Below are 144,179 nucleotides of genomic sequence, written 5' to 3'. Positions count from 1 at the left end.
AACTTTTATGCTCCGAAAAGACTTTTCAGCCTTAACAGAGTCCAAAAGTGCATTTTGTTGTCAAACACTTAGATTCTATGATTTCCTGCATTTAATGCATCATAGAATACCAGACATTCAAGTTGTACTATATTGTAAGAGTACCTGATGCTCTCATCACGTTTTACTGCTTTAAGTTGCATTTCCAACTTTTATGCTCCGAAAAGACTTTTCAGCCTCAACAGAGTCCAAAAGTGCATTTTGTTGTCGAACACTTAGATTCTATGATTTCCTGCATTTAATGCATCATAAAAAAACCAGACATTCATGTTTCAATATAATAAAAGAGTACCTGGTGCTGTCATCACGTTTTACTGCTTTAAGTTGCATTTCCAACTTTTATGCTCCGAAAAGACTTTTCAGCCTTAACAGAGTCCAAAAGTGCATTTTGTTGTCAAACACTTAGATTCTATGATTTCCTGCATTTAATGCATCATAGAATACCAGACATTCAAGTTGTACTATATTGTAAGAGTACCTGATGCTCTCATCACGTTTTACTGCTTTAAGTTGCATTTCCAACTTTTATGCTCCGAAAAGACTTTTCAGCCTTAACAGAGTCCAAAAGTGCATTTTGTTGTCAAACACTTAGATTCTATGATTTCCTGCATTTAATGCATCATAGAATACCAGACATTCAAGTTGTACTATATTGTAAGAGTACCTGATGCTCTCATCACGTTTTACTGCTTTAAGTTGCATTTCCAACTTTTATGCTCCGAAAAGACTTTTCAGCCTCAACAGAGTCCAAAAGTGCAATTTGTTGTCAAACACTTAGATTCTATGATTTCCTGCATTTAATGCATCATAGAATACCAGACATTCAAGTTGTACTATATTGTAAGAGTACCTGATGCTCTCATCACGTTTTACTGCTTTAAGTTGCATTTCCAACTTTTATGCTCCGAAAAGACTTTTCAGCCTTTAACAGAGTCCAAAAGTGCAATTTGTTGTCAAACACTTAGATTCTATGATTTCCTGCATTTAATGCATCATAGAATAACAGACATTCAAGTTGTACTATATTGTAAGAGTACCTGATGCTCTCATCATGTTTTACTGCTTTAAGTTGCATTTCCAACTTTTATGCTCCGAAAAGACTTTTCAGCCTTAACAGAGTCCAAAAGTGCATTTTGTTGTCAAACACTTAGATTCTATGATTTCCTGCATTTAATGCATCATAGAATACCAGACATTCAAGTTGTACTATATTGTAAGAGTACCTGATGCTGTCATCACGTTTTACTGCTTTAAGTTGCATTTCCAACTTTTATGCTCCGAAAAGACTTTTCAGCCTTAACAGAGTCCAAAAGTGCATTTTGTTGTAAAACAATTAGATTCTATGATTTCCTGCATTTAATGCATCATAGAATACCAGACATTCAAGTTGTACTATATTGTAAGAGTACCTGATGCTCTCATCACGTTTTACTGCTTTAAGTTGCATTTCCAACTTTTATGCTCCGAAAAGACTTTTCAGCCTTAACAGAGTCCAAAAGTGCATTTTGTTGTCAAACACTTAGATTCTATGATTTCCTGCATTTAATGCATCATAAAAAACCAGACAGTCATGTTTCATTATAATAAAAGAGTACCTGGTGCTGTCATCACGTTTTACTGCTTTAAGTTGCATTTCCAACTTTTATGCTCCGAAAAGACTTTTCAGCCTTAACAGAGTCCAAAAGTGCATTTTGTTGTCAAACACTTAGATTCTATGATTTCCTGCATTTAATGCATCATAGAATACCAGACATTCAAGTTGTACTATATTGTAAGAGTACCTGATGCTCTCATCACGTTTTACTGCTTTAAGTTGCATTTCCAACTTTTATGCTCCGAAAAGACTTTTCAGCCTTTAACAGAGTCCAAAAGTGCAATTTGTTGTCAAACACTTAGATTCTATGATTTCCTGCATTTAATGCATCATAGAATAACAGACATTCAAGTTGTACTATATTGTAAGAGTACCTGATGCTCTCATCATGTTTTACTGCTTTAAGTTGCATTTCCAACTTTTATGCTCCGAAAAGACTTTTCAGCCTTAACAGAGTCCAAAAGTGCATTTTGTTGTCAAACACTTAGATTCTATGATTTCCTACATTTAATGCATCATAGAATACCAGACATTCAAGTTGTACTATATTGTAAGAGTACCTGATGCTCTCATCACGTTTTACTGCTTTAAGTTGCATTTCCAACTTTTATGCTCCGAAAAGACTTTTCAGCCTCAACAGAGTCCAAAAGTGCATTTTGTTGTCGAACACTTAGATTCTATGATTTCCTGCATTTAATGCATCATTAAAAAACCAGACATTCATGTTTCAATATAATAAAAGAGTACCTGGTGCTGTCATCACGTTTTACTGCTTTAAGTTGCATTTCCAACTTTTATGCTCCGAAAAGACTTTTCAGCCTTAACAGAGTCCAAAAGTGCATTTTGTTGTCAAACACTTAGATTCTATGATTTCCTGCATTTAATGCATCATAGAATACCAGACATTCAAGTTGTACTATATTGTAAGAGTACCTGATGCTCTCATCACGTTTTACTGCTTTAAGTTGCATTTCCAACTTTTATGCTCCGAAAAGACTTTTCAGCCTTAACAGAGTCCAAAAGTGCATTTTGTTGTCAAACACTTAGATTCTATGATTTCCTGCATTTAATGCATCATAGAATACCAGACGTTCAAGTTGTACTATATTGTAAGAGTACCTGATGCTCTCATCACGTTTTACTGCTTTAAGTTGCATTTCCAACTTTTATGCTCCGAAAAGACTTTTCAGCCTCAACAGAGTCCAAAAGTGCATTTTGTTGTCGAACACTTAGATTCTATGATTTCCTGCATTTAATGCATCATAGAATACCAGACATTCAAGTTGTACTATATTGTAAGAGTACCTGATGCTCTCATCACGTTTTACTGCTTTAAGTTGCATTTCCAACTTTTATGCTCCGAAAAGACTTTTCAGCCTTAACAGAGTCCAAAAGTGCATTTTGTTGTCAAACACTTAGATTCTATGATTTCCTGCATTTAATGCATCATAGAATACCAGACATTCAAGTTGGACTATATTGTAAGAGTACCTGATGCTCTCATCACGTTTTACTGCTTTAAGTTGCATTTCCAACTTTTATGCTCCGAAAAGACTTTTCAGCCTCAACAGAGTCCAAAAGTGCAATTTGTTGTCAAACACTTAGATTCTATGATTTCCTGCATTTAATGCATCATAGAATACCAGACATTCAAGTTGTACTATATTGTAAGAGTACCTGATGCTCTCATCACGTTTTACTGCTTTAAGTTGCATTTCCAACTTTTATGCTCCGAAAAGACTTTTCAGCCTTTAACAGAGTCCAAAAGTGCAATTTGTTGTCAAACACTTAGATTCTATGATTTCCTGCATTTAATGCATCATAGAATAACAGACATTCAAGTTGTACTATATTGTAAGAGTACCTGATGCTCTCATCACGTTTTACTGCTTTAAGTTGCATTTCCAACTTTTATGCTCCGAAAAGACTTTTCAGCCTCAACAGAGTCCAAAAGTGCAATTTGTTGTCAAACACTTAGATTCTATGATTTCCTGCATTTAATGCATCATAGAATAACAGACATTCAAGTTGTACTATATTGTAAGAGTACCTGATGCTCTCATCATGTTTTACTGCTTTAAGTTGCATTTCCAACTTTTATGCTCCGAAAAGACTTTTCAGCCTTAACAGAGTCCAAAAGTGCATTTTGTTGTCAAACACTTAGATTCTATGATTTCCTGCATTTAATGCATCATAGAATACCAGACATTCAAGTTGTACTATATTGTAAGAGTACCTGATGCTGTCATCACGTTTTACTGCTTTAAGTTGCATTTCCAACTTTTATGCTCCGAAAAGACTTTTCAGCCTTAACAGAGTCCAAAAGTGCATTTTGTTGTAAAACAATTAGATTCTATGATTTCCTGCATTTAATGCATCATAGAATACCAGACATTCAAGTTGTACTATATTGTAAGAGTACCTGATGCTCTCATCACGTTTTACTGCTTTAAGTTGCATTTCCAACTTTTATGCTCCGAAAAGACTTTTCAGCCTCAACAGAGTCCAAAAGTGCAATTTGTTGTCAAACACTTAGATTCTATGATTTCCTGCATTTAATGCATCATAGAATACCAGACATTCAAGTTGTACTATATTGTAAGAGTACCTGATGCTCTCATCACGTTTTACTGCTTTAAGTTGCATTTCCAACTTTTATGCTCCGAAAAGACTTTTCAGCCTTTAACAGAGTCCAAAAGTGCAATTTGTTGTCAAACACTTAGATTCTATGATTTCCTGCATTTAATGCATCATAGAATAACAGACATTCAAGTTGTACTATATTGTAAGAGTACCTGATGCTCTCATCATGTTTTACTGCTTTAAGTTGCATTTCCAACTTTTATGCTCCGAAAAGACTTTTCAGCCTTAACAGAGTCCAAAAGTGCATTTTGTTGTCAAACACTTAGATTCTATGATTTCCTGCATTTAATGCATCATAGAATACCAGACATTCAAGTTGTACTATATTGTAAGAGTACCTGATGCTGTCATCACGTTTTACTGCTTTAAGTTGCATTTCCAACTTTTATGCTCCGAAAAGACTTTTCAGCCTTAACAGAGTCCAAAAGTGCATTTTGTTGTAAAACAATTAGATTCTATGATTTCCTGCATTTAATGCATCATAGAATACCAGACATTCAAGTTGTACTATATTGTAAGAGTACCTGATGCTCTCATCACGTTTTACTGCTTTAAGTTGCATTTCCAACTTTTATGCTCCGAAAAGACTTTTCAGCCTTAACAGAGTCCAAAAGTGCATTTTGTTGTCAAACACTTAGATTCTATGATTTCCTGCATTTAATGCATCATAAAAAACCAGACAGTCATGTTTCATTATAATAAAAGAGTACCTGGTGCTCTCATCACGTTTTACTGCTTTAAGTTGCATTTCCAACTTTTATGCTCCGAAAAGACTTTTCAGCCTTAACAGAGTCCAAAAGTGCATTTTGTTGTCAAACACTTAGATTCTATGATTTCCTGCATTTAATGCATCATAGAATACCAGACATTCAAGTTGTACTATATTGTAAGAGTACCTGATGCTCTCATCACGTTTTACTGCTTTAAGTTGCATTTCCAACTTTTATGCTCCGAAAAGACTTTTCAGCCTTTAACAGAGTCCAAAAGTGCAATTTGTTGTCAAACACTTAGATTCTATGATTTCCTGCATTTAATGCATCATAGAATAACAGACATTCAAGTTGTACTATATTGTAAGAGTACCTGATGCTCTCATCATGTTTTACTGCTTTAAGTTGCATTTCCAACTTTTATGCTCCGAAAAGACTTTTCAGCCTTAACAGAGTCCAAAAGTGCATTTTGTTGTCAAACACTTAGATTCTATGATTTCCTACATTTAATGCATCATAGAATACCAGACATTCAAGTTGTACTATATTGTAAGAGTACCTGATGCTCTCATCACGTTTTACTGCTTTAAGTTGCATTTCCAACTTTTATGCTCCGAAAAGACTTTTCAGCCTCAACAGAGTCCAAAAGTGCATTTTGTTGTCGAACACTTAGATTCTATGATTTCCTGCATTTAATGCATCATAAAAAAACCAGACATTCATGTTTCAATATAATAAAAGAGTACCTGGTGCTGTCATCACGTTTTACTGCTTTAAGTTGCATTTCCAACTTTTATGCTCCGAAAAGACTTTTCAGCCTTAACAGAGTCCAAAAGTGCATTTTGTTGTCAAACACTTAGATTCTATGATTTCCTGCATTTAATGCATCATAGAATACCAGACATTCAAGTTGTACTATATTGTAAGAGTACCTGATGCTCTCATCACGTTTTACTGCTTTAAGTTGCATTTCCAACTTTTATGCTCCGAAAAGACTTTTCAGCCTTAACAGAGTCCAAAAGTGCATTTTGTTGTCAAACACTTAGATTCTATGATTTCCTGCATTTAATGCATCATAGAATACCAGACATTCAAGTTGTACTATATTGTAAGAGTACCTGATGCTCTCATCACGTTTTACTGCTTTAAGTTGCATTTCCAACTTTTATGCTCCGAAAAGACTTTTCAGCCTCAACAGAGTCCAAAAGTGCATTTTGTTGTCGAACACTTAGATTCTATGATTTCCTGCATTTAATGCATCATAGAATACCAGACATTCAAGTTGTACTATATTGTAAGAGTACCTGATGCTCTCATCACGTTTTACTGCTTTAAGTTGCATTTCCAACTTTTATGCTCCGAAAAGACTTTTCAGCCTTAACAGAGTCCAAAAGTGCATTTTGTTGTCAAACACTTAGATTCTATGATTTCCTGCATTTAATGCATCATAGAATACCAGACATTCAAGTTGGACTATATTGTAAGAGTACCTGGTGCTCTCATCACGTTTTACTGCTTTAAGTTGCATTTCCAACTTTTATGCTCCGAAAAGACTTTTCAGCCTCAACAGAGTCCAAAAGTGCAATTTGTTGTCAAACACTTAGATTCTATGATTTCCTGCATTTAATGCATCATAGAATACCAGACATTCAAGTTGTACTATATTGTAAGAGTACCTGATGCTCTCATCACGTTTTACTGCTTTAAGTTGCATTTCCAACTTTTATGCTCCGAAAAGACTTTTCAGCCTTTAACAGAGTCCAAAAGTGCAATTTGTTGTCAAACACTTAGATTCTATGATTTCCTGCATTTAATGCATCATAGAATAACAGACATTCAAGTTGTACTATATTGTAAGAGTACCTGATGCTCTCATCACGTTTTACTGCTTTAAGTTGCATTTCCAACTTTTATGCTCCGAAAAGACTTTTCAGCCTCAACAGAGTCCAAAAGTGCAATTTGTTGTCAAACACTTAGATTCTATGATTTCCTGCATTTAATGCATCATAGAATAACAGACATTCAAGTTGTACTATATTGTAAGAGTACCTGATGCTCTCATCATGTTTTACTGCTTTAAGTTGCATTTCCAACTTTTATGCTCCGAAAAGACTTTTCAGCCTTAACAGAGTCCAAAAGTGCATTTTGTTGTCAAACACTTAGATTCTATGATTTCCTGCATTTAATGCATCATAGAATACCAGACATTCAAGTTGTACTATATTGTAAGAGTACCTGATGCTGTCATCACGTTTTACTGCTTTAAGTTGCATTTCCAACTTTTATGCTCCGAAAAGACTTTTCAGCCTTAACAGAGTCCAAAAGTGCATTTTGTTGTAAAACAATTAGATTCTATGATTTCCTGCATTTAATGCATCATAGAATACCAGACATTCAAGTTGTACTATATTGTAAGAGTACCTGATGCTCTCATCACGTTTTACTGCTTTAAGTTGCATTTCCAACTTTTATGCTCCGAAAAGACTTTTCAGCCTTAAGAGAGTCCAAAAGTGCATTTTGTTGTCAAACACTTAGATTCTATGATTTCCTACATTTAATGCATCATAGAATACCAGACATTCAAGTTGTACTATATTGTAAGAGTACCTGATGCTCTCATCACGTTTTACTGCTTTAAGTTGCATTTCCAACTTTTATGCTCCGAAAAGACTTTTCAGCCTCAACAGAGTCCAAAAGTGCATTTTGTTGTCGAACACTTAGATTCTATGATTTCCTGCATTTAATGCATCATAAAAAAACCAGACATTCATGTTTCAATATAATAAAAGAGTACCTGGTGCTGTCATCACGTTTTACTGCTTTAAGTTGCATTTCCAACTTTTATGCTCCGAAAAGACTTTTCAGCCTTAACAGAGTCCAAAAGTGCATTTTGTTGTCAAACACTTAGATTCTATGATTTCCTGCATTTAATGCATCATAGAATACCAGACATTCAAGTTGTACTATATTGTAAGAGTACCTGATGCTCTCATCATGTTTTACTGCTTTAAGTTGCATTTCCAACTTTTATGCTCCGAAAAGACTTTTCAGCCTTAACAGAGTCCAAAAGTGCATTTTGTTGTCAAACACTTAGATTCTATGATTTCCTGCATTTAATGCATCATAGAATACCAGACATTCAAGTTGTACTATATTGTAAGAGTATCTGATGCTGTCATCACGTTTTACTGCTTTAAGTTGCATTTCCAACTTGTATGCTCCGAAAAGACTTTTCAGCCTTAACAGAGTCCAAAAGTGCATTTTGTTGTCAAACACTTAGATTCTATGATTTCCTGCATTTAATGCATCATAAAAAACCAGACAGTCATGTTTCATTATAATAAAAGAGTACCTGGTGCTCTCATCACGTTTTACTGCTTTAAGTTGCATTTCCAACTTTTATGCTCCGAAAAGACTTTTCAGCCTTAACAGAGTCCAAAAGTGCATTTTGTTGTCAAACACTTAGATTCTATGATTTCCTGCATTTAATGCATCATAGAATACCAGACATTCAAGTTGTACTATATTGTAAGAGTACCTGATGCTCTCATCACGTTTTACTGCTTTAAGTTGCATTTCCAACTTTTATGCTCCGAAAAGACTTTTCAGCCTTAACAGAGTCCAAAAGTGCATTTTGTTGTCAAACACTTAGATTCTATGATTTCCTGCATTTAATGCATCATAGAATACCAGACATTCAAGTTGGACTATATTGTAAGAGTACCTGATGCTCTCATCACGTTTTACTGCTTTAAGTTGCATTTCCAACTTTTATGCTCCGAAAAGACTTTTCAGCCTCAACAGAGTCCAAAAGTGCAATTTGTTGTCAAACACTTAGATTCTATGATTTCCTGCATTTAATGCATCATAGAATACCAGACATTCAAGTTGTACTATATTGTAAGAGTACCTGATGCTCTCATCACGTTTTACTGCTTTAAGTTGCATTTCCAACTTTTATGCTCCGAAAAGACTTTTCAGCCTTTAACAGAGTCCAAAAGTGCAATTTGTTGTCAAACACTTAGATTCTATGATTTCCTGCATTTAATGCATCATAGAATAACAGACATTCAAGTTGTACTATATTGTAAGAGTACCTGATGCTCTCATCACGTTTTACTGCTTTAAGTTGCATTTCCAACTTTTATGCTCCGAAAAGACTTTTCAGCCTTAACAGAGTCCAAAAGTGCATTTTGTTGTCAAACACTTAGATTCTATGATTTCCTGCATTTAATGCATCATAGAATACCAGACATTCAAGTTGTACTATATTGTAAGAGTACCTGATGCTCTCATCACGTTTTACTGCTTTAAGTTGCATTTCCAACTTTTATGCTCCGAAAAGACTTTTCAGCCTCAACAGAGTCCAAAAGTGCAATTTGTTGTCAAACACTTAGATTCTATGATTTCCTGCATTTAATGCATCATAGAATACCAGACATTCAAGTTGTACTATATTGTAAGAGTACCTGATGCTCTCATCACGTTTTACTGCTTTAAGTTGCATTTCCAACTTTTATGCTCCGAAAAGACTTTTCAGCCTTTAACAGAGTCCAAAAGTGCAATTTGTTGTCAAACACTTAGATTCTATGATTTCCTGCATTTAATGCATCATAGAATAACAGACATTCAAGTTGTACTATATTGTAAGAGTACCTGATGCTCTCATCATGTTTTACTGCTTTAAGTTGCATTTCCAACTTTTATGCTCCGAAAAGACTTTTCAGCCTTAACAGAGTCCAAAAGTGCATTTTGTTGTCAAACACTTAGATTCTATGATTTCCTGCATTTAATGCATCATAGAATACCAGACATTCAAGTTGTACTATATTGTAAGAGTACCTGATGCTGTCATCACGTTTTACTGCTTTAAGTTGCATTTCCAACTTTTATGCTCCGAAAAGACTTTTCAGCCTTAACAGAGTCCAAAAGTGCATTTTGTTGTAAAACAATTAGATTCTATGATTTCCTGCATTTAATGCATCATAGAATACCAGACATTCAAGTTGTACTATATTGTAAGAGTACCTGATGCTCTCATCACGTTTTACTGCTTTAAGTTGCATTTCCAACTTTTATGCTCCGAAAAGACTTTTCAGCCTTAAGAGAGTCCAAAAGTGCATTTTGTTGTCAAACACTTAGATTCTATGATTTCCTACATTTAATGCATCATAGAATACCAGACATTCAAGTTGTACTATATTGTAAGAGTACCTGATGCTCTCATCACGTTTTACTGCTTTAAGTTGCATTTCCAACTTTTATGCTCCGAAAAGACTTTTCAGCCTCAACAGAGTCCAAAAGTGCATTTTGTTGTCGAACACTTAGATTCTATGATTTCCTGCATTTAATGCATCATAAAAAAACCAGACATTCATGTTTCAATATAATAAAAGAGTACCTGGTGCTGTCATCACGTTTTACTGCTTTAAGTTGCATTTCCAACTTTTATGCTCCGAAAAGACTTTTCAGCCTTAACAGAGTCCAAAAGTGCATTTTGTTGTCAAACACTTAGATTCTATGATTTCCTGCATTTAATGCATCATAGAATACCAGACATTCAAGTTGTACTATATTGTAAGAGTACCTGATGCTCTCATCATGTTTTACTGCTTTAAGTTGCATTTCCAACTTTTATGCTCCGAAAAGACTTTTCAGCCTTAACAGAGTCCAAAAGTGCATTTTGTTGTCAAACACTTAGATTCTATGATTTCCTGCATTTAATGCATCATAGAATACCAGACATTCAAGTTGTACTATATTGTAAGAGTATCTGATGCTGTCATCACGTTTTACTGCTTTAAGTTGCATTTCCAACTTGTATGCTCCGAAAAGACTTTTCAGCCTTAACAGAGTCCAAAAGTGCATTTTGTTGTCAAACACTTAGATTCTATGATTTCCTGCATTTAATGCATCATAAAAAACCAGACAGTCATGTTTCATTATAATAAAAGAGTACCTGGTGCTCTCATCACGTTTTGCTGCTTTAAGTTGCATTTCCAACTTTTATGCTCCGAAAAGACTTTTCAGCCTTAACAGAGTCCAAAAGTGCATTTTGTTGTCAAACACTTAGATTCTATGATTTCCTGCATTTAATGCATCATAGAATACCAGACATTCAAGTTGTACTATATTGTAAGAGTACCTGATGCTCTCATCACGTTTTACTGCTTTAAGTTGCATTTCCAACTTTTATGCTCCGAAAAGACTTTTCAGCCTTAACAGAGTCCAAAAGTGCATTTTGTTGTCAAACACTTAGATTCTATGATTTCCTGCATTTAATGCATCATAGAATACCAGACATTCAAGTTGTACTATATTGTAAGAGTACCTGATGCTCTCATCACGTTTTACTGCTTTAAGTTGCATTTCCAACTTTTATGCTCCGAAAAGACTTTTCAGCCTTAACAGAGTCCAAAAGTGCATTTTGTTGTCAAACACTTAGATTCTATGATTTCCTGCATTTAATGCATCATAGAATACCAGACATTCAAGTTGTACTATATTGTAAGAGTACCTGGATGCTCTCATCACGTTTTACTGCTTTAAGTTGCATTTCCAACTTTTATGCTCCGAAAAGACTTTTCAGCCTTAACAGAGTCCAAAAGTGCATTTTGTTGTCAAACACTTAGATTCTATGATTTCCTGCATTTAATGCATCATAGAATACCAGACATTCAAGTTGTACTATATTGTAAGAGTACCTGATGCTCTCATCACGTTTTACTGCTTTAAGTTGCATTTCCAACTTTTATGCTCCGAAAAGACTTTTCAGCCTCAACAGAGTCCAAAAGTGCATTTTGTTGTCGAACACTTAGATTCTATGATTTCCTGCATTTAATGCATCATAAAAAAACCAGACATTCATGTTTCAATATAATAAAAGAGTACCTGGTGCTGTCATCACGTTTTACTGCTTTAAGTTGCATTTCCAACTTTTATGCTCCGAAAAGACTTTTCAGCCTTAACAGAGTCCAAAAGTGCATTTTGTTGTCAAACACTTAGATTCTATGATTTCCTACATTTAATGCATCATAGAATACCAGACATTCAAGTTGTACTATATTGTAAGAGTACCTGATGCTCTCATCACGTTTTACTGCTTTAAGTTGCATTTCCAACTTTTATGCTCCGAAAAGACTTTTCAGCCTTAACAGAGTCCAAAAGTGCATTTTGTTGTCAAACACTTAGATTCTATGATTTCCTACATTTAATGCATCATAGAATACCAGACATTCAAGTTGTACTATATTGTAAGAGTACCTGATGCTCTCATCACGTTTTACTGCTTTAAGTTGCATTTCCAACTTTTATGCTCCGAAAAGACTTTTCAGCCTCAACAGAGTCCAAAAGTGCATTTTGTTGTCGAACACTTAGATTCTATGATTTCCTGCATTTAATGCATCATAAAAAAACCAGACATTCATGTTTCAATATAATAAAAGAGTACCTGGTGCTGTCATCACGTTTTACTGCTTTAAGTTGCATTTCCAACTTTTATGCTCCGAAAAGACTTTTCAGCCTTAACAGAGTCCAAAAGTGCATTTTGTTGTCAAACACTTAGATTCTATGATTTCCTGCATTTAATGCATCATAGAATACCAGACATTCAAGTTGTACTATATTGTAAGAGTACCTGATGCTCTCATCATGTTTTACTGCTTTAAGTTGCATTTCCAACTTTTATGCTCCGAAAAGACTTTTCAGCCTTAACAGAGTCCAAAAGTGCATTTTGTTGTCAAACACTTAGATTCTATGATTTCCTGCATTTAATGCATCATAGAATACCAGACATTCAAGTTGTACTATATTGTAAGAGTACCTGATGCTGTCATCACGTTTTACTGCTTTAAGTTGCATTTCCAACTTTTATGCTCCGAAAAGACTTTTCAGCCTTAACAGAGTCCAAAAGTGCATTTTGTTGTAAAACAATTAGATTCTATGATTTCCTGCATTTAATGCATCATAGAATACCAGACATTCAAGTTGTACTATATTGTAAGAGTACCTGATGCTCTCATCACGTTTTACTGCTTTAAGTTGCATTTCCAACTTTTATGCTCCGAAAAGACTTTTCAGCCTCAACAGAGTCCAAAAGTGCATTTTGTTGTCAAACACTTAGATTCTATGATTTCCTGCATTTAATGCATCATAAAAAACTAGACAGTCATGTTTCATTATAATAAAAGAGTACCTGGTGCTCTCATCACGTTTTACTGCTTTAAGTTGCATTTCCAACTTTTATGCTCCGAAAAGACTTTTCAGCCTTAACAGAGTCCAAAAGTGCATTTTGTTGTCAAACACTTAGATTCTATGATTTCCTGCATTTAATGCATCATAGAATACCAGACATTCAAGTTGTACTATATTGTAAGAGTACCTGATGCTCTCATCACGTTTTACTGCTTTAAGTTGCATTTCCAACTTTTATGCTCCGAAAAGACTTTTCAGCCTTAACAGAGTCCAAAAGAGCATTTTGTTGTCAAACACTTAGATTCTATGATTTCCTGCATTTAATGCATCATAGAATACCAGACATTCAAGTTGTACTATATTGTAAGAGTACCTGATGCTCTCATCACGTTTTCCTGCTTTAAGTTGCATTTCCAACTTTTATGCTCCGAAAAGACTTTTCAGCCTTAACAGAGTCCAAAAGTGCATTTTGTTGTCAAACACTTAGATTCTATGATTTCCTGCATTTAATGCATCATAGAATACCAGACATTCAAGTTGTACTATATTGTAAGAGTACCTGATGCTCTCATCACGTTTTACTGCTTTAAGTTGCATTTCCAACTTTTATGCTCCGAAAAGACTTTTCAGCCTTAACAGAGTCCAAAAGTGCATTTTGTTGTCAAACACTTAGATTCTATGATTTCCTGCATTTAATGCATCATAGAATACCAGACATTCAAGTTGTACTATATTGTAAGAGTACCTGATGCTCTCATCACGTTTTACTGCTTTAAGTTGCATTTCCAACTTTTATGCTCCGAAAAGACTTTTCAGCCTCAACAGAGTCCAAAAGTGCAATTTGTTGTCAAACACTTAGATTCTATGATTTCCTGCATTTAATGCATCATAGAATACCAGACATTCAAGTTGTACTATATTGTAAGAGTACCTGATGCTGTCATCACGTTTTACTGCTTTAAGTTGCATTTCCAACTTTTATGCTCCGAAAAGACTTTTCAGCCTTAACAGAGTCCAAAAGTGCATTTTGTTGTAAAACAATTAGATTCTATGATTTCCTGCATTTAATGCATCATAGAATACCAGACATTCAAGTTGTACTATATTGTAAGAGTACCTGATGCTCTCATCACGTTTTACTGCTTTAAGTTGCATTTCCAACTTTTATGCTCCGAAAAGACTTTTCAGCCTCAACAGAGTCCAAAAGTGCATTTTGTTGTCGAACACTTAGATTCTATGATTTCCTGCATTTAATGCATCATAAAAAAACCAGACATTCATGTTTCAATATAATAAAAGAGTACCTGGTGCTGTCATCACGTTTTACTGCTTTAAGTTGCATTTCCAACTTTTATGCTCCGAAAAGACTTTTCAGCCTTAACAGAGTCCAAAAGTGCATTTTGTTGTCAAACACTTAGATTCTATGATTTCCTGCATTTAATGCATCATAGAATACCAGACATTCAAGTTGTACTATATTGTAAGAGTACCTGATGCTCTCATCATGTTTTACTGCTTTAAGTTGCATTTCCAACTTTTATGCTCCGAAAAGACTTTTCAGCCTTAACAGAGTCCAAAAGTGCATTTTGTTGTCAAACACTTAGATTCTATGATTTCCTGCATTTAATGCATCATAGAATACCAGACATTCAAGTTGTACTATATTGTAAGAGTACCTGATGCTGTCATCACGTTTTACTGCTTTAAGTTGCATTTCCAACTTTTATGCTCCGAAAAGACTTTTCAGCCTCAACAGAGTCCAAAAGTGCAATTTGTTGTCAAACACTTAGATTCTATGATTTCCTGCATTTAATGCATCATAGAATACCAGACATTCAAGTTGTACTATATTGTAAGAGTACCTGATGCTGTCATCACGTTTTACTGCTTTAAGTTGCATTTCCAACTTTTATGCTCCGAAAAGACTTTTCAGCCTTAACAGAGTCCAAAAGTGCATTTTGTTGTCAAACACTTAGATTCTATGATTTCCTGCATTTAATGCATCATAAAAACCAGACAGTCATGTTTCATTATAATAAAAGAGTACCTGGTGCTCTCATCACGTTTTACTGCTTTAAGTTGCATTTCCAACTTTTATGCTCCGAAAAGACTTTTCAGCCTTAACAGAGTCCAAAAGTGCATTTTGTTGTCAAACACTTAGATTCTATGATTTCCTGCATTTAATGCATCATAGAATACCAGACATTCAAGTTGTACTATATTGTAAGAGTACCTGATGCTCTCATCACGTTTTACTGCTTTAAGTTGCATTTCCAACTTTTATGCTCCGAAAAGACTTTTCAGCCTTAACAGAGTCCAAAAGTGCATTTTGTTGTCAAACACTTAGATTCTATGATTTCCTGCATTTAATGCATCATAGAATACCAGACATTCAAGTCGTACTATATTGTAAGAGTACCTGATGCTCTCATCACGTTTTACTGCTTTAAGTTGCATTTCCAACTTTTATGCTCCGAAAAGACTTTTCAGCCTTAACAGAGTCCAAAAGTGCATTTTGTTGTCAAACACTTAGATTCTATGATTTCCTGCATTTAATGCATCATAGAATACCAGACATTCAAGTTGTACTATATTGTAAGAGTACCTGATGCTGTCATCACGTTTTACTGCTTTAAGTTGCATTTCCAACTTTTATGCTCCGAAAAGACTTTTCAGCCTCAACAGAGTCCAAAAGTGCAATTTGTTGTCAAACACTTAGATTCTATGATTTCCTGCATTTAATGCATCATAGAATACCAGACATTCAAGTTGTACTATATTGTAAGAGTACCTGATGCTGTCATCACGTTTTACTGCTTTAAGTTGCATTTCCAACTTTTATGCTCCGAAAAGACTTTTCAGCCTTAACAGAGTCCAAAAGTGCATTTTGTTGTCAAACACTTAGATTCTATGATTTCCTGCATTTAATGCATCATAAAAACCAGACAGTCATGTTTCATTATAATAAAAGAGTACCTGGTGCTCTCATCACGTTTTACTGCTTTAAGTTGCATTTCCAACTTTTATGCTCCGAAAAGACTTTTCAGCCTTAACAGAGTCCAAAAGTGCATTTTGTTGTCAAACACTTAGATTCTATGATTTCCTGCATTTAATGCATCATAGAATACCAGACATTCAAGTTGTACTATATTGTAAGAGTACCTGATGCTCTCATCACGTTTTACTGCTTTAAGTTGCATTTCCAACTTTTATGCTCCGAAAAGACTTTTCAGCCTTAACAGAGTCCAAAAGTGCATTTTGTTGTCAAACACTTAGATTCTATGATTTCCTGCATTTAATGCATCATAGAATACCAGACATTCAAGTCGTACTATATTGTAAGAGTACCTGATGCTCTCATCACGTTTTACTGCTTTAAGTTGCATTTCCAACTTTTATGCTCCGAAAAGACTTTTCAGCCTTAACAGAGTCCAAAAGTGCATTTTGTTGTCAAACACTTAGATTCTATGATTTCCTACATTTAATGCATCATAGAATACCAGACATTCAAGTTGTACTATATTGTAAGAGTACCTGATGCTCTCATCACGTTTTACTGCTTTAAGTTGCATTTCCAACTTTTATGCTCCGAAAAGACTTTTCAGCCTCAACAGAGTCCAAAAGTGCATTTTGTTGTCGAACACTTAGATTCTATGATTTCCTGCATTTAATGCATCATAAAAAAACCAGACATTCATGTTTCAATATAATAAAAGAGTACCTGGTGCTGTCATCACGTTTTACTGCTTTAAGTTGCATTTCCAACTTTTATGCTCCGAAAAGACTTTTCAGCCTTAACAGAGTCCAAAAGTGCATTTTGTTGTCAAACACTTAGATTCTATGATTTCCTGCATTTAATGCATCATAGAATAACAGACATTCAAGTTGTACTATATTGTAAGAGTACCTGATGCTCTCATCATGTTTTACTGCTTTAAGTTGCATTTCCAACTTTTATGCTCCGAAAAGACTTTTCAGCCTTAACAGAGTCCAAAAGTGCATTTTGTTGTCAAACACTTAGATTCTATGATTTCCTGCATTTAATGCATCATAGAATACCAGACATTCAAGTTGTACTATATTGTAAGAGTACCTGATGCTGTCATCACGTTTTACTGCTTTAAGTTGCATTTCCAACTTTTATGCTCCGAAAAGACTTTTCAGCCTTAACAGAGTCCAAAAGTGCATTTTGTTGTAAAACAATTAGATTCTATGATTTCCTGCATTTAATGCATCATAGAATACCAGACATTCAAGTTGTACTATATTGTAAGAGTACCTGATGCTCTCATCACGTTTTACTGCTTTAAGTTGCATTTCCAACTTTTATGCTCCGAAAAGACTTTTCAGCCTTAACAGAGTCCAAAAGTGCATTTTGTTGTCAAACACTTAGATTCTATGATTTCCTGCATTTAATGCATCATAAAAAACCAGACAGTCATGTTTCATTATAATAAAAGAGTACCTGGTGCTCTCATCACGTTTTACTGCTTTAAGTTGCATTTCCAACTTTTATGCTCCGAAAAGACTTTTCAGCCTTAACAGAGTCCAAAAGTGCATTTTGTTGTCAAACACTTAGATTCTATGATTTCCTGCATTTAATGCATCATAGAATACCAGACATTCAAGTTGTACTATATTGTAAGAGTACCTGATGCTCTCATCACGTTTTACTGCTTTAAGTTGCATTTCCAACTTTTATGCTCCGAAAAGACTTTTCAGCCTTAACAGAGTCCAAAAGTGCATTTTGTTGTCAAACACTTAGATTCTATGATTTCCTGCATTTAATGCATCATAGAATACCAGACATTCAAGTCGTACTATATTGTAAGAGTACCTGATGCTCTCATCACGTTTTACTGCTTTAAGTTGCATTTCCAACTTTTATGCTCCGAAAAGACTTTTCAGCCTTAACAGAGTCCAAAAGTGCATTTTGTTGTCGAACACTTAGATTCTATGATTTCCTGCATTTAATGCATCATAAAAAAACCAGACATTCATGTTTCAATATAATAAAAGAGTACCTGGTGCTGTCATCACGTTTTACTGCTTTAAGTTGCATTTCCAACTTTTATGCTCCGAAAAGACTTTTCAGCCTCAACAGAGTCCAAAAGTGCATTTTGTTGTCGAACACTTAGATTCTATGATTTCCTGCATTTAATGCATCATAGAATACCAGACATTCAAGTTGTACTATATTGTAAGAGTACCTGATGCTCTCATCACGTTTTACTGCTTTAAGTTGCATTTCCAACTTTTATGCTCCGAAAAGACTTTTCAGCCTTAACAGAGTCCAAAAGTGCATTTTGTTGTCAAACACTTAGATTCTATGATTTCCTACATTTAATGCATCATAGAATACCAGACATTCAAGTTGTACTATATTGTAAGAGTACCTGATGCTCTCATCACGTTTTACTGCTTTAAGTTGCATTTCCAACTTTTATGCTCCGAAAAGACTTTTCAGCCTCAACAGAGTCCAAAAGTGCATTTTGTTGTCGAACACTTAGATTCTATGATTTCCTGCATTTAATGCATCATAGAATACCAGACATTCAAGTTGTACTATATTGTAAGAGTACCTGATGCTCTCATCACGTTTTACTGCTTTAAGTTGCATTTCCAACTTTTATGCTCCGAAAAGACTTTTCAGCCTTAACAGAGTCCAAAAGTGCATTTTGTTGTCAAACACTTAGATTCTATGATTTCCTACATTTAATGCATCATAGAATACCAGACATTCAAGTTGTACTATATTGTAAGAGTACCTGATGCTCTCATCACGTTTTACTGCTTTAAGTTGCATTTCCAACTTTTATGCTCCGAAAAGACTTTTCAGCCTCAACAGAGTCCAAAAGTGCATTTTGTTGTCGAACACTTAGATTCTATGATTTCCTGCATTTAATGCATCATAAAAAAACCAGACATTCATGTTTCAATATAATAAAAGAGTACCTGGTGCTGTCATCACGTTTTACTGCTTTAAGTTGCATTTCCAACTTTTATGCTCCGAAAAGACTTTTCAGCCTTAACAGAGTCCAAAAGTGCATTTTGTTGTCAAACACTTAGATTCTATGTATTCCTGCATTTAATGCATCATAGAATACCAGACATTCAAGTTGTACTATATTGTAAGAGTACCTGATGCTCTCATCACGTTTTACTGCTTTAAGTTGCATTTCCAACTTTTATGCTCCGAAAAGACTTTTCAGCCTTAACAGAGTCCAAAAGTGCATTTTGTTGTCAAACACTTAGATTCTATGATTTCCTGCATTTAATGCATCATAGAATACCAGACATTCAAGTTGTACTATATTGTAAGAGTACCTGATGCTCTCATCACGTTTTACTGCTTTAAGTTGCATTTCCAACTTTTATGCTCCGAAAAGACTTTTCAGCCTTAACAGAGTCCAAAAGTGCATTTTGTTGTCAAACACTTAGATTCTATGATTTCCTGCATTTAATGCATCATAGAATACCAGACATTCAAGTTGTACTATATTGTAAGAGTACCTGATGCTCTCATCACGTTTTACTGCTTTAAGTTGCATTTCCAACTTTTATGCTCCGAAAAGACTTTTCAGCCTTAACAGAGTCCAAAAGTGCATTTTGTTGTCAAACACTTAGATTCTATGATTTCCTGCATTTAATGCATCATAGAATACCAGACATTCAAGTTGTACTATATTGTAAGAGTACCTGATGCTCTCATCACGTTTTACTGCTTTAAGTTGCATTTCCAACTTTTATGCTCCGAAAAGACTTTTCAGCCTTAACAGAGTCCAAAAGTGCATTTTGTTGTCAAACACTTAGATTCTATGATTTCCTGCATTTAATGCATCATAAAAAAAACAGACAGTCATGTTTCATTATAATAAAAGAGTACCTGGTGCTCTCATCACGTTTTACTGCTTTAAGTTGCATTTCCAACTTTTATGCTCCGAAAAGACTTTTCAGCCTTAACAGAGTCCAAAAGTGCATTTTGTTGTCAAACACTTAGATTCTATGATTTCCTGCATTTAATGCATCATAGAATACCAGACATTCAAGTTGTACTATATTGTAAGAGTACCTGATGCTCTCATCACGTTTTACTGCTTTAAGTTGCATTTCCAACTTTTATGCTCCGAAAAGACTTTTCAGCCTTAACAGAGTCCAAAAGTGCATTTTGTTGTCAAACACTTAGATTCTATGATTTCCTGCATTTAATGCATCATAGAATACCAGACATTCAAGTTGTACTATATTGTAAGAGTACCTGATGCTCTCATCACGTTTTACTGCTTTAAGTTGCATTTCCAACTTTTATGCTCCGAAAAGACTTTTCAGCCTCAACAGAGTCCAAAAGTGCAATTTGTTGTCAAACACTTAGATTCTATGATTTCCTGCATTTAGTGCATCATAGAATACCAGACATTCAAGTTGTACTATATTGTAAGAGTACCTGATGCTCTCATCACGTTTTACTGCTTTAAGTTGTATTTCCAACTTTTATGCTCCGAAAAGACTTTTCAGCCTTTAACAGAGTCCAAAAGTGCAATTTGTTGTCAAACACTTAGATTCTATGATTTCCTGCATTTAATGCATCATAGAATAACAGACATTCAAGTTGTACTATATTGTAAGAGTACCTGATGCTCTCATCATGTTTTACTGCTTTAAGTTGCATTTCCAACTTTTATGCTCCGAAAAGACTTTTCAGCCTTAACAGAGTCCAAAAGTGCATTTTGTTGTCAAACACTTAGATTCTATGATTTCCTGCATTTAATGCATCATAGAATACCAGACATTCAAATTGTACTATATTGTAAGAGTACCTGATGCTGTCATCACGTTTTACTGCTTTAAGTTGCATTTCCAACTTTTATGCTCCGAAAAGACTTTTCAGCCTTAACAGAGTCCAAAAGTGCATTTTGTTGTAAAACAATTAGATTCTATGATTTCCTGCATTTAATGCATCATAGAATACCAGACATTCAAGTTGTACTATATTGTAAGAGTACCTGATGCTCTCATCACGTTTTACTGCTTTAAGTTGCATTTCCAACTTTTATGCTCCGAAAAGACTTTTCAGCCTTAACAGAGTCCAAAAGTGCATTTTGTTGTCAAACACTTAGATTCTATGATTTCCTGCATTTAATGCATCTTAAAAAACCAGACAGTCATGTTTCATTATAATAAAAGAGTACCTGGTGCTCTCATCACGTTTTACTGCTTTAAGTTGCATTTCCAACTTTTATGCTCCGAAAAGACTTTTCAGCCTTAACAGAGTCCAAAAGTGCATTTTGTTGTCAAACACTTAGATTCTATGATTTCCTGCATTTAATGCATCATAGAATACCAGACATTCAAGTTGTACTATATTGTAAGAGTACCTGATGCTCTCATCACGTTTTACTGCTTTAAGTTGCATTTCCAACTTTTATGCTCCGAAAAGACTTTTCAGCCTTAACAGAGTCCAAAAGTGCATTTTGTTGTCAAACACTTAGATTCTATGATTTCCTGCATTTAATGCATCATAGAATACCAGACATTCAAGTTGTACTATATTGTAAGAGTACCTGATGCTCTCATCACGTTTTACTGCTTTAAGTTGCATTTCCAACTTTTATGCTCCGAAAAGACTTTTCAGCCTTAACAGAGTCCAAAAGTGCATTTTGTTGTCAAACACTTAGATTCTATGATTTCCTGCATTCAATGCATCATAGAATACCAGACATTCAAGTTGTACTATATTGTAAGAGTACCTGATGCTCTCATCACGTTTTACTGCTTTAAGTTGCATTTCCAACTTTTATGCTCCGAAAAGACTTTTCAGCCTTAACAGAGTCCAAAAGTGCATTTTGTTGTCAAACACTTAGATTCTATGATTTCCTGCATTTAATGCATCATAAAAAAAACAGACAGTCATGTTTCATTATAATAAAAGAGTACCTGGTGCTCTCATCACGTTTTACTGCTTTAAGTTGCATTTCCAACTTTTATGCTCCGAAAAGACTTTTCAGCCTTAACAGAGTCCAAAAGTGCATTTTGTTGTCAAACACTTAGATTCTATGATTTCCTGCATTTAATGCATCATAGAATACCAGACATTCAAGTTGTACTATATTGTAAGAGTACCTGATGCTCTCATCACGTTTTACTGCTTTAAGTTGCATTTCCAACTTTTATGCTCCGAAAAGACTTTTCAGCCTTAACAGAGTCCAAAAGTGCATTTTGTTGTCAAACACTTAGATTCTATGATTTCCTGCATTTAATGCATCATAGAATACCAGACATTCAAGTTGTACTATATTGTAAGAGTACCTGATGCTCTCATCACGTTTTACTGCTTTAAGTTGCATTTCCAACTTTTATGCTCCGAAAAGACTTTTCAGCCTCAACAGAGTCCAAAAGTGCAATTTGTTGTCAAACACTTAGATTCTATGATTTCCTGCATTTAATGCATCATAGAATACCAGACATTCAAGTTGTACTATATTGTAAGAGTACCTGATGCTCTCATCACGTTTTACTGCTTTAAGTTGTATTTCCAACTTTTATGCTCCGAAAAGACTTTTCAGCCTTTAACAGAGTCCAAAAGTGCAATTTGTTGTCAAACACTTAGATTCTATGATTTCCTGCATTTAATGCATCATAGAATAACAGACATTCAAGTTGTACTATATTGTAAGAGTACCTGATGCTCTCATCATGTTTTACTGCTTTAAGTTGCATTTCCAACTTTTATGCTCCGAAAAGACTTTTCAGCCTTAACAGAGTCCAAAAGTGCATTTTGTTGTCAAACACTTAGATTCTATGATTTCCTGCATTTAATGCATCATAGAATACCAGACATTCAAATTGTAATATATTGTAAGAGTACCTGATGCTGTCATCACGTTTTACTGCTTTAAGTTGCATTTCCAACTTTTATGCTCCGAAAAGACTTTTCAGCCTTAACAGAGTCCAAAAGTGCATTTTGTTGTAAAACAATTAGATTCTATGATTTCCTGCATTTAATGCATCATAGAATACCAGACATTCAAGTTGTAGTATATTGTAAGAGTACCTGATGCTCTCATCACGTTTTTACTGCTTTAAGTTGCATTTCCAACTTTTATGCTCCGAAAAGACTTTTCAGCCTTAACAGAGTCCAAAAGTGCATTTTGTTGTCAAACACTTAGATTCTATGATTTCCTGCATTTAATGCATCATAAAAAACCAGACAGTCATGTTTCATTATAATAAAAGAGTACCTGGTGCTCTCATCACGTTTTACTGCTTTAAGTTGCATTTCCAACTTTTATGCTCCGAAAAGACTTTTCAGCCTTAACAGAGTCCAAAAGTGCATTTTGTTGTCAAACACTTAGATCTATGATTTCCTGCATTTAATGCATCATAGAATACCAGACATTCAAGTTGTACTATATTGTAAGAGTACCTGATGCTCTCATCACGTTTTACTGCTTTAAGTTGCATTTCCAACTTTTATGCTCCGAAAAGACTTTTCAGCCTTAACAGAGTCCAAAGTGCATTTTGTTGTCAAACACTTAGGATTCTATGATTTCCTGCATTTAATGCATCATAGAATACCAGACATTCAAGTTGTACTATATTGTAAGAGTACCTGATGCTCTCATCACGTTTTACTGCTTTAAGTTGCATTTCCAACTTTTATGCTCCGAAAAGGACTTTTCAGCCTTAACAGAGTCCAAAAGTGCATTTTGTTGTCAAACACTTAGATTCTATGATTTCCTGCATTTAATGCATCATAGAAAACCAGACATTCAAGTCGTACTATATTGTAAGAGTACCTGATGCTGTCATCACGTTTTACTGCTTTAAGTTGCATTTCCAACTTTTATGCTCCGAAAAGACTTTTCAGCCTTAACAGAGTCCAAACGTGCATTTTGTTTGTCAAACACTTAGATTCTATGATTTCCTACATTTAATGCATCATAGAATACCAGACATTCAAGTTGTACTATATTGTAAGAGTACCTGATGCTCTCATCACGTTTTACTGCTTTAAGTTGCATTTCCAACTTTTATGCTCCGAAAAGACTTTTCAGCCTCAACAGAGTCCAAAAGTGCATTTTGTTGTCGAACACTTAGATTCTTGATTTTCCTGCATTTAATGCATCATAAAAAAAACCAGACATTCATGTTTCAATATAATAAAAGAGTACCTGGTGCTGTCATCACGTTTTACTGCTTTAAGTTGCATTTCCAACTTTTATGCTCCGAAAAGACTTTTCAGCCTTAACAGAGTCCAAAAGTGCATTTTGTTGTCAAACACTTAGATTCTATGATTTCCTGCATTTAGTGCATCATAGAATACCAGACATTCAAGTTGTACTATATTGTAAGAGTACCTGATGCTCTCATCACGTTTTACTGCTTTAAGTTGCATTTCCAACTTTTATGCTCCGAAAAGACTTTTCAGCCTTAACAGAGTCCAAAAGTGCATTTTGTTGTCAAACACTTAGATTCTATGATTTCCTACATTTAATGCATCATAGAATACCAGACATTCAAGTTGTACTATATTGTAAGAGTACCTGATGCTCTCATCACGTTTTACTGCTTTAAGTTGCATTTCCAACTTTTATGCTCCGAAAAGACTTTTCAGCCTCAACAGAGTCCAAAAGTGCATTTTGTTGTCGAACACTTAGATTCTATGATTTCCTGCATTTAATGCATCATAAAAAAACCAGACATTCATGTTTCAATATAATAAAAGAGCACCTGGTTGCTGTCATCACGTTTTACTGCTTTAAGTTGCATTTCCAACTTTTATGCTCCGAAAAGACTTTTCAGCCTTAACAGAGTCCAAAAGAGCATTTTGTTGTCAAACACTTAGATTCTATGATTTCCTGCATTTAGTGCATCATAGAATACCAGACATTCAAGTTGTACTATATTGTAAGAGTACCTGATGCTCTCATCACGTTTTACTGCTTTAAGTTGCATTTCCAACATTTATGCTCCGAAAAGTACTTTTCAGCCTTAACAGAGTCCAAAAGTGCATTTTGTTGTAAAACACTTAGATTCAGATGATTTTCCTGCATTTAATGCATCATAAAAAACCAGACATTCATGTTTCAATATAATAAAAGAGCACCTGGTGCTGTCATCACGTTTTACTGCTTTAAGTTGCATTTCCAACTTTATGCTCCGAAAAGACTTTTCCAGCCTTAACAGAGTCCAAAAGTGCAATTTGTTGTCAAACACTTAGATTCTATGATTTCCTGCATTTAATGCATCATAGAATACCAGACATTCAAGTTGTACTATATTGTTAGAGTACCTGATGCTCTCATCACGTTTTACTGCTTTAAGTTGCATTTCCAACTTTTATGCTCCGAAAAGACTTTTCAGCCTTAACAGAGTCCAAAAGTGCATTTTGTTGTCAAACACTTAGATTCTATGATTTCCATGCATTTAATGCATCATAGAATACCAGACATTCAAGTTGTACTACATTGTAAGAGTACCTGATGCTCTCATCACGTTTTACTGCTTTAAGTTGCATTTCCAACTTTTATGCTCCGAAAAGACTTTTCAGCCTTAACAGAGTCCAAAAGTGCAATTTGTTGTCAAACACTTAGATTCTATGATTTCCTGCATTTAATGCATCATAGAATAACCAGACATTCAAGTTGTACTATAATTGTAGAGTACCTGATGCTCTCATCACGTTTTACTGCTTTAAGTTGCATTTCCAACTTTTATGCTCCGAAAAAGACTTTTCAGCCTTAACAGAGTCCATAAGTGCATTTTGTTGTAAAACACTTAGATTCTATGATTTCCTGCATTTAATGCATCATAAAAAAACCAGACATTTCATGTTTCAATATAATAAAAGAGCACCTGGTGCTGTCATCACGTTTTACTGCTTTAAGTTGCATTTCCAACTTTTATGCTCCGAAAAGACTTTTCAGCCTTAACAGAGTCCAAAAGTGCATTTTTGTTGTCAAACACTTAGATTCTATGATTTCCTGCATTTAGTGCATCATAGAATACCAGACATTCAAGTTGTACTATATTGTAAGAGTACCTGATGCTCTCATCATGTTTTACTGCTTTAAGTGCATTTCCAACTTTATGCTCCGAAAAGACTTTTCAGCCTTAACAGAGTCCAAAAGTGCATTTTGTTGTCAAACACATAGATTCTATGATTTCCTGCATTTAATGCATCATAGAATACCAGACATTCAAGTTGTACTATATTGTAAGAGTACCTGATGCTCTCATCACGTTTTACTGCTTTAAGTTGCATTTCCAACTTTTATGCTCCGAAAAGACTTTTCAGCCTTAACAGAGTCCAAAAGTGCATTTTGTTGTCAAACACTTAGATTCTATGATTTCCTACATTTAATGCATCATAGAATACCAGACATTCAAGTTGTACTATATTGTAAGAGTACCTGATGCTCTCATCACGTTTTACTGCTTTAAGATGCATTTCCAACTTTTATGCTCCCAAAAGACTTTTCAGCCCTCAACAGAGTCCAAAAGTGCATTTTGTTGTTCGAACACTTAGATTCTATGATTTCCTGCATTTAATGCATCATAAAAAAACCAGACTTTCATGTTTCAATATAATAAAAGAGTACCTGGTGCTGTCATCACGTTTTACTGCTTTAAGTTGCATTTCCAACTTTTATGCTCCGAAAAGACTTTTCAGCCTTAACAGAGTCCAAAAGTGCATTTTGTTGTCAAACACTTAGATTCTATGATTTCCTGCATTTAATGCATCATAGAATACCAGACATTCAAGTTGTACTATATGTAAGAGTACCTGATGCTCTCATCACGTTTTACTGCTTTAAGTTGCATTTCCAACTTTTATGCTCCGAAAAGACTTTTCAGCCTTAACAGAGTCCAAAAGTGCATTTTGTTGTCAAACACTTAGATTCTATGATTTCCTGCATTTAATGCATCATAGAATACCAGACATTCAAGTTGTACTATATTGTAAGAGTACCTGATGCTCTCATCACGTTTTACTGCTTTAAGTTGCATTTCCAACTTTTATGCTCCGAAAAGACTTTTCAGCCTTAACAGAGTCCAAAAGTGCATTTTGTTGTCAAACACTTAGATTCTATGATTTCCTGCATTTAATGCATCATAGAATACCAGACATTCAAGTTGTACTATATTGTAAGAGTACCTGATGCTCTCATCACGTTTTACTGCTTTAAGTTGCATTTCCAACTTTTATGCTCCGAAAAGACTTTTCAGCCTCAACAGAGTCCAAAAGTGCAATTTGTTGTCAAACACTTAGATTCTATGATTTCCTGCATTTAATGCATCATAGAATACCAGACATTGAAGTTTGTACTATATTGTAAGAGTACCTGATGCTCTCATCACGTTTTACTGCTTTAAGTTGCATTTCCAACTTTTATGCTCCGAAAAGACTTTTCAGCCTCAACAGAGTCCAAAAGTGCATTTTGTTGTCGAACACTTAGATTCTATGATTTCCTGCATTTAATGCATCATAAAAAAACCAGACATTCATGTTTCAATATAATAAAAGAGTACCTGGTGCTGTCATCACGTTTTACTGCTTTAAGTTGCATTTCCAACTTTTATGCTCCGAAAAGACTTTTCAGCCTTAACAGAGTCCAAAAGTGCATTTTGTTGTCAAACACTTAGATTCTATGATTTCCTGCATTTAATGCATCATAGAATACCAGGCATTCAAGTTGTACTATATTGTAAGAGTACCTGATGCTCTCATCACGTTTTACTGCTTTAAGTTGCATTTCCAACTTTTATGCTCCGAAAAGACTTTTCAGCCTTAACAGAGTCCAAAAGTGCATTTTGTTGTCAAACACTTAGATTCTATGATTTCCTGCATTTAATGCATCATAGAATACCAGACATTCAAGTTGTACTATATTGTAAGAGTACCTGATGCTCTCATCACGTTTTACTGCTTTAAGTTGCATTTCCAACTTTTATGCTCCGAAAAGACTTTTCAGCCTTAACAGAGTCCAAAAGTGCATTTTGTTGTCAAACACTTAGATTCTATGATTTCCTGCATTTAATGCATCATAGAATACCAGACATTGAAGTTGTACTATATTGTAAGAGTACCTGATGCTCTCATCACGTTTTACTGCTTTAAGTTGCATTTCCAACTTTTATGCTCCGAAAAGACTTTTCAGCCTTAACAGAGTCCAAAAGTGCATTTTGTTGTCAAACACTTAGATTCTATGATTTCCTGCATTTAATGCATCATAGAATACCAGACATTCAAGTTGTACTATATTGTAAGAGTACCTGATGCTCTCATCACGTTTTACTGCTTTAAGTTGCATTTCCAACTTTTATGCTCCGAAAAGACTTTTCAGCCTTAACAGAGTCCAAAAGTGCATTTTGTTGTCAAACACTTAGATTCTATGATTTCCTACATTTAATGCATCATAGAATACCAGACATTCAAGTTGTACTATATTGTAAGAGTACCTGATGCTCTCATCACGTTTTACTGCTTTAAGTTGCATTTCCAACTTTTATGCTCCGAAAAGACTTTTCAGCCTCAACAGAGTCCAAAAGTGCATTTTGTTGTCGAACACTTAGATTCTATGATTTCCTGCATTTAATGCATCATAAAAAAACCAGACATTCATGTTTCAATACAATAAAAGAGCACCTGGTGCTGTCATCACGTTTTACTGCTTTAAGTTGCATTTCCAACTTTTATGCTCCGAAAAGACTTTTCAGCCTTAACAGAGTCCAAAAGTGCATTTTGTTGTCAAACACTTAGATTCTATGATTTCCTGCATTTAGTGCATCATAGAATACCAGACATTCAAGTTGTACTATATTGTAAGAGTACCTGATGCTCTCATCATGTTTTACTGCTTTAAGTTGCATTTCCAACTTTTATGCTCCGAAAAGACTTTTCAGCCTTAACAGAGTCCAAAAGTGCATTTTGTTGTAAAACACTTAGATTCTATGATTTCCTGCATTTAATGCATCATAGAATACCAGACATTCAAGTTGTACTATATTGTAAGAGTACCTGATGCTCTCATCACGTTTTACTGCTTTAAGTTGCATTTCCAACTTTTATGCTCCGAAAAGACTTTTCAGCCTTAACAGAGTCCAAAAGTGCATTTTGTTGTCAAACACTTAGATTCTATGATTTCCTACATTTAATGCATCATAGAATACCAGACATTCAAGTTGTACTATATTGTAAGAGTACCTGATGCTCTCATCACGTTTTACTGCTTTAAGTTGCATTTCCAACTTTTATGCTCCGAAAAGACTTTTCAGCCTCAACAGAGTCCAAAAGTGCATTTTGTTGTCGAACACTTAGATTCTATGATTTCCTGCATTTAATGCATCATAAAAAAACCAAACATTCATGTTTCAATATAATAAAAGAGTACCTGGTGCTGTCATCACGTTTTACTGCTTTAAGTTGCATTTCCAACTTTTATGCTCCGAAAAGACTTTTCAGCCTTAACAGAGTCCAAAAGTGCATTTTGTTGTCAAACACTTAGATTCTATGATTTCCTGCATTTAATGCATCATAGAATACCAGACATTCAAGTTGTACTATATTGTAAGAGTACCTGATGCTCTCATCACGTTTTACTGCTTTAAGTTGCATTTCCAACTTTTATGCTCCGAAAAGACTTTTCAGCCTTAACAGAGTCCAAAAGTGCATTTTGTTGTCAAACACTTAGATTCTATGATTTCCTGCATTTAATGCATCATAGAATACCAGACATTCAAGTTGTACTATATTGTAAGAGTACCTGATGCTCTCATCACGTTTTACTGCTTTAAGTTGCATTTCCAACTTTTATGCTCCGAAAAGACTTTTCAGCCTTAACAGAGTCCAAAAGTGCATTTTGTTGTCAAACACTTAGATTCTATGATTTCCTGCATTTAATGCATCATAGAATACCAGACATTCAAGTTGTACTATATTGTAAGAGTACCTGATGCTCTCATCACGTTTTACTGCTTTAAGTTGCATTTCCAACTTTTATGCTCCGAAAAGACTTTTCAGCCTTAACAGAGTCCAAAAGTGCATTTTGTTGTCAAACACTTAGATTCTATGATTTCCTGCATTTAATGCATCATAGAATACCAGACATTCAAGTTGTACTATATTGTAAGAGTACCTGATGCTCTCATCACGTTTTACTGCTTTAAGTTGCATTTCCAACTTTTATGCTCCGAAAAGACTTTTCAGCCTTAACAGAGTCCAAAAGTGCATTTTGTTGTCAAACACTTAGATTCTATGATTTCCTGCATTTAATGCATCATAGAATACCAGACATTCAAGTTGTACTATATTGTAAGAGTACCTGATGCTCTCATCACGTTTTACTGCTTTAAGTTGCATTTCCAACTTTTATGCTCCGAAAAGACTTTTCAGCCTTAACAGAGTCCAAAAGTGCATTTTGTTGTCAAACACTTAGATTCTATGATTTCCTGCATTTAATGCATCATAGAATACCAGACATTCAAGTTGTACTATATTGTAAGAGTACCTGATGCTCTCATCACGTTTTACTGCTTTAAGTTGCATTTCCAACTTTTATGCTCCGAAAAGACTTTTCAGCCTCAACAGAGTCCAAAAGTGCATTTTGTTGTCGAACACTTAGATTCTATGATTTCCTGCATTTAATGCATCATAGAATACCAGACATTGAAGTTGTACTATATTGTAAGAGTACCTGATGCTCTCATCACGTTTTACTGCTTTAAGTTGCATTTCCAACTTTTATGCTCCGAAAAGACTTTTCAGCCTTAACAGAGTCCAAAAGTGCATTTTGTTGTCAAACACTTAGATTCTATGATTTCCTGCATTTAATGCATCATAAAAAAACCAGACAGTCATGTTTCATTATAATAAAAGAGTACCTGGTGCTCTCATCACGTTTTACTGCTTTAAGTTGCATTTCCAACTTTTATGCTCCGAAAAGACTTTTCAGCCTTAACAGAGTCCAAAAGTGCATTTTGTTGTCAAACACTTAGATTCTATGATTTCCTGCATTTAATGCATCATAGAATACCAGACATTGAAGTTGTACTATATTGTAAGAGTACCTGATGCTCTCATCACGTTTTACTGCTTTAAGTTGCATTTCCAACTTTTATGCTCCGAAAAGACTTTTCAGCCTTAACAGAGTCCAAAAGTGCATTTTGTTGTCAAACACTTAGATTCTATGATTTCCTGCATTTAATGCATCATAGAATACCAGACATTCAAGTTGTACTATATTGTAAGAGTACCTGATGCTCTCATCACGTTTTACTGCTTTAAGTTGCATTTCCAACTTTTATGCTCCGAAAAGACTTTTCAGCCTTTAACAGAGTCCAAAAGTGCAATTTGTTGTCAAACACTTAGATTCTATGATTTCCTGCATTTAATGCATCATAGAATAACAGACATTCAAGTTGTACTATATTGTAAGAGTACCTGATGCTCTCATCACGTTTTACTGCTTTAAGTTGCATTTCCAACTTTTATGCTCCGAAAAGACTTTTCAGCCTCAACAGAGTCCAAAAGTGCATTTTGTTGTCGAACACTTAGATTCTATGATTTCCTGCATTTAATGCATCATAAAAAAACCAGACATTCATGTTTCAATATAATAAAAGAGTACCTGGTGCTGTCATCACGTTTTACTGCTTTAAGTTGCATTTCCAACTTTTATGCTCCGAAAAGACTTTTCAGCCTTAACAGAGTCCAAAAGTGCATTTTGTTGTCAAACACTTAGATTCTATGATTTCCTGCATTTAATGCATCATAGAATACCAGACATTCAAGTTGTACTATATTGTAAGAGTACCTGATGCTCTCATCACGTTTTACTGCTTTAAGTTGCATTTCCAACTTTTATGCTCCGAAAAGACTTTTCAGCCTTAACAGAGTCCAAAAGTGCATTTTGTTGTCAAACACTTAGATTCTATGATTTCCTGCATTTAATGCATCATAGAATACCAGACATTCAAGTTGTACTATATTGTAAGAGTACCTGATGCTCTCATCACGTTTTACTGCTTTAAGTTGCATTTCCAACTTTTATGCTCCGAAAAGACTTTTCAGCCTTAACAGAGTCCAAAAGTGCATTTTGTTGTCAAACACTTAGATTCTATGATTTCCTGCATTTAATGCATCATAGAATACCAGACATTCAAGTTGTACTATATTGTAAGAGTACCTGATGCTCTCATCACGTTTTACTGCTTTAAGTTGCATTTCCAACTTTTATGCTCCGAAAAGACTTTTCAGCCTCAACAGAGTCCAAAAGTGCAATTTGTTGTCAAACACTTAGATTCTATGATTTCCTGCATTTAATGCATCATAGAATACCAGACATTGAAGTTGTACTATATTGTAAGAGTACCTGATGCTCTCATCACGTTTTACTGCTTTAAGTTGCATTTCCAACTTTTATGCTCCGAAAAGACTTTTCAGCCTTAACAGAGTCCAAAAGTGCATTTTGTTGTCAAACACTTAGATTCTATGATTTCCTGCATTTAATGCATCATAAAAAAACCAGACAGTCATGTTTCATTATAATAAAAGAGTACCTGGTGCTCTCATCACGTTTTACTGCTTTAAGTTGCATTTCCAACTTTTATGCTCTGAAAAGACTTTTCAGCCTTAACAGAGTCCAAAAGTGCATTTTGTTGTCAAACACTTAGATTCTATGATTTCCTGCATTTAATGCATCATAGAATACCAGACATTCAAGTTGTACTATATTGTAAGAGTACCTGATGCTCTCATCACGTTTTACTGCTTTAAGTTGCATTTCCAACTTTTATGCTCCGAAAAGACTTTTCAGCCTTAACAGAGTCCAAAAGTGCATTTTGTTGTAAAACACTTAGATTCTATGATTTCCTGCATTTAATGCATCATAGAATACCAGACATTCAAGTTGTACTATATTGTAAGAGTACCTGATGCTCTCATCACGTTTTACTGCTTTAAGTTGCATTTCCAACTTTTATGCTCCGAAAAGACTTTTCAGCCTTAACAGAGTCCAAAAGTGCATTTTGTTGTCAAACACTTAGATTCTATGATTTCCTACATTTAATGCATCATAGAATACCAGACATTCAAGTTGTACTATATTGTAAGAGTACCTGATGCTCTCATCACGTTTTACTGCTTTAAGTTGCATTTCCAACTTTTATGCTCCGAAAAGACTTTTCAGCCTCAACAGAGTCCAAAAGTGCATTTTGTTGTCGAACACTTAGATTCTATGATTTCCTGCATTTAATGCATCATAAAAAAACCAAACATTCATGTTTCAATATAATAAAAGAGTACCTGGTGCTGTCATCACGTTTTACTGCTTTAAGTTGCATTTCCAACTTTTATGCTCCGAAAAGACTTTTCAGCCTTAACAGAGTCCAAAAGTGCATTTTGTTGTCAAACACTTAGATTCTATGATTTCCTGCATTTAATGCATCATAGAATACCAGACATTCAAGTTGTACTATATTGTAAGAGTACCTGATGCTCTCATCACGTTTTACTGCTTTAAGTTGCATTTCCAACTTTTATGCTCCGAAAAGACTTTTCAGCCTTAACAGAGTCCAAAAGTGCATTTTGTTGTCAAACACTTAGATTCTATGATTTCCTGCATTTAATGCATCATAGAATACCAGACATTGAAGTTGTACTATATTGTAAGAGTACCTGATGCTCTCATCACGTTTTACTGCTTTAAGTTGCATTTCCAACTTTTATGCTCCGAAAAGACTTTTCAGCCTTAACAGAGTCCAAAAGTGCATTTTGTTGTCAAACACTTAGATTCTATGATTTCCTGCATTTAATGCATCATAGAATACCAGACATTCAAGTTGTACTATATTGTAAGAGTACCTGATGCTCTCATCACGTTTTACTGCTTTAAGTTGCATTTCCAACTTTTATGCTCCGAAAAGACTTTTCAGCCTCAACAGAGTCCAAAAGTGCAATTTGTTGTCAAACACTTAGATTCTATGATTTCCTGCATTTAATGCATCATAGAATACCAGACATTGAAGTTGTACTATATTGTAAGAGTACCTGATGCTCTCATCACGTTTTACTGCTTTAAGTTGCATTTCCAACTTTTATGCTCCGAAAAGACTTTTCAGCCTTAACAGAGTCCAAAAGTGCATTTTGTTGTCAAACACTTAGATTCTATGATTTCCTGCATTTAATGCATCATAAAAAAACCAGACAGTCATGTTTCATTATAATAAAAGAGTACCTGGTGCTCTCATCACGTTTTACTGCTTTAAGTTGCATTTCCAACTTTTATGCTCCGAAAAGACTTTTCAGCCTTAACAGAGTCCAAAAGTGCATTTTGTTGTCAAACACTTAGATTCTATGATTTCCTGCATTTAATGCATCATAGAATACCAGACATTGAAGTTGTACTATATTGTAAGAGTACCTGATGCTCTCATCACGTTTTACTGCTTTAAGTTGCATTTCCAACTTTTATGCTCCGAAAAGACTTTTCAGCCTTAACAGAGTCCAAAAGTGCATTTTGTTGTCAAACACTTAGATTCTATGATTTCCTGCATTTAATGCATCATAGAATACCAGACATTCAAGTTGTACTATATTGTAAGAGTACCTGATGCTCTCATCACGTTTTACTGCTTTAAGTTGCATTTCCAACTTTTATGCTCCGAAAAGACTTTTCAGCCTTTAACAGAGTCCAAAAGTGCAATTTGTTGTCAAACACTTAGATTCTATGATTTCCTGCATTTAATGCATCATAGAATAACAGACATTCAAGTTGTACTATATTGTAAGAGTACCTGATGCTCTCATCACGTTTTACTGCTTTAAGTTGCATTTCCAACTTTTATGCTCCGAAAAGACTTTTCAGCCTCAACAGAGTCCAAAAGTGCATTTTGTTGTCGAACACTTAGATTCTATGATTTCCTGCATTTAATGCATCATAAAAAAACCAGACATTCATGTTTCAATATAATAAAAGAGTACCTGGTGCTGTCATCACGTTTTACTGCTTTAAGTTGCATTTCCAACTTTTATGCTCCGAAAAGACTTTTCAGCCTTAACAGAGTCCAAAAGTGCATTTTGTTGTCAAACACTTAGATTCTATGATTTCCTGCATTTAATGCATCATAGAATACCAGACATTCAAGTTGTACTATATTGTAAGAGTACCTGATGCTCTCATCACGTTTTACTGCTTTAAGTTGCATTTCCAACTTTTATGCTCCGAAAAGACTTTTCAGCCTTAACAGAGTCCAAAAGTGCATTTTGTTGTCAAACACTTAGATTCTATGATTTCCTGCATTTAATGCATCATAGAATACCAGACATTCAAGTTGTACTATATTGTAAGAGTACCTGATGCTCTCATCACGTTTTACTGCTTTAAGTTGCATTTCCAACTTTTATGCTCCGAAAAGACTTTTCAGCCTTAACAGAGTCCAAAAGTGCATTTTGTTGTCAAACACTTAGATTCTATGATTTCCTGCATTTAATGCATCATAGAATACCAGACATTCAAGTTGTACTATATTGTAAGAGTACCTGATGCTCTCATCACGTTTTACTGCTTTAAGTTGCATTTCCAACTTTTATGCTCCGAAAAGACTTTTCAGCCTCAACAGAGTCCAAAAGTGCAATTTGTTGTCAAACACTTAGATTCTATGATTTCCTGCATTTAATGCATCATAGAATACCAGACATTGAAGTTGTACTATATTGTAAGAGTACCTGATGCTCTCATCACGTTTTACTGCTTTAAGTTGCATTTCCAACTTTTATGCTCCGAAAAGACTTTTCAGCCTTAACAGAGTCCAAAAGTGCATTTTGTTGTCAAACACTTAGATTCTATGATTTCCTGCATTTAATGCATCATAAAAAAACCAGACAGTCATGTTTCATTATAATAAAAGAGTACCTGGTGCTCTCATCACGTTTTACTGCTTTAAGTTGCATTTCCAACTTTTATGCTCTGAAAAGACTTTTCAGCCTTAACATAGTCCAAAAGTGCATTTTGTTGTCAAACACTTAGATTCTATGATTTCCTGCATTTAATGCATCATAGAATACCAGACATTCAAGTTGTACTATATTGTAAGAGTACCTGATGCTCTCATCACGTTTTACTGCTTTAAGTTGCATTTCCAACTTTTATGCTCCGAAAAGACTTTTCAGCCTCAACAGAGTCCAAAAGTGCAATTTGTTGTCAAACACTTAGATTCTATGATTTCCTGCATTTAATGCATCATAGAATACCAGACATTCAAGTTGTACTATATTGTAAGAGTACCTGATGCTCTCATCACGTTTTACTGCTTTAAGTTGCATTTCCAACTTTTATGCTCCGAAAAGACTTTTCAGCCTTTAACAGAGTCCAAAAGTGCAATTTGTTGTCAAACACTTAGATTCTATGATTTCCTGCATTTAATGCATCATAGAATAACAGACATTCAAGTTGTACTATATTGTAAGAGTACCTGATGCTCTCATCACGTTTTACTGCTTTAAGTTGCATTTCCAACTTTTATGCTCCGAAAAGACTTTTCAGCCTTAACAGAGTCCAAAAGTGCATTTTGTTGTCAAACACTTAGATTCTATGATTTCCTGCATTTAATGCATCATAAAAAACCAGACAGTCATGTTTCATTATAATAAAAGAGTACCTGGTGCTCTCATCACGTTTTACTGCTTTAAGTTGCATTTCCAACTTTTATGCTCCGAAAAGACTTTTCAGCCTTAACAGAGTCCAAAAGTGCATTTTGTTGTCAAACACTTAGATTCTATGATTTCCTGCATTTAATGCATCATAGAATACCAGACATTCAAGTTGTACTATATTGTAAGAGTACCTGATGCTCTCATCACGTTTTACTGCTTTAAGTTGCATTTCCAACTTTTATGCTCCGAAAAGACTTTTCAGCCTCAACAGAGTCCAAAAGTGCAATTTGTTGTCAAACACTTAGATTCTATGATTTCCTGCATTTAATGCATCATAGAATAACAGACATTCAAGTTGTACTATATTGTAAGAGTACCTGATGCTCTCATCACGTTTTACTGCTTTAAGTTGCATTTCCAACTTTTATGCTCCGAAAAGACTTTTCAGCCTTAACAGAGTCCAAAAGTGCATTTTGTTGTCAAACACTTAGATTCTATGATTTCCTGCATTTAATGCATCATAGAATACCAGACATTCAAGTTGTACTATATTGTAAGAGTACCTGATGCTGTCATCACGTTTTACTGCTTTAAGTTGCATTTCCAACTTTTATGCTCCGAAAAGACTTTTCAGCCTTAACAGAGTCCAAAAGTGCATTTTGTTGTCAAACACTTAGATTCTATGATTTCCTGCATTTAATGCATCATAGAATACCAGACATTCAAGTTGTACTATATTGTAAGAGTACCTGATGCTCTCATCACGTTTTACTGCTTTAAGTTGCATTTCCAACTTTTATGCTCCGAAAAGACTTTTCAGCCTTAACAGAGTCCAAAAGTGCATTTTGTTGTCAAACACTTAGATTCTATGATTTCCTGCATTTAATGCATCATAGAATACCAGACATTCAAGTTGTACTACATTGTAAGAGTACCTGATGCTCTCATCACGTTTTACTGCTTTAAGTTGCATTTCCAACTTTTATGCTCCGAAAAGACTTTTCAGCCTCAACAGATTCCAAAAGTGCAATTTGTTGTCAAACACTTAGAATCTATGATTTCCTGCATTTAATGCATCATAGAATACCAGACATTCAAGTTGTACTATATTGTAAGAGTACCTGATGCTCTCATCACGTTTTACTGCTTTAAGTTGCATTTCCAACTTTTATGCTCCGAAAAGACTTTTCAGCCTTAACAGAGTCCAAAAGTGCATTTTGTTGTCAAACACTTAGATTCTATGATTTCCTACATTTAATGCATCATAGAATACCAGACATTCAAGTTGTACTATATTGTAAGAGTACCTGATGCTCTCATCACGTTTTACTGCTTTAAGTTGCATTTCCAACTTTTATGCTCCGAAAAGACTTTTCAGCCTCAACAGAGTCCAAAAGTGCATTTTGTTGTCGAACACTTAGATTCTATGATTTCCTGCATTTAATGCATCATAAAAAAACCAGACATTCATGTTTCAATATAATAAAAGAGTACCTGGTGCTGTCATCACGTTTTACTGCTTTAAGTTGCATTTCCAACTTTTATGCTCCGAAAAGACTTTTCAGCCTCAACAGAGTCCAAAAGTGCAATTTGTTGTCAAACACTTAGATTCTATGATTTCCTGCATTTAATGCATCATAGAATACCAGACATTCAAGTTGTACTATATTGTAAGAGTACCTGATGCTCTCATCACGTTTTACTGCTTTAAGTTGCATTTCCAACTTTTATGCTCCGAAAAGACTTTTCAGCCTTTAACAGAGTCCAAAAGTGCAATTTGTTGTCAAACACTTAGATTCTATGATTTCCTGCATTTAATGCATCATAGAATAACAGACATTCAAGTTGTACTATATTGTAAGAGTACCTGATGCTCTCATCACGTTTTACTGCTTTAAGTTGCATTTCCAACTTTTATGCTCCGAAAAGACTTTTCAGCCTTAACAGAGTCCAAAAGTGCATTTTGTTGTCAAACACTTAGATTCTATGATTTCCTGCATTTAATGCATCATAAAAAACCAGACAGTCATGTTTCATTATAATAAAAGAGTACCTGGTGCTCTCATCACGTTTTACTGCTTTAAGTTGCATTTCCAACTTTTATGCTCCGAAAAGACTTTTCAGCCTTAACAGAGTCCAAAAGTGCATTTTGTTGTCAAACACTTAGATTCTATGATTTCCTGCATTTAATGCATCATAGAATACCAGACATTCAAGTTGTACTATATTGTAAGAGTACCTGATGCTCTCATCACGTTTTACTGCTTTAAGTTGCATTTCCAACTTTTATGCTCCGAAAAGACTTTTCAGCCTCAACAGAGTCCAAAAGTGCAATTTGTTGTCAAACACTTAGATTCTATGATTTCCTGCATTTAATGCATCATAGAATACCAGACATTCAAGTTGTACTATATTGTAAGAGTACCTGATGCTCTCATCACGTTTTACTGCTTTAAGTTGCATTTCCAACTTTTATGCTCCGAAAAGACTTTTCAGCCTTAACAGAGTCCAAAAGTGCATTTTGTTGTCAAACACTTAGATTCTATGATTTCCTGCATTTAATGCATCATAGAATACCAGACATTCAAGTTGTACTATATTGTAAGAGTACCTGATGCTGTCATCACGTTTTACTGCTTTAAGTTGCATTTCCAACTTTTATGCTCCGAAAAGACTTTTCAGCCTTAACAGAGTCCAAAAGTGCATTTTGTTGTCAAACACTTAGATTCTATGATTTCCTGCATTTAATGCATCATAGAATACCAGACATTCAAGTTGTACTATATTGTAAGAGTACCTGATGCTCTCATCACGTTTTACTGCTTTAAGTTGCATTTCCAACTTTTATGCTCCGAAAAGACTTTTCAGCCTTAACAGAGTCCAAAAGTGCATTTTGTTGTCAAACACTTAGATTCTATGATTTCCTGCATTTAATGCATCATAGAATACCAGACATTCAAGTTGTACTACATTGTAAGAGTACCTGATGCTCTCATCACGTTTTACTGCTTTAAGTTGCATTTCCAACTTTTATGCTCCGAAAAGACTTTTCAGCCTCAACAGATTCCAAAAGTGCAATTTGTTGTCAAACACTTAGAATCTATGATTTCCTGCATTTAATGCATCATAGAATACCAGACATTCAAGTTGTACTATATTGTAAGAGTACCTGATGCTCTCATCACGTTTTACTGCTTTAAGTTGCATTTCCAACTTTTATGCTCCGAAAAGACTTTTCAGCCTTAACAGAGTCCAAAAGTGCATTTTGTTGTCAAACACTTAGATTCTATGATTTCCTACATTTAATGCATCATAGAATACCAGACATTCAAGTTGTACTATATTGTAAGAGTACCTGATGCTCTCATCACGTTTTACTGCTTTAAGTTGCATTTCCAACTTTTATGCTCCGAAAAGACTTTTCAGCCTCAACAGAGTCCAAAAGTGCATTTTGTTGTCGAACACTTAGATTCTATGATTTCCTGCATTTAATGCATCATAAAAAAACCAGACATTCATGTTTCAATATAATAAAAGAGTACCTGGTGCTGTCATCACGTTTTACTGCTTTAAGTTGCATTTCCAACTTTTATGCTCCGAAAAGACTTTTCAGCCTTAACAGATTCCAAAAGTGCATTTTGTTGTCAAACACTTAGATTCTATGATTTCCTGCATTTAATGCATCATAGAATACCAGACATTCAAGTTGTACTATATTGTAAGAGTACCTGATGCTCTCATCACGTTTTACTGCTTTAAGTTGCATTTCCAACTTTTATGCTCCGAAAAGACTTTTCAGCCTTAACAGAGTCCAAAAGTGCATTTTGTTGTCAAACACTTAGATTCTATGATTTCCTGCATTTAATGCATCATAGAATACCAGACATTCAAGTTGTACTATATTGTAAGAGTACCTGATGCTCTCATCACGTTTTACTGCTTTAAGTTGCATTTCCAACTTTTATGCTCCGAAAAGACTTTTCAGCCTCAACAGAGTCCAAAAGTGCAATTTGTTGTCAAACACTTAGATTCTATGATTTCCTGCATTTAATGCATCATAGAATACCAGACATTGAAGTTGTACTATATTGTAAGAGTACCTGATGCTCTCATCACGTTTTACTGCTTTAAGTTGCATTTCCAACTTTTATGCTCCGAAAAGACTTTTCAGCCTTAACAGAGTCCAAAAGTGCATTTTGTTGTCAAACACTTAGATTCTATGATTTCCTGCATTTAATGCATCATAAAAAAACCAGACAGTCATGTTTCATTATAATAAAAGAGTACCTGATGCTCTCATCACGTTTTACTGCTTTAAGTTGCATTTCCAACTTTTATGCTCTGAAAAGACTTTTCAGCCTTAACAGAGTCCAAAAGTGCATTTTGTTGTCAAACACTTAGATTCTATGATTTCCTGCATTTAATGCATCATAGAATACCAGACATTCAAGTTGTACTATATTGTAAGAGTACCTGATGCTCTCATCACGTTTTACTGCTTTAAGTTGCATTTCCAACTTTTATGCTCCGAAAAGACTTTTCAGCCTTAACAGAGTCCAAAAGTGCATTTTGTTGTCAAACACTTAGATTCTATGATTTCCTGCATTTAATGCATCATAGAATACCAGACATTCAAGTTGTACTATATTGTAAGAGTACCTGATGCTCTCATCACGTTTTACTGCTTTAAGTTGCATTTCCAACTTTTATGCTCCGAAAAGACTTTTCAGCCTTAACAGAGTCCAAAAGTGCATTTTGTTGTCAAACACTTAGATTCTATGATTTCCTGCATTTAATGCATCATAGAATACCAGACATTCAAGTTGTACTATATTGTAAGAGTACCTGATGCTCTCATCACGTTTTACTGCTTTAAGTTGCATTTCCAACTTTTATGCTCCGAAAAGACTTTTCAGCCTTAACAGAGTCCAAAAGTGCATTTTGTTGTCAAACACTTAGATTCTATGATTTCCTGCATTTAATGCATCATAGAATACCAGACATTCAAGTTGTACTATATTGTAAGAGTACCTGATGCTCTCATCACGTTTTACTGCTTTAAGTTGCATTTCCAACTTTTATGCTCCGAAAAGACTTTTCAGCCTCAACAGAGTCCAAAAGTGCATTTTGTTGTCGAACACTTAGATTCTATGATTTCCTGCATTTAATGCATCATAAAAAAACCAGACATTCATGTTTCAATATAATAAAAGAGTACCTGGTGCTGTCATCACGTTTTACTGCTTTAAGTTGCATTTCCAACTTTTATGCTCCGAAAAGACTTTTCAGCCTTAACAGAGTCCAAAAGTGCATTTTGTTGTAAAACAATTAGATTCTATGATTTCCTGCATTTAATGCATCATAGAATACCAGACATTCAAGTTGTACTATATTGTAAGAGTACCTGATGCTCTCATCACGTTTTACTGCTTTAAGTTGCATTTCCAACTTTTATGCTCCGAAAAGACTTTTCAGCCTTAACAGAGTCCAAAAGTGCATTTTGTTGTCAAACACTTAGATTCTATGATTTCCTGCATTTAATGCATCATAAAAAACCAGACAGTCATGTTTCATTATAATAAAAGAGTACCTGGTGCTCTCATCACGTTTTACTGCTTTAAGTTGCATTTCCAACTTTTATGCTCCGAAAAGACTTTTCAGCCTTAACAGAGTCCAAAAGTGCATTTTGTTGTCAAACACTTAGATTCTATGATTTCCTGCATTTAATGCATCATATAATACCAGACATTCAAGTCGTACTATATTGTAAGAGTACCTGATGCTCTCATCACGTTTTACTGCTTTAAGTTGCATTTCCAACTTTTATGCTCCGAAAAGACTTTTCAGCCTTAACAGAGTCCAAAAGTGCATTTTGTTGTCAAACACTTAGATTCTATGATTTCCTACATTTAATGCATCATAGAATACCAGACATTCAAGTTGTACTATATTGTAAGAGTACCTGATGCTCTCATCACGTTTTACTGCTTTAAGTTGCATTTCCAACTTTTATGCTCCGAAAAGACTTTTCAGCCTCAACAGAGTCCAAAAGTGCATTTTGTTGTCGAACACTTAGATTCTATGATTTCCTGCATTTAATGCATCATAAAAAAACCAGACATTCATGTTTCAATGTAATAAAAGAGTACCTGATGCTCTCATCACGTTTTACTGCTTTAAGTTGCATTTCCAACTTTTATGCTCCGAAAAGACTTTTCAGCCTTAACAGAGTCCAAAAGTGCATTTTGTTGTCAAACACTTAGATTCTATGATTTCCTGCATTTAGTGCATCATAGAATAACAGACATTCAAGTTGTACTATATTGTAAGAGTACCTGATGCTCTCATCACGTTTTACTGCTTTAAGTTGCATTTCCAACTTTTATGCTCCGAAAAGACTTTTCAGCCTTAACAGAGTCCAAAAGTGCATTTTGTTGTCAAACACTTAGATTCTATGATTTCCTGCATTTAATGCATCATAGAATACCAGACATTCAAGTTGTACTATATTGTAAGAGTACCTGATGCTCTCATCACGTTTTACTGCTTTAAGTTGCATTTCCAACTTTTATGCTCCGAAAAGACTTTTCAGCCTTAACAGAGTCCAAAAGTGCATTTTGTTGTCAAACACTTAGATTCTATGATTTCCTACATTTAATGCATCATAGAATACCAGACATTCAAGTTGTACTATATTGTAAGAGTACCTGATGCTCTCATCACGTTTTACTGCTTTAAGTTGCATTTCCAACTTTTATGCTCCGAAAAGACTTTTCAGCCTTAACAGAGTCCAAACGTGCATTTTGTTGTCAAACACTTAGATTCTATGATTTCCTACATTTAATGCATCATAGAATACCAGACATTCAAGTTGTACTATATTGTAAGAGTACCTGATGCTCTCATCACGTTTTACTGCTTTAAGTTGCATTTCCAACTTTTATGCTCCGAAAAGACTTTTCAGCCTCAACAGAGTCCAAAAGTGCATTTTGTTGTCGAACACTTAGATTCTATGATTTCCTGCATTTAATGCATCATAAAAAAACCAGACATTCATGTTTCAATATAATAAAAGAGTACCTGGTGCTGTCATCACGTTTTACTGCTTTAAGTTGCATTTCCAACTTTTATGCTCCGAAAAGACTTTTCAGCCTTAACAGAGTCCAAAAGTGCATTTTGTTGTCAAACACTTAGATTCTATGATTTCCTGCATTTAATGCATCATAGAATACCAGACATTCAAGTTGTACTATATTGTAAGAGTACCTGATGCTCTCATCACGTTTTACTGCTTTAAGTTGCATTTCCAACTTTTATGCTCCGAAAAGACTTTTCAGCCTTAACAGAGTCCAAAAGTGCATTTTGTTGTCAAACACTTAGATTCTATGATTTCCTGCATTTAATGCATCATAAAAAAACCAGACATTCATGTTTCAATATAATAAAAGAGTACCTGGTGCTGTCATCACGTTTTACTGCTTTAAGTTGCATTTCCAACTTTTATGCTCCGAAAAGACTTTTCAGCCTTAACAGAGTCCAAAAGTGCATTTTGTTGTCAAACACTTAGATTCTATGATTTCCTGCATTTAATGCATCATAGAATACCAGACATTCAAGTTGTACTATATTGTAAGAGTACCTGATGCTCTCATCACGTTTTACTGCTTTAAGTTGCATTTCCAACTTTTATGCTCCGAAAAGACTTTTCAGCCTTAACAGAGTCCAAAAGTGCATTTTGTTGTCAAACACTTAGATTCTATGATTTCCTGCATTTAATGCATCATAGAATACCAGACATTCAAGTTGTACTATATTGTAAGAGTACCTGATGCTCTCATCACGTTTTACTGCTTTAAGTTGCATTTCCAACTTTTATGCTCCGAAAAGACTTTTCAGCCTTAACAGAGTCCAAAAGTGCATTTTGTTGTCAAACACTTAGATTCTATGATTTCCTGCATTTAATGCATCATAGAATACCAGACATTCAAGTTGTACTATATTGTAAGAGTACCTGATGCTCTCATCACGTTTTACTGCTTTAAGTTGCATTTCCAACTTTTATGCTCCGAAAAGACTTTTCAGCCTCAACAGAGTCCAAAAGTGCAATTTGTTGTCAAACACTTAGATTCTATGATTTCCTGCATTTAATGCATCATAGAATACCAGACATTCAAGTTGTACTATATTGTAAGAGTACCTGATGCTCTCATCACGTTTTACTGCTTTAAGTTGCATTTCCAACTTTTATGCTCCGAAAAGACTTTTCAGCCTTTAACAGAGTCCAAAAGTGCAATTTGTTGTCAAACACTTAGATTCTATGATTTCCTGCATTTAATGCATCATAGAATAACAGACATTCAAGTTGTACTATATTGTAAGAGTACCTGATGCTCTCATCATGTTTTACTGCTTTAAGTTGCATTTCCAACTTTTATGCTCCGAAAAGACTTTTCAGCCTTAACAGAGTCCAAAAGTGCATTTTAATGTCAAACACTTAGATTCTATGATTTCCTGCATTTAATGCATCATAGAATACCAGACATTCAAGTTGTACTATATTGTAAGAGTACCTGATGCTGTCATCACGTTTTACTGCTTTAAGTTGCATTTCCAACTTTTATGCTCCGAAAAGACTTTTCAGCCTTAACAGAGTCCAAAAGTGCATTTTGTTGTAAAACAATTAGATTCTATGATTTCCTGCATTTAATGCATCATAGAATACCAGACATTCAAGTTGTACTATATTGTAAGAGTACCTGATGCTCTCATCACGTTTTACTGCTTTAAGTTGCATTTCCAACTTTTATGCTCCGAAAAGACTTTTCAGCCTTAACAGAGTCCAAAAGTGCATTTTGTTGTCAAACACTTAGATTCTATGATTTCCTGCATTTAATGCATCATAAAAAACCAGACAGTCATGTTTCATTATAATAAAAGAGTACCTGGTGCTCTCATCACGTTTTACTGCTTTAAGTTGCATTTCCAACTTTTATGCTCCGAGAAGACTTTTCAGCCTTAACAGAGTCCACAAGTGCATTTTGTTGTCAAACACTTAGATTCTATGATTTCCTGCATTTAATGCATCATAGAATACCAGACATTCAAGTTGTACTATATTGTAAGAGTACCTGATGCTCTCATCACGTTTTACTGCTTTAAGTTGCATTTCCAACTTTTATGCTCCGAAAAGACTTTTCAGCCTTAACAGAGTCCAAAAGTGCATTTTGTTGTCAAACACTTAGATTCTATGATTTCCTGCATTTAATGCATCATAGAATACCAGACATTCAAGTTGTACTATATTGTAAGAGTACCTGATGCTCTCATCACGTTTTACTGCTTTAAGTTGCATTTCCAACTTTTATGCTCCGAAAAGACTTTTCAGCCTTAACAGAGTCCAAAAGTGCATTTTGTTGTCAAACACTTAGATTCTATGATTTCCTGCATTTAATGCATCATAGAATACCAGACATTCAAGTCGTACTATATTGTAAGAGTACCTGATGCTGTCATCACGTTTTACTGCTTTAAGTTGCATTTCCAACTTTTATGCTCCGAAAAGACTTTTCAGCCTTAACAGAGTCCAAAAGTGCATTTTGTTGTCAAACACTTAGATTCTATGATTTCCTACATTTAATGCATCATAGAATACCAGACATTCAAGTTGTACTATATTGTAAGAGTACCTGATGCTCTCATCACGTTTTACTGCTTTAAGTTGCATTTCCAACTTTTATGCTCCGAAAAGACTTTTCAGCCTCAACAGAGTCCAAAAGTGCATTTTGTTGTCGAACACTTAGATTCTATGATTTCCTGCATTTAATGCATCATAAAAAAACCAGACATTCATGTTTCAATATAATAAAAGAGTACCTGGTGCTGTCATCACGTTTTACTGCTTTAAGTTGCATTTCCAACTTTTATGCTCCGAAAAGACTTTTCAGCCTTAACAGAGTCCAAAAGTGCATTTTGTTGTCAAACACTTAGATTCTATGATTTCCTGCATTTAATGCATCATAGAATACCAGACATTCAAGTTGTACTATATTGTAAGAGTACCTGATGCTCTCATCACGTTTTACTGCTTTAAGTTGCATTTCCAACTTTTATGCTCCGAAAAGACTTTTCAGCCTTAACAGAGTCCAAACGTGCATTTTGTTGTCAAACACTTAGATTCTATGATTTCCTACATTTAATGCATCATAGAATACCAGACATTCAAGTTGTACTATATTGTAAGAGTACCTGATGCTCTCATCACGTTTTACTGCTTTAAGTTGCATTTCCAACTTTTATGCTCCGAAAAGACTTTTCAGCCTCAACAGAGTCCAAAAGTGCATTTTGTTGTCGAACACTTAGATTCTATGATTTCCTGCATTTAATGCATCATAAAAAAACCAGACATTCATGTTTCAATGTAATAAAAGAGTACCTGATGCTCTCATCACGTTTTACTGCTTTAAGTTGCATTTCCAACTTTTATGCTCCGAAAAGACTTTTCAGCCTTAACAGAGTCCAAAAGTGCATTTTGTTGTCAAACACTTAGATTCTATGATTTCCTGCATTTAGTGCATCATAGAATAACAGACATTCAAGTTGTACTATATTGTAAGAGTACCTGATGCTCTCATCACGTTTTACTGCTTTAAGTTGCATTTCCAACTTTTATGCTCCGAAAAGACTTTTCAGCCTTAACAGAGTCCAAAAGTGCATTTTGTTGTCAAACACTTAGATTCTATGATTTCCTGCATTTAATGCATCATAGAATACCAGACATTCAAGTTGTACTATATTGTAAGAGTACCTGATGCTCTCATCACGTTTTACTGCTTTAAGTTGCATTTCCAACTTTTATGCTCCGAAAAGACTTTTCAGCCTTAACAGAGTCCAAAAGTGCATTTTGTTGTCAAACACTTAGATTCTATGATTTCCTACATTTAATGCATCATAGAATACCAGACATTCAAGTTGTACTATATTGTAAGAGTACCTGATGCTCTCATCACGTTTTACTGCTTTAAGTTGCATTTCCAACTTTTATGCTCCGAAAAGACTTTTCAGCCTTAACAGAGTCCAAACGTGCATTTTGTTGTCAAACACTTAGATTCTATGATTTCCTACATTTAATGCATCATAGAATACCAGACATTCAAGTTGTACTATATTGTAAGAGTACCTGATGCTCTCATCACGTTTTACTGCTTTAAGTTGCATTTCCAACTTTTATGCTCCGAAAAGACTTTTCAGCCTCAACAGAGTCCAAAAGTGCATTTTGTTGTCGAACACTTAGATTCTATGATTTCCTGCATTTAATGCATCATAAAAAAACCAGACATTCATGTTTCAATATAATAAAAGAGTACCTGGTGCTGTCATCACGTTTTACTGCTTTAAGTTGCATTTCCAACTTTTATGCTCCGAAAAGACTTTTCAGCCTTAACAGAGTCCAAAAGTGCATTTTGTTGTCAAACACTTAGATTCTATGATTTCCTGCATTTAATGCATCATAGAATACCAGACATTCAAGTTGTACTATATTGTAAGAGTACCTGATGCTCTCATCACGTTTTACTGCTTTAAGTTGCATTTCCAACTTTTATGCTCCGAAAAGACTTTTCAGCCTTAACAGAGTCCAAAAGTGCATTTTGTTGTCAAACACTTAGATTCTATGATTTCCTGCATTTAATGCATCATAAAAAAAACAGACATTCATGTTTCAATATAATAAAAGAGTACCTGGTGCTGTCATCACGTTTTACTGCTTTAAGTTGCATTTCCAACTTTTATGCTCCGAAAAGACTTTTCAGCCTTAACAGAGTCCAAAAGTGCATTTTGTTGTCAAACACTTAGATTCTATGATTTCCTGCATTTAATGCATCATAGAATACCAGACATTCAAGTTGTACTATATTGTAAGAGTACCTGATGCTCTCATCACGTTTTACTGCTTTAAGTTGCATTTCCAACTTTTATGCTCCGAAAAGACTTTTCAGCCTTAACAGAGTCCAAAAGTGCATTTTGTTGTCAAACACTTAGATTCTATGATTTCCTGCATTTAATGCATCATAGAATACCAGACATTCAAGTTGTACTATATTGTAAGAGTACCTGATGCTCTCATCACGTTTTACTGCTTTAAGTTGCATTTCCAACTTTTATGCTCCGAAAAGACTTTTCAGCCTTAACAGAGTCCAAAAGTGCATTTTGTTGTCAAACACTTAGATTCTATGATTTCCTGCATTTAATGCATCATAGAATACCAGACATTCAAGTTGTACTATATTGTAAGAGTACCTGATGCTCTCATCACGTTTTACTGCTTTAAGTTGCATTTCCAACTTTTATGCTCCGAAAAGACTTTTCAGCCTCAACAGAGTCCAAAAGTGCAATTTGTTGTCAAACACTTAGATTCTATGATTTCCTGCATTTAATGCATCATAGAATACCAGACATTCAAGTTGTACTATATTGTAAGAGTACCTGATGCTCTCATCACGTTTTACTGCTTTAAGTTGCATTTCCAACTTTTATGCTCCGAAAAGACTTTTCAGCCTTTAACAGAGTCCAAAAGTGCAATTTGTTGTCAAACACTTAGATTCTATGATTTCCTGCATTTAATGCATCATAGAATAACAGACATTCAAGTTGTACTATATTGTAAGAGTACCTGATGCTCTCATCATGTTTTACTGCTTTAAGTTGCATTTCCAACTTTTATGCTCCGAAAAGACTTTTCAGCCTTAACAGAGTCCAAAAGTGCATTTTGTTGTCAAACACTTAGATTCTATGATTTCCTGCATTTAATGCATCATAGAATACCAGACATTCAAGTTGTACTATATTGTAAGAGTACCTGATGCTGTCATCACGTTTTACTGCTTTAAGTTGCATTTCCAACTTTTATGCTCCGAAAAGACTTTTCAGCCTTAACAGAGTCCAAAAGTGCATTTTGTTGTCAAACACTTAGATTCTATGATTTCCTGCATTTAATGCATCATAAAAAACCAGACAGTCATGTTTCATTATAATAAAAGAGTACCTGGTGCTCTCATCACGTTTTACTGCTTTAAGTTGCATTTCCAACTTTTATGCTCCGAGAAGACTTTTCAGCCTTAACAGAGTCCAAAAGTGCATTTTTTTGTCAAACACTTAGATTCTATGATTTCCTGCATTTAATGCATCATAAAAAACCAGACAGTCATGTTTCATTATAATAAAAGAGTACCTGGTGCTCTCATCACGTTTTACTGCTTTAAGTTGCATTTCCAACTTTTATGCTCCGAGAAGACTTTTCAGCCTTAACAGAGTCCAAAAGTGCATTTTGTTGTCAAACACTTAGATTCTATGATTTCCTGCATTTAATGCATCATAGAATACCAGACATTCAAGTTGTACTATATTGTAAGAGTACCTGATGCTCTCATCACGTTTTACTGCTTTAAGTTGCATTTCCAACTTTTATGCTCCGAAAAGACTTTTCAGCCTTAACAGAGTCCAAAAGTGCATTTTGTTGTCAAACACTTAGATTCTATGATTTCCTGCATTTAATGCATCATAGAATACCAGACATTCAAGTTGTACTATATTGTAAGAGTACCTGATGCTCTCATCACGTTTTACTGCTTTAAGTTGCATTTCCAACTTTTATGCTCCGAAAAGACTTTTCAGCCTTAACAGAGTCCAAAAGTGCATTTTGTTGTCAAACACTTAGATTCTATGATTTCCTGCATTTAATGCATCATAGAATACCAGACATTCAAGTCGTACTATATTGTAAGAGTACCTGATGCTGTCATCACGTTTTACTGCTTTAAGTTGCATTTCCAACTTTTATGCTCCGAAAAGACTTTTCAGCCTTAACAGAGTCCAAAAGTGCATTTTGTTGTCAAACACTTAGATTCTATGATTTCCTACATTTAATGCATCATAGAATACCAGACATTCAAGTTGTACTATATTGTAAGAGTACCTGATGCTCTCATCACGTTTTACTGCTTTAAGTTGCATTTCCAACTTTTATGCTCCGAAAAGACTTTTCAGCCTCAACAGAGTCCAAAAGTGCATTTTGTTGTCGAACACTTAGATTCTATGATTTCCTGCATTTAATGCATCATAAAAAAACCAGACATTCATGTTTCAATATAATAAAAGAGTACCTGGTGCTGTCATCACGTTTTACTGCTTTAAGTTGCATTTCCAACTTTTATGCTCCGAAAAGACTTTTCAGCCTTAACAGAGTCCAAAAGTGCATTTTGTTGTCAAACACTTAGATTCTATGATTTCCTGCATTTAATGCATCATAGAATACCAGACATTCAAGTTGTACTATATTGTAAGAGTACCTGATGCTCTCATCACGTTTTACTGCTTTAAGTTGCATTTCCAACTTTTATGCTCCGAAAAGACTTTTCAGCCTTAACAGAGTCCAAACGTGCATTTTGTTGTCAAACACTTAGATTCTATGATTTCCTACATTTAATGCATCATAGAATACCAGACATTCAAGTTGTACTATATTGTAAGAGTACCTGATGCTCTCATCACGTTTTACTGCTTTAAGTTGCATTTCCAACTTTTATGCTCCGAAAAGACTTTTCAGCCTCAACAGAGTCCAAAAGTGCATTTTGTTGTCGAACACTTAGATTCTATGATTTCCTGCATTTAATGCATCATAAAAAAACCAGACATTCATGTTTCAATATAATAAAAGAGTACCTGGTGCTGTCATCACGTTTTACTGCTTTAAGTTGCATTTCCAATTTTTATGCTCCGAAAAGACTTTTCAGCCTTAACAGAGTCCAAAAGTGCATTTTGTTGTCAAACACTTAGATTCTATGATTTCCTGCATTTAATGCATCATAGAATACCAGACATTCAAGTTGTACTATATTGTAAGAGTACCTGATGCTCTCATCACGTTTTACTGCTTTAAGTTGCATTTCCAACTTTTATGCTCCGAAAAGACTTTTCAGCCTCAACAGAGTCCAAAAGTGCATTTTGTTGTCAAACACTTAGATTCTAGGATTTCCTGCATTTAATGCATCATAGAATACCAGACATTCAAGTTGTACTATATTGTAAGAGTACCTGATGCTCTCATCACGTTTTACTGCTTTAAGTTGCATTTCCAACTTTTATGCTCCGAAAAGACTTTTCAGCCTTAACAGAGTCCAAAAGTGCATTTTGTTGTAAAACACTTAGATTCTATGATTTCCTGCATTTAATGCATCATAGAATACCAGACATTCAAGTTGTACTATATTGTAAGAGTACCTGATGCTCTCATCACGTTTTACTGCTTTAAGTTGCATTTCCAACTTTTATGCTCCGAAGAGACTTTTCAGCCTCAACAGAGTCCAAAAGTGCATTTTGTTGTCGAACACTTAGATTCTATGATTTCCTGCATTTAATGCATCATAAAAAACCAGACAGTCATGTTTCATTATAATAAAAGAGTACCTGGTGCTCTCATCACGTTTTACTGCTTTAAGTTGCATTTCCAACTTTTATGCTCCGAAAAGACTTTTCAGCCTTAACAGAGTCCAAAAGTGCATTTTGTTGTCGAACACTTAGATTCTATGATTTCCTGCATTTAATGCATCATAAAAAAACCAGACAGTCATGTTTCATTACAATAAAAGAGTACCTGGTGCTCTCATCACGTTTTACTGCTTTAAGTTGCATTTCCAACTTTTATGCTCCGAAAAGACTTTTCAGCCTTAACAGAGTCCAAAAGTGCATTTTGTTGTCAAACACTTAGATTCTATGATTTCCTGCATTTAATGCATCATAGAATACCAGACATTCAAGTTGTACTATATTGTAAGAGTACCTGATGCTGTCATCACGTTTTACTGCTTTAAGTTGCATTTCCAACTTTTATGCTCCGAAAAGACTTTTCAGCCTCAACATAGTCCAAAAGTGCATTTTGTTGTAAAACACTTAGATTCTATGATTTCCTGCATTTAATGCATCATAGAATACCAGACATTCAAGTTGTACTATATTGTAAGAGTACCTGATGCTCTCATCACGTTTTACTGCTTTAAGTTGCATTTCCAACTTTTATGCTCCGAAAAGACTTTTCAGCCTCAACAGAGTCCAAAAGTGCAATTTGTTGTCAAACACTTAGATTCTATGATTTCCTGCATTTAATGCATCATAGAATACCAGACATTCAAGTTGTACTATATTGTAAGAGTACCTGATGCTCTCATCACGTTTTACTGCTTTAAGTTGCATTTCCAACTTTTATGCTCCGAAAAGACTTTTCAGCCTTAACAGAGTCCAAAAGTGCATTTTGTTGTCAAACACTTAGATTCTATGATTTCCTACATTTAATGCATCATAGAATACCAGACATTCAAGTTGTACTATATTGTAAGAGTACCTGATGCTCTCATCACATTTTACTGCTTTAAGTTGCATTTCCAACTTTTATGCTCCGAAAAGACTTTTCAGCCTCAACAGAGTCCAAAAGTGCAATTTGTTGTCAAACACTTAGATTCTATGATTTCCTGCATTTAATGCATCTTAAAAAACCAGACAGTCATGTTTCATTACAATAAAAGAGTACCTGGTGCTCTCATCACGTTTTACTGCTTTAAGTTGCATTTCCAACTTTCATGCTCCGAAAAGACTTTTCAGCCTTAACAGAGTCCAAAAGTGCATTTTGTTGTCGAACACTTAGATTCTATGATTTCCTGCATTTAATGCATCATAAAAAAACCAGACAGTCATGTTTCATTACAATAAAAGAGTACCTGGTGCTCTCATCACGTTTTACTGCTTTAAGTTGCATTTCCAACTTTTATGCTCCGAAAAGACTTTTCAGCCTTAACAGAGTCCAAAAGTGCATTTTGTTGTCAAACACTTAGATTCTATGATTTCCTGCATTTAATGCATCATAGAATACCAGACATTCAAGTTGTACTATATTGTAAGAGTACCTGATGCTGTCATCACGTTTTACTGCTTTAAGTTGCATTTCCAACTTTTATGCTCCGAAAAGACTTTTCAGCCTCAACAGAGTCCAAAAGTGCATTTTGTTGTAAAACACTTAGATTCTATGATTTCCTGCATTTAATGCATCATAGAATACCAGACATTCAAGTTGTACTATATTGTAAGAGTACCTGATGCTCTCATCACGTTTTACTGCTTTAAGTTGCATTTCCAACTTTTATGCTCCGAAAAGACTTTTCAGCCTCAACAGAGTCCAAAAGTGCAATTTGTTGTCAAACACTTAGATTCTATGATTTCCTGCATTTAATGCATCATAGAATACCAGACATTCAAGTTGTACTATATTGTAAGAGTACCTGATGCTCTCATCACGTTTTACTGCTTTAAGTTGCATTTCCAACTTTTATGCTCCGAAAAGACTTTTCAGCCTTAACAGAGTCCAAAAGTGCATTTTGTTGTCAAACACTTAGATTCTATGATTTCCTACATTTAATGCATCATAGAATACCAGACATTCAAGTTGTACTATATTGTAAGAGTACCTGATGCTCTCATCACATTTTACTGCTTTAAGTTGCATTTCCAACTTTTATGCTCCGAAAAGACTTTTCAGCCTCAACAGAGTCCAAAAGTGCAATTTGTTGTCAAACACTTAGATTCTATGATTTCCTGCATTTAATGCATCTTAAAAAACCAGACAGTCATGTTTCATTACAATAAAAGAGTACCTGGTGCTCTCATCACGTTTTACTGCTTTAAGTTGCATTTCCAACTTTCATGCTCCGAAAAGACTTTTCAGCCTTAACAGAGTCCAAAAGTGCATTTTGTTGTCAAACACTTAGATTCTATGATTTCCTGCATTTAATGCATCATAGAATACCAGACATTCAAGTTGTACTATATTGTAAGAGTACCTGATGCTCTCATCACGTTTTACTGCTTTAAGTTGCATTTCCAACTTTTATGCTCCGAAAAGACTTTTCAGCCTCAACAGAGTCCAAAAGTGCAATTTGTTGTCAAACACTTAGATTCTATGATTTCCTGCATTTAATGCATCATAGAATAACAGACATTCAAGTTGTACTATATTGTAAGAGTACCTGATGCTTTCATCATGTTTTACTGCTTTAAGTTGCATTTCCAACTTTTATGCTCCGAAAAGACTTTTCAGCCTTAACAGAGTCCAAAAGTGCATTTTGTTGTCAAACACTTAGATTCTATGATTTCCTGCATTTAATGCATCATAGAATACCAGACATTCAAGTTGTACTATATTGTAAGAGTACCTGATGCTGTCATCACGTTTTACTGCTTTAAGTTGCATTTCCAACTTTTATGCTCCGAAAAGACTTTTCAGCCTCAACAGAGTCCAAAAGTGCATTTTGTTGTAAAACACTTAGATTCTATGATTTCCTGCATTTAATGCATCATAGAATACCAGACATTCAAGTTGTACTATATTGTAAGAGTACCTGATGCTCTCATCACGTTTTACTGCTTTAAGTTGCATTTCCAACTTTTATGCTCCGAAAAGACTTTTCAGCCTTAACAGAGTCCAAAAGTGCATTTTGTTGTCAAACACTTAGATTCTATGATTTCCTACATTTAATGCATCATAGAATACCAGACATTCAAGTTGTACTATATTGTAAGAGTACCTGATGCTCTCATCACGTTTTACTGCTTTAAGTTGCATTTCCAACTTTTATGCTCCGAAAAGACTTTTCAGCCTCAACAGAGTCCAAAAGTGCAATTTGTTGTCAAACACTTAGATTCTATGATTTCCTGCATTTAATGCATCTTAAAAAACCAGACAGTCATGTTTCATTACAATAAAAGAGTACCTGGTGCTCTCATCACGTTTTACTGCTTTAAGTTGCATTTCCAACTTTCATGCTCCGAAAAGACTTTTCAGCCTTAACAGAGTCCAAAAGTGCATTTTGTTGTCAAACACTTAGATTCTATGATTTCCTGCATTTAATGCATCATAGAATACCAGACATTCAAGTTGTACTATATTGTAAGAGTACCTGATGCTGTCATCACGTTTTACTGCTTTAAGTTGCATTTCCAACTTTTATGCTCCGAAAAGACTTTTCAGCCTCAACAGAGTCCAAAAGTGCAATTTGTTGTCAAACACTTAGATTCTATGATTTCCTGCATTTAATGCATCATAGAATAACAGACATTCAAGTTGTACTATATTGTAAGAGTACCTGATGCTTTCATCATGTTTTACTGCTTTAAGTTGCATTTCCAACTTTTATGCTCCGAAAAGACTTTTCAGCCTTAACAGAGTCCAAAAGTGCATTTTGTTGTCAAACACTTAGATTCTATGATTTCCTGCATTTAATGCATCATAGAATACCAGACATTCAAGTTGTACTATATTGTAAGAGTACCTGATGCTCTCATCACGTTTTACTGCTTTAAGTTGCATTTCCAACTTTTATGCTCCGAAAAGACTTTTCAGCCTTAACAGAGTCCAAAAGTGCATTTTGTTGTCAAACACTTAGATTCTATGATTTCCTGCATTTAATGCATCATAGAATACCAGACATTCAAGTTGTACTATATTGTAAGAGTACCTGATGCTCTCATCACGTTTTACTGCTTTAAGTTGCATTTCCAACTTTTATGCTCCGAAAAGACTTTTCAGCCTCAACAGAGTCCAAAAGTGCATTTTGTTGTCGAACACTTAGATTCTATGATTTCCTGCATTTAATGCATCATAAAAAACCAGACAGTCATGTTTCATTATAATAAAAGAGTACCTGGTGCTCTCATCACGTTTTACTGCTTTAAGTTGCATTTCCAACTTTTATGCTCCGAAAAGACTTTTCAGCCTTAACAGAGTCCAAAAGTGCATTTTGTTGTCAAACACTTAGATTCTATGATTTCCTGCATTTAATGCATCATAGAATACCAGACATTCAAGTTGTACTATATTGTAAGAGTTCCTGATGCTCTCATCACGTTTTACTGCTTTAAGTTGCATTTCCAACTTTTATGCTCCGAAAAGACTTTTCAGCCTTAACAGAGTCCAAAAGTGCATTTTGTTGTCAAACACTTAGATTCTATGATTTCCTGCATTTAATGCATCATAGAATACCAGACATTCAAGTCGTACTATATTGTAAGGGTACCTGATGCTCTCATCACGTTTTACTGCTTTAAGTTGCATTTCCAACTTTTATGCTCCGAAAAGACTTTTCAGCCTCAACAGAGTCCAAAAGTGCATTTTGTTGTCGAACACTTAGATTCTATGATTTCCTGCATTTAATGCATCATAAAAAAACCAGACATTCATGTTTCAATATAATAAAAGAGTACCTGGTGCTGTCATCACGTTTTACTGCTTTAAGTTGCATTTCCAACTTTTATGCTCCGAAAAGACTTTTCAGCCTTAACAGAGTCCAAAAGTGCATTTTGTTGTCAAACACTTAGATTCTATGATTTCCTGCATTTAATGCATCATAGAATACCAGACATTCAAGTTGTACTATATTGTAAGAGTACCTGATGCTCTCATCACGTTTTACTGCTTTAAGTTGCATTTCCAACTTTTATGCTCCGAAAAGACTTTTCAGCCTTAACAGAGTCCAAAAGTGCATTTTGTTGTCAAACACTTAGATTCTATGATTTCCTACATTTAATGCATCATAGAATACCAGACATTCAAGTTGTACTATATTGTAAGAGTACCTGATGCTCTCATCACGTTTTACTGCTTTAAGTTGCATTTCCAACTTTTATGCTCCGAGAAGACTTTTCAGCCTTAACAGAGTCCAAAAGTGCATTTTGTTGTCAAACACTTAGATTCTATGATTTCCTACATTTAATGCATCATAGAATACCAGACATTCAAGTTGTACTATATTGTAAGAGTACCTGATGCTCTCATCACGTTTTACTGCTTTAAGTTGCATTTCCAACTTTTATGCTCCGAAAAGACTTTTCAGCCTCAACAGAGTCCAAAAGTGCATTTTGTTGTCGAACACTTAGATTCTATGATTTCCTGCATTTAATGCATCATAAAAAAACCAGACATTCATGTTTCAATATAATAAAAGAGTACCTGGTGCTGTCATCACGTTTAACTGCTTTAAGTTGCATTTCCAACTTTTATGCTCCGAAAAGACTTTTCAGCCTTAACAGAGTCCAAAAGTGCATTTTGTTGTCAAACACTTAGATTCTATGATTTCCTGCATTTAATGCATCATAGAATACCAGACATTCAAGTTGTACTATATTGTAAGAGTACCTGATGCTCTCATCACGTTTTACTGCTTTAAGTTGCATTTCCAACTTTTATGCTCCGAAAAGACTTTTCAGCCTTAACAGAGTCCAAAAGTGCATTTTGTTGTCAAACACTTAGATTCTATGATTTCCTACATTTAATGCATCATAGAATACCAGACATTCAAGTTGTACTATATTGTAAGAGTACCTTATGCTCTCATCACGTTTTACTGCTTTAAGTTGCATTTCCAACTTTTATGCTCCGAAAAGACTTTTCAGCCTCAACAGAGTCCAAAAGTGCATTTTGTTGTCAAACACTTAGATTCTATGATTTTCTGCATTTAATGCATCTTAAAAAACCAGACAGTCATGTTTCATTACAATAAAAGAGTACCTGGTGCTCTCATCACGTTTTACTGCTTTAAGTTGCATTTCCAACTTTTATGCTCCGAAAAGACTTTTCAGCCTTAACAGAGTCCAAAAGTGCATTTTGTTGTCAAACACTTAGATTCTATGATTTCCTGCATTTAATGCATCATAGAATACCAGACATTCAAGTTGTACTATATTGTAAGAGTACCTGATGCTCTCATCATGTTTTACTGCTTTAAGTTGCATTTCCAACTTTTATGCTCCGAAAAGACTTTTTAGCCTTAACAGAGTCCAAAAGTGCATTTTGTTGTCAAACACTTAGATTCTATGATTTCCTGCATTTAATGCATCATAAAAAACCAGACAGTCATGTTTCATTATAATAAAAGAGTACCTGGTGCTCTCATCACGTTTTACTGCTTTAAGTTGCATTTCCAACTTTTATGCTCCGAAAAGACTTTTCAGCCTTAACAGAGTCCAAAAGTGCATTTTGTTGTCGAACACTTAGATTCTATGATTTCCTGCATTTAATGCATCATAGAATACCAGACATTCAAGTTGTACTATATTGTAAGAGTACCTGATGCTCTCATCACGTTTTACTGCTTTAAGTTGCATTTCCAACTTTTATGCTCCGAAAAGACTTTTCAGCCTCAACAGAGTCCAAAAGTGCAATTTGTTGTCAAACACTTAGATTCTATGATTTCCTGCATTTAATGCATCATAGAATAACAGACATTCAAGTTGTACTATATTGTAAGAGTACCTGATGCTCTCATCACGTTTTACTGCTTTAAGTTGCATTTCCAACTTTTATGCTCCGAAAAGACTTTTCAGCCTTAACAGAGTCCAAAAGTGCATTTTGTTGTCAAACACTTAGATTCTATGATTTCCTGCATTTAATGCATCATAGAATACCAGACATTCAAGTTGTACTATATTGTAAGAGTACCTGATGCTGTCATCACGTTTTACTGCTTTAAGTTGCATTTCCAACTTTTATGCTCCGAAAAGACTTTTCAGCCTTAACAGAGTCCAAAAGTGCATTTTGTTGTCAAACACTTAGATTCTATGATTTCCTGCATTTAATGCATCATAGAATACCAGACATTCAAGTTGTACTACATTGTAAGAGTACCTGATGCTCTCATCACGTTTTACTGCTTTAAGTTGCATTTCCAACTTTTATGCTCCGAAAAGACTTTTCAGCCTCAACAGATTCCAAAAGTGCAATTTGTTGTCAAACACTTAGAATCTATGATTTCCTGCATTTAATGCATCATAGAATACCAGACATTCAAGTTGTACTATATTGTAAGAGTACCTGATGCTCTCATCACGTTTTACTGCTTTAAGTTGCATTTCCAACTTTTATGCTCCGAAAAGACTTTTCAGCCTTAACAGAGTCCAAAAGTGCATTTTGTTGTCAAACACTTAGATTCTATGATTTCCTACATTTAATGCATCATAGAATACCAGACATTCAAGTTGTACTATATTGTAAGAGTACCTGATGCTCTCATCACGTTTTACTGCTTTAAGTTGCATTTCCAACTTTTATGCTCCGAAAAGACTTTTCAGCCTCAACAGAGTCCAAAAGTGCATTTTTTTGTCGAACACTTAGATTCTATGATTTCCTGCATTTAATGCATCATAAAAAAACCAGACATTCATGTTTCAATATAATAAAAGAGTACCTGGTGCTGTCATCACGTTTTACTGCTTTAAGTTGCATTTCCAACTTTTATGCTCCGAAAAGACTTTTCAGCCTTAACAGAGTCCAAAAGTGCATTTTGTTGTCAAACACTTAGATTCTATGATTTCCTGCATTTAATGCATCATAAAAAAACCAGACAGTCATGTTTCATTATAATAAAAGAGTACCTGGTGCTCTCATCACGTTTTACTGCTTTAAGTTGCATTTCCAACTTTTATGCTCTGAAAAGACTTTTCAGCCTTAACAGAGTCCAAAAGTGCATTTTGTTGTCAAACACTTAGATTCTATGATTTCCTGCATTTAATGCATCATAGAATACCAGACATTCAAGTTGTACTATATTGTAAGAGTACCTGATGCTCTCATCACGTTTTACTGCTTTAAGTTGCATTTCCAACTTTTATGCTCCGAAAAGACTTTTCAGCCTTAACAGAGTCCAAAAGTGCATTTTGTTGTCAAACACTTAGATTCTATGATTTCCTGCATTTAATGCATCATAGAATACCAGACATTCAAGTTGTACTATATTGTAAGAGTACCTGATGCTCTCATCACGTTTTACTGCTTTAAGTTGCATTTCCAACTTTTATGCTCCGAAAAGACTTTTCAGCCTTAACAGAGTCCAAAAGTGCATTTTGTTGTCAAACACTTAGATTCTATGATTTCCTGCATTTAATGCATCATAGAATACCAGACATTCAAGTTGTACTATATTGTAAGAGTACCTGATGCTCTCATCACGTTTTACTGCTTTAAGTTGCATTTCCAACTTTTATGCTCCGAAAAGACTTTTCAGCCTTAACAGAGTCCAAAAGTGCATTTTGTTGTCAAACACTTAGATTCTATGATTTCCTGCATTTAATGCATCATAGAATACCAGACATTCAAGTCGTACTATATTGTAAGAGTACCTGATGCTGTCATCACGTTTTACTGCTTTAAGTTGCATTTCCAACTTTTATGCTCCGAAAAGACTTTTCAGCCTTAACAGAGTCCAAAAGTGCATTTTGTTGTCAAACACTTAGATTCTATGATTTCCTACATTTAATGCATCATAGAATACCAAACATTCAAGTTGTACTATATTGTAAGAGTACCTGATGCTCTCATCACGTTTTACTGCTTTAAGTTGCATTTCCAACTTTTATGCTCCGAAAAGACTTTTCAGCCTCAACAGAGTCCAAAAGTGCATTTTGTTGTCGAACACTTAGATTCTATGATTTCCTGCATTTAATGCATCATAAAAAAACCAGACATTCATGTTTCAATATAATAAAAGAGTACCTGGTGCTGTCATCACGTTTTACTGCTTTAAGTTGCATTTCCAACTTTTATGCTCCGAAAAGACTTTTCAGCCTTAACAGAGTCCAAAAGTGCATTTTGTTGTCAAACACTTAGATTCTATGATTTCCTGCATTTAATGCATCATAGAATACCAGACATTCAAGTTGTACTATATTGTAAGAGTACCTGATGCTCTCATCACGTTTTACTGCTTTAAGTTGCATTTCCAACTTTTATGCTCCGAAAAGACTTTTCAGCCTCAACAGAGTCCAAAAGTGCATTTTGTTGTCAAACACTTAGATTCTATGATTTCCTGCATTTAATGCATCATAGAATACCAGACATTCAAGTTGTACTATATTGTAAGAGTACCTGATGCTCTCATCACGTTTTTACTGCTTTAAGTTGCATTTCCAACTTTTATGCTCCGAAAAGACTTTTCAGCCTCAACAGAGTCCAAAAGTGCATTTTGTTGTCAAACACTTAGATTCTATGATTTCCTGCATTTAATGCATCATAGAATACCAGACATTCAAGTTGTACTATATTGTAAGAGTACCTGATGCTCTCATCACGTTTTACTGCTTTAAGTTGCATTTCCAACTTTTATGCTCCGAAAAGACTTTTCAGCCTTAACAGAGTCCAAAAGTGCATTTTGTTGTAAAACACTTAGATTCTATGATTTCCTGCATTTAATGCATCATAGAATACCAGACATTCAAGTTGTACTATATTGTAAGAGTACCTGATGCTCTCATCACGTTTTACTGCTTTAAGTTGCATTTCCAACTTTTATGCTCCGAAAAGACTTTTCAGCCTCAACAGAGTCCAAAAGTGCATTTTGTTGTCGAACACTTAGATTCTATGATTTCCTGCATTTAATGCATCATAAAAAACCAGACAGTCATGTTTCATTATAATAAAAGAGTACCTGGTGCTCTCATCACGTTTTACTGCTTTAAGTTGCATTTCCAACTTTTATGCTCCGAAAAGACTTTTCAGCCTTAACAGAGTCCAAAAGTGCATTTTGTTGTCGAACACTTAGATTCTATGATTTCCTGCATTTAATGCATCATAAAAAAACCAGACAGTCATGTTTCATTACAATAAAAGAGTACCTGGTGCTCTCATCACGTTTTACTGCTTTAAGTTGCATTTCCAACTTTTATGCTCCGAAAAGACTTTTCAGCCTTAACAGAGTCCAAAAGTGCATTTTGTTGTCAAACACTTAGATTCTATGATTTCCTGCATTTAATGCATCATAGAATACCAGACATTCAAGTTGTACTATATTGTAAGAGTACCTGATGCTGTCATCACGTTTTACTGCTTTAAGTTGCATTTCCAACTTTTATGCTCCGAAAAGACTTTTCAGCCTCAACAGAGTCCAAAAGTGCATTTTGTTGTAAAACACTTAGATTCTATGATTTCCTGCATTTAATGCATCATAGAATACCAGACATTCAAGTTGTACTATATTGTAAGAGTACCTGATGCTCTCATCACGTTTTACTGCTTTAAGTTGCATTTCCAACTTTTATGCTCCGAAAAGACTTTTCAGCCTCAACAGAGTCCAAAAGTGCAATTTGTTGTCAAACACTTAGATTCTATGATTTCCTGCATTTAATGCATCATAGAATACCAGACATTCAAGTTGTACTATATTGTAAGAGTACCTGATGCTCTCATCACGTTTTACTGCTTTAAGTTGCATTTCCAACTTTTATGCTCCGAAAAGACTTTTCAGCCTTAACAGAGTCCAAAAGTGCATTTTGTTGTCAAACACTTAGATTCTATGATTTCCTACATTTAATGCATCATAGAATACCAGACATTCAAGTTGTACTATATTGTAAGAGTACCTGATGCTCTCATCACATTTTACTGCTTTAAGTTGCATTTCCAACTTTTATGCTCCGAAAAGACTTTTCAGCCTCAACAGAGTCCAAAAGTGCAATTTGTTGTCAAACACTTAGATTCTATGATTTCCTGCATTTAATGCATCTTAAAAAACCAGACAGTCATGTTTCATTACAATAAAAGAGTACCTGGTGCTCTCATCACGTTTTACTGCTTTAAGTTGCATTTCCAACTTTCATGCTCCGAAAAGACTTTTCAGCCTTAACAGAGTCCAAAAGTGCATTTTGTTGTCAAACACTTAGATTCTATGATTTCCTGCATTTAATGCATCATAGAATACCAGACATTCAAGTTGTACTATATTGTAAGAGTACCTGATGCTGTCATCACGTTTTACTGCTTTAAGTTGCATTTCCAACTTTTATGCTCCGAAAAGACTTTTCAGCCTCAACAGAGTCCAAAAGTGCATTTTGTTGTAAAACACTTAGATTCTATGATTTCCTGCATTTAATGCATCATAGAATACCAGACATTCAAGTTGTACTATATTGTAAGAGTACCTGATGCTCTCATCACGTTTTACTGCTTTAAGTTGCATTTCCAACTTTTATGCTCCGAAAAGACTTTTCAGCCTCAACAGAGTCCAAAAGTGCAATTTGTTGTCAAACACTTAGATTCTATGATTTCCTGCATTTAATGCATCATAGAATAACAGACATTCAAGTTGTACTATATTGTAAGAGTACCTGATGCTTTCATCATGTTTTACTGCTTTAAGTTGCATTTCCAACTTTTATGCTCCGAAAAGACTTTTCAGCCTTAACAGAGTCCAAAAGTGCATTTTGTTGTCAAACACTTAGATTCTATGATTTCCTGCATTTAATGCATCATAGAATACCAGACATTCAAGTTGTACTATATTGTAAGAGTACCTGATGCTCTCATCACGTTTTACTGCTTTAAGTTGCATTTCCAACTTTTATGCTCCGAAAAGACTTTTCAGCCTTAAAAGAGTCCAAAAGTGCATTTTGTTGTCAAACACTTAGATTCTATGATTTCCTGCATTTAATGCATCATAGAATACCAGACATTCAAGTTGTACTATATTGTAAGAGTACCTGATGCTCTCATCACGTTTTACTGCTTTAAGTTGCATTTCCAACTTTTATGCTCCGAAAAGACTTTTCAGCCTCAACAGAGTCCAAAAGTGCATTTTGTTGTCGAACACTTAGATTCTATGATTTCCTGCATTTAATGCATCATAAAAAACCAGACAGTCATGTTTCATTATAATAAAAGAGTACCTGGTGCTCTCATCACGTTTTACTGCTTTAAGTTGCATTTCCAACTTTTATGCTCCGAAAAGACTTTTCAGCCTTAACAGAGTCCAAAAGTGCATTTTGTTGTCAAACACTTAGATTCTATGATTTCCTGCATTTAATGCATCATAGAATACCAGACATTCAAGTTGTACTATATTGTAAGAGTTCCTGATGCTCTCATCACGTTTTACTGCTTTAAGTTGCATTTCCAACTTTTATGCTCCGAAAAGACTTTTCAGCCTTAACAGAGTCCAAAAGTGCATTTTGTTGTCAAACACTTAGATTCTATGATTTCCTGCATTTAATGCATCATAGAATACCAGACATTCAAGTTGTACTATATTGTAAGAGTTCCTGATGCTCTCATCACGTTTTACTGCTTTAAGTTGCATTTCCAACTTTTATGCTCCGAAAAGACTTTTCAGCCTTAACAGAGTCCAAAAGTGCATTTTGTTGTCAAACACTTAGATTCTATGATTTCCTGCATTTAATGCATCATAGAATACCAGACATTCAAGTTGTACTATATTGTAAGAGTACCTGATGCTCTCATCACGTTTTACTGCTTTAAGTTGCATTTCCAACTTTTATGCTCCGAAAAGACTTTTCAGCCTCAACAGAGTCCAAAAGTGCATTTTGTTGTCGAACACTTAGATTCTATGATTTCCTGCATTTAATGCATCATAAAAAAACCAGACATTCATGTTTCAATATAATAAAAGAGTACCTGGTGCTGTCATCACGTTTAACTGCTTTAAGTTGCATTTCCAACTTTTATGCTCCGAGAAGACTTTTCAGCCTTAACAGAGTCCAAAAGTGCATTTTGTTGTCAAACACTTAGATTCTATGATTTCCTGCATTTAATGCATCATAGAATACCAGACATTCAAGTTGTACTATATTGTAAGAGTACCTGATGCTCTCATCACGTTTTACTGCTTTAAGTTGCATTTCCAACTTTTATGCTCCGAAAAGACTTTTCAGCCTCAACAGAGTCCAAAAGTGCATTTTGTTGTCGAACACTTAGATTCTATGATTTCCTGCATTTAATGCATCATAAAAAAACCAGACATTCATGTTTCAATATAATAAAAGAGTACCTGGTGCTGTCATCACGTTTAACTGCTTTAAGTTGCATTTCCAACTTTTATGCTCCGAAAAGACTTTTCAGCCTTAACAGAGTCCAAAAGTGCATTTTGTTGTCAAACACTTAGATTCTATGATTTCCTGCATTTAATGCATCATAGAATACCAGACATTCAAGTTGTACTATATTGTAAGAGTACCTGATGCTCTCATCACGTTTTACTGCTTTAAGTTGCATTTCCAACTTTTATGCTCCGAAAAGACTTTTCAGCCTTAACAGAGTCCAAAAGTGCATTTTGTTGTCAAACACTTAGATTCTATGATTTCCTACATTTAATGCATCATAGAATACCAGACATTCAAGTTGTACTATATTGTAAGAGTACCTGATGCTCTCATCACGTTTTACTGCTTTAAGTTGCATTTCCAACTTTTATGCTCCGAAAAGACTTTTCAGCCTCAACAGAGTCCAAAAGTGCATTTTGTTGTCAAACACTTAGATTCTATGATTTTCTGCATTTAATGCATCTTAAAAAACCAGACAGTCATGTTTCATTACAATAAAAGAGTACCTGGTGCTCTCATCACGTTTTACTGCTTTAAGTTGCATTTCCAACTTTTATGCTCCGAAAAGACTTTTCAGCCTTAACAGAGTCCAAAAGTGCATTTTGTTGTCAAACACTTAGATTCTATGATTTCCTGCATTTAATGCATCATAGAATACCAGACATTCAAGTTGTACTATATTGTAAGAGTACCTGATGCTCTCATCATGTTTTACTGCTTTAAGTTGCATTTCCAACTTTTATGCTCCGAAAAGACTTTTTAGCCTTAACAGAGTCCAAAAGTGCATTTTGTTGTCAAACACTTAGATTCTATGATTTCCTGCATTTAATGCATCATAAAAAACCAGACAGTCATGTTTCATTATAATAAAAGAGTACCTGGTGCTCTCATCACGTTTTACTGCTTTAAGTTGCATTTCCAACTTTTATGCTCCGAAAAGACTTTTCAGCCTTAACAGAGTCCAAAAGTGCATTTTGTTGTCGAACACTTAGATTCTATGATTTCCTGCATTTAATGCATCATAGAAGACCAGACATTCATGTTTCATTATAATAAAAGAGTACCTGGTGCTCTCATCACGTTTTACTGCTTTAAGTTGCATTTCCAACTTTTATGCTCCGAAAAGACTTTTCAGCCTTAACAGAGTCCAAAAGGGCATTTTGTTGTCAAACACTTAGATTCTATGATTTCCTGCATTTAATGCATCATAGAATACCAGACATTCAAGTTGTACTATATTGTAAGAGTACCTGATGCTGTCATCACGTTTTACTGCTTTAAGTTGCATTTCCAACTTTTATGCTCCGAAAAGACTTTTCAGCCTTAACAGAGTCCAAAAGTGCATTTTGTTGTCAAACACTTAGATTCTATGATTTCCTGCATTTAATGCATCATAAAAAACCAGACATTCATGTTTCATTATATTAAAAGAGTACCTGGTGCTCTCATCACGTTTTACTGCTTTAAGTTGCATTTCCAACTTTAATGCTCCGAAATGACTTTTCAGCCTTAACGGAGTCCAAAAGTGCATTTTGTTGTCAAACACTTAGATTCTATGATTTCCTGCATTTAATGCATCATAGAAGACCAGACATTCATGTTTCATTATAATAAAAGAGTACCTGGTGCTCTCATCACGTTTTACTGCTTTAAGTTGCATTTCCAACTTTTATGCTCCGAAAAGACTTTTCAGCCTTAACAGAGTCCAAAAGTGCATTCTGTTGTCGAACACTTAGATTCTATGATTTCCTGCATTTAATGCATCATAAAAAACCAGACATTCATGTTTCATTATAATAAAAGAGTACCTGGTGCTCTCATCACGTTTTACTGCTTTAAGTTGCATTTCCAACTTTTATGCTCCGAAAAGACTTTTCAGCCTTAACAGAGTCCAAAAGTGCATTTTGTTGTCAAACACTTAGATTCTATGATTTCCTGCATTTAATGCATCATAGAATACCAGACATTCAAGTTGTACTATATTGTAAGAGTACCTGATGCTCTCATCATGTTTTACTGCTTTAAGTTGCATTTCCAACTTTTATGCTCCGAAAAGACTTTTTAGCCTTAACAGAGTCCAAAAGTGCATTTTGTTGTCAAACACTTAGATTCTATGATTTCCTGCATTTAATGCATCATAAAAAACCAGACAGTCATGTTTCATTATAATAAAAGAGTACCTGGTGCTCTCATCACGTTTTACTGCTTTAAGTTGCATTTCCAACTTTTATGCTCCGAAAAGACTTTTCAGCCTTAACAGAGTCCAAAAGTGCATTCTGTTGTCGAACACTTAGATTCTATGATTTCCTGCATTTAATGCATCATAGAATACCAAACATTCAAGTTGTACTATATTGTAAGAGTACCTGATGCTGTCATCACGTTTTACTGCTTTAAGTTGCATTTCCAACTTTTATGCTCCGAAAAGACTTTTCAGCCTTAACAGAGTCCAAAAGTGCATTCTGTTGTCGAACACTTAGATTCTATGATTTCCTGCATTTAATGCATCATAAAAAACCAGACATTCATGTTTCATTATAATAAAAGAGTACCTATCTCATCACTATCTCATCACGTTTTACTGCTTTAAGTTGCATTTCCAACTTTTATGCTCCGAAAAGACTTTTCAGCCTTAACAGAGTCCAAAAGTGCATTTTGTTGTCAAACACTTAGATTCTATGATTTCCTGCATTTAATGCATCATAGAATACCAGACATTTAAGTTGTACTATATTGTAAGAGTGCCTGATGCTCTCATCACGTTTTACTGTTTTAAGTTGCATTTCCAACTTTTATGCTCCGAAAAGACTTTTTAGCCTTAACAGAGTCCAAAAGTGCATTTTGTTGTCAAACACTTAGATTCTATGATTTCCTGCATTTAATGCATCATAGAATACCAGACATTCAAGTTGTACTATATTGTAAGAGTACCTGATGCTGTCATCACGTTTTACTGCTTTAAGTTGCATTTCCAACTTTTATGCTCCGAAAAGACTTTTCAGCCTTAACAGAGTCCAAAAGTGCATTTTGTTGTCAAACACTTAGATTCTATGATTTCCTGCATTTAATGCATCATAGAATACCAGACATTCAAGTTGTACTATATTGTAAGAGTACCTGATGCTCTCATCACGTGTTACTGCTTTAAGTTGCATTTCCAACTTTTATGCTCCGAAAAGACTTTTCAGCCTTAACAGAGTCCAAAAGTGCATTTTGTTGTCAAACACTTAGATTCTATGATTTCCTGCATTTAATGCATCATAAAAAACCAGACATTCATGTTTCATTATAATAAAAGAGTACCTGGTGCTCTCATCACGTTTTACTGCTTTAAGTTGCATTTCCAACTTTAATGCTCCGAAATGACTTTTCAGCCTTAACGGAGTCCAAAAGTGCATTTTGTTGTCAAACACTTAGATTCTATGATTTCCTGCATTTAATGCATCATAGAAGACCAGACATTCATGTTTCATTATAATAAAAGAGTACCTGGTGCTCTCATCACGTTTTACTGCTTTAAGTTGCATTTCCAACTTTTATGCTCCGAAAAGACTTTTCAGCCTTAACAGAGTCCAAAAGTGCATTCTGTTGTCGAACACTTAGATTCTATGATTTCCTGCATTTAATGCATCATAAAAAACCAGACATTCATGTTTCATTATAATAAAAGAGTACCTGGTGCTCTCATCACGTTTTACTGCTTTAAGTTGCATTTCCAACTTTTATGCTCCGAAAAGACTTTTCAGCCTTAACAGAGTCCAAAAGTGCATTTTGTTGTCAAACACTTAGATTCTATGATTTCCTGCATTTATTGCATCATAGAATACCAGACATTTAAGTTGTACTATATTGTAAGAGTACCTGATGCTCTCATCACGTTTTACTGTTTTAAGTTGCATTTCCAACTTTTATGCTCCGAAAAGACTTTTCAGCCTTAACAGAGTCCAAAAGTGCATTCTGTTGTCGAACACTTAGATTCTATGATTTCCTGCATTTAATGCATCATAGAATACCAAACATTCAAGTTGTACTATATTGTAAGAGTACCTGATGCTGTCATCACGTTTTACTGCTTTAAGTTGCATTTCCAACTTTTATGCTCCGAAAAGACTTTTCAGCCTTAACAGAGTCCAAAAGTGCATTCTGTTGTCGAACACTTAGATTCTATGATTTCCTGCATTTAATGCATCATAAAAAACCAGACATTCATGTTTCATTATAATAAAAGAGTACCTGGTGCTCTCATCACGTTTTACTGCTTTAAGTTGCATTTCCAACTTTTATGCTCCGAAAAGACTTTTCAGCCTTAACAGAGTCCAAAAGTGCATTTTGTTGTCAAACACTTAGATTCTATGATTTCCTGCATTTAATGCATCATAGAATACCAGACATTCAAGTTGTACTATATTGTAAGAGTACCTGATGCTCTCATCACGTTTTACTGCTTTAAGTTGCATTTCCAACTTTTATGCTCCGAAAAGACTTTTCAGCCTTAACAGAGTCCAAAAGTGCATTTTGTTGTCAAACACTTAGATTCTATGATTTCCTGCATTTAATGCATCATAGAATACCAGACATTCAAGTCGTACTATATTGTAAGGGTACCTGATGCTCTCATCACGTTTTACTGCTTTAAGTTGCATTTCCAACTTTTATGCTCCGAAAAGACTTTTCAGCCTCAACAGAGTCCAAAAGTGCATTTTGTTGTCGAACACTTAGATTCTATGATTTCCTGCATTTAATGCATCATAAAAAAACCAGACATTCATGTTTCAATATAATAAAAGAGTACCTGGTGCTGTCATCACGTTTTACTGCTTTAAGTTGCATTTCCAACTTTTATGCTCCGAAAAGACTTTTCAGCCTTAACAGAGTCCAAAAGTGCATTTTGTTGTCAAACACTTAGATTCTATGATTTCCTGCATTTAATGCATCATAGAATACCAGACATTCAAGTTGTACTATATTGTAAGAGTACCTGATGCTCTCATCACGTTTTACTGCTTTAAGTTGCATTTCCAACTTTTATGCTCCGAAAAGACTTTTCAGCCTTAACAGAGTCCAAAAGTGCATTTTGTTGTCAAACACTTAGATTCTATGATTTCCTACATTTAATGCATCATAGAATACCAGACATTCAAGTTGTACTATATTGTAAGAGTACCTGATGCTCTCATCACGTTTTACTGCTTTAAGTTGCATTTCCAACTTTTATGCTCCGAGAAGACTTTTCAGCCTTAACAGAGTCCAAAAGTGCATTTTGTTGTCAAACACTTAGATTCTATGATTTCCTACATTTAATGCATCATAGAATACCAGACATTCAAGTTGTACTATATTGTAAGAGTACCTGATGCTCTCATCACGTTTTACTGCTTTAAGTTGCATTTCCAACTTTTATGCTCCGAAAAGACTTTTCAGCCTCAACAGAGTCCAAAAGTGCATTTTGTTGTCGAACACTTAGATTCTATGATTTCCTGCATTTAATGCATCATAAAAAAACCAGACATTCATGTTTCAATATAATAAAAGAGTACCTGGTGCTGTCATCACGTTTAACTGCTTTAAGTTGCATTTCCAACTTTTATGCTCCGAAAAGACTTTTCAGCCTTAACAGAGTCCAAAAGTGCATTTTGTTGTCAAACACTTAGATTCTATGATTTCCTGCATTTAATGCATCATAGAATACCAGACATTCAAGTTGTACTATATTGTAAGAGTACCTGATGCTCTCATCACGTTTTACTGCTTTAAGTTGCATTTCCAACTTTTATGCTCCGAAAAGACTTTTCAGCCTTAACAGAGTCCAAAAGTGCATTTTGTTGTCAAACACTTAGATTCTATGATTTCCTACATTTAATGCATCATAGAATACCAGACATTCAAGTTGTACTACATTGTAAGAGTACCTGATGCTCTCATCACGTTTTACTGCTTTAAGTTGCATTTCCAACTTTTATGCTCCGAAAAGACTTTTCAGCCTCAACAGAGTCCAAAAGTGCATTTTGTTGTCAAACACTTAGATTCTATGATTTTCTGCATTTAATGCATCTTAAAAAACCAGACAGTCATGTTTCATTACAATAAAAGAGTACCTGGTGCTCTCATCACGTTTTACTGCTTTAAGTTGCATTTCCAACTTTTATGCTCCGAAAAGACTTTTCAGCCTTAACAGAGTCCAAAAGTGCATTTTGTTGTCAAACACTTAGATTCTATGATTTCCTGCATTTAATGCATCATAGAATACCAGACATTCAAGTTGTACTATATTGTAAGAGTACCTGATGCTCTCATCATGTTTTACTGCTTTAAGTTGCATTTCCAACTTTTATGCTCCGAAAAGACTTTTTAGCCTTAACAGAGTCCAAAAGTGCATTTTGTTGTCAAACACTTAGATTCTATGATTTCCTGCATTTAATGCATCATAAAAAACCAGACAGTCATGTTTCATTATAATAAAAGAGTACCTGGTGCTCTCATCACGTTTTACTGCTTTAAGTTGCATTTCCAACTTTTATGCTCCGAAAAGACTTTTCAGCCTTAACAGAGTCCAAAAGTGCATTTTGTTGTCGAACACTTAGATTCTATGATTTCCTGCATTTAATGCATCATAGAAGACCAGACATTCATGTTTCATTATAATAAAAGAGTACCTGGTGCTCTCATCACGTTTTACTGCTTTAAGTTGCATTTCCAACTTTTATGCTCCGAAAAGACTTTTCAGCCTTAACAGAGTCCAAAAGGGCATTTTGTTGTCAAACACTTAGATTCTATGATTTCCTGCATTTAATGCATCATAGAATACCAGACATTCAAGTTGTACTATATTGTAAGAGTACCTGATGCTGTCATCACGTTTTACTGCTTTAAGTTGCATTTCCAACTTTTATGCTCCGAAAAGACTTTTCAGCCTTAACAGAGTCCAAAAGTGCATTTTGTTGTCAAACACTTAGATTCTATGATTTCCTGCATTTAATGCATCATAAAAAACCAGACATTCATGTTTCATTATAATAAAAGAGTACCTGGTGCTCTCATCACGTTTTACTGCTTTAAGTTGCATTTCCAACTTTAATGCTCCGAAATGACTTTTCAGCCTTAACGGAGTCCAAAAGTGCATTTTGTTGTCAAACACTTAGATTCTATGATTTCCTGCATTTAATGCATCATAGAATACCAGACATTCATGTTGCATTATAATAAAAGAGTACCTGGTGCTCTCATCACGTTTTACTGCTTTAAGTTGCATTTCCAACTTTTATGCTCCGAAAAGACTTTTCAGCCTTAACAGAGTCCAAAAGTGCATTCTGTTGTCGAACACTTAGATTCTATGATTTCCTGCATTTAATGCATCATAAAAAACCAGACATTCATGTTTCATTATAATAAAAGAGTACCTGGTGCTCTCATCACGTTTTACTGCTTTAAGTTGCATTTCCAACTTTTATGCTCCGAAAAGACTTTTCAGCCTTAACAGAGTCCAAAAGTGCATTTTGTTGTCAAACACTTAGATTCTATGATTTCCTGCATTTAATGCATCATAGAATACCAGACATTCAAGTTGTACTATATTGTAAGAGTACCTGATGCTCTCATCATGTTTTACTGCTTTAAGTTGCATTTCCAACTTTTATGCTCCGAAAAGACTTTTTAGCCTTAACAGAGTCCAAAAGTGCATTTTGTTGTCAAACACTTAGATTCTATGATTTCCTGCATTTAATGCATCATAAAAAACCAGACAGTCATGTTTCATTATAATAAAAGAGTACCTGGTGCTCTCATCACGTTTTACTGCTTTAAGTTGCATTTCCAACTTTTATGCTCCGAAAAGACTTTTCAGCCTTAACAGAGTCCAAAAGTGCATTCTGTTGTCGAACACTTAGATTCTATGATTTCCTGCATTTAATGCATCATAGAATACCAAACATTCAAGTTGTACTATATTGTAAGAGTACCTGATGCTGTCATCACGTTTTACTGCTTTAAGTTGCATTTCCAACTTTTATGCTCCGAAAAGACTTTTCAGCCTTAACAGAGTCCAAAAGTGCATTCTGTTGTCGAACACTTAGATTCTATGATTTCCTGCATTTAATGCATCATAAAAAACCAGACATTCATGTTTCATTATAATAAAAGAGTACCTATCTCATCACTATCTCATCACGTTTTACTGCTTTAAGTTGCATTTCCAACTTTTATGCTCCGAAAAGACTTTTCAGCCTTAACAGAGTCCAAAAGTGCATTTTGTTGTCAAACACTTAGATTCTATGATTTCCTGCATTTAATGCATCATAGAATACCAGACATTTAAGTTGTACTATATTGTAAGAGTGCCTGATGCTCTCATCACGTTTTACTGTTTTAAGTTGCATTTCCAACTTTTATGCTCCGAAAAGACTTTTTAGCCTTAACAGAGTCCAAAAGTGCATTTTGTTGTCAAACACTTAGATTCTATGATTTCCTGCATTTAATGCATCATAGAATACCAGACATTCAAGTTGTACTATATTGTAAGAGTACCTGATGCTGTCATCACGTTTTACTGCTTTAAGTTGCATTTCCAACTTTTATGCTCCGAAAAGACTTTTCAGCCTTAACAGAGTCCAAAAGTGCATTTTGTTGTCAAACACTTAGATTCTATGATTTCCTGCATTTAATGCATCATAGAATACCAGACATTCAAGTTGTACTATATTGTAAGAGTACCTGATGCTCTCATCACGTGTTACTGCTTTAAGTTGCATTTCCAACTTTTATGCTCCGAAAAGACTTTTCAGCCTTAACAGAGTCCAAAAGTGCATTTTGTTGTCAAACACTTAGATTCTATGATTTCCTGCATTTAATGCATCATAAAAAACCAGACATTCATGTTTCATTATAATAAAAGAGTACCTGGTGCTCTCATCACGTTTTACTGCTTTAAGTTGCATTTCCAACTTTAATGCTCCGAAATGACTTTTCAGCCTTAACGGAGTCCAAAAGTGCATTTTGTTGTCAAACACTTAGATTCTATGATTTCCTGCATTTAATGCATCATAGAAGACCAGACATTCATGTTTCATTATAATAAAAGAGTACCTGGTGCTCTCATCACGTTTTACTGCTTTAAGTTGCATTTCCAACTTTTATGCTCCGAAAAGACTTTTCAGCCTTAACAGAGTCCAAAAGTGCATTCTGTTGTCGAACACTTAGATTCTATGATTTCCTGCATTTAATGCATCATAAAAAACCAGACATTCATGTTTCATTATAATAAAAGAGTACCTGGTGCTCTCATCACGTTTTACTGCTTTAAGTTGCATTTCCAACTTTTATGCTCCGAAAAGACTTTTCAGCCTTAACAGAGTCCAAAAGTGCATTTTGTTGTCAAACACTTAGATTCTATGATTTCCTGCATTTATTGCATCATAGAATACCAGACATTTAAGTTGTACTATATTGTAAGAGTACCTGATGCTCTCATCACGTTTTACTGTTTTAAGTTGCATTTCCAACTTTTATGCTCCGAAAAGACTTTTCAGCCTTAACAGAGTCCAAAAGTGCATTCTGTTGTCGAACACTTAGATTCTATGATTTCCTGCATTTAATGCATCATAGAATACCAAACATTCAAGTTGTACTATATTGTAAGAGTACCTGATGCTGTCATCACGTTTTACTGCTTTAAGTTGCATTTCCAACTTTTATGCTCCGAAAAGACTTTTCAGCCTTAACAGAGTCCAAAAGTGCATTCTGTTGTCGAACACTTAGATTCTATGATTTCCTGCATTTAATGCATCATAAAAAACCAGACATTCATGTTTCATTATAATAAAAGAGTACCTGGTGCTCTCATCACGTTTTACTGCTTTAAGTTGCATTTCCAACTTTTATGCTCCGAAAAGACTTTTCAGCCTTAACAGAGTCCAAAAGTGCATTTTGTTGTCAAACACTTAGATTCTATGATTTCCTGCATTTAATGCATCATAGAATACCAGACATTTAAGTTGTACTATATTGTAAGAGTACCTGATGCTCTCATCACGTTTTACTGTTTTAAGTTGCATTTCCAACTTTTATGCTCCGAAAAGACTTTTCAGCCTTAACAGAGTCCAAAAGTGCATTCTGTTGTCGAACACTTAGATTCTATGATTTCCTGCATTTAATGCATCATAGAATACCAGACATTCATGTTTCATTATAATAAAAGAGTACCTGGTGCTCTCATCACGTTTTACTGCTTTAAGTTGCATTTCCAACTTTTATGCTCCGAAAAGACTTTTCAGCCTTAACAGAGTCCAAAAGTGCATTCTGTTGTCGAACACTTAGATTCTATGATTTCCTGCATTTAATGCATCATAAAAAACCAGACATTCATGTTTCATTATAATAAAAGAGTACCTGGTGCTCTCATCACGTTTTACTGCTTTAAGTTGCATTTCCAACTTTTATGCTCCGAAAAGACTTTTCAGCCTTAACAGAGTCCAAAAGTGCATTTTGTTGTCAAACACTTAGATTCTATGATTTCCTGCATTTAATGCATCATAGAATACCAGACATTTAAGTTGTACTATATTGTAAGAGTACCTGATGCTCTCATCACGTTTTACTGTTTTAAGTTGCATTTCCAACTTTTATGCTCCGAAAAGACTTTTCAGCCTTAACAGAGTCCAAAAGTGCATTCTGTTGTCGAACACTTAGATTCTATGATTTCCTGCATTTAATGCATCATAGAATACCAAACATTCAAGTTGTACTATATTGTAAGAGTACCTGATGCTGTCATCACGTTTTACTGCTTTAAGTTGCATTTCCAACTTTTATGCTCCGAAAAGACTTTTCAGCCTTAACAGAGTCCAAAAGTGCATTCTGTTGTCGAACACTTAGATTCTATGATTTCCTGCATTTAATGCATCATAAAAAACCAGACATTCATGTTTCATTATAATAAAAGAGTACCTGGTGCTCTCATCACGTTTTACTGCTTTAAGTTGCATTTCCAACTTTTATGCTCCGAAAAGACTTTTCAGCCTTAACAGAGTCCAAAAGTGCATTTTGTTGTCAAACACTTAGATTCTATGATTTCCTGCATTTAATGCATCATAGAATACCAGACATTTAAGTTGTACTATATTGTAAGAGTACCTGATGCTCTCATCACGTTTTACTGTTTTAAGTTGCATTTCCAACTTTTATGCTCCGAAAAGACTTTTTAGCCTTAACAGAGTCCAAAAGTGCATTTTGTTGTCAAACACATAGATTCTATGATTTCCTGCATTTAATGCATCATAGAATACCAGACATTCAAGTTGTACTATATTGTAAGAGTACCTGATGCTGTCATCACGTTTTACTGCTTTAAGTTGCATTTCCAACTTTTATGCTCCGAAAAGACTTTTCAGCCTTAACAGAGTCCAAAAGTGCATTTTGTTGTCAAACACTTAGATTCTATGATTTCCTGCATTTAATGCATCATAGAATACCAGACATTCAAGTTGTACTATATTGTAAGAGTACCTGATGCTCTCATCACGTGTTACTGCTTTAAGTTGCATTTCCAACTTTTATGCTCCGAAAAGACTTTTCAGCCTTAACAGAGTCCAAAAGTGCATTTTGTTGTCAAACACTTAGATTCTATGATTTCCTGCATTTAATGCATCATAAAAAACCAGACATTCATGTTTCATTATAATAAAAGAGTACCTGGTGCTCTCATCACGTTTTACTGCTTTAAGTTGCATTTCCAACTTTAATGCTCCGAAATGACTTTTCAGCCTTAACGGAGTCCAAAAGTGCATTTTGTTGTCAAACACTTAGATTCTATGATTTCCTGCATTTAATGCATCATAGAAGACCAGACATTCATGTTTCATTATAATAAAAGAGTACCTGGTGCTCTCATCACGTTTTACTGCTTTAAGTTGCATTTCCAACTTTTATGCTCCGAAAAGACTTTTCAGCCTTAACAGAGTCCAAAAGTGCATTCTGTTGTCGAACACTTAGATTCTATGATTTCCTGCATTTAATGCATCATAAAAAACCAGACATTCATGTTTCATTATAATAAAAGAGTACCTGGTGCTCTCATCACGTTTTACTGCTTTAAGTTGCATTTCCAACTTTTATGCTCCGAAAAGACTTTTCAGCCTTAACAGAGTCCAAAAGTGCATTTTGTTGTCAAACACTTAGATTCTATGATTTCCTGCATTTAATGCATCATAGAATACCAGACATTTAAGTTGTACTATATTGTAAGAGTACCTGATGCTCTCATCACGTTTTACTGTTTTAAGTTGCATTTCCAACTTTTATGCTCCGAAAAGACTTTTTAGCCTTAACAGAGTCCAAAAGTGCATTTTGTTGTCAAACACTTAGATTCTATGATTTCCTGCATTTAATGCATCATAGAATACCAGACATTCAAGTTGTACTATATTGTAAGAGTACCTGATGCTGTCATCACGTTTTACTGCTTTAAGTTGCATTTCCAACTTTTATGCTCCGAAAAGACTTTTCAGCCTTAACAGAGTCCAAAAGTGCATTTTGTTGTCAAACACTTAGATTCTATGATTTCCTGCATTTAATGCATCATAAAAAACCAGACATTCATGTTTCATTATAATAAAAGAGTACCTGGTGCTCTCATCACGTTTTACTGCTTTAAGTTGCATTTCCAACTTTAATGCTCCGAAATGACTTTTCAGCCTTAACGGAGTCCAAAAGTGCATTTTGTTGTCAAACACTTAGATTCTATGATTTCCTGCATTTAATGCATCATAGAAGACCAGACATTCATGTTTCATTATAATAAAAGAGTACCTGGTGCTCTCATCACGTTTTACTGCTTTAAGTTGCATTTCCAACTTTTATGCTCCGAAAAGACTTTTCAGCCTTAACAGAGTCCAAAAGTGCATTCTGTTGTCGAACACTTAGATTCTATGATTTCCTGCATTTAATGCATCATAAAAAACCAGACATTCATGTTTCATTATAATAAAAGAGTACCTGGTGCTCTCATCACGTTTTACTGCTTTAAGTTGCATTTCCAACTTTTATGCTCCGAAAAGACTTTTCAGCCTTAACAGAGTCCAAAAGTGCATTTTGTTGTCAAACACTTAGATTCTATGATTTCCTGCATTTAATGCATCATAGAAGACCAGACATTCAAGTTGTAGTATATTGTAAGAGTACCTGATGCTCTCATCACGTTTTACTGCTTTAAGTTGCATTTCCAACTTTTATGCTCCGAAAAGACTTTTCAGGCTCAACAGAGTCCAAAAGTGCATTTTGTTGTCAAACACTTAGATTCTATGATTTCCTGCATTTAATGCATCATAAAAAACCAGACATTCATGTTTCATTATAATGAAAAGAGTACCTGGTGCTCTCATCACGTTTTACTGCTTTAAGTTGCATTTCCAACTTTTATGCTCCGAAAAGACTTTTCAGCCTCAACAGAGTCCAAAAGTGCATTTTGTTGTCAAACACTTAGATTCTATGATTTCCTGCATTTAATGCATCATAGAATACCAGACATTTAAGTTGTACTATATTGTAAGAGTACCTGATGCTCTCATCACGTTTTACTGCTTTAAGTTGCATTTCCAACTTTTATGCTCCGAAAAGACTTTTCAGGCTCAACAGAGTCCAAAAGTGCATTTTGTTGTCGAACACTTAGATTCTATGATTTCCTGCATTTAATGCATCATAAAAAACCAGACATTCATGTTTCATTATAATGAAAAGAGTACCTGGTGCTCTCATCACGTTTTACTGCTTTAAGTTGCATTTCCAACTTTTATGCTCCGAAAAGACTTTTCAGCCTGAACAGAGTCCAAAAGTGCATTTTGTTGTCGAACACTTAGATTCTATGATTTCCTGCATTTAATGCATCATAGAATACCAGACATTCAAGTTGTACTATATTGTAAGAGTACCTGATGCTGTCATCACGTTTTACTGCTTTAAGTTGCATTTCCAACTTTTACGCTCCGAAAAGACTTTTCAGCCTTAACAGAGTCCAAAAGTGCATTCTGTTGTCGAACACTTAGATTCTATGATTTCCTGCATTTAATGCATCATAAAAAACCAGACATTCATGTTTCATTATAATAAAAGAGTACCTGGTGCTCTCATCACGTTTTACTGCTTTAAGTTGCATTTCCAACTTTTATGCTCCGAAAAGACTTTTCAGCCTCAACAGAGTCCAAAAGTGCATTTTGTTGTCAAACACTTAGATTCTATGATTTCCTGCATTTAATGCATCATAGAATACCAGACATTTAAGTTGTACTATATTGTAAGAGTACCTGATGCTCTCATCACGTTTTACTGCTTTAAGTTGCATTTCCAACTTTTATGCTCCGAAAAGACTTTTCAGGCTCAACAGAGTCCAAAAGTGCATTTTGTTGTCGAACACTTAGATTCTATGATTTCCTGCATTTAATGCATCATAAAAAACCAGACATTCATGTTTCATTATAATGAAAAGAGTACCTGGTGCTCTCATCACGTTTTACTGCTTTAAGTTGCATTTCCAACTTTTATGCTCCGAAAAGACTTTTCAGCCTGAACAGAGTCCAAAAGTGCATTTTGTTGTCGAACACTTAGATTCTATGATTTCCTGCATTTAATGCATCATAGAATACCAGACATTCAAGTTGTACTATATTGTAAGAGTACCTGATGCTGTCATCACGTTTTACTGCTTTAAGTTGCATTTCCAACTTTTATGCTCCGAAAAGACTTTTCAGCCTTAACAGAGTCCAAAAGTGCATTCTGTTGTCGAACACTTAGATTCTATGATTTCCTGCATTTAATGCATCATAAAAAACCAGACATTCATGTTTCATTATAATAAAAGAGTACCTGGTGCTCTCATCACGTTTTACTGCTTTAAGTTGCATTTCCAACTTTTATGCTCCGAAAAGACTTTTCAGCCTTAACAGAGTCCAAAAGTGCATTTTGTTGTCGAACACTTAGATTCTATGATTTCCTGCATTTAATGCATCATAGAATACCAAACATTCAAGTAATACTATATTGTAAGAGTACCTGATGCTCTCATCACGTTTTACTGCTTTAAGTTGCATTTCCAACTTTTATGCTCCGAAAAGACTTTTCAGCCTCAACAGAGTCCAAAAGTGCATTTTGTTGTCGAACACTTAGATTCTATGATTTCCTGCATTTAATGCATCATAAAAAACCAGACATTCATGTTTCATTATAATAAGAGTACCTGGTGCTCTCATCACGTTTTACTGCTTTAAGTTGCATTTCCAACTTTTATGCTCCGAAAAGACTTTTCAGCCTTAACAGAGTCCAAAAGTGCATTTTGTTGTCAAACACTTAGATTCTATGATTTCCTGCATTTAATGCATCATAGAATACCAGACATTCAAGTTGTACTATATTGTAAGAGTACCTGATGCTGTCATCACGTTTTACTGCTTTAAATTGCATTTCCAACTTTTATGCTCCGAAAAGACTTTTCAGCCTTAACAGAGTCCAAAAGTGCATTTTGTTGTCGAACACTTAGATTCTATGATTTCCTGCATTTAATGCATCATAGAATACCAGACATTCAAGTTGTACTATATTGTAAGAGTACCTGATGCTGTCATCACGTTTTACTGCTTTAAGTTGCATTTCCAACTTTTATGCTCCGAAAAGACTTTTCAGCCTTAACAGAGTCCAAAAGTGCATTCTGTTGTCGAACACTTAGATTCTATGATTTCCTGCATTTAATGCATCATAAAAAACCAGACAGTCATGTTTCATTATAATAAAAGAGTACCTGGTGCTCTCATCACGTTTTACTGCTTTAAGTTGCATTTCCAACTTTTATGCTGCGAAAAGACTTTTCAGCCTTAACAGAGTCCAAAAGTGCATTTTGTTGTCAAACACTTAGATTCTATGATTTCCTGCATTTAATGCATCATAGAATACCAGACATTCAAGTTGTACTATATTGTTAGAGTACCTGATGCTGTCATCACGTTTTACTGCTTTAAGTTGCATTTCCAACTTTTATGCTCCGAAAAGACTTTTCAGCCTCAACAGAGTCCAAAAGTGCATTTTGTTGTAAAACACTTAGATTCTATGATTTCCTGCATTTAATGCATCATAGAATACCAGACATTCAAGTTGTACTATATTGTAAGAGTACCTGATGCTCTCATCACGTTTTACTGCTTTAAGTTGCATTTCCAACTTTTATGCTCCGAAAAGACTTTTCAGCCTCAACAGAGTCCAAAAGTGCAATTTGTTGTCAAACACTTAGATTCTATGATTTCCTGCATTTAATGCATCATAGAATAACAGACATTCAAGTTGTACTATATTGTAAGAGTACCTGATGCTCTCATCACGTTTTACTGCTTTAAGTTGCATTTCCAACTTTTATGCTCCGGAAAGACTTTTCAGCCTCAACAGAGTCCAAAAGTGCATTTTGTTGTCGAACACTTAGATTCTATGATTTCCTGCATTTAATGCATCATAGAATACCAGACATTTAAGTTGTACTATATTGTAAGAGTACCTGATGCTCTCATCACGTTTTACTGCTTTAAGTTGCATTTCCAACTTTTATGCTCCGAAAAGACTTTTCAGGCTCAACAGAGTCCAAAAGTGCATTTTGTTGTCGAACACTTAGATTCTATGATTTCCTGCATTTAATGCATCATAAAAAACCAGACATTCATGTTTCATTATAATGAAAAGAGTACCTGGTGCTCTCATCACGTTTTACTGCTTTAAGTTGCATTTCCAACTTTTATGCTCCGAAAAGACTTTTCAGCCTGAACAGAGTCCAAAAGTGCATTTTGTTGTCGAACACTTAGATTCTATGATTTCCTGCATTTAATGCATCATAGAATACCAGACATTCAAGTTGTACTATATTGTAAGAGTACCTGATGCTGTCATCACGTTTTACTGCTTTAAGTTGCATTTCCAACTTTTATGCTCCGAAAAGACTTTTCAGCCTTAACAGAGTCCAAAAGTGCATTCTGTTGTCGAACACTTAGATTCTATGATTTCCTGCATTTAATGCATCATAAAAAACCAGACATTCATGTTTCATTATAATAAAAGAGTACCTGGTGCTCTCATCACGTTTTACTGCTTTAAGTTGCATTTCCAACTTTCATGCTCCGAAAAGACTTTTCAGCCTTAACAGAGTCCAAAAGTGCATTTTGTTGTCAAACACTTAGATTCTATGATTTCCTGCATTTAATGCATCATAGAATACCAGACATTTAAGTTGTACTATATTGTAAGAGTACCTGATGCTCTCATCACGTTTTACTGCTTTAAGTTGCATTTCCAACTTTTATGCTCCGAAAAGACTTTTCAGGCTCAACAGAGTCCAAAAGTGCATTTTGTTGTCGAACACTTAGATTCTATGATTTCCTGCATTTAATGCATCATAAAAAACCAGACATTCATGTTTCATTATAATGAAAAGAGTACCTGGTGCTCTCATCACGTTTTACTGCTTTAAGTTGCATTTCCAACTTTTATGCTCCGAAAAGACTTTTCAGCCTGAACAGAGTCCAAAAGTGCATTTTGTTGTCGAACACTTAGATTCTATGATTTCCTGCATTTAATGCATCATAGAATACCAGACATTCAAGTTGTACTATATTGTAAGAGTACCTGATGCTGTCATCACGTTTTACTGCTTTAAGTTGCATTTCCAACTTTTATGCTCCGAAAAGACTTTTCAGCCTTAACAGAGTCCAAAAGTGCATTCTGTTGTCGAACACTTAGATTCTATGATTTCCTGCATTTAATGCATCATAAAAAACCAGACATTCATGTTTCATTATAATAAAAGAGTACCTGGTGCTCTCATCACGTTTTACTGCTTTAAGTTGCATTTCCAACTTTTATGCTCCGAAAAGACTTTTCAGCCTTAACAGAGTCCAAAAGTGCATTTTGTTGTCGAACACTTAGATTCTATGATTTCCTGCATTTAATGCATCATAGAATACCAAACATTCAAGTAATACTATATTGTAAGAGTACCTGATGCTCTCATCACGTTTTACTGCTTTAAGTTGCATTTCCAACTTTTATGCTCCGAAAAGACTTTTCAGCCTCAACAGAGTCCAAAAGTGCATTTTGTTGTCGAACACTTAGATTCTATGATTTCCTGCATTTAATGCATCATAAAAAACCAGACATTCATGTTTCATTATAATAAGAGTACCTGGTGCTCTCATCACGTTTTACTGCTTTAAGTTGCATTTCCAACTTTTATGCTCCGAAAAGACTTTTCAGCCTTAACAGAGTCCAAAAGTGCATTTTGTTGTCAAACACTTAGATTCTATGATTTCCTGCATTTAATGCATCATAGAATACCAGACATTCAAGTTGTACTATATTGTAAGAGTACCTGATGCTGTCATCACGTTTTACTGCTTTAAATTGCATTTCCAACTTTTATGCTCCGAAAAGACTTTTCAGCCTTAACAGAGTCCAAAAGTGCATTTTGTTGTCGAACACTTAGATTCTATGATTTCCTGCATTTAATGCATCATAGAATACCAGACATTCAAGTTGTACTATATTGTAAGAGTACCTGATGCTGTCATCACGTTTTACTGCTTTAAGTTGCATTTCCAACTTTTATGCTCCGAAAAGACTTTTCAGCCTTAACAGAGTCCAAAAGTGCATTCTGTTGTCGAACACTTAGATTCTATGATTTCCTGCATTTAATGCATCATAAAAAACCAGACAGTCATGTTTCATTATAATAAAAGAGTACCTGGTGCTCTCATCACGTTTTACTGCTTTAAGTTGCATTTCCAACTTTTATGCTGCGAAAAGACTTTTCAGCCTTAACAGAGTCCAAAAGTGCATTTTGTTGTCAAACACTTAGATTCTATGATTTCCTGCATTTAATGCATCATAGAATACCAGACATTCAAGTTGTACTATATTGTAAGAGTACCTGATGCTGTCATCACGTTTTACTGCTTTAAGTTGCATTTCCAACTTTTATGCTCCGAAAAGACTTTTCAGCCTCAACAGAGTCCAAAAGTGCATTTTGTTGTAAAACACTTAGATTCTATGATTTCCTGCATTTAATGCATCATAGAATACCAGACATTCAAGTTGTACTATATTGTAAGAGTACCTGATGCTCTCATCACGTTTTACTGCTTTAAGTTGCATTTCCAACTTTTATGCTCCGAAAAGACTTTTCAGCCTCAACAGAGTCCAAAAGTGCAATTTGTTGTCAAACACTTAGATTCTATGATTTCCTGCATTTAATGCATCATAGAATAACAGACATTCAAGTTGTACTATATTGTAAGAGTACCTGATGCTCTCATCACGTTTTACTGCTTTAAGTTGCATTTCCAACTTTTATGCTCCGGAAAGACTTTTCAGCCTCAACAGAGTCCAAAAGTGCATTTTGTTGTCGAACACTTAGATTCTATGATTTCCTGCATTTAATGCATCATAGAATACCAGACATTCAAGTTGTACTATATTGTAAGAGTACCTGATGCTGTCATCACGTTTTACTGCTTTAAGTTGCATTTCCAACTTGTATGCTCCGAAAAGACTTTTCAGCCTTAACAGAGTCCAAAAGTGCATTCTGTTGTCGAACACTTAGATTCTATGATTTCCTGCATTTAATGCATCATAAAAAACCAGACAGTCATGTTTCATTATAATAAAAGAGTACCTGGTGCTCTCATCACGTTTTACTGCTTTAAGTTGCATTTCCAACTTTTATGCTGCGAAAAGACTTTTCAGCCTTAACAGAGTCCAAAAGTGCATTTTGTTGTCAAACACTTAGATTCTATGATTTCCTGCATTTAATGCATCATAGAATACCAGACATTCAAGTTGTACTATATTGTAAGAGTACCTGATGCTGTCATCACGTTTTACTGCTTTAAGTTGCATTTCCAACTTTTATGCTCCGAAAAGACTTTTCAGCCTCAACAGAGTCCAAAAGTGCATTTTGTTGTAAAACACTTAGATTCTATGATTTCCTGCATTTAATGCATCATAGAATACCAGATATTCAAGTTGTACTATATTGTAAGAGTACCTGATGCTCTCATCACGTTTTACTGCTTTAAGTTGCATTTCCAACTTTTATGCTCCGAAAAGACTTTTCAGCCTCAACAGAGTCCAAAAGTGCAATTTGTTGTCAAACACTTAGATTCTATGATTTCCTGCATTTAATGCATCATAGAATAACAGACATTCAAGTTGTACTATATTGTAAGAGTACCTGATGCTCTCATCATGTTTTACTGCTTTAAGTTGCATTTCCAACTTTTATGCTCCGAAAAGACTTTTCAGCCTTAACAGAGTCCAAAAGTGCATTCTGTTGTCGAACACTTAGATTCTATGATTTCCTGCATTTAATGCATCATAGAATACCAGACATTCAAGTTGTACTATATTGTAAGAGTACCTGATGCTGTCATCACGTTTTACTGCTTTAAGTTGCATTTCCAACTTTTATGCTCCGAAAAGACTTTTCAGCCTTAACAGAGTCCAAAAGTGCATTCTGTTGTCGAACACTTAGATTCTATGATTTCCTGCATTTAATGCATCATAAAAAACCAGACAGTCATGTTTCATTATAATAAAAGAGTACCTGGTGCTCTCATCACGTTTTACTGCTTTAAGTTGCATTTCCAACTTTTATGCTGCGAAAAGACTTTTCAGCCTTAACAGAGTCCAAAAGTGCATTTTGTTGTCAAACACTTAGATTCTATGATTTCCTGCATTTAATGCATCATAGAATACCAGACATTCAAGTTGTACTATATTGTAAGAGTACCTGATGCTGTCATCACGTTTTACTGCTTTAAGTTGCATTTCCAACTTTTATGCTCCGAAAAGACTTTTCAGCCTTAACAGAGTCCAAAAGTGCATTTTGTTGTCGAACACTTAGATTCTATGATTTCCTGCATTTAATGCATCATAGAATACCAGACATTCAAGTTGTACTATATTGTAAGAGTACCTGATGCTGTCATCACGTTTTACTGCTTTAAGTTGCATTTCCAACTTTTATGCTCCGAAAAGACTTTTCAGCCTTAACAGAGTCCAAAAGTGCATTCTGTTGTCGAACACTTAGATTCTATGATTTCCTGCATTTAATGCATCATAAAAAACCAGACAGTCATGTTTCATTATAATAAAAGAGTACCTGGTGCTCTCATCACGTTTTACTGCTTTAAGTTGCATTTCCAACTTTTATGCTGCGAAAAGACTTTTCAGCCTTAACAGAGTCCAAAAGTGCATTTTGTTGTCAAACACTTAGATTCTATGATTTCCTGCATTTAATGCATCATAGAATACCAGACATTCAAGTTGTACTATATTGTAAGAGTACCTGATGCTGTCATCACGTTTTACTGCTTTAAGTTGCATTTCCAACTTTTATGCTCCGAAAAGACTTTTCAGCCTCAACAGAGTCCAAAAGTGCATTTTGTTGTAAAACACTTAGATTCTATGATTTCCTGCATTTAATGCATCATAGAATACCAGACATTCAAGTTGTACTATATTGTAAGAGTACCTGATGCTCTCATCACGTTTTACTGCTTTAAGTTGCATTTCCAACTTTTATGCTCCGAAAAGACTTTTCAGCCTCAACAGAGTCCAAAAGTGCAATTTGTTGTCAAACACTTAGATTCTATGATTTCCTGCATTTAATGCATCATAGAATAACAGACATTCAAGTTGTACTATATTGTAAGAGTACCTGATGCTCTCATCACGTTTTACTGCTTTAAGTTGCATTTCCAACTTTTATGCTCCGGAAAGACTTTTCAGCCTCAACAGAGTCCAAAAGTGCATTTTGTTGTCGAACACTTAGATTCTATGATTTCCTGCATTTAATGCATCATAGAATACCAGACATTCAAGTTGTACTATATTGTAAGAGTACCTGATGCTGTCATCACGTTTTACTGCTTTAAGTTGCATTTCCAACTTGTATGCTCCGAAAAGACTTTTCAGCCTTAACAGAGTCCAAAAGTGCATTCTGTTGTCGAACACTTAGATTCTATGATTTCCTGCATTTAATGCATCATAAAAAACCAGACAGTCATGTTTCATTATAATAAAAGAGTACCTGGTGCTCTCATCACGTTTTACTGCTTTAAGTTGCATTTCCAACTTTTATGCTGCGAAAAGACTTTTCAGCCTTAACAGAGTCCAAAAGTGCATTTTGTTGTCAAACACTTAGATTCTATGATTTCCTGCATTTAATGCATCATAGAATACCAGACATTCAAGTTGTACTATATTGTAAGAGTACCTGATGCTGTCATCACGTTTTACTGCTTTAAGTTGCATTTCCAACTTTTATGCTCCGAAAAGACTTTTCAGCCTCAACAGAGTCCAAAAGTGCATTTTGTTGTAAAACACTTAGATTCTATGATTTCCTGCATTTAATGCATCATAGAATACCAGATATTCAAGTTGTACTATATTGTAAGAGTACCTGATGCTCTCATCACGTTTTACTGCTTTAAGTTGCATTTCCAACTTTTATGCTCCGAAAAGACTTTTCAGCCTCAACAGAGTCCAAAAGTGCAATTTGTTGTCAAACACTTAGATTCTATGATTTCCTGCATTTAATGCATCATAGAATAACAGACATTCAAGTTGTACTATATTGTAAGAGTACCTGATGCTCTCATCATGTTTTACTGCTTTAAGTTGCATTTCCAACTTTTATGCTCCGAAAAGACTTTTCAGCCTTAACAGAGTCCAAAAGTGCATTCTGTTGTCGAACACTTAGATTCTATGATTTCCTGCATTTAATGCATCATAGAATACCAGACATTCAAGTTGTACTATATTGTAAGAGTACCTGATGCTGTCATCACGTTTTACTGCTTTAAGTTGCATTTCCAACTTTTATGCTCCGAAAAGACTTTTCAGCCTTAACAGAGTCCAAAAGTGCATTCTGTTGTCGAACACTTAGATTCTATGATTTCCTGCATTTAATGCATCATAAAAAACCAGACAGTCATGTTTCATTATAATAAAAGAGTACCTGGTGCTCTCATCACGTTTTACTGCTTTAAGTTGCATTTCCAACTTTTATGCTGCGAAAAGACTTTTCAGCCTTAACAGAGTCCAAAAGTGCATTTTGTTGTCAAACACTTAGATTCTATGATTTCCTGCATTTAATGCATCATAGAATACCAGACATTCAAGTTGTACTATATTGTAAGAGTACCTGATGCTGTCATCACGTTTTACTGCTTTAAGTTGCATTTCCAACTTTTATGCTCCGAAAAGACTTTTCAGCCTCAACAGAGTCCAAAAGTGCATTTTGTTGTAAAACACTTAGATTCTATGATTTCCTGCATTTAATGCATCATAGAATACCAGACATTCAAGTTGTACTATATTGTAAGAGTACCTGATGCTCTCATCACGTTTTACTGCTTTAAGTTGCATTTCCAACTTTTATGCTCCGGAAAGACTTTTCAGCCTCAACAGAGTCCAAAAGTGCATTTTGTTGTCGAACACTTAGATTCTATGATTTCCTGCATTTAATGCATCATAGAATACCAGACATTCAAGTTGTACTATATTGTAAGAGTACCTGATGCTGTCATCACGTTTTACTGCTTTAAGTTGCATTTCCAACTTTTATGCTCCGAAAAGACTTTTCAGCCTTAACAGAGTCCAAAAGTGCATTCTGTTGTCGAACACTTAGATTCTATGATTTCCTGCATTTAATGCATCATAGAATACCAGACATTCAAGTTGTACTATATTGTAAGAGTACCTGATGCTGTCATCACGTTTTACTGCTTTAAGTTGCATTTCCAACTTTTATGCTCCGAAAAGACTTTTCAGCCTTAACAGAGTCCAAAAGTGCATTCTGTTGTCGAACACTTAGATTCTATGATTTCCTGCATTTAATGCATCATAAAAAACCAGACAGTCATGTTTCATTATAATAAAAGAGTACCTGGTGCTCTCATCACGTTTTACTGCTTTAAGTTGCATTTCCAACTTTTATGCTGCGAAAAGACTTTTCAGCCTTAACAGAGTCCAAAAGTGCATTTTGTTGTCAAACACTTAGATTCTATGATTTCCTGCATTTAATGCATCATAGAATACCAGACATTCAAGTTGTACTATATTGTAAGAGTACCTGATGCTGTCATCACGTTTTACTGCTTTAAGTTGCATTTCCAACTTTTATGCTCCGAAAAGACTTTTCAGCCTCAACAGAGTCCAAAAGTGCAATTTGTTGTAAAACACTTAGATTCTATGATTTCCTGCATTTAATGCATCATAGAATAACAGACATTCAAGTTGTACTATATTGTAAGAGTACCTGATGCTCTCATCACGTTTTACTGCTTTAAGTTGCATTTCCAACTTTTATGCTCCGGAAAGACTTTTCAGCCTCAACAGAGTCCAAAAGTGCATTTTGTTGTCGAACACTTAGATTCTATGATTTCCTGCATTTAATGCATCATAGAATACCAGACATTCAAGTTGTACTATATTGTAAGAGTACCTGATGCTGTCATCACGTTTTACTGCTTTAAGTTGCATTTCCAACTTTTATGCTCCGAAAAGACTTTTCAGCCTTAACAGAGTCCAAAAGTGCATTCTGTTGTCGAACACTTAGATTCTATGATTTCCTGCATTTAATGCATCATAGAATACCAGACATTCAAGTTGTACTATATTGTAAGAGTACCTGATGCTGTCATCACGTTTTACTGCTTTAAGTTGCATTTCCAACTTGTATGCTCCGAAAAGACTTTTCAGCCTTAACAGAGTCCAAAAGTGCATTCTGTTGTCGAACACTTAGATTCTATGATTTCCTGCATTTAATGCATCATAAAAAACCAGACAGTCATGTTTCATTATAATAAAAGAGTACCTGGTGCTCTCATCACGTTTTACTGCTTTAAGTTGCATTTCCAACTTTTATGCTGCGAAAAGACTTTTCAGCCTTAACAGAGTCCAAAAGTGCATTTTGTTGTCAAACACTTAGATTCTATGATTTCCTGCATTTAATGCATCATAGAATACCAGACATTCAAGTTGTACTATATTGTAAGAGTACCTGATGCTGTCATCACGTTTTACTGCTTTAAGTTGCATTTCCAACTTTTATGCTCCGAAAAGACTTTTCAGCCTCAACAGAGTCCAAAAGTGCATTTTGTTGTAAAACACTTAGATTCTATGATTTCCTGCATTTAATGCATCATAGAATACCAGATATTCAAGTTGTACTATATTGTAAGAGTACCTGATGCTCTCATCACGTTTTACTGCTTTAAGTTGCATTTCCAACTTTTATGCTCCGAAAAGACTTTTCAGCCTCAACAGAGTCCAAAAGTGCAATTTGTTGTCAAACACTTAGATTCTATGATTTCCTGCATTTAATGCATCATAGAATAACAGACATTCAAGTTGTACTATATTGTAAGAGTACCTGATGCTCTCATCATGTTTTACTGCTTTAAGTTGCATTTCCAACTTTTATGCTCCGAAAAGACTTTTCAGCCTTAACAGAGTCCAAAAGTGCATTCTGTTGTCGAACACTTAGATTCTATGATTTCCTGCATTTAATGCATCATAAAAAACCAGACAGTCATGTTTCATTATAATAAAAGAGTACCTGGTGCTCTCATCACGTTTTACTGCTTTAAGTTGCATTTCCAACTTTTATGCTGCGAAAAGACTTTTCAGCCTTAACAGAGTCCAAAAGTGCATTTTGTTGTCAAACACTTAGATTCTATGATTTCCTGCATTTAATGCATCATAGAATACCAGACATTCAAGTTGTACTATATTGTAAGAGTACCTGATGCTCTCATCACGTTTTACTGCTTTAAGTTGCATTTCCAACTTTTATGCTCCGAAAAGACTTTTCAGCCTCAACAGAGTCCAAAAGTGCAATTTGTTGTCAAACACTTAGATTCTATGATTTCCTGCATTTAATGCATCATAGAATAACAGACATTCAAGTTGTACTATATTGTAAGAGTACCTGATGCTCTCATCATGTTTTACTGCTTTAAGTTGCATTTCCAACTTTTATGCTCCGAAAAGACTTTTCAGCCTTAACAGAGTCCAAAAGTGCATTTTGTTGTCAAACACTTAGATTCTATGATTTCCTGCATTTAATGCATCATAGAATACCAGACATTCAAGTTGTACTATATTGTAAGAGTACCTGATGCTCTCATCACGTTTTACTGCTTTAAGTTGCATTTCCAACTTTTATGCTCCGGAAAGACTTTTCAGCCTCAACAGAGTCCAAAAGTGCATTTTGTTGTAAAACACTTAGATTCTATGATTTCCTGCATTTAATGCATCATAGAATACCAGACATTCAAGTTGTACTATATTGTAAGAGTACCTGATGCTCTCATCACGTTTTACTGCTTTAAGTTGCATTTCCAACTTTTATGCTCCGAAAAGACTTTTCAGCCTCAACAGAGTCCAAAAGTGCATTTTGTTGTCGAACACTTAGATTCTATGATTTCCTGCATTTAATGCATCATAGAATACCAGACATTCAAGTTGTACTATATTGTAAGAGTACCTGATGCTGTCATCACGTTTTACTGCTTTAAGTTGCATTTCCAACTTTTATGCTCCGAAAAGACTTTTCAGCCTTAACAGAGTCCAAAAGTGCATTCTGTTGTCGAACACTTAGATTCTATGATTTCCTGCATTTAATATATCATAAAAAACCAGACATTCATGTTTCATTATAATAAAAGAGTACCTGGTGCTCTCATCACGTTTTACTGCTTTAAGTTGCATTTCCAACTTTTATGCTCCGAAAAGACTTTTCAGCCTTAACAGAGTCCAAAAGTGCATTTTGTTGTCAAACACTTAGATTCTATGATTTCCTGCATTTAATGCATCATAGAATACCAGACATTCAAGTTGTACTATATTGTAAGAGTACCTGATGCTCTCATCACGTTTTACTGCTTTAAGTTGCATTTCCAACTTTTATGCTCCGAAAAGACTTTTCAGCCTTAACAGAGTCCAAAAGTGCATTTTGTTGTAAAACACTTAGATTCTATGATTTCCTGCATTTAATGCATCATAGAATACCAGACATTCAAGTTGTACTATATTGTAAGAGTACCTGATGCTCTCATCACGTTTTACTGCTTTAAGTTGCATTTCCAACTTTTATGCTCCGAAAAGACTTTTCAGCCTCAACAGAGTCCAAAAGTGCATTTTGTTGTCGAACACTTAGATTCTATGATTTCCTGCATTTAATGCATCTTAAAAAACCAGACAGTCATGTTTCATTACAATAAAAGAGTACCTGGTGCTCTCATCACGTTTTACTGCTTTAAGTTGCATTTCCAACTTTAATGCTCCGAAAAGACTTTTCAGCCTTAACAGAGTCCAAAAGTGCAATTTGTTTTCAAACACTTAGATTCTATGATTTCCTGCATTTAATGCATCATAGAAGACCAGACATTCATGTTTCATTATAATAAAAGAGTACCTGGTGCTCTCATCACGTTTTACTGCTTTAAGTTGCATTTCCAACTTTTATGCTCCGAAAAGACTTTTCAGCCTTAACAGAGTCCAAAAGGGCATTTTGTTGTCAAACACTTAGATTCTATGATTTCCTGCATTTAATGCATCATAGAATACCAGACATTCAAGTTGTACTATATTGTAAGAGTACCTGATGCTCTCATCACGTTTTACTGCTTTAAGTTGCATTTCCAACTTTTATGCTCCGAAAAGACTTTTCAGCCTCAACAGAGTCCAAAAGTGCATTTTGTTGTCGAACACTTAGATTCTATGATTTCCTGCATTTAATGCATCATAGAATACCAGACATTCAAGTTGTACTATATTGTAAGAGTACCTGATGCTGTCATCACGTTTTACTGCTTTAAGTTGCATTTCCAACTTTTATGCTCCGAAAAGACTTTTCAGCCTTAACAGAGTCCAAAAGGGCATTTTGTTGTCAAACACTTAGATTCTATGATTTCCTGCATTTAATGCATCATAGAATACCAGACATTCAAGTTGTACTATATTGTAAGAGTACCTGATGCTGTCATCACGTTTTACTGCTTTAAGTTGCATTTCCAACTTTTATGCTCCGAAAAGACTTTTCAGCCTTAACAGAGTCCAAAAGGGCATTTTGTTGTCAAACACTTAGATTCTATGATTTCCTGCATTTAATGCATCATAGAATACCAGACATTCAAGTTGTACTATATTGTAAGAGTACCTGATGCTGTCATCACGTTTTACTGCTTTAAGTTGCATTTCCAACTTTTATGCTCCGAAAAGACTTTTCAGCCTTAACAGAGTCCAAAAGGGCATTTTGTTGTCAAACACTTAGATTCTATGATTTCCTGCATTTAATGCATCATAGAATACCAGACATTCAAGTTGTACTATATTGTAAGAGTACCTGATGCTGTCATCACGTTTTACTGCTTTAAGTTGCATTTCCAACTTTTATGCTCCGAAAAGACTTTTCAGCCTTAACAGAGTCCAAAAGTGCATTTTGTTGTCAAACACTTAGATTCTATGATTTCCTGCATTTAATGCATCATAAAAAACCAGACATTCATGTTTCATTATAATAAAAGAGTACCTGGTGCTCTCATCACGTTTTACTGCTTTAAGTTGCATTTCCAACTTTTATGCTCCGAAAAGACTTTTCAGCCTTAACAGAGTCCAAAAGTGCATTTTGTTGTCGAACACTTAGATTCTATGATTTCCTGCATTTAATGCATCATAGAATACCAAACATTCAAGTTGTACTATATTGTAAGAGTACCTGATGCTCTCATCACGTTTTACTGCTTTAAGTTGCATTTCCAACTTTTATGCTCCGAAAAGACTTTTCAGCCTCAACAGAGTCCAAAAGTGCATTTTGTTGTCGAACACTTAGATTCTATGATTTCCTGCATTTAATGCATCATAGAATACCAGACATTCAAGTTGTACTATATTGTAAGAGTACCTGATGCTGTCATCACGTTTTACTGCTTTAAGTTGCATTTCCAACTTTTATGCTCCGAAAAGACTTTTCAGCCTTAACAGAGTCCAAAAGTGCATTTTGTTGTCGAACACTTAGATTCTATGATTTCCTGCATTTAATGCATCATAAAAAACCAGACATTCATGTTTCATTATAATAAGAGTACCTGGTGCTCTCATCACGTTTTACTGCTTTAAGTTGCATTTCCAACTTTTATGCTCCGAAAAGACTTTTCAGCCTTAACAGAGTCCAAAAGTGCATTTTGTTGTCAAACACTTAGATTCTATGATTTCCTGCATTTAATGCATCATAGAATACCAGACATTTAAGTTGTACTATATTGTAAGAGTACCTGATGCTCTCATCACGTTTTACTGCTTTAAGTTGCATTTCCAACTTTTATGCTCCGAAAAGACTTTTTAGCCTTAACAGAGTCCAAAAGTGCATTTTGTTGTCAAACACTTAGATTCTATGATTTCCTGCATTTAATGCATCATAGAAGACCAGACATTCAAGTTGTACTATATTGTAAGAGTACCTGATGCTCTCATCACGTTTTACTGCTTTAAGTTGCATTTCCAACTTTTATGCTCCGAAAAGACTTTTCAGGCTCAACAGAGTCCAAAAGTGCATTTTGTTGTCGAACACTTAGATTCTATGATTTCCTGCATTTAATGCATCATAAAAAACCAGACATTCATGTTTCATTATAATGAAAAGAGTACCTGGTGCTCTCATCACGTTTTACTGCTTTAAGTTGCATTTCCAACTTTTATGCTCCGAAAAGACTTTTCAGCCTCAACAGAGTCCAAAAGTGCATTTTGTTGTCGAACACTTAGATTCTATGATTTCCTGCATTTAATGCATCATAGAATACCAGACATTCAAGTTGTACTATATTGTAAGAGTACCTGATGCTGTCATCACGTTTTACTGCTTTAAGTTGCATTTCCAACTTTTATGCTCCGAAAAGACTTTTCAGCCTGAACAGAGTCCAAAAGTGCATTTTGTTGTCGAACACTTAGATTCTATGATTTCCTGCATTTAATGCATCATAAAAAACCAGACATTCATGTTTCATTATAATAAGAGTACCTGGTGCTCTCATCACGTTTTACTGCTTTAAGTTGCATTTCCAACTTTTATGCTCCGAAAAGACTTTTCAGCCTTAACAGAGTCCAAAAGTGCATTTTGTTGTCAAACACTTAGATTCTATGATTTCCTGCATTTAATGCATCATAGAATACCAGACATTTAAGTTGTACTATATTGTAAGAGTACCTGATGCTCTCATCACGTTTTACTGCTTTAAGTTGCATTTCCAACTTTTATGCTCCGAAAAGACTTTTTAGCCTTAACAGAGTCCAAAAGTGCATTTTGTTGTCAAACACTTAGATTCTATGATTTCCTGCATTTAATGCATCATAGAAGACCAGACATTCAAGTTGTACTATATTGTAAGAGTACCTGATGCTCTCATCACGTTTTACTGCTTTAAGTTGCATTTCCAACTTTTATGCTCCGAAAAGACTTTTCAGGCTCAACAGAGTCCAAAAGTGCATTTTGTTGTCGAACACTTAGATTCTATGATTTCCTGCATTTAATGCATCATAAAAAACCAGACATTCATGTTTCATTATAATGAAAAGAGTACCTGGTGCTCTCATCACGTTTTACTGCTTTAAGTTGCATTTCCAACTTTTATGCTCCGAAAAGACTTTTCAGCCTCAACAGAGTCCAAAAGTGCATTTTGTTGTCGAACACTTAGATTCTATGATTTCCTGCATTTAATGCATCATAGAATACCAGACATTCAAGTTGTACTATATTGTAAGAGTACCTGATGCTGTCATCACGTTTTACTGCTTTAAGTTGCATTTCCAACTTTTATGCTCCGAAAAGACTTTTCAGCCTTAACAGAGTCCAAAAGTGCATTCTGTTGTCGAACACTTAGATTCTATGATTTCCTGCATTTAATGCATCATAAAAAACCAGACGTTCATGTTTCATTATAATGAAAAGAGTACCTGGTGCTCTCATCACGTTTTACTGCTTTAAGTTGCATTTCCAACTTTTATGCTCCGAAAAGACTTTTCAGCCTGAACAGAGTCCAAAAGTGCATTTTGTTGTCGAACACTTAGATTCTATGATTTCCTGCATTTAATGCATCATAGAATACCAGACATTCAAGTTGTACTATATTGTAAGAGTACCTGATGCTGTCATCACGTTTTACTGCTTTAAGTTGCATTTCCAACTTTTATGCTCCGAAAAGACTTTTCAGCCTTAACAGAGTCCAAAAGTGCATTCTGTTGTCGAACACTTAGATTCTATGATTTCCTGCATTTAATGCATCATAAAAAAACAGACATTCATGTTTCATTATAATAAAAGAGTACCTGGTGCTCTCATCACGTTTTACTGCTTTAAGTTGCATTTCCAACTTTTATGCTCCGAAAAGACTTTTCAGCCTTAACAGAGTCCAAAAGTGCATTTTGTTGTCGAACACTTAGATTCTATGATTTCCTGCATTTAATGCATCATAGAATACCAAACATTCAAGTAATACTATATTGTAAGAGTACCTGATGCTCTCATCACGTTTTACTGCTTTAAGTTGCATTTCCAACTTTTATGCTCCGAAAAGACTTTTCAGCCTCAACAGAGTCCAAAAGTGCAATTTGTTGTCAAACACTTAGATTCTATGATTTCCTGCATTTAATGCATCATAGAATAACAGACATTCAAGTTGTACTATATTGTAAGAGTACCTGATGCTCTCATCATGTTTTACTGCTTTAAGTTGCATTTCCAACTTTTATGCTCCGAAAAGACTTTTCAGCCTTAACAGAGTCCAAAAGTGCATTTTGTTGTCAAACACTTAGATTCTATGATTTCCTGCATTTAATGCATCATAGAATACCAGACATTCAAGTTGTACTATATTGTAAGAGTACCTGATGCTCTCATCACGTTTTACTGCTTTAAGTTGCATTTCCAACTTTTATGCTCCGAAAAGACTTTTCAGCCTCAACAGAGTCCAAAAGTGCATTTTGTTGTCGAACACTTAGATTCTATGATTTCCTGCATTTAATGCATCATAAAAAACCAGACAGTCATGTTTCATTATAATAAAAGAGTACCTGGTGCTCTCATCACGTTTTACTGCTTTAAGTTGCATTTCCAACTTTTATGCTGCGAAAAGACTTTTCAGCCTTAACAGAGTCCAAAAGTGCATTTTGTTGTCAAACACTTAGATTCTATGATTTCCTGCATTTAATGCATCATAGAATACCAGACATTCAAGTTGTACTATATTGTAAGAGTACCTGATGCTCTCATCACGTTTTACTGCTTTAAGTTGCATTTCCAACTTTTATGCTCCGAAAAGACTTTTCAGCCTCAACAGAGTCCAAAAGTGCATTTTGTTGTCGAACACTTAGATTCTATGATTTCCTGCATTTAATGCATCATAAAAAACCAGACATTCATGTTTCATTATAATGAAAAGAGTACCTGGTGCTCTCATCACGTTTTACTGCTTTAAGTTGCATTTCCAACTTTTATGCTCCGAAAAGACTTTTCAGCCTGAACAGAGTCCAAAAGTGCATTTTGTTGTCGAACACTTAGATTCTATGATTTCCTGCATTTAATGCATCATAGAATACCAGACATTCAAGTTGTACTATATTGTAAGAGTACCTGATGCTGTCATCACGTTTTACTGCTTTAAGTTGCATTTCCAACTTTTATGTTACGAAAAGACTTTTCAGCCTTAACAGAGTCCAAAAGTGCATTCTGTTGTCGAACACTTAGATTCTATGATTTCCTGCATTTAATGCATCATAAAAAACCAGACATTCATGTTTCATTATAATAAAAGAGTACCTGGTGCTCTCATCACGTTTTACTGCTTTAAGTTGCATTTCCAACTTTTATGCTCCGAAAAGACTTTTCAGCCTTAACAGAGTCCAAAAGTGCATTTTGTTGTCGAACACTTAGATTCTATGATTTCCTGCATTTAATGCATCATAGAATACCAGACATTCAAGTTGTACTATATTGTAAGAGTACCTGATGCTCTCATCACGTTTTACTGCTTTAAGTTGCATTTCCAACTTTTATGCTCCGAAAAGACTTTTCAGCCTTAACAGAGTCCAAAAGTGCATTTTGTTGTCAAACACTTAGATTCTATGATTTCCTGCATTTAATGCATCATAAAAAACCAGACATTCATGTTTCATTATAATAAAAGAGTACCTGGTGCTCTCATCACGTTTTACTGCTTTAAGTTGCATTTCCAACTTTAATGCTCCGAAAAGACTTTTCAGCCTTAACAGAGTCCAAAAGTGCATTCTGTTGTCGAACACTTAGATTCTATGATTTCCTGCATTTAATGCATCATAAAAAACCAGACATTCATGTTTCATTATAATAAAAGAGTACCTGGTGCTCTCATCACGTTTTACTGCTTTAAGTTGCATTTCCAACTTTTATGCTCCGAAAAGACTTTTCAGCCTTAACAGAGTCCAAAAGTGCATTTTGTTGTCGAACACTTAGATTCTATGATTTCCTGCATTTAATGCATCATAGAATACCAGACATTCAAGTTGTACTATATTATAAGAGTACCTGATGCTGTCATCACGTTTTACTGCTTTAAGTTGCATTTCCAACTTTTATGCTCCGAAAAGACTTTTCAGCCTTAACAGAGTCCAAAAGTGCATTTTGTTGTCGAACACTTAGATTCTATGATTTCCTGCATTTAATGCATCATAAAAAACCAGACATTCATGTTTCATTATAATAAGAGTACCTGGTGCTCTCATCACGTTTTACTGCTTTAAGTTGCATTTCCAACTTTTATGCTCCGAAAAGACTTTTCAGCCTTAACAGAGTCCAAAAGTGCATTTTGTTGTCAAACACTTAGATTCTATGATTTCCTGCATTTAATGCATCATAGAATACCAGACATTTAAGTTGTACTATATTGTAAGAGTACCTGATGCTCTCATCACGTTTTACTGCTTTAAGTTGCATTTCCAACTTTTATGCTCCGAAAAGACTTTTTAGCCTTAACAGAGTCCAAAAGTGCATTCTGTTGTCGAACACTTAGATTCTATGATTTCCTGCATTTAATGCATCATAAAAAACCAGACATTCATGTTTCATTATAATAAAAGAGTACCTGGTGCTCTCATCACGTTTTACTGCTTTAAGTTGCATTTCCAACTTTTATGCTCCGAAAAGACTTTTCAGGCTCAACAGAGTCCAAAAGTGCATTTTGTTGTCGAACACTTAGATTCTATGATTTCCTGCATTTAATGCATCATAGAATACCAAACATTCAAGTTGTACTATATTGTAAGAGTACCTGATGCTCTCATCACGTTTTACTGCTTTAAGTTGCATTTCCAACTTTTACGCTCCGAAAAGACTTTTCAGCCTCAACAGAGTCCAAAAGTGCATTTTGTTGTCGAACACTTAGATTCTATGATTTCCTGCATTTAATGCATCATAGAATACCAGACATTCAAGTTGTACTATATTGTAAGAGTACCTGATGCTCTCATCACGTTTTACTGCTTTAAGTTGCATTTCCAACTTTTATGCTCCGAAAAGACTTTTCAGGCTCAACAGAGTCCAAAAGTGCATTTTGTTGTCGAACACTTAGATTCTATGATTTCCTGCATTTAATGCATCATAAAAAACCAGACATTCATGTTTCATTATAATGAAAAGAGTACCTGGTGCTCTCATCACGTTTTACTGCTTTAAGTTGCATTTCCAACTTTTATGCTCCGAAAAGACTTTTCAGCCTTAACAGAGTCCAAAAGTGCATTTTGTTGTCGAACACTTAGATTCTATGATTTCCTGCATTTAATGCATCATAGAATACCAGACATTCAAGTTGTACTATATTGTAAGAGTACCTGATGCTGTCATCACGTTTTACTGCTTTAAGTTGCATTTCCAACTTTTATGCTCCGAAAAGACTTTTCAGCCTTAACAGAGTCCAAAAGTGCATTTTGTTGTCGAACACTTAGATTCTATGATTTCCTGCATTTAATGCATCATAAAAAACCAGACATTCATGTTTCATTATAATAAGAGTACCTGGTGCTCTCATCACGTTTTACTGCTTTAAGTTGCATTTCCAACTTTTATGCTCCGAAAAGACTTTTCAGCCTTAACAGAGTCCAAAAGTGCATTTTGTTGTCAAACACTTAGATTCTATGATTTCCTGCATTTAATGCATCATAGAATACCAGACATTTAAGTTGTACTATATTGTAAGAGTACCTGATGCTCTCATCACGTTTTACTGCTTTAAGTTGCATTTCCAACTTTTATGCTCCGAAAAGACTTTTTAGCCTTAACAGAGTCCAAAAGTGCATTCTGTTGTCGAACACTTAGATTCTATGATTTCCTGCATTTAATGCATCATAAAAAACCAGACATTCATGTTTCATTATAATAAAAGAGTACCTGGTGCTCTCATCACGTTTTACTGCTTTAAGTTGCATTTCCAACTTTTATGCTCCGAAAAGACTTTTCAGCCTTAACAGAGTCCAAAAGTGCATTTTGTTGTCGAACACTTAGATTCTATGATTTCCTGCATTTAATGCATCATAGAATACCAGACATTCAAGTTGTACTATATTGTAAGAGTACCTGATGCTCTCATCACGTTTTACTGCTTTAAGTTGCATTTCCAACTTTTATGCTCCGAAAAGACTTTTCAGGCTCAACAGAGTCCAAAAGTGCATTTTGTTGTCGAACACTTAGATTCTATGATTTCCTGCATTTAATGCATCATAAAAAACCAGACATTCATGTTTCATTATAATGAAAAGAGTACCTGGTGCTCTCATCACGTTTTACTGCTTTAAGTTGCATTTCCAACTTTTATGCTCCGAAAAGACTTTTCAGCCTTAACAGAGTCCAAAAGTGCATTTTGTTGTCGAACACTTAGATTCTATGATTTCCTGCATTTAATGCATCATAGAATACCAGACATTCAAGTTGTACTATATTGTAAGAGTACCTGATGCTCTCATCACGTTTTACTGCTTTAAGTTGCATTTCCAACTTTTATGCTCCGAAAAGACTTTTCAGGCTCAACAGAGTCCAAAAGTGCATTTTGTTGTCGAACACTTAGATTCTATGATTTCCTGCATCTAATGCATCATAGAATACCAGACATTTAAGTTGTACTATATTGTAAGAGTACCTGATGCTCTCATCACGTTTTACTGCTTTAAGTTGCATTTCCAACTTTCATGCTCCGAAAAGACTTTTTAGCCTTAACAGAGTCCAAAAGTGCATTTTGTTGTCAAACACTTAGATTCTATGATTTCCTGCATTTAATGCATCATAGAAGACCAGACATTCAAGTTGTACTATATTGTAAGAGTACCTGATGCTCTCATCACGTTTTACTGCTTTAAGTTGCATTTCCAACTTTTGTGCTCCGAAAAGACTTTTCAGGCTCAACAGAGTCCAAAAGTGCATTTTGTTGTCGAACACTTAGATTCTATGATTTCCTGCATTTAATGCATCATAAAAAACCAGACATTCATGTTTCATTATAATGAAAAGAGTACCTGGTGCTCTCATCACGTTTTACTGCTTTAAGTTGCATTTCCAACTTTTATGCTCCGAAAAGACTTTTCAGCCTGAACAGAGTCCAAAAGTGCATTTTGTTGTCGAACACTTAGATTCTATGATTTCCTGCATTTAATGCATCATAGAATACCAGACATTCAAGTTGTACTATATTGTAAGAGTACCTGATGCTCTCATCACGTTTTACTGCTTTAAGTTGCATTTCCAACTTTTATGCTCCGAAAAGACTTTTCAGCCTTAACAGAGTCCAAAAGTGCATTTTGTTGTCAAACACTTAGATTCTATGATTTCCTGCATTTAATGCATCATAGAATACCAGACATTTAAGTTGTACTATATTGTAAGAGTACCTGATGCTCTCATCACGTTTTACTGCTTTAAGTTGCATTTCCAACTTTTATGCTCCGAAAAGACTTTTCAGCCTTAACAGAGTCCAAAAGTGCATTTTGTTGTCGAACACTTAGATTCTATGATTTCCTGCATTTAATGCATCATAGAATACCAAACATTCAAGTTGTACTATATTGCAAGAGTACCTGATGCTCTCATCACGTTTTACTGCTTTAAGTTGCATTTCCAACTTTTACGCTCCGAAAAGACTTTTCAGCCTCAACAGAGTCCAAAAGTGCATTTTGTTGTCGAACACTTAGATTCTATGATTTCCTGCATTTAATGCATCATAGAATACCAGACATTCAAGTTGTACTATATTGTAAGAGTACCTGATGCTCTCATCACGTTTTACTGCTTTAAGTTGCATTTCCAACTTTTATGCTCCGAAAAGACTTTTCAGGCTCAACAGAGTCCAAAAGTGCATTTTGTTGTCGAACACTTAGATTCTATGATTTCCTGCATTTAATGCATCATAAAAAACCAGACATTCATGTTTCATTATAATGAAAAGAGTACCTGGTGCTCTCATCACGTTTTACTGCTTTAAGTTGCATTTCCAACTTTTATGCTCCGAAAAGACTTTTCAGCCTTAACAGAGTCCAAAAGTGCATTTTGTTGTCGAACACTTAGATTCTATGATTTCCTGCATTTAATGCATCATAGAATACCAGACATTCAAGTTGTACTATATTGTAAGAGTACCTGATGCTCTCATCACGTTTTACTGCTTTAAGTTGCATTTCCAACTTTTATGCTCCGAAAAGACTTTTCAGGCTCAACAGAGTCCAAAAGTGCATTTTGTTGTCGAACACTTAGATTCTATGATTTCCTGCATTTAATGCATCATAGAATACCAGACATTTAAGTTGTACTATATTGTAAGAGTACCTGATGCTCTCATCACGTTTTACTGCTTTAAGTTGCATTTCCAACTTTCATGCTCCGAAAAGACTTTTTAGCCTTAACAGAGTCCAAAAGTGCATTTTGTTGTCAAACACTTAGATTCTATGATTTCCTGCATTTAATGCATCATAGAAGACCAGACATTCAAGTTGTACTATATTGTAAGAGTACCTGATGCTCTCATCACGTTTTACTGCTTTAAGTTGCATTTCCAACTTTTGTGCTCCGAAAAGACTTTTCAGGCTCAACAGAGTCCAAAAGTGCATTTTGTTGTCGAACACTTAGATTCTATGATTTCCTGCATTTAATGCATCATAAAAAACCAGACATTCATGTTTCATTATAATGAAAAGAGTACCTGGTGCTCTCATCACGTTTTACTGCTTTAAGTTGCATTTCCAACTTTTATGCTCCGAAAAGACTTTTCAGCCTGAACAGAGTCCAAAAGTGCATTTTGTTGTCGAACACTTAGATTCTATGATTTCCTGCATTTAATGCATCATAGAATACCAGACATTCAAGTTGTACTATATTGTAAGAGTACCTGATGCTCTCATCACGTTTTACTGCTTTAAGTTGCATTTCCAACTTTTATGCTCCGAAAAGACTTTTCAGCCTTAACAGAGTCCAAAAGTGCATTTTGTTGTCAAACACTTAGATTCTATGATTTCCTGCATTTAATGCATCATAGAATACCAGACATTTAAGTTGTACTATATTGTAAGAGTACCTGATGCTCTCATCACGTTTTACTGCTTTAAGTTGCATTTCCAACTTTTATGCTCCGAAAAGACTTTTCAGCCTTAACAGAGTCCAAAAGTGCATTTTGTTGTCGAACACTTAGATTCTATGATTTCCTGCATTTAATGCATCATAGAATACCAAACATTCAAGTTGTACTATATTGCAAGAGTACCTGATGCTCTCATCACGTTTTACTGCTTTAAGTTGCATTTCCAACTTTTACGCTCCGAAAAGACTTTTCAGGCTCAACAGAGTCCAAAAGTGCATTTTGTTGTCGAACACTTAGATTCTATGATTTCCTGCATTTAATGCATCATAAAAAACCAGACATTCATGTTTCATTATAATAAGAGTACCTGGTGCTCTCATCACGTTTTACTGCTTTAAGTTGCATTTCCAACTTTTATGCTCCGAAAAGACTTTTCAGCCTTAACAGAGTCCAAAAGTGCATTTTGTTGTCAAACACTTAGATTCTATGATTTCCTGCATTTAATGCATCATAGAATACCAGACATTTAAGTTGTACTATATTGTAAGAGTACCTGATGCTCTCATCACGTTTTACTGCTTTAAGTTGCATTTCCAACTTTTATGCTCCGAAAAGACTTTTTAGCCTTAACAGAGTCCAAAAGTGCATTCTGTTGTCGAACACTTAGATTCTATGATTTCCTGCATTTAATGCATCATAAAAAACCAGACATTCATGTTTCATTATAATAAAAGAGTACCTGGTGCTCTCATCACGTTTTACTGCTTTAAGTTGCATTTCCAACTTTTATGCTCCGAAAAGACTTTTCAGCCTTAACAGAGTCCAAAAGTGCATTTTGTTGTCGAACACTTAGATTCTATGATTTCCTGCATTTAATGCATCATAGAATACCAGACATTCAAGTTGTACTATATTGTAAGAGTACCTGATGCTCTCATCACGTTTTACTGCTTTAAGTTGCATTTCCAACTTTTATGCTCCGAAAAGACTTTTCAGGCTCAACAGAGTCCAAAAGTGCATTTTGTTGTCGAACACTTAGATTCTATGATTTCCTGCATTTAATGCATCATAAAAAACCAGACATTCATGTTTCATTATATTGAAAAGAGTACCTGGTGCTCTCATCACGTTTTACTGCTTTAAGTTGCATTTCCAACTTTTATGCTCCGAAAAGACTTTTCAGCCTTAACAGAGTCCAAAAGTGCATTTTGTTGTCGAACACTTAGATTCTATGATTTCCTGCATTTAATGCATCATAGAATACCAGACATTCAAGTTGTACTATATTGTAAGAGTACCTGATGCTCTCATCACGTTTTACTGCTTTAAGTTGCATTTCCAACTTTTATGCTCCGAAAAGACTTTTCAGGCTCAACAGAGTCCAAAAGTGCATTTTGTTGTCGAACACTTAGATTCTATGATTTCCTGCATTTAATGCATCATAGAATACCAGACATTTAAGTTGTACTATATTGTAAGAGTACCTGATGCTCTCATCACGTTTTACTGCTTTAAGTTGCATTTCCAACTTTCATGCTCCGAAAAGACTTTTTAGCCTTAACAGAGTCCAAAAGTGCATTTTGTTGTCAAACACTTAGATTCTATGATTTCCTGCATTTAATGCATCATAGAAGACCAGACATTCAAGTTGTACTATATTGTAAGAGTACCTGATGCTCTCATCACGTTTTACTGCTTTAAGTTGCATTTCCAACTTTTGTGCTCCGAAAAGACTTTTCAGGCTCAACAGAGTCCAAAAGTGCATTTTGTTGTCGAACACTTAGATTCTATGATTTCCTGCATTTAATGCATCATAAAAAACCAGACATTCATGTTTCATTATAATGAAAAGAGTACCTGGTGCTCTCATCACGTTTTACTGCTTTAAGTTGCATTTCCAACTTTTATGCTCCGAAAAGACTTTTCAGCCTGAACAGAGTCCAAAAGTGCATTTTGTTGTCGAACACTTAGATTCTATGATTTCCTGCATTTAATGCATCATAGAATACCAGACATTCAAGTTGTACTATATTGTAAGAGTACCTGATGCTCTCATCACGTTTTACTGCTTTAAGTTGCATTTCCAACTTTTATGCTCCGAAAAGACTTTTCAGCCTTAACAGAGTCCAAAAGTGCATTTTGTTGTCAAACACTTAGATTCTATGATTTCCTGCATTTAATGCATCATAGAATACCAGACATTTAAGTTGTACTATATTGTAAGAGTACCTGATGCTCTCATCACGTTTTACTGCTTTAAGTTGCATTTCCAACTTTTATGCTCCGAAAAGACTTTTCAGCCTTAACAGAGTCCAAAAGTGCATTTTGTTGTCGAACACTTAGATTCTATGATTTCCTGCATTTAATGCATCATAGAATACCAAACATTCAAGTTGTACTATATTGCAAGAGTACCTGATGCTCTCATCACGTTTTACTGCTTTAAGTTGCATTTCCAACTTTTACGCTCCGAAAAGACTTTTCAGCCTCAACAGAGTCCAAAAGTGCATTTTGTTGTCGAACACTTAGATTCTATGATTTCCTGCATTTAATGCATCATAGAATACCAGACATTCAAGTTGTACTATATTGTAAGAGTACCTGATGCTCTCATCACGTTTTACTGCTTTAAGTTGCATTTCCAACTTTTATGCTCCGAAAAGACTTTTCAGGCTCAACAGAGTCCAAAAGTGCATTTTGTTGTCGAACACTTAGATTCTATGATTTCCTGCATTTAATGCATCATAAAAAACCAGACATTCATGTTTCATTATAATGAAAAGAGTACCTGGTGCTCTCATCACGTTTTACTGCTTTAAGTTGCATTTCCAACTTTTATGCTCCGAAAAGACTTTTCAGCCTTAACAGAGTCCAAAAGTGCATTTTGTTGTCAAACACTTAGATTCTATGATTTCCTGCATTTAATGCATCATAGAATACCAGACATTTAAGTTGTACTATATTGTAAGAGTACCTGATGCTCTCATCACGTTTTACTGCTTTAAGTTGCATTTCCAACTTTTATGCTCCGAAAAGACTTTTTAGCCTTAACAGAGTCCAAAAGTGCATTCTGTTGTCGAACACTTAGATTCTATGATTTCCTGCATTTAATGCATCATAAAAAACCAGACATTCATGTTTCATTATAATAAAAGAGTACCTGGTGCTCTCATCACGTTTTACTGCTTTAAGTTGCATTTCCAACTTTTATGCTCCGAAAAGACTTTTCAGCCTTAACAGAGTCCAAAAGTGCATTTTGTTGTCGAACACTTAGATTCTATGATTTCCTGCATTTAATGCATCATAGAATACCAGACATTCAAGTTGTACTACATTGTAAGAGTACCTGATGCTCTCATCACGTTTTACTGCTTTAAGTTGCATTTCCAACTTTTATGCTCCGAAAAGACTTTTCAGCCTTAACAGAGTCCAAAAGTGCATTTTGTTGTCAAACACTTAGATTCTATGATTTCCTGCATTTAATGCATCATAGAATACCAGACATTTAAGTTGTACTATATTGTAAGAGTACCTGATGCTCTCATCACGTTTTACTGCTTTAAGTTGCATTTCCAACTTTTATGCTCCGAAAAGACTTTTCAGCCTTAACAGAGTCCAAAAGTGCATTTTGTTGTCGAACACTTAGATTCTATGATTTCCTGCATTTAATGCATCATAGAATACCAAACATTCAAGTTGTACTATATTGTAAGAGTACCTGATGCTCTCATCACGTTTTACTGCTTTAAGTTGCATTTCCAACTTTTACGCTCCGAAAAGACTTTTCAGCCTCAACAGAGTCCAAAAGTGCATTTTGTTGTCGAACACTTAGATTCTATGATTTCCTGCATTTAATGCATCATAGAATACCAGACATTCAAGTTGTACTATATTGTAAGAGTACCTGATGCTCTCATCACGTTTTACTGCTTTAAGTTGCATTTCCAACTTTTATGCTCCGAAAAGACTTTTCAGGCTCAACAGAGTCCAAAAGTGCATTTTGTTGTCGAACACTTAGATTCTATGATTTCCTGCATTTAATGCATCATAAAAAACCAGACATTCATGTTTCATTATAATGAAAAGAGTACCTGGTGCTCTCATCACGTTTTACTGCTTTAAGTTGCATTTCCAACTTTTATGCTCCGAAAAGACTTTTCAGCCTTAACAGAGTCCAAAAGTGCATTTTGTTGTCGAACACTTAGATTCTATGATTTCCTGCATTTAATGCAAGATAGAATACCAAACATTCAAGTTGTACTATATTGTAAGAGTACCTGATGCTCTCATCACGTTTTACTGCTTTAAGTTGCATTTCCAACTTTTATGCTCCGAAAAGACTTTTCAGCCTCAACAGAGTCCAAAAGTGCATTTTGTTGTCGAACACTTAGATTCTATGATTTCCTGCATTTAATGCATCATAGAATACCAGACATTCAAGTTGTACTATATTGTAAGAGTACCTGATGCTGTCATCACGTTTTACTGCTTTAAGTTGCATTTCCAACTTTTATGCTCCGAAAAGACTTTTCAGCCTTAACAGAGTCCAAAAGTGCATTCTGTTGTCGAACACTTAGATTCTATGATTTCCTGCATTTAATGCATCATAAAAAACCAGACATTCATGTTTCATTATAATAAAAGAGTACCTGGTGCTCTCATCACGTTTTACTGCTTTGAGTTGCATTTCCAACTTTTATGCTCCGAAAAGACTTTTCAGCCTTAACAGAGTCCAAAAGTGCATTTTGTTGTCAAACACTTAGATTCTATGATTTCCTGCATTTAATGCATCATAGAATACCAGACATTTAAGTTGTACTATATTGTAAGAGTACCTGATGCTCTCATCACGTTTTACTGCTTTAAGTTGCATTTCCAACTTTCATGCTCCGAAAAGACTTTTTAGCCTTAACAGAGTCCAAAAGTGCATTTTGTTGTCAAACACTTAGATTCTATGATTTCCTGCATTTAATGCATCATAGAAGACCAGACATTCAAGTTGTACTATATTGTAAGAGTACCTGATGCTCTCATCACGTTTTACTGCTTTAAGTTGCATTTCCAACTTTTATGCTCCGAAAAGACTTTTCAGGCTCAACAGAGTCCAAAAGTGCATTTTGTTGTCGAACACTTAGATTCTATGATTTCCTGCATTTAATGCATCATAAAAAACCAGACATTCATGTTTCATTATAATGAAAAGAGTACCTGGTGCTCTCATCACGTTTTACTGCTTTAAGTTGCATTTCCAACTTTTATGCTCCGAAAAGACTTTTCAGCCTGAACAGAGTCCAAAAGTGCATTTTGTTGTCGAACACTTAGATTCTATGATTTCCTGCATTTAATGCATCATAGAATACCAGACATTCAAGTTGTACTATATTGTAAGAGTACCTGATGCTGTCATCACGTTTTACTGCTTTAAGTTGCATTTCCAACTTTTATGTTACGAAAAGACTTTTCAGCCTTAACAGAGTCCAAAAGTGCATTCTGTTGTCGAACACTTAGATTCTATGATTTCCTGCATTTAATGCATCATAGAATACCAGACATTTAAGTTGTACTATATTGTAAGAGTACCTGATGCTCTCATCACGTTTTACTGCTTTAAGTTGCATTTCCAACTTTTATGCTCCGAAAAGACTTTTCAGCCTCAACAGAGTCCAAAAGTGCATTTTGTTGTCGAACACTTAGATTCTATGATTTCCTGCATTTAATGCATCATAGAATACCAGACATTCAAGTTGTACTATATTGTAAGAGTACCTGATGCTCTCATCACGTTTTACTGCTTTAAGTTGCATTTCCAACTTTTATGCTCCGAAAAGACTTTTCAGGCTCAACAGAGTCCAAAAGTGCATTTTGTTGTCGAACACTTAGATTCTATGATTTCCTGCATTTAATGCATCATAAAAAACCAGACATTCATGTTTCATTATAATGAAAAGAGTACCTGGTGCTCTCATCACGTTTTACTGCTTTAAGTTGCATTTCCAACTTTTATGCTCCGAAAAGACTTTTCAGCCTTAACAGAGTCCAAAAGTGCATTTTGTTGTCGAACACTTAGATTCTATGATTTCCTGCATTTAATGCAAGATAGAATACCAAACATTCAAGTTGTACTATATTGTAAGAGTACCTGATGCTCTCATCACGTTTTACTGCTTTAAGTTGCATTTCCAACTTTTATGCTCCGAAAAGACTTTTCAGCCTCAACAGAGTCCAAAAGTGCATTTTGTTGTCGAACACTTAGATTCTATGATTTCCTGCATTTAATGCATCATAGAATACCAGACATTCAAGTTGTACTATATTGTAAGAGTACCTGATGCTGTCATCACGTTTTACTGCTTTAAGTTGCATTTCCAACTTTTATGCTCCGAAAAGACTTTTCAGCCTTAACAGAGTCCAAAAGTGCATTCTGTTGTCGAACACTTAGATTCTATGATTTCCTGCATTTAATGCATCATAAAAAACCAGACATTCATGTTTCATTATAATAAAAGAGTACCTGGTGCTCTCATCACGTTTTACTGCTTTAAGTTGCATTTCCAACTTTCATGCTCCGAAAAGACTTTTTAGCCTTAACAGAGTCCAAAAGTGCATTTTGTTGTCAAACACTTAGATTCTATGATTTCCTGCATTTAATGCATCATAGAAGACCAGACATTCAAGTTGTACTATATTGTAAGAGTACCTGATGCTCTCATCACGTTTTACTGCTTTAAGTTGCATTTCCAACTTTTATGCTCCGAAAAGACTTTTCAGGCTCAACAGAGTCCAAAAGTGCATTTTGTTGTCGAACACTTAGATTCTATGATTTCCTGCATTTAATGCATCATAAAAAACCAGACATTCATGTTTCATTATAATGAAAAGAGTACCTGGTGCTCTCATCACGTTTTACTGCTTTAAGTTGCATTTCCAACTTTTACGCTCCGAAAAGACTTTTCAGCCTCAACAGAGTCCAAAAGTGCATTTTGTTGTCGAACACTTAGATTCTATGATTTCCTGCATTTAATGCATCATAGAATACCAGACATTCAAGTTGTACTATATTGTAAGAGTACCTGATGCTCTCATCACGTTTTACTGCTTTAAGTTGCATTTCCAACTTTTATGCTCCGAAAAGACTTTTCAGGCTCAACAGAGTCCAAAAGTGCATTTTGTTGTCGAACACTTAGATTCTATGATTTCCTGCATTTAATGCATCATAAAAAACCAGACATTCATGTTTCATTATAATGAAAAGAGTACCTGGTGCTCTCATCACGTTTTACTGCTTTAAGTTGCATTTCCAACTTTTATGCTCCGAAAAGACTTTTCAGCCTTAACAGAGTCCAAAAGTGCATTCTGTTGTCAAACACTTAGATTCTATGATTTCCTGCATTTAATGCATCATAGAATACCAGACATTCAAGTTGTACTATATTGTAAGAGTACCTGATGCTCTCATCACGTTTTACTGCTTTAAGTTGCATTTCCAACTTTTATGCTCCGAAAAGACTTTTCAGCCTCAACAGAGTCCAAAAGTGCATTTTGTTGTCGAACACTTAGATTCTATGATTTCCTGCATTTAATGCATCATAGAATACCAGACATTCAAGTTGTACTATATTGTAAGAGTACCTGATGCTGTCATCACGTTTTACTGCTTTAAGTTGCATTTCCAACTTTTATGCTCCGAAAAGACTTTTCAGCCTTAACAGAGTCCAAAAGTGCATTCTGTTGTCGAACACTTAGATTCTATGATTTCCTGCATTTAATGCATCATAAAAAACCAGACATTCATGTTTCATTATAATAAAAGAGTACCTGGTGCTCTCATCACGTTTTACTGCTTTAAGTTGCATTTCCAACTTTTATGCTCCGAAAAGACTTTTCAGCCTTAACAGAGTCCAAAAGTGCATTTTGTTGTCGAACACTTAGATTCTATGATTTCCTGCATTTAATGCATCATAGAATACCAGACATTCAAGTTGTACTATATTGTAAGAGTACCTGATGCTCTCATCACGTTTTACTGCTTTAAGTTGCATTTCCAACTTTTATGCTCCGAAAAGACTTTTCAGCCTTAACAGAGTCCAAAAGTGCATTTTGTTGTCAAACACTTAGATTCTATGATTTCCTGCATTTAATGCATCATAAAAAACCAGACATTCATGTTTCATTATAATAAAAGAGTACCTGGTGCTCTCATCACGTTTTACTGCTTTAAGTTGCATTTCCAACTTTAATGCTCCGAAAAGACTTTTCAGCCTTAACAGAGTCCAAAAGTGCATTCTGTTGTCGAACACTTAGATTCTATGATTTCCTGCATTTAATGCATCATAAAAAACCAGACATTCATGTTTCATTATAATAAAAGAGTACCTGGTGCTCTCATCACGTTTTACTGCTTTAAGTTGCATTTCCAACTTTTATGCTCCGAAAAGACTTTTCAGCCTTAACAGAGTCCAAAAGTGCATTCTGTTGTCGAACACTTAGATTCTATGATTTCCTGCATTTAATGCATCATAAAAAACCAGACATTCATGTTTCATTATAATAAAAGAGTACCTGGTGCTCTCATCACGTTTTACTGCTTTAAGTTGCATTTCCAACTTTTATGCTCCGAAAAGACTTTTCAGCCTTAACAGAGTCCAAAAGTGCATTTTGTTGTCGAACACTTAGATTCTATGATTTCCTGCATTTAATGCATCATAGAATACCAGACATTCAAGTTGTACTATATTGTAAGAGTACCTGATGCTCTCATCACGTTTTACTGCTTTAAGTTGCATTTCCAACTTTTATGCTCCGAAAAGACTTTTCAGCCTTAACAGAGTCCAAAAGTGCATTTTGTTGTCAAACACTTAGATTCTATGATTTCCTGCATTTAATGCATCATAAAAAACCAGACATTCATGTTTCATTATAATAAAAGAGTACCTGGTGCTCTCATCACGTTTTACTGCTTTAAGTTGCATTTCCAACTTTAATGCTCCGAAAAGACTTTTCAGCCTTAACAGAGTCCAAAAGTGCATTCTGTTGTCGAACACTTAGATTCTATGATTTCCTGCATTTAATGCATCATAGAATACCAGACATTCAAGTTGTACTATATTGTAAGAGTACCTGATGCTGTCATCACGTTTTACTGCTTTAAGTTGCATTTCCAACTTTTATGCTCCGAAAAGACTTTTCAGCCTTAACAGAGTCCAAAAGTGCATTTTGTTGTCGAACACTTAGATTCTATGATTTCCTGCATTTAATGCATCATAAAAAACCAGACATTCATGTTTCATTATAATAAGAGTACCTGGTGCTCTCATCACGTTTTACTGCTTTAAGTTGCATTTCCAACTTTTATGCTCCGAAAAGACTTTTCAGCCTTAACAGAGTCCAAAAGTGCATTCTGTTGTCGAACACTTAGATTCTATGATTTCCTGCATTTAATGCATCATAAAAAACCAGACATTCATGTTTCATTATAATAAAAGAGTACCTGGTGCTCTCATCACGTTTTACTGCTTTAAGTTGCATTTCCAACTTTTATGCTCCGAAAAGACTTTTCAGCCTTAACAGAGTCCAAAAGTGCATTTTGTTGTCAAACACTTAGATTCTATGATTTCCTGCATTTAATGCATCATAGAAGACCAGACATTCAAGTTGTACTATATTGTAAGAGTACCTGATGCTCTCATCACGTTTTACTGCTTTAAGTTGCATTTCCAACTTTTATGCTCCGAAAAGACTTTTTAGCCTTAACAGAGTCCAAAAGTGCATTTTGTTGTCAAACACTTAGATTCTATGATTTCCTGCATTTAATGCATCATAGAAGACCAGACATTCAAGTTGTACTATATTGTAAGAGTACCTGATGCTCTCATCACGTTTTACTGCTTTAAGTTGCATTTCCAACTTTTATGCTCCGAAAAGACTTTTCAGGCTCAACAGAGTCCAAAAGTGCATTTTGTTGTCGAACACTTAGATTCTATGATTTCCTGCATTTAATGCATCATAAAAAACCAGACATTCATGTTTCATTATAATGAAAAGAGTACCTGGTGCTCTCATCACGTTTTACTGCTTTAAGTTGCATTTCCAACTTTTATGCTCCGAAAAGACTTTTCAGCCTTAACAGAGTCCAAAAGTGCATTTTGTTGTCGAACACTTAGATTCTATGATTTCCTGCATTTAATGCATCATAGAATACCAAACATTCAAGTTGTACTATATTGTAAGAGTACCTGATGCTCTCATCACGTTTTACTGCTTTAAGTTGCATTTCCAACTTTTATGCTCCGAAAAGACTTTTCAGCCTCAACAGAGTCCAAAAGTGCATTTTGTTGTCGAACACTTAGATTCTATGATTTCCTGCATTTAATGCATCATAGAATACCAGACATTCAAGTTGTACTATATTGTAAGAGTACCTGATGCTGTCATCACGTTTTACTGCTTTAAGTTGCATTTCCAACTTTTATGCTCCGAAAAGACTTTTCAGCCTTAACAGAGTCCAAAAGTGCATTCTGTTGTCGAACACTTAGATTCTATGATTTCCTGCATTTAATGCATCATAAAAAACCAGACATTCATGTTTCATTATAATAAAAGAGTACCTGGTGCTCTCATCACGTTTTACTGCTTTAAGTTGCATTTCCAACTTTTATGCTCCGAAAAGACTTTTCAGGCTCAACAGAGTCCAAAAGTGCATTTTGTTGTCGAACACTTAGATTCTATGATTTCCTGCATTTAATGCATCATAAAAAACCAGACATTCAAGTTGTACTATATTGTAAGAGTACCTGATGCTCTCATCACGTTTTACTGCTTTAAGTTGCATTTCCAACTTTTATGCTCCGAAAAGACTTTTCAGGCTCAACAGAGTCCAAAAGTGCATTTTGTTGTCGAACACTTAGATTCTATGATTTCCTGCATTTAATGCATCATAAAAAACCAGACATTCATGTTTCATTATAATGAAAAGAGTACCTGGTGCTCTCATCACGTTTTACTGCTTTAAGTTGCATTTCCAACTTTTATGCTCCGAAAAGACTTTTCAGCCTTAACAGAGTCCAAAAGTGCATTCTGTTGTCGAACACTTAGATTCTATGATTTCCTGCATTTAATGCATCATAAAAAACCAGACATTCATGTTTCATTATAATAAAAGAGTACCTGGTGCTCTCATCACGTTTTACTGCTTTAAGTTGCATTTCCAACTTTTATGCTCCGAAAAGACTTTTCAGCCTTAACAGAGTCCAAAAGTGCATTTTGTTGTCAAACACTTAGATTCTATGATTTCCTGCATTTAATGCATCATAGAATACCAGACATTAAGTTGTACTATATTGTAAGAGTACCTGATGCTCTCATCACGTTTTACTGCTTTAAGTTGCATTTCCAACTTTTATGCTCCGAAAAGACTTTTTAGCCTTAACAGAGTCCAAAAGTGCATTTTGTTGTCAAACACTTAGATTCTATGATTTCCTGCATTTAATGCATCATAGAATACCAGACATTTAAGTTGTACTATATTGTAAGAGTACCTGATGCTCTCATCACGTTTTACTGCTTTAAGTTGCATTTCCAACTTTTATGCTCCGAAAAGACTTTTCAGGCTCAACAGAGTCCAAAAGTGCATTTTGTTGTCGAACACTTAGATTCTATGATTTCCTGCATTTAATGCATCATAAAAAACCAGACATTCATGTTTCATTATAATGAAAAGAGTACCTGGTGCTCTCATCACGTTTTACTGCTTTAAGTTGCATTTCCAACTTTTATGCTCCGAAAAGACTTTTCAGCCTGAACAGAGTCCAAAAGTGCATTTTGTTGTCGAACACTTAGATTCTATGATTTCCTGCATTTAATGCATCATAGAATACCAGACATTCAAGTTGTACTATATTGTAAGAGTACCTGATGCTCTCATCACGTTTTACTGCTTTAAGTTGCATTTCCAACTTTTATGCTCCGAAAAGACTTTTCAGCCTTAACAGAGTCCAAAAGTGCATTTTGTTGTCAAACACTTAGATTCTATGATTTCCTGCATTTAATGCATCATAAAAAACCAGACATTCATGTTTCATTATAATAAAAGAGTACCTGGTGCTCTCATCACGTTTTACTGCTTTAAGTTGCATTTCCAACTTTAATGCTCCGAAAAGACTTTTCAGCCTTAACAGAGTCCAAAAGTGCATTCTGTTGTCGAACACTTAGATTCTATGATTTCCTGCATTTAATGCATCATAAAAAACCAGACATTCATGTTTCATTATAATAAAAGAGTACCTGGTGCTCTCATCACGTTTTACTGCTTTAAGTTGCATTTCCAACTTTTATGCTCCGAAAAGACTTTTCAGCCTTAACAGAGTCCAAAAGTGCATTTTGTTGTCGAACACTTAGATTCTATGATTTCCTGCATTTAATGCATCATAGAATACCAGACATTCAAGTTGTACTATATTGTAAGAGTACCTGATGCTCTCATCACGTTTTACTGCTTTAAGTTGCATTTCCAACTTTTATGCTCCGAAAAGACTTTTCAGCCTTAACAGAGTCCAAAAGTGCATTTTGTTGTCAAACACTTAGATTCTATGATTTCCTGCATTTAATGCATCATAAAAAACCAGACATTCATGTTTCATTATAATAAAAGAGTACCTGGTGCTCTCATCACGTTTTACTGCTTTAAGTTGCATTTCCAACTTTAATGCTCCGAAAAGACTTTTCAGCCTTAACAGAGTCCAAAAGTGCATTCTGTTGTCGAACACTTAGATTCTATGATTTCCTGCATTTAATGCATCATAAAAAACCAGACATTCATGTTTCATTATAATAAAAGAGTACCTGGTGCTCTCATCACGTTTTACTGCTTTAAGTTGCATTTCCAACTTTTATGCTCCGAAAAGACTTTTCAGCCTTAACAGAGTCCAAAAGTGCATTCTGTTGTCGAACACTTAGATTCTATGATTTCCTGCATTTAATGCATCATAAAAAACCAGACATTCATGTTTCATTATAATAAAAGAGTACCTGGTGCTCTCATCACGTTTTACTGCTTTAAGTTGCATTTCCAACTTTTATGCTCCGAAAAGACTTTTCAGCCTTAACAGAGTCCAAAAGTGCATTTTGTTGTCGAACACTTAGATTCTATGATTTCCTGCATTTAATGCATCATAGAATACCAGACATTCAAGTTGTACTATATTGTAAGAGTACCTGATGCTCTCATCACGTTTTACTGCTTTAAGTTGCATTTCCAACTTTTATGCTCCGAAAAGACTTTTCAGCCTTAACAGAGTCCAAAAGTGCATTTTGTTGTCAAACACTTAGATTCTATGATTTCCTGCATTTAATGCATCATAAAAAACCAGACATTCATGTTTCATTATAATAAAAGAGTACCTGGTGCTCTCATCACGTTTTACTGCTTTAAGTTGCATTTCCAACTTTAATGCTCCGAAAAGACTTTTCAGCCTTAACAGAGTCCAAAAGTGCATTCTGTTGTCGAACACTTAGATTCTATGATTTCCTGCATTTAATGCATCATAGAATACCAGACATTCAAGTTGTACTATATTGTAAGAGTACCTGATGCTGTCATCACGTTTTACTGCTTTAAGTTGCATTTCCAACTTTTATGCTCCGAAAAGACTTTTCAGCCTTAACAGAGTCCAAAAGTGCATTTTGTTGTCGAACACTTAGATTCTATGATTTCCTGCATTTAATGCATCATAAAAAACCAGACATTCATGTTTCATTATAATAAGAGTACCTGGTGCTCTCATCACGTTTTACTGCTTTAAGTTGCATTTCCAACTTTTATGCTCCGAAAAGACTTTTCAGCCTTAACAGAGTCCAAAAGTGCATTCTGTTGTCGAACACTTAGATTCTATGATTTCCTGCATTTAATGCATCATAAAAAACCAGACATTCATGTTTCATTATAATAAAAGAGTACCTGGTGCTCTCATCACGTTTTACTGCTTTAAGTTGCATTTCCAACTTTTATGCTCCGAAAAGACTTTTCAGCCTTAACAGAGTCCAAAAGTGCATTTTGTTGTCAAACACTTAGATTCTATGATTTCCTGCATTTAATGCATCATAGAAGACCAGACATTCAAGTTGTAGTATATTGTAAGAGTACCTGATGCTCTCATCACGTTTTACTGCTTTAAGTTGCATTTCCAACTTTTATGCTCCGAAAAGACTTTTTAGCCTTAACAGAGTCCAAAAGTGCATTTTGTTGTCAAACACTTAGATTCTATGATTTCCTGCATTTAATGCATCATAGAAGACCAGACATTCAAGTTGTACTATATTGTAAGAGTACCTGATGCTCTCATCACGTTTTACTGCTTTAAGTTGCATTTCCAACTTTTATGCTCCGAAAAGACTTTTCAGGCTCAACAGAGTCCAAAAGTGCATTTTGTTGTCGAACACTTAGATTCTATGATTTCCTGCATTTAATGCATCATAAAAAACCAGACATTCATGTTTCATTATAATGAAAAGAGTACCTGGTGCTCTCATCACGTTTTACTGCTTTAAGTTGCATTTCCAACTTTTATGCTCCGAAAAGACTTTTCAGCCTTAACAGAGTCCAAAAGTGCATTTTGTTGTCGAACACTTAGATTCTATGATTTCCTGCATTTAATGCATCATAGAATACCAAACATTCAAGTTGTACTATATTGTAAGAGTACCTGATGCTCTCATCACGTTTTACTGCTTTAAGTTGCATTTCCAACTTTTATGCTCCGAAAAGACTTTTCAGCCTCAACAGAGTCCAAAAGTGCATTTTGTTGTCGAACACTTAGATTCTATGATTTCCTGCATTTAATGCATCATAGAATACCAGACATTCAAGTTGTACTATATTGTAAGAGTACCTGATGCTGTCATCACGTTTTACTGCTTTAAGTTGCATTTCCAACTTTTATGCTCCGAAAAGACTTTTCAGCCTTAACAGAGTCCAAAAGTGCATTCTGTTGTCGAACACTTAGATTCTATGATTTCCTGCATTTAATGCATCATAAAAAACCAGACATTCATGTTTCATTATAATAAAAGAGTACCTGGTGCTCTCATCACGTTTTACTGCTTTAAGTTGCATTTCCAACTTTTATGCTCCGAAAAGACTTTTCAGGCTCAACAGAGTCCAAAAGTGCATTTTGTTGTCGAACACTTAGATTCTATGATTTCCTGCATTTAATGCATCATAAAAAACCAGACATTCAAGTTGTACTATATTGTAAGAGTACCTGATGCTCTCATCACGTTTTACTGCTTTAAGTTGCATTTCCAACTTTTATGCTCCGAAAAGACTTTTCAGGCTCAACAGAGTCCAAAAGTGCATTTTGTTGTCGAACACTTAGATTCTATGATTTCCTGCATTTAATGCATCATAAAAAACCAGACATTCATGTTTCATTATAATGAAAAGAGTACCTGGTGCTCTCATCACGTTTTACTGCTTTAAGTTGCATTTCCAACTTTTATGCTCCGAAAAGACTTTTCAGCCTTAACAGAGTCCAAAAGTGCATTCTGTTGTCGAACACTTAGATTCTATGATTTCCTGCATTTAATGCATCATAAAAAACCAGACATTCATGTTTCATTATAATAAAAGAGTACCTGGTGCTCTCATCACGTTTTACTGCTTTAAGTTGCATTTCCAACTTTTATGCTCCGAAAAGACTTTTCAGCCTTAACAGAGTCCAAAAGTGCATTTTGTTGTCAAACACTTAGATTCTATGATTTCCTGCATTTAATGCATCATAGAATACCAGACATTTAAGTTGTACTATATTGTAAGAGTACCTGATGCTCTCATCACGTTTTACTGCTTTAAGTTGCATTTCCAACTTTTATGCTCCGAAAAGACTTTTTAGCCTTAACAGAGTCCAAAAGTGCATTTTGTTGTCAAACACTTAGATTCTATGATTTCCTGCATTTAATGCATCATAGAATACCAGACATTTAAGTTGTACTATATTGTAAGAGTACCTGATGCTCTCATCACGTTTTACTGCTTTAAGTTGCATTTCCAACTTTTATGCTCCGAAAAGACTTTTCAGGCTCAACAGAGTCCAAAAGTGCATTTTGTTGTCGAACACTTAGATTCTATGATTTCCTGCATTTAATGCATCATAAAAAACCAGACATTCATGTTTCATTATAATGAAAAGAGTACCTGGTGCTCTCATCACGTTTTACTGCTTTAAGTTGCATTTCCAACTTTTATGCTCCGAAAAGACTTTTCAGCCTGAACAGAGTCCAAAAGTGCATTTTGTTGTCGAACACTTAGATTCTATGATTTCCTGCATTTAATGCATCATAGAATACCAGACATTCAAGTTGTACTATATTGTAAGAGTACCTGATGCTCTCATCACGTTTTACTGCTTTAAGTTGCATTTCCAACTTTTATGCTCCGAAAAGACTTTTCAGCCTTAACAGAGTCCAAAAGTGCATTTTGTTGTCAAACACTTAGATTCTATGATTTCCTGCATTTAATGCATCATAAAAAACCAGACATTCATGTTTCATTATAATAAAAGAGTACCTGGTGCTCTCATCACGTTTTACTGCTTTAAGTTGCATTTCCAACTTTAATGCTCCGAAAAGACTTTTCAGCCTTAACAGAGTCCAAAAGTGCATTCTGTTGTCGAACACTTAGATTCTATGATTTCCTGCATTTAATGCATCATAAAAAACCAGACATTCATGTTTCATTATAATAAAAGAGTACCTGGTGCTCTCATCACGTTTTACTGCTTTAAGTTGCATTTCCAACTTTTATGCTCCGAAAAGACTTTTCAGCCTTAACAGAGTCCAAAAGTGCATTTTGTTGTCGAACACTTAGATTCTATGATTTCCTGCATTTAATGCATCATAGAATACCAGACATTCAAGTTGTACTATATTGTAAGAGTACCTGATGCTGTCATCACGTTTTACTGCTTTAAGTTGCATTTCCAACTTTTATGCTCCGAAAAGACTTTTCAGCCTTAACAGAGTCCAAAAGTGCATTTTGTTGTCGAACACTTAGATTCGATGATTTCCTGCATTTAATGCATCATAAAAAACCAGACATTCATGTTTCATTATAATAAGAGTACCTGGTGCTCTCATCACGTTTTACTGCTTTAAGTTGCATTTCCAACTTTTATGCTCCGAAAAGACTTTTCAGCCTTAACAGAGTCCAAAAGTGCATTTTGTTGTCAAACACTTAGATTCTATGATTTCCTGCATTTAATGCATCATAGAATACCAGACATTTAAGTTGTACTATATTGTAAGAGTACCTGATGCTCTCATCACGTTTTACTGCTTTAAGTTGCATTTCCAACTTTTATGCTCCGAAAAGACTTCTCAGCCTTTGAGTCCAAAAGAGCATTTTGTTGTCAAACCCTTGGATTTTATGATTTACTGCATTTAATGCATCATAGAAGACCAGACATTCAAGTTGTACTATATTGTAAGAGTACCTGATGCTCTCATCACGTTTTACTGCTTTAAGTTGCATTTCCAACTTTTATGCTCCGAAAAGACTTTTCAGCCTTAACAGAGTCCAAAAGTGCATTTTGTTGTCAAACACTTAGATTCTATGATTTCCTGCATTTAATGCATCATAGAAGACCAGACATTCATGTTTCATTATAATAAAAGAGTACCTGGTGCTCTCATCACGTTTTACTGCTTTAAGTTGCATTTCCAACTTTTATGCTCCGAAAAGACTTTTCAGCCTTAACAGAGTCCAAAAGGGCATTTTGTTGTCAAACACTTAGATTCTATGATTTCCTGCATTTAATGCATCATAGAATACCAGACATTCAAGTTGTACTATATTGTAAGAGTACCTGATGCTCTCATCACGTTTTACTGCTTTAAGTTGCATTTCCAACTTTTATGCTCCGAAAAGACTTTTCAGCCTCAACAGAGTCCAAAAGTGCATTTTGTTGTCGAACACTTAGATTCTATGATTTCCTGCAATTAATGCATCAGAAAAAAACCAGACATTCATGTTTCATTATAATAAAAGAGTACCTGGTGCGCTCATCACGTTTTACTGCTTTAAGTTGCATTTCCAACTTTTATGCTCCGAAAAGACTTTTCAGCCTTAACAGAGTCCAAAAGTGCATTTTGTTGTCAAACACTTAGATTCTATGATTTCCTGCATTTAATGCATCATAGAAGACCAGACATTCAAGTTGTACTATATTGTAAGAGTACCTGATGCTCTCATCACGTTTTACTGCTTCAAGTTGCATTTCCAACTTTTATGCTCCGAAAAGACTTCTCAGCCTTAGAGTCCAAAAGAGCATTTTGTTGTCAAACCCTTGGATTTTATGATTTCCTGCATTTAATGCATCATAGAAGACCAGACATTCAAGTTGTCCTATATTGTAAGAGTACCTGATGCTGTCATCACGTTTTACTGCTTTAAGTTGCATTTCCAACTTTTATGCTCCGAAAAGACTTTTCAGCCTTAACAGAGTCCAAAAGTGCATTTTGTTGTAAAACAATTAGATTCTATGATTTCCTGCATTTAATGCATCATAGAATACCAGACATTCAAGTTGTACTATATTGTAAGAGTACCTGATGCTCTCATCACGTTTTACTGCTTTAAGTTGCATTTCCAACTTTTATGCTCCGAAAAGACTTTTCAGCCTTAACAGAGTCCAAAAGTGCATTTTGTTGTCAAACATTTAGATTCTATGATTTCCTGCATTTAATGCATCATAAAAAACCAGACATTCATGTTTCATTATAATAAAAGAGTACCTAGTGCTCTCATCACGTTTTACTGCTTTAAGTTGCATTTCCAACTTTAATGCTCCGAAATGACTTTTCAGCCTTAACAGAGTCCAAAAGTGCATTTTGTTGTCAAACATTTAGATTCTATGATTTCCTGCATTTAATGCATCATAAAAAACCAGACATTCATGTTTCATTATAATAAAAGAGTACCTGGTGCTCTCATCACGTTTTACTGCTTTAAGTTGCATTTCCAACTTTAATGCTCCGAAATGACTTTTCAGCCTTAACAGAGTCCAAAAGTGCATTTTGTTGTCAAACACTTAGATTCTATGATTTCCTGCATTTAATGCATCATAGAATACCAGACATTCAAGTTGTACTATATCGTAAGAGTACCTGATGCTCTCATCACGTTTTACTGCTTTAAGTTGCATTTCCAACTTTTATGCTCCGAAAAGACTTTTCAGCCTTAACAGAGTCCAAAAGTGCATTTTGTTGTCGAACACTTAGATTCTATGATTTCCTGCATTTAATGCATCATAGAATACCAGACATTCAAGTTGTACTATATCGTAAGAGTACCTGATGCTGTCATCACGTTTTACTGCTTTAAGTTGCATTTCCAACTTTTATGCTCCGAAAAGACTTTTCAGCCTCAACAGAGTCCAAAAGTGCATTCTGTTGTCGAACCCTTGGATTTTATGATTTCCTGCATTTAATGCATCATAGAAGACCAGACATTCAAGTTGTACTATATTGTAAGAGTACCTGATGCTCTCATCACGTTTTACTGCTTTAAGTTGCATTTCCAACTTTTATGCTCCGAAAAGACTTCTCAGCCTTAGAGTCCAAAAGAGCATTTTGTTGTCAAACCCTTGGATTTTATGATTTCCTGCATTTAATGCATCATAGAAGACCAGACATTCAAGTTGTCCTATATTGTAAGAGTACCTGATGCTCTCATCACGTTTTACTGCTTTAAGTTGCATTTCCAACTTTTATGCTCCGAAAAGACTTTTCAGCCTTAACAGAGTCCAAAAGTGCATTTTGTTGTCAAACATTTAGATTCTATGATTTCCTGCATTTAATGCATCATAAAAAACCAGACATTCATGTTTCATTATAATAAAAGAGTACCTGGTGCTCTCATCACGTTTTACTGCTTTAAGTTGCATTTCCAACTTTAATGCTCCGAAATGACTTTTCAGCCTTAACAGAGTCCAAAAGTGCATTTTGTTGTCAAACACTTAGATTCTATGATTTCCTGCATTTAATGCATCATAGAATACCAGACATTCAAGTTGTACTATATCGTAAGAGTACCTGATGCTGTCATCACGTTTTACTGCTTTAAGTTGCATTTCCAACTTTTATGCTCCGAAAAGACTTTTCAGCCTTAACAGAGTCCAAAAGTGCATTCTGTTGTCGAACACTTAGATTCTATGATTTCCTGCATTTAATGCATCATAAAAAACCAGACATTCATGTTTCATTATAATAAAAGAGTACCTGGTGCTCTCATCACGTTTTACTGCTTTAAGTTGCATTTCCAACTTTTATGCTCCGAAAAGACTTTTCAGCCTTAACAGAGTCCAAAAGTGCATTTTGTTGTCGAACACTTAGATTCTATGATTTCCTGCATTTAATGCATCATAGAATACCAAACATTCAAGTAATACTATATTGTAAGAGTACCTGATGCTCTCATCACGTTTTACTGCTTTAAGTTGCATTTCCAACTTTTATGCTCCGAAAAGACTTTTCAGCCTCAACAGAGTCCAAAAGTGCATTTTGTTGTCGAACACTTAGATTCTATGATTTCCTGCATTTAATGCATCATAAAAAACCAGATATTCATGTTTCATTATAATAAGAGTACCTGGTGCTCTCATCACGTTTTACTGCTTTAAGTTGCATTTCCAACTTTTATGCTCCGAAAAGACTTTTCAGCCTTAACAGAGTCCAAAAGTGCATTTTGTTGTCAAACACTTAGATTCTATGATTTCCTGCATTTAATGCATCATAGAATACCAGACATTTAAGTTGTACTATATTGTAAGAGTACCTGATGCTCTCATCACGTTTTACTGCTTTAAGTTGCATTTCCAACTTTTATGCTCCGAAAAGACTTTTTAGCCTTAACAGAGTCCAAAAGTGCATTTTGTTGTCAAACACTTAGATTCTATGATTTCCTGCATTTAATGCATCATAGAAGACCAGACATTCAAGTTGTACTATATTGTAAGAGTACCTGATGCTCTCATCACGTTTTACTGCTTTAAGTTGCATTTCCAACTTGTATGCTCCGAAAAGACTTTTCAGGCTCAACAGAGTCCAAAAGTGCATTTTGTTGTCGAACACTTAGATTCTATGATTTCCTGCATTTAATGCATCATAAAAAAACAGACATTCATGTTTCATTATAATGAAAAGAGTACCTGGTGCTCTCATCACGTTTTACTGCTTTAAGTTGCATTTCCAACTTTTATGCTCCGAAAAGACTTTTCAGCCTTAACAGAGTCCAAAAGTGCATTTTGTTGTCAAACACTTAGATTCTATGATTTCCTGCATTTAATGCATCATAGAATACCAGACATTCAAGTTGTACTATATTGTAAGAGTACCTGATGCTCTCATTATGTTTTACTGCTTTAAGTTGCATTTCCAACTTTTATGCTCCGAAAAGACTTTTCAGCCTTAACAGAGTCCAAAAGTGCATTTTGTTGTCGAACACTTAGATTCTATGATTTCCTGCATTTAATGCATCATAGAAGACCAGACATTCATGTTTCATTATAATAAAAGAGTACCTGGTGCTCTCATCACGTTTTACTGCTTTAAGTTGCATTTCCAACTTTAATGCTCCGAAAAGACTTTTCAGCCTTAACAGAGTCCAAAAGGGCATTTTGTTGTCAAACACTTAGATTCTATGATTTCCTGCATTTAATGCATCATAGAAAACCAGACATTCAAGTTGTACTATATTGTAAGAGTACCTGATGCTCTCATCACGTTTTACTGCTTTAAGTTGCATTTCCAACTTTTATGCTCCGAAAAGACTTTTCAGCCTCAACAGAGTCCAAAAGTGCATTTTGTTGTCGAACACTTAGATTCTATGATTTCCTGCATTTAATGCATCATAAAAAACCAGACATTCATGTTTCATTATAATAAAAGAGTACCTGGTGCGCTCATCACGTTTTACTGCTTTAAGTTGCATTTCCAACTTTTATGCTCCGAAAAGACTTTTCAGCCTTAACAGAGTCCAAAAGTGCATTTTGTTGTCAAACACTTAGATTCTATGATTTCCTGCATTTAATGCATCATAGAAGACCAGACATTCAAGTTGTACTATATTGTAAGAGTACCTGATGCTCTCATCACGTTTTACTGCTTTAAGTTGCATTTCCAACTTTTATGCTCCGAAAAGACTTTTCAGCCTCAACAGAGTCCAAAAGTGCATTTTGTTGTCGAACACTTAGATTCTATGATTTCCTGCATTTAATGCATCATACAATACCAGACATTCAAGTTGTACTATATTGTAAGAGTACCTGATGCTGTCATCACGTTTTACTGCTTTAAGTTGCATTTCCAACTTTTATGCTCCGAAAAGACTTTTCAGCCTTAACAGAGTCCAAAAGTGCATTCTGTTGTCGAACACTTAGATTCTATGATTTCCTGCATTTAATGCATCATAAAAAACCAGACATTCATGTTTCATTATAATAAAAGAGTACCTGGTGCTCTCATCACGTTTTACTGCTTTAAGTTGCATTTCCAACTTTTATGCTCCGAAAAGACTTTTCAGCCTTAACAGAGTCCAAAAGTGCATTTTGTTGTCAAACACTTAGATTCTATGATTTCCTGCATTTAATGCATCATAGAATACCAGACATTTAAGTTGTACTATATTGTAAGAGTACCTGATGCTCTCATCACGTTTTACTGCTTTAAGTTGCATTTCCAACCTTCATGCTCCGAAAAGACTTTTTAGCCTTAACAGAGTCCAAAAGTGCATTTTGTTGTCAAACACTTAGATTCTATGATTTCCTGCATTTAATGCATCATAGAAGACCAGACATTCAAGTTGTACTATATTGTAAGAGTACCTGATGCTCTCATCACGTTTTACTGCTTTAAGTTGCATTTCCAACTTTTATGCTCCGAAAAGACTTTTCAGGCTCAACAGAGTCCAAAAGTGCATTTTGTTGTCGAACACTTAGATTCTATGATTTCCTGCATTTAATGCATCATAAAAAACCAGACATTCATGTTTCATTATAATGAAAAGAGTACCTGGTGCTCTCATCACGTTTTACTGCTTTAAGTTGCATTTCCAACTTTTATGCTCCGAAAAGACTTTTCAGCCTTAACAGAGTCCAAAAGTGCATTCTGTTGTCGAACACTTAGATTCTATGATTTCCTGCATTTAATGCATCATAAAAAACCAGACATTCATGTTTCATTATAATAAAAGAGTACCTGGTGCTCTCATCACGTTTTACTGCTTTAAGTTGCATTTCCAACTTTTATGCTCCGAAAAGACTTTTCAGCCTTAACAGAGTCCAAAAGGGCATTTTGTTGTCAAACACTTAGATTCTATGATTTCCTGCATTTAATGCATCATAGAATACCAGACATTCAAGTTGTACTATATTGTAAGAGTACCTGATGCTCTCATCACGTTTTACTGCTTTAAGTTGCATTTCCAACTTTTATGCTCCGAAAAGACTTTTCAGCCTCAACAGAGTCCAAAAGTGCATTTTGTTGTCGAACACTTAGATTCTATGATTTCCTGCAATTAATGCATCAGAAAAAAACCAGACATTCATGTTTCATTATAATAAAAGAGTACCTGGTGCGCTCATCACGTTTTACTGCTTTAAGTTGCATTTCCAACTTTTATGCTCCGAAAAGACTTTTCAGCCTTAACAGAGTCCAAAAGTGCATTTTGTTGTCAAACACTTAGATTCTATGATTTCCTGCATTTAATGCATCATAGAAGACCAGACATTCAAGTTGTACTATATTGTAAGAGTACCTGATGCTCTCATCACGTTTTACTGCTTTAAGTTGCATTTCCAACTTTTATGCTCCGAAAAGACTTTTCAGCCTCAACAGAGTCCAAAAGTGCATTTTGTTGTCGAACACTTAGATTCTATGATTTCCTGCATTTAATGCATCATACAATACCAGACATTCAAGTTGTACTATATTGTAAGAGTACCTGATGCTGTCATCACGTTTTACTGCTTTAAGTTGCATTTCCAACTTTTATGCTCCGAAAAGACTTTTCAGCCTTAACAGAGTCCAAAAGTGCATTCTGTTGTCGAACACTTAGATTCTATGATTTCCTGCATTTAATGCATCATAAAAAACCAGACATTCATGTTTCATTATAATAAAAGAGTACCTGGTGCTCTCATCACGTTTTACTGCTTTAAGTTGCATTTCCAACTTTTATGCTCCGAAAAGACTTTTCAGCCTTAACAGAGTCCAAAAGTGCATTTTGTTGTCAAACACTTAGATTCTATGATTTCCTGCATTTAATGCATCATAGAATACCAGACATTTAAGTTGTACTATATTGTAAGAGTACCTGATGCTCTCATCACGTTTTACTGCTTTAAGTTGCATTTCCAACCTTCATGCTCCGAAAAGACTTTTTAGCCTTAACAGAGTCCAAAAGTGCATTTTGTTGTCAAACACTTAGATTCTATGATTTCCTGCATTTAATGCATCATAGAAGACCAGACATTCAAGTTGTACTATATTGTAAGAGTACCTGATGCTCTCATCACGTTTTACTGCTTTAAGTTGCATTTCCAACTTTTATGCTCCGAAAAGACTTTTCAGGCTCAACAGAGTCCAAAAGTGCATTTTGTTGTCGAACACTTAGATTCTATGATTTCCTGCATTTAATGCATCATAAAAAACCAGACATTCATGTTTCATTATAATGAAAAGAGTACCTGGTGCTCTCATCACGTTTTACTGCTTTAAGTTGCATTTCCAACTTTTATGCTCCGAAAAGACTTTTCAGCCTTAACAGAGTCCAAAAGTGCATTCTGTTGTCGAACACTTAGATTCTATGATTTCCTGCATTTAATGCATCATAAAAAACCAGACATTCATGTTTCATTATAATAAAAGAGTACCTGGTGCTCTCATCACGTTTTACTGCTTTAAGTTGCATTTCCAACTTTTATGCTCCGAAAAGACTTTTCAGCCTTAACAGAGTCCAAAAGGGCATTTTGTTGTCAAACACTTAGATTCTATGATTTCCTGCATTTAATGCATCATAGAATACCAGACATTCAAGTTGTACTATATTGTAAGAGTACCTGATGCTCTCATCACGTTTTACTGCTTTAAGTTGCATTTCCAACTTTTATGCTCCGAAAAGACTTTTCAGCCTCAACAGAGTCCAAAAGTGCATTTTGTTGTCGAACACTTAGATTCTATGATTTCCTGCAATTAATGCATCAGAAAAAAACCAGACATTCATGTTTCATTATAATAAAAGAGTACCTGGTGCGCTCATCACGTTTTACTGCTTTAAGTTGCATTTCCAACTTTTATGCTCCGAAAAGACTTTTCAGCCTTAACAGAGTCCAAAAGTGCATTTTGTTGTCAAACACTTAGATTCTATGATTTCCTGCATTTAATGCATCATAGAATACCAGACATTCAAGTTGTACTATATCGTAAGAGTACCTGATGCTCTCATCACGTTTTACTGCTTTAAGTTGCATTTCCAACTTTTATGCTCCGAAAAGACTTTTCAGCCTTAACAGAGTCCAAAAGTGCATTTTGTTGTCGAACACTTAGATTCTATGATTTCCTGCATTTAATGCATCATAGAATACCAGACATTCAAGTTGTACTATATCGTAAGAGTACCTGATGCTGTCATCACGTTTTACTGCTTTAAGTTGCATTTCCAACTTTTATGCTCCGAAAAGACTTTTCAGCCTTAACAGAGTCCAAAAGTGCATTCTGTTGTCGAACCCTTGGATTTTATGATTTCCTGCATTTAATGCATCATAGAAGACCAGACATTCAAGTTGTCCTATATTGTAAGAGTACCTGATGCTCTCATCACGTTTTACTGCTTTAAGTTGCATTTCCAACTTTTATGCTCCGAAAAGACTTTTCAGCCTTAACAGAGTCCAAAAGTGCATTTTGTTGTCAAACATTTAGATTCTATGATTTCCTGCATTTAATGCATCATAAAAAACCAGACATTCATGTTTCATTATAATAAAAGAGTACCTGGTGCTCTCATCACGTTTTACTGCTTTAAGTTGCATTTCCAACTTTAATGCTCCGAAATGACTTTTCAGCCTTAACAGAGTCCAAAAGTGCATTTTGTTGTCAAACACTTAGATTCTATGATTTCCTGCATTTAATGCATCATAGAATACCAGACATTCAAGTTGTACTATATCGTAAGAGTACCTGATGCTGTCATCACGTTTTACTGCTTTAAGTTGCATTTCCAACTTTTATGCTCCGAAAAGACTTTTCAGCCTTAACAGAGTCCAAAAGTGCATTCTGTTGTCGAACACTTAGATTCTATGATTTCCTGCATTTAATGCATCATAAAAAACCAGACATTCATGTTTCATTATAATAAAAGAGTACCTGGTGCTCTCATCACGTTTTACTGCTTTAAGTTGCATTTCCAACTTTTATGCTCCGAAAAGACTTTTCAGCCTTAACAGAGTCCAAAAGTGCATTTTGTTGTCGAACACTTAGATTCTATGATTTCCTGCATTTAATGCATCATAGAATACCAAACATTCAAGTAATACTATATTGTAAGAGTACCTGATGCTCTCATCACGTTTTACTGCTTTAAGTTGCATTTCCAACTTTTATGCTCCGAAAAGACTTTTCAGCCTCAACAGAGTCCAAAAGTGCATTTTGTTGTCGAACACTTAGATTCTATGATTTCCTGCATTTAATGCATCATAAAAAACCAGATATTCATGTTTCATTATAATAAGAGTACCTGGTGCTCTCATCACGTTTTACTGCTTTAAGTTGCATTTCCAACTTTTATGCTCCGAAAAGACTTTTTAGCCTTAACAGAGTCCAAAAGTGCATTTTGTTGTCAAACACTTAGATTCTATGATTTCCTGCATTTAATGCATCATAGAAGACCAGACATTCAAGTTGTACTATATTGTAAGAGTACCTGATGCTCTCATCACGTTTTACTGCTTTAAGTTGCATTTCCAACTTGTATGCTCCGAAAAGACTTTTCAGGCTCAACAGAGTCCAAAAGTGCATTTTGTTGTCGAACACTTAGATTCTATGATTTCCTGCATTTAATGCATCATAAAAAAACAGACATTCATGTTTCATTATAATGAAAAGAGTACCTGGTGCTCTCATCACGTTTTACTGCTTTAAGTTGCATTTCCAACTTTTATGCTCCGAAAAGACTTTTCAGCCTTAACAGAGTCCAAAAGTGCATTTTGTTGTCAAACACTTAGATTCTATGATTTCCTGCATTTAATGCATCATAGAATACCAGACATTCAAGTTGTACTATATTGTAAGAGTACCTGATGCTCTCATTATGTTTTACTGCTTTAAGTTGCATTTCCAACTTTTATGCTCCGAAAAGACTTTTCAGCCTTAACAGAGTCCAAAAGTGCATTTTGTTGTCGAACACTTAGATTCTATGATTTCCTGCATTTAATGCATCATAGAAGACCAGACATTCATGTTTCATTATAATAAAAGAGTACCTGGTGCTCTCATCACGTTTTACTGCTTTAAGTTGCATTTCCAACTTTTATGCTCCGAAAAGACTTTTCAGCCTCAACAGAGTCCAAAAGTGCATTTTGTTGTCGAACACTTAGATTCTATGATTTCCTGCATTTAATGCATCATAAAAAACCAGACATTCATGTTTCATTATAATAAAAGAGTACCTGGTGCGCTCATCACGTTTTACTGCTTTAAGTTGCATTTCCAACTTTTATGCTCCGAAAAGACTTTTCAGCCTTAACAGAGTCCAAAAGTGCATTTTGTTGTCAAACACTTAGATTCTATGATTTCCTGCATTTAATGCATCATAGAAGACCAGACATTCAAGTTGTACTATATTGTAAGAGTACCTGATGCTCTCATCACGTTTTACTGCTTTAAGTTGCATTTCCAACTTTTATGCTCCGAAAAGACTTCTCAGCCTTAGAGTCCAAAAGAGCATTTTGTTGTCAAACACTTGGATTTTATGATTTCCTGCATTTAATGCATCATAGAAGACCAGACATTCAAGTTGTACTATATTGTAAGAGTACCTGATGCTCTCATCACGTTTTACTGCTTTAAGTTGCATTTCCAACTTTTATGCTCCGAAAAGACTTTTCAGCCTTAACAGAGTCCAAAAGTGCATTTTGTTGTCAAACACTTAGATTCTATGATTTCCTGCATTTAATGCATCATAGAAGACCAGACATTCAAGTTGTACTATATTGTAAGAGTACCTGATGCTCTCATCACGTTTTACTGCTTTAAGTTGCATTTCCAACTTTTATGCTCCGAAAAGACTTCTCAGCCTTAGAGTCCAAAAGAGCATTTTGTTGTCAAACCCTTGGATTTTATGATTTCCTGCATTTAATGCATCATAGAAGACCAGACATTCAAGTTGTACTATATTGTAAGAGTACCTGATGCTCTCATCACGTTTTACTGCTTTAAGTTGCATTTCCAACTTTTATGCTCCGAAAAGACTTTTCAGCCTTAACAGAGTCCAAAAGTGCATTTTGTTGTCAAACACTTAGATTCTATGATTTCCTGCATTTAATGCATCATAAAAAACCAGACATTCATGTTTCATTATAATGAAAGAGTACCTGGTGCTCTCATCACGTTTTACTGCTTTAAGTTGCATTTCCAACTTTTATGCTCCGAAAAGACTTTTCAGCCTTAACAGAGTCCAAAAGTGCATTTTGTTGTCAAACACTTAGATTCTATGATTTCCTGCATTTAATGCATCATAGAATACCAGACATTTAAGTTGTACTATATTGTAAGAGTACCTGATGCTCTCATCACGTTTTACTGCTTTAAGTTGCATTTCCAACTTTTATGCTCCGAAAAGACTTTTCAGCCTTAACAGAGTCCAAAAGTGCATTTTGTTGTCAAACACTTAGATTCTATGATTTCCTGCATTTAATGCATCATAGTATACCAGACATTTAAGTTGTACTATATTGTAAGAGTACCTGATGCTCTCATCACGTTTTACTGCTTTAAGTTGCATTTCCAACTTTTATGCTCCGAAAAGACTTTTTAGCCTTAACAGAGTCCAAAAGTGCATTTTGTTGTCAAACACTTAGATTCTATGATTTCCTGCATTTAATGCATCATAGAAGACCAGACATTCAAGTTGTACTATATTGTAAGAGTACCTGATGCTCTCATCACGTTTTACTGCTTTAAGTTGCATTTCCAACTTGTATGCTCCGAAAAGACTTTTCAGGCTCAACAGAGTCCAAAAGTGCATTTTGTTGTCGAACACTTAGATTCTATGATTTCCTGCATTTAATGCATCATAAAAAAACAGACATTCAAGTTGTACTATATTGTAAGAGTACCTGATGCTCTCATCATGTTTTACTGCTTTAAGTTGCATTTCCAACTTTTATGCTCCGAAAAGACTTTTCAGCCTTAACAGAGTCCAAAAGTGCATTTTGTTGTCGAACACTTAGATTCTATGATTTCCTGCATTTAATGCATCATAGAAGACCAGACATTCATGTTTCATTATAATAAAAGAGTACCTGGTGCTCTCATCACGTTTTACTGCTTTAAGTTGCATTTCCAACTTTAATGCTCCGAAAAGACTTTTCAGCCTTAACAGAGTCCAAAAGTGCATTTTGTTGTCAAACACTTAGATTCTATGATTTCCTGCATTTAATGCATCATAGAAGACCAGACATTCAAGTTGTACTATATTGTAAGAGTACCTGATGCTCTCATCACGTTTTACTGCTTTAAGTTGCATTTCCAACTTTTATGCTCCGAAAAGACTTCTCAGCCTTAGAGTCCAAAAGAGCATTTTGTTGTCAAACCCTTGGATTTTATGATTTCCTGCATTTAATGCATCATAGAAGACCAGACATTCAAGTTGTACTATATTGTAAGAGTACCTGATGCTCTCATCACGTTTTACTGCTTTAAGTTGCATTTCCAACTTTTATGCTCCGAAAAGACTTTTCAGCCTTAACAGAGTCCAAAAGTGCATTTTGTTGTCAAACACTTAGATTCTATGATTTCCTGCATTTAATGCATCATAAAAAACCAGACATTCATGTTTCATTATAATGAAAGAGTACCTGGTGCTCTCATCACGTTTTACTGCTTTAAGTTGCATTTCCAACTTTTATGCTCCGAAAAGACTTTTCAGCCTTAACAGAGTCCAAAAGTGCATTTTGTTGTCAAACACTTAGATTCTATGATTTCCTGCATTTAATGCATCATAGAATACCAGACATTTAAGTTGTACTATATTGTAAGAGTACCTGATGCTCTCATCACGTTTTACTGCTTTAAGTTGCATTTCCAACTTTTATGCTCCGAAAAGACTTTTTAGCCTTAACAGAGTCCAAAAGTGCATTTTGTTGTCAAACACTTAGATTCTATGATTTCCTGCATTTAATGCATCATAGAAGACCAGACATTCAAGTTGTACTATATTGTAAGAGTACCTGATGCTCTCATCATGTTTTACTGCTTTAAGTTGCATTTCCAACTTTTATGCTCCGAAAAGACTTTTCAGCCTCAACAGAGTCCAAAAGTGCATTTTGTTGTCGAACACTTAGATTCTATGATTTCCTGCATTTAATGCATCATAAAAAACCAGACATTCATGTTTCATTATAATAAGAGTACCTGGTGCTCTCATCACGTTTTACTGCTTTAAGTTGCATTTCCAACTTTTATGCTCCGAAAAGACTTTTCAGCCTTAACAGAGTCCAAAAGTGCATTTTGTTGTCAAACACTTAGATTCTATGATTTCCTGCATTTAATGCATCATAGTATACCAGACATTTAAGTTGTACTATATTGTAAGAGTACCTGATGCTCTCATCACGTTTTACTGCTTTAAGTTGCATTTCCAACTTTTATGCTCCGAAAAGACTTTTTAGCCTTAACAGAGTCCAAAAGTGCATTTTGTTGTCAAACACTTAGATTCTATGATTTCCTGCATTTAATGCATCATAGAAGACCAGACATTCAAGTTGTACTATATTGTAAGAGTACCTGATGCTCTCATCACGTTTTACTGCTTTAAGTTGCATTTCCAACTTGTATGCTCCGAAAAGACTTTTCAGGCTCAACAGAGTCCAAAAGTGCATTTTGTTGTCGAACACTTAGATTCTATGATTTCCTGCATTTAATGCATCATAAAAAAACAGACATTCAAGTTGTACTATATTGTAAGAGTACCTGATGCTCTCATCATGTTTTACTGCTTTAAGTTGCATTTCCAACTTTTATGCTCCGAAAAGACTTTTCAGCCTTAACAGAGTCCAAAAGTGCATTTTGTTGTCGAACACTTAGATTCTATGATTTCCTGCATTTAATGCATCATAGAAGACCAGACATTCATGTTTCATTATCATAAAAGAGTACCTGGTGCTCTCATCACGTTTTACTGCTTTAAGTTGCATTTCCAACTTTAATGCTCCGAAAAGACTTTTCAGCCTTAACAGAGTCCAAAAGTGCATTTTGTTGTCAAACACTTAGATTCTATGATTTCCTGCATTTAATGCATCATAGAAGACCAGACATTCATGTTTCATTATAATAAAAGAGTACCTGGTGCTCTCATCACGTTTTACTGCTTTAAGTTGCATTTCCAACTTTTATGCTCCGAAAAGACTTTTCAGCCTTAACAGAGTCCAAAAGGGCATTTTGTTGTCAAACACTTAGATTCTATGATTTCCTGCATTTAATGCATCATAGAAAACCAGACATTCAAGTTGTACTATATTGTAAGAGTACCTGATGCTCTCATCACGTTTTACTGCTTTAAGTTGCATTTCCAACTTTTATGCTCCGAAAAGACTTTTCAGCCTCAACAGAGTCCAAAAGTGCATTTTGTTGTCGAACACTTAGATTCTATGATTTCCTGCATTTAATGCATCATAAAAAACCAGACATTCATGTTTCATTATAATAAAAGAGTACCTGGTGCGCTCATCACGTTTTACTGCTTTAAGTTGCATTTCCAACTTTTATGCTCCGAAAAGACTTTTCAGCCTTAACAGAGTCCAAAAGTGCATTTTGTTGTCAAACACTTAGATTCTATGATTTCCTGCATTTAATGCATCATAAAAAACCAGACATTCATGTTTCATTATAATGAAAGAGTACCTGGTGCTCTCATCACGTTTTACTGCTTTAAGTTGCATTTCCAACTTTAATGCTCCGAAATGACTTTTCAGCCTTAACAGAGTCCAAAAGTGCATTTTGTTGTCAAACACTTAGATTCTATGATTTCCTGCATTTAATGCATCATAGAATACCAGACATTCAAGTTGTACTATATTGTAAGAGTACCTGATGCTCTCATCACGTTTTACTGCTTTAAGTTGCATTTCCAACTTTTATGCTCCGAAAAGACTTCTCAGCCTTAGAGTCCAAAAGAGCATTTTGTTGTCAAACCCTTGGATTTTATGATTTCCTGCATTTAATGCATCATAGAAGACCAGACATTCAAGTTGTACTATATTGTAAGAGTACCTGATGCTCTCATCACGTTTTACTGCTTTAAGTTACATTTCCAACTTTTATGCTCCGAAAAGACTTTTCAGCCTCAACAGAGTCCAAAAGTGCATTTTGTTGTCGAACACTTAGATTCTATGATTTCCTGCATTTAATGCATCATAAAAAACCAGACATTCATGTTTCATTATAATAAAAGAGTACCTGGTGCTCTCATCACGTTTTACTGCTTTAAGTTGCATTTCCAACTTTTATGCTCCGAAAAGACTTTTCAGCCTTAGAGTCCAAAAGAGCATTTTGTTGTCAAACCTTTGGATTTTATGATTTCCTGCATTTAATGCATCATAGAAGACCAAACATTCAAGTTGTACTATATTGTAAGAGTACATGATGCTCTCATCACGTTTTACTGCTTTAAGTTGCATTTCCAACTTTTATGCTCCGAAAAGACTTTTCAGCCTTAACAGAGTCCAAAAGTGCATTTTGTTGTCAAACACTTAGATTCTATGATTTCCTACATTTAATGCATCATAGAATACCAGCCATTCAAGTTGTACTATATTGTAAGAGTACCTGATGCTCTCATCACGTTTTACTGCTTTAAGTTGCATTTCCAACTTTTATGCTCCGAAAAGACTTCTCAGCCTTAGAGTCCAAAAGAGCATTTTGTTGTCAAACCCTTGGATTTTATGATTTCCTGCATTTAATGCATCATAGAAGACCAGACATTCAAGTTGTACTATATTGTAAGAGTACCTGATGCTCTCATCACGTTTTACTGCTTTAAGTTGCATTTCCAACTTTTATGCTCCGAAAGACTTTTCAGCCTCACAGAGTCCAAAAGTGCATTTTGTTGTCGAACACTTAGATTCTATGATTTCCTGCATTTAATGCATCATAAAAAACCAGACATTCATGTTTCATTATAATAAAAGAGTACCTGGTGCTCTCATCACGTTTTACTGCTTTAAGTTGCATTTCCAACTTTTATGCTCCGAAAAGACTTTTCAGCCTTAACAGAGTCCAAAAGTGCATTTTGTTGTCAAACACTTAGATTCTATGATTTCCTGCATTTAATGCATCATAGAAGACCAGCCATTCAAGTTGTACTATATTGTAAGAGTACCTGATGCTCTCATCACGTTTTACTGCTTTAAGTTGCATTTCCAACTTTCATGCTCCGAAAAGACTTTTCAGCCTCAACAGAGTCCAAAAGTGCATTTTGTTGTCGAACACTTAGATTCTATGATTTCCTGCATTTAATGCATCATAGAATACCAGACATTCAAGTTGTACTATATTGTAAGAGTACCTGATGCTCTCATCACGTTTTACTGCTTTAAGTTGCATTTCCAACTTTTATGCTCCGAAAAGACTTTTCAGCCTTAACAGAGTCCAAAAGTGCATTTTGTTGTCAAACACTTAGATTCTATGATTTCCTGCATTTAATGCATCATAGAAGACCAGACATTCAAGTTGTACTATATTGTAAGAGTACCTGATGCTCTCATCACGTTTTACTGCTTTAAGTTGCATTTCCAACTTTTATGCTCCGAAAAGACTTTTCAGCCTTAACAGAGTCCAAAAGTGCATTTTGTTGTCAAACACTTAGATTCTATGATTTCCTACATTTAATGCATCATAGAATACCAGCCATTCAAGTTGTACTATATTGTAAGAGTACCTGATGCTCTCATCACGTTTTACTGCTTTAAGTTGCATTTCCAACTTTTATGCTCCGAAAAGACTTTTCAGCCTTAACAGAGTCCAAAAGTGCATTTTGTTGTCAAACACTTAGATTCTATGATTTCCTACATTTAATGCATCATAGAATACCAGCCATTCAAGTTGTACTATATTGTAAGAGTACCTGATGCTCTCATCACGTTTTACTGCTTTAAGTTGCATTTCCAACTTTTATGCTCCGAAAAGACTTCTCAGCCTTAGAGTCCAAAAGAGCATTTTGTTGTCAAACCCTTGGATTTTATGATTTCCTGCATTTAATGCATCATAGAAGACCAGACATTCAAGTTGTACTATATTGTAAGAGTACCTGATGCTCTCATCACGTTTTACTGCTTTAAGTTGCATTTCCAACTTTTATGCTCCGAAAAGACTTTTCAGCCTCAACAGAGTCCAAAAGTGCATTTTGTTGTCGAACACTTAGATTCTATGATTTCCTGCATTTAATGCATCATAAAAAACCAGACATTCATGTTTCATTATAATAAAAGAGTACCTGGTGCTCTCATCACGTTTTACTGCTTTAAGTTGCATTTCCAACTTTTATGCTCCGAAAAGACTTTTCAGCCTCAACAGAGTCCAAAAGTGCATTTTGTTGTCAAACACTTAGATTCTATGATTTCCTGCATTTAATGCATCATAGAATACCAGACATTCAAGTTGTACTATATTGTAAGAGTACCTGATGCTCTCATCACGTTTTACTGCTTTAAGTTGCATTTCCAACTTTTATGCTCCGAAAGACTTTTCAGCCTCACAGAGTCCAAAAGTGCATTTTGTTGTCGAACACTTAGATTCTATGATTTCCTGCATTTAATGCATCATAAAAAACCAGACATTCATGTTTCATTATAATAAAAGAGTACCTGGTGCTCTCATCACGTTTTACTGCTTTAAGTTGCATTTCCAACTTTTATGCTCCGAAAAGACTTCTCAGCCTTAGAGTCCAAAAGAGCATTTTGTTGTCAAACCCTTGGATTTTATGATTTCCTGCATTTAATGCATCATAGAAGACCAGACATTCAAGTTGTACTATATTGTAAGAGTACCTGATGCTCTCATCACGTTTTACTGCTTTAAGTTGCATTTCCAACTTTTATGCTCCGAAAAGACTTTTCAGCCTTAACAGAGTCCAAAAGTGCATTTTGTTGTCAAACACTTAGATTCTATGATTTCCTGCATTTAATGCATCATAAAAAACCAGACATTCATGTTTCATTATAATAAAAGAGTACCTGGTGCTCTCATCACGTTTTACTGCTTTAAGTTGCATTTCCAACTTTAATGCTCCGAAATGACTTTTCAGCCTTAACAGAGTCCAAAAGTGCATTTTGTTGTCAAACACTTAGATTCTATGATTTCCTGCATTTAATGCATCATAGAATACCAGACATTCAAGTTGTACTATATTGTAAGAGTACCTGATGCTCTCATCACGTTTTACTGCTTTAAGTTGCATTTCCAACTTTTATGCTCCGAAAAGACTTTTCAGCCTTAACAGAGTCCAAAAGTGCATTTTGTTGTCAAACACTTAGATTCTATGATTTCCTACATTTAATGCATCATAGAATACCAGCCATTAAAGTTGTACTATATTGTAAGAGTACCTGATGCTCTCATCACATTTTACTGCTTTAAGTTGCATTTCCAACTTTTATGCTCCGAAAAGACTTCTCAGCCTTAGAGTCCAAAAGAGCATTTTGTTGTCAAACCCTTGGATTTTATGATTTCCTGCATTTAATGCATCATAGCAGACCAGACATTCAAGTTGTACTATATTGTAAGAGTACCTGATGCTCTCATCACGTTTTACTGCTTTAAGTTGCATTTCCAACTTTTATGCTCCGAAAAGACTTTTCAGCCTTAACAGAGTCCAAAAGTGCATTTTGTTGTCAAACACTTAGATTCTATGATTTCCTGCATTTAATGCATCATAAAAAACCAGACATTCATGTTTCATTATAATAAAAGAGTACCTGGTGCTCTCATCACGTTTTACTGCTTTAAGTTGCATTTCCAACTTTAATGCTCCGAAATGACTTTTCAGCCTTAACAGAGTCCAAAAGTGCATTTTGTTGTCAAACACTTAGATTCTATGATTTCCTGCATTTAATGCATCATAGAATACCAGACATTCAAGTTGTACTATATCGTAAGAGTACCTGATGCTCTCATCACGTTTTACTGCTTTAAGTTGCATTTCCAACTTTTATGCTCCGAAAAGACTTTTCAGCCTTAACAGAGTCCAAAAGTGCATTTTGTTGTCAAACACTTAGATTCTATGATTTCCTACATTTAATGCATCATAGAATACCAGCCATTCAAGTTGTACTATATTGTAAGAGTACCTGATGCTCTCATCACGTTTTACTGCTTTAAGTTGCATTTCCAACTTTTATGCTCCGAAAAGACCTCTCAGCCTTAGAGTCCAAAAGAGCATTTTGTTGTCAAACCCTTGGATTTTATGATTTCCTGCATTTAATGCATCATAGAAGACCAGACATTCAAGTTGTACTATATTGTAAGAGTACCTGATGCTCTCATCACGTTTTACTGCTTTAAGTTGCATTTCCAACTTTTATGCTCCGAAAAGACTTTTCAGCCTCAACAGAGTCCAAAAGTGCATTTTGTTGTCGAACACTTAGATTCTATGATTTCCTGCATTTAATGCATCATAGAAGACCAGACATTCAAGTTGTACTATATTGTAAGAGTACCTGATGCTCTCATCACGTTTTACTGCTTTAAGTTGCATTTCCAACTTTTATGCTCCGAAAAGACTTCTCAGCCTTAGAGTCCAAAAGAGCATTTTGTTGTCAAACCCTTGGATTTTATGATTTCCTGCATTTAATGCATCATAAAAAAACAGACATTCATGTTTCATTATAATGAAAAGAGTACCTGGTGCTCTCATCACGTTTTACTGCTTTAAGTTGCATTTCCAACTTTTATGCTCCGAAAAGACTTTTCAGCCTTAACAGAGTCCAAAAGTGCATTTTGTTGTCAAACACTTAGATTCTATGATTTCCTGCATTTAATGCATCATAGAAAACCAGACATTCAAGTTGTACTATATCGTAAGAGTACCTGATGCTCTCATCACGTTTTACTGCTTTAAGTTGCATTTCCAACTTTTATGCTCCGAAAAGACTTTTCAGCCTTAACAGAGTCCAAAAGTGCATTTTGTTGTCAAACACTTAGATTCTATGATTTCCTACATTTAATGCATCATAGAAAACCAGACATTCAAGTTGTACTATATTGTAAGAGTACCTGATGCTCTCATCACGTTTTACTGCTTTAAGTTGCATTTCCAACTTTTATGCTCCGAAAAGACTTTTCAGCCTCAACAGAGTCCAAAAGTGCATTTTGTTGTCGAACACTTAGATTCTATGATTTCCTGCATTTAATGCATCATAGAATACCAGACATTCAAGTTGTACTATATTGTAAGAGTACCTGATGCTCTCATCACGTTTTACTGCTTTAAGTTGCATTTCCAACTTTTATGCTCCGAAAAGACTTTTCAGCCTTAACAGAGTCCAAAAGTGCATTTTGTTGTCAAACACTTAGATTCTATGATTTCCTGCATTTAATGCATCATAGAAGACCAGACATTCAAGTTGTACTATATTGTAAGAGTACCTGATGCTCTCATCACGTTTTACTGCTTTAAGTTGCATTTCCAACTTTTATGCTCCGAAAAGACTTTTCAGCCTTAACAGAGTCCAAAAGTGCATTTTGTTGTCAAACACTTAGATTCTATGATTTCCTGCATTTAATGCATCATAAAAAACCAGACATTCATGTTTCATTATAATAAAAGAGTACCTGGTGCTCTCATCACGTTTTACTGCTTTAAGTTGCATTTCCAACTTTAATGCTCCGAAATGACTTTTCAGCCTTAACAGAGTCCAAAAGTGCATTTTGTTGTCAAACACTTAGATTCTATGATTTCCTGCATTTAATGCATCATAGAATACCAGACATTCAAGTTGTACTATATCGTAAGAGTACCTGATGCTCTCATCACGTTTTACTGCTTTAAGTTGCATTTCCAACTTTTATGCTCCGAAAAGACTTTTCAGCCTTAACAGAGTCCAAAAGTGCATTTTGTTGTCAAACACTTAGATTCTATGATTTCCTACATTTAATGCATCATAGAATACCAGCCATTCAAGTTGTACTATATTGTAAGAGTACCTGATGCTCTCATCACGTTTTACTGCTTTAAGTTGCATTTCCAACTTTTATGCTCCGAAAAGACTTTTCAGCCTTAACAGAGTCCAAAAGTGCATTTTGTTGTCAAACACTTAGATTCTATGATTTCCTGCATTTAATGCATCATAAAAAACCAGACATTCATGTTTCATTATAATAAAAGAGTACCTGGTGCTCTCATCACGTTTTACTGCTTTAAGTTGCATTTCCAACTTTAATGCTCCGAAAAGACTTTTCAGCCTTAACAGAGTCCAAAAGTGCATTTTGTTGTCAAACACTTAGATTCTATGATTTCCTGCATTTAATGCATCATAGAATACCAGACATTCAAGTTGTACTATATCGTAAGAGTACCTGATGCTCTCATCACGTTTTACTGCTTTAAGTTGCATTTCCAACTTTTATGCTCCGAAAAGACTTTTCAGCCTTAACAGAGTCCAAAAGTGCATTTTGTTGTCAAACACTTAGATTCTATGATTTCCTACATTTAATGCATCATAGAATACCAGCCATTCAAGTTGTACTATATTGTAAGAGTACCTGATGCTCTCATCACGTTTTACTGCTTTAAGTTGCATTTCCAACTTTTATGCTCCGAAAAGACTTCTCAGCCTTAGAGTCCAAAAGAGCATTTTGTTGTCAAACCCTTGGATTTTATGATTTCCTGCATTTAATGCATCATAGAAGACCAGACATTCAAGTTGTACTATATTGTAAGAGTACCTGATGCTCTCATCACGTTTTACTGCTTTAAGTTGCATTTCCAACTTTTATGCTCCGAAAAGACTTTTCAGCCTCAACAGAGTCCAAAAGTGCATTTTGTTGTCGAACACTTAGATTCTATGATTTCCTGCATTTAATGCATCATAAAAAACCAGACATTCATGTTTCATTATAATAAAAGAGTACCTGGTGCTCTCATCACGTTTTACTGCTTTAAGTTGCATTTCCAACTTTTATGCTCCGAAAAGACTTTTTAGCCTTAACAGAGTCCAAAAGTGCATTTTGTTGTCAAACACTTAGATTCTATGATTTCCTGCATTTAATGCATCATAGAATACCAGACATTCAAGTTGTACTATATTGTAAGAGTACCTGATGCTCTCATCACGTTTTACTGCTTTAAGTTGCATTTCCAACTTTTATGCTCCGAAAGACTTTTCAGCCTCACACAGTCCAAAAGTGCATTTTGTTGTCGAACACTTAGATTCTATGATTTCCTGCATTTAATGCATCATAAAAAACCAGACATTCATGTTTCATTATAATAAAAGAGTACCTGGTGCTCTCATCACGTT

This window comes from Taurulus bubalis (genome assembly GCF_910589615.1).
Source record: "Taurulus bubalis genome assembly, chromosome: 20".
NCBI classification, from domain to species: Eukaryota; Metazoa; Chordata; class Actinopteri; order Perciformes; family Cottidae; genus Taurulus; species Taurulus bubalis.
Note: the sequence above shows the minus strand (reverse complement) of the source record.